General features: G+C 39.2%; 4 protein-coding genes across 5 annotated transcripts; all 4 read left to right on the forward strand.

Moving 5' to 3' along the window:
* Nucleotides 1–242: 242 nt before the first annotated feature.
* LOC117902909 (GIGYF family protein CG11148) lies at nucleotides 243–11,246 on the forward strand. Its single transcript, XM_034814469.1, has 9 exons — nucleotides 243–370; nucleotides 1,171–1,535; nucleotides 1,594–1,767; nucleotides 1,848–2,142; nucleotides 4,442–7,135; nucleotides 7,398–8,357; nucleotides 8,417–8,491; nucleotides 10,613–10,767; nucleotides 10,822–11,246. Exons 2-9 carry the CDS (start codon nucleotides 1,209–1,211, stop codon nucleotides 10,945–10,947), a joined length of 4,806 nt encoding a protein of 1,601 aa, XP_034670360.1. The 5' UTR covers nucleotides 243–370; nucleotides 1,171–1,208; the 3' UTR covers nucleotides 10,948–11,246.
* Nucleotides 11,247–23,225: 11,979 nt separating this feature from the next.
* LOC117902910 (forkhead box protein K2) lies at nucleotides 23,226–28,116 on the forward strand. The gene is made up of 2 exons (XM_034814470.1): nucleotides 23,226–23,351; nucleotides 26,117–28,116. The coding sequence occupies exon 2, from the start codon at nucleotides 26,199–26,201 to the stop codon at nucleotides 27,966–27,968; it is 1,770 nt and encodes a 589-aa protein (XP_034670361.1). The 5' UTR covers nucleotides 23,226–23,351; nucleotides 26,117–26,198; the 3' UTR covers nucleotides 27,969–28,116.
* Nucleotides 28,117–35,477: 7,361 nt separating this feature from the next.
* LOC117902978 (transcription factor Sox-5) lies at nucleotides 35,478–86,811 on the forward strand. Of its 2 annotated transcripts, XM_034814645.1 has the most exons (6): nucleotides 35,478–35,817; nucleotides 57,411–57,744; nucleotides 57,805–58,319; nucleotides 59,314–59,428; nucleotides 83,889–84,806; nucleotides 85,077–86,811. In XM_034814645.1, exons 1-6 carry the CDS (start codon nucleotides 35,783–35,785, stop codon nucleotides 85,980–85,982), a joined length of 2,823 nt encoding a protein of 940 aa, XP_034670536.1. In that variant the 5' UTR covers nucleotides 35,478–35,782; the 3' UTR covers nucleotides 85,983–86,811. The 2 variants fall into 2 exon arrangements, with proteins under 2 accessions (XP_034670536.1, XP_034670537.1); XM_034814646.1 differs by lacking the exons at nucleotides 35,478–35,817; nucleotides 57,411–57,744; nucleotides 57,805–58,319; nucleotides 59,314–59,428 and adding an exon at nucleotides 82,705–82,913.
* Nucleotides 86,812–93,037: 6,226 nt separating this feature from the next.
* Nucleotides 93,038–99,582, forward strand: LOC117902977 (mediator of RNA polymerase II transcription subunit 26). Its single transcript, XM_034814644.1, has 6 exons — nucleotides 93,038–93,194; nucleotides 93,528–93,699; nucleotides 93,759–94,662; nucleotides 94,824–95,516; nucleotides 95,582–95,671; nucleotides 96,175–99,582. Exons 2-6 carry the CDS (start codon nucleotides 93,634–93,636, stop codon nucleotides 99,228–99,230), a joined length of 4,809 nt encoding a protein of 1,602 aa, XP_034670535.1. The 5' UTR covers nucleotides 93,038–93,194; nucleotides 93,528–93,633; the 3' UTR covers nucleotides 99,231–99,582.
* The last annotated feature ends 2,836 nt before the right edge of the window (nucleotides 99,583–102,418 follow it).

The following is a 102,418-nucleotide window of genomic DNA, read 5'->3' on the forward strand; positions in this document are numbered from 1 at the left end:
CAACGAGCGAAGCGAGTCCCCTAGTTAAAATATATTAATCTTTTAAAATTGAGCGCATCTGAGTACTGGTTCCAAATTTTATATCGCTGTTTGGAATACCATTGATGTGGCTCCCATTAATAAAATAATAGCAGGTTTCGAGAGTAAACAGCCATACAAACATATTCTTCATTTTCGTTCAAAAGAATTCTTGGATTCGTTAATTTTATTTAAAAGATATAATCTGTGTGAAGGCTTATGTTATTAGTGTTCATGGCAGTTTAATATTTGTTTGAATGGAAATTCGGGTTTCTTGGTGGGTTTCGCAATCGGTCACACTAAAGTGGTTTCTTGGTATTGGTATTTTATTGCAAATACGTTGGTTTCGTGTGTAAGTAAAATCCTTAGCTAATAATTCGGGCATTCTGGTGATTTTTAACCATTATATTAGAAAGTGGGATTAATTTTAATGTAACGAAGACAAGTATTTCCTTTGATAAATCTTCACTAATTATCAATGAATGTTGCGTATGCCCGCAAATGTATGTACATATGTATGTACGTATGTATGTTGTACATGTATGTTAACTGCCTAATAATTGCTAACTTTTTTAAAATATTTCTTATTCTCGTGTCTTGCAGTAAATTCAATTTTATATTTGCATTTATGTGTTACAACTAATGATTTTGATTAGAATGACTGAAGGGGAGTATGAGAAAACACATGCTGAAATACTACCTATACACGTACTTAGGCTTGATATGTCGCCCAATATGTAAAATTGTTGTGTGCATGTGTGATTTTTTTTTTGAGTTTACGTTTGTGTGCGATACTAAGTTCCCTTTCTAGGTTAGGTTGCGTTGCTTTAAACTATTTATTTTTGATTTCCATCTTTAAATTCGGTAAAATATTCTCTTGATTCCATACACACCTATGCAATGAAATACAATGATCAGATAGAAATTGATTGTTGATATTTTATCAAACCAACGCAATCAAGAAGTGGATCAGATCAAGATCAGTAAATAAAATATATTATTTTGTAGCAATTTTAAGCCTTCGAAAGTGTAAATAAAATATAGTTATTATCGGCTAAGCAAGCAATTTAAAATACAGATTATCATCTTCACTTTCACATTATTTTCTTGTCAAATTCGAACTCAATTTTTATCATGTTCTTTTCCGCTTAGTTTGAGAAAAATAAAAAGGAAACAAGAGGCTACTGAAAATGACAGATTCTATGAAGTTTGGTCCAGAATGGTTGCGCAATATGTCGGCGGAACCTGCTGCCAATACCAATAACGTTGGTGGAGGCGCCAACAGCTGTCTGGCAACGCACAGCATTGGCAACAACACGACAGCAGCAGCAGCTTCCTCTCGCAACATGTTTCCTGAGTATCGATATGGACGTGAGGAAATGCTGTCTCTGTTTGATCGGCACTGTTTGTTGCCGCAGATTTTACCTTCGTTTAAGAAGCTTTTTGTGGACAAGGTTCAGTATCCTCTTGCCCTAACGCCCAGCACTGAAGAAGACAATAATCAAATTGGGAGTAGCGTAAGTGCAAACTTTCCCGTTCCCATAACTCTGTTAACAAGACTTATCCTGCCAGCAGTCTCGTCCGGCCTGGTTGCAGCGGTCGGCGGGTGGATTTGGAACAGCACCGCGTGGCACTGGACGTGGTGGAACAGTTGACCGAGGCCGAATGCGTGGAAAATCAGTTTATCATCCGATATATCAGCGCCCTGGCAGTTTATACGATGAAGGTCTGTCAGTCATGTCCACCAAGGTAAGTGAATGCCGCTGATTTATAGGCTGAGTGGCGATTCCGAAGCTGAATGAGTAAATGCACATAATTATTCTTCCTAGATCGAACGAAACTGGAACGAGCGAAATGGAACTTGTGATTCAGTCGCTGTAAGCACATCACAGGGTAATTCGGGGGGCCTGGACTGGAACGGGACACCAAGTTCGAGTCCAAGAAAAGAGTTCTCAAGTCATCATCGCAACATGGAAAACTGGCGGCGCAGCCGAAACGAGGATGGAGCTGGAGACGGCCCGATTTCAAGCAACAACCTAACGGGATCGGATGTTGCCGGATGGCGAAGCAGTGGTGGAGGATCAAGTACCAATTCTAGCTTTGTGGGCAATACGCACCGCTGGGGTCAGTTATCAGTTCCTATATCTTTAATATATTTACTTTTCATACGCTTGCAGGGGGAATACGCGTAAAACGCTTTTATACCTCCAGAAAGGTTTTGTTGTTGCTATTTTCATATATCACCAACAAGTGTCGAGATGTAAATCGTATGGTAGGGAATGATCAATGAAAATGATCAGATGAATCGCCTTTACTTTCGACGACTAGCGCTTTATTTATGTTCATGAATTCCAATTACATTTTCTTGGCCTATGTACAATGTACACAAGCAAGCACTTATGTATATACAGTTGTGTTCGATGAAATAGAAGTGCCGTGCCTTTTCAAAAATATTTTTTAGATATTTCCATTCATCCAAATTTAACAAGTAATACCTCTTGAGAAAGCCTGAAATGTATGCATTTTAAACCCGAAGAAATCAAGTTACACTTGCACTCCATCCTTTTGTTTTTCATGATTTTTTATACGTACCCATAAAATCTGCTGTTCAATAGTAGTGTTTTTATTAGAAAATCTAAATAAGCAACGAAACTGGAATTAATGCATGTGTTTTATGTTCTAAATGTTTCTTGAGGTTTGATATGTAGTTTTTAATCAAATTTGTTTTTGATGTGTACATAAGGTCCTGCCCAAGCAAAACTGTGCTCTGGTTGACAGTATTTAAATCGTAATAACGCATTTCACATGCCTCAATAAGATTTCGTTGGGATTTTGGTCTAGAGACTGAGCTGGACATGGAAAAGTGTCGTCCTCTTCGGAAGAAATTCCTCTCCTAGCAAGCTTTATTGCGTGTTTCAGATAATTATCTTGTTGAAAGATCCTTTTGAGGGTCATTTTTCAATAGTAATATTACTGTACTGTATTAAAAAGTAGGCTGGCACATACCACTTTATGAAATACTTCAATGCCAGGCTAGGAAGTACGAGTTTATATGGGCTGGAGCTCATAAGGGTCAACCAAACATGCTCAATGTTGTTTTTTTCAAGAATTAGGGAAGTTGTCAGAAATTTGTGAATGCCAAACATATTATTTTGAGTCTTCCTTACCATAACACACATCAGTCAAAAGTATTTTTCGGCACTGTGACACTGCCCAGTCCACATGCCACATGTCAACATTTTACCAAACATGAGTCGTGTACCCATGTGCTTTAATTCTCAAACGCGTAGCTTCATGGGACCTCTTCCAACTGTCAAAATCCTTTCAGGGCGATATAAAATTGTTTTCATAATTATACCCGGTACTCGAAGATTAAATAGGGTATATTGTATTTGTGGGAATAACGGTTGTATGTAACGCACAGAAGGAAACGTTTCCGACCCCATAAAGTATATATATTCTTGATCAGCATCAATAGCCGAGTCGATTGAGCCATGTCTGTCTGTCCGTCCGTCCGTCCGTTCTTAAGAGCGCCTGGATCTCAGAGACTTTAGAAGCTAGAGCCATCAAATTTTGCATCCAGACCTGTATCCTCACACTGTTACAAGTGTATTTAAAAAATGAGCCCCGCCCCCTTCCGCCACCGCAAAAGGGCGAAAACCTCCCAAAGCTACAATTTTGAAGATAAAAGAAACGCCATTCCGTAGGGAATGACCATATCTATCAGATCACCAAATTGGGATCCGATTGGACAATTATTATAGCCAGAATGCATTATTAATTTGAATTAATTTGCAGTGGCTAAAACCACCCCGTCCCGCAGCTTATATTTGTTTTTTGCACATTCTCGCATTCACACTCTGCTTCGCGCAGTGTGCGGCCGCTGCCTCTGCCTCGTCTCTGCCTCTGCCTCGTCTCTGCCTCTGCCTAGTCTCTGCCTCTGCCTCGTCTCTGCCTCTGCCTAGTCTCTGCCTCTGCCTCGTCTCTGCCTCTGCCATGACTCTGCAGTGTTTGGCTCTAGGGAAGGGAGGCGAGCGAAAGGAGCGTGTTGGCGTGAGATGTGTTGTAGATGTAGATGACAGATGAAGAAAAAATGTAAAATGTGACAAATAACCGCTAAGGTACAGATGTAGTACTGAGTGCGGGTATGAAAGTTGTGACGCGTAAGAAGCGTCTCACACGTCCCTTCTCGTTAATACTTGCAGCCAGCACTACTATTTCATTGAACAAAAGATTTTATGGGCTTTCGACTTAAGTAATGAAGACAAGAATATGGAATGCTAATGTTCCAGCGTTCCTTCTGGTTTATAATGTGTACGTTTCAGGCTTTCCAAAAAGATATCACATTAAATTCGAAAGACGAAGGGTTTTACGCTTGTTGTTATTGACAGGAATTTAATTAACACTGTAACTTGTATTTCAGGTCGATCTACCAGTTGGCGCGACGAGGACTCCCACTTGGATAGTTTGGCCAGTATACAGCGTTCCATTTCGACGGTTGGGACTGTAGACGTTGACCGGGAGCGGGGAGGTAGCGGTAAGACGGGATCGGGACTGACTGCCGCTCCTATCCGTCAGTTGGGCGGTAAAAACTCTCAATTGTGGTTAGGCGGCGGTGGTGATACGGAGGACAATCTTCCCGAGTGGGCTATGGAGAATCCATCCGAATTAGGTGGCACCTTTGATTCAAGTGGCGCGTTTCACGGTGATGCCGATCTGCAGAAGGCAGCCAAGGCAGTAGCTGAACAAAGGGACTCCACTGATGCGGCAAACTCTGCATCTTCAAGCTCTGACAACAACTTACCTCAGACTGGGAGCAGGAATCACACTGACGGAGAAAGTGATACAGGCGAAAATGACTTCGAAGGGAAGATAGAATCGAACCCACAGAAATTCCCGGACTTGACTAAAAACTACCAACAGTCTCCAGGCCCTACAGCTTCTATTCGTGAAGCTGTCCACGGGGATATATCGGATAGGATCAAAGAAGTGGCCGATGAGGTAGAGAAGCTGATAATGGACGATGATAATAGAGTCTCCCACAACCATAGAGAACCACAAATAGATAGCGGCCGGTTCGCAACAACAATGCCTGGTCTAGCAGAGATTGAAATGAACATTAAGTCGAACTCTTTGGGCGACTCTGTTCTGCTTCAGCAACCGCATCCTCATCCTGCGATCCCTATTGCTGTTCCGATTCCAGTTTCCAATTCAAGCATTGCCCATCATTCATCGCACCAACATCCGAGCCTACCTTTTCCGGACCAGTTAGCTATGCAACATCACCACCACATGCGTCACCAGCACCAACAGCATCTGACAATGCTTCCTACGGCGCAGATGATGAATTCGAATCCGAATCCAAACGAGTTGTGGTTCTACCGGGATCCTCAGTCGAATGTTCAGGGCCCGTTCAGTGCCATGGAGATGACGGAATGGTATCGAGCCGGATACTTCAATGAAAACCTCTTCGTGCGTCGCTTCTCCGACAGTAGATTCAGGCCACTGGGCGAGCTAATAAAGCTTTGCCACGGCAACATGCCGTTTTCGCATAGCCATTTGCTGCCATCACCGATGGATTTGGATAATCTTCCTATTGGACAGATGCCAGCCGCTATTCCTGTGCCACTTCCACTTACGCCGCGCAAGTCATCGTCAGCTGCGCTTTCCCTTTCGTTGGGCGAACAGCAATTGCAGCAACAACTGCAAAGAGAAGAGCTCAAAGTGAATGTGACCGCCGCCGCAAACTCGCTGACGACTGCCATTAAAGGAAATCTGGGCGGAAGTGGCTTGGATGCAACATCCCATATTCTGACCATGCGATTCCAGATGCTGCAAGATCAGTACTTGCAGCACCAGGAGTACCAGATAGTCAATGAGCTTTCAAAAAACGAGTGCTTTCAGCGCCTCTCAGCTGTCGAGCGGGAGTCGGTAGTGCGGCGCAAGGTTCAGTTACTCGTTCTGCCAGAGTACTTGATCAGCCTGAGCGGGCTGAGTAGCTCGCTGGCTGTACTAAATCCGGCAGCCGGGAGCCAGTTGTACCATGTTATAGCTGAGCAGGGTAAAAAAGATCAGCAGCAGCTATTTGCCAACAGCGCAGACCAACAGCGGCCACAGGGAAATCTTCTGGAAGCAAACAATTTCATACACAACGCCAAGCTAATGGATCAGCAGGCCCAGCAAACCCAGCAGCTTCAGGCTGCTTCGCATCCGTCGCAACAGCCTACGGACCAGGCAGTGCTGACTGGATCGGCAGCTGAGCCGAATAAGCTTGACGAGATGCATGGCAGCGATATGGATTTGCTCACCGAATACAATTTGCGTATGCTGTTGCGAGGACAGCCAACAATTGGTCGTCCGCAGCCTCCTTTACCAAATCCTGGTAGTGACAATCCCACTGGTGGGGATTTCCTGATCGAGTCACGAATGCTGGCAGCGCAGAACCTGATGATTCCAATGTGGTTGCCTGCTCATCAACAACCACCAATCCCGAGCCCACAGTGGTCTGGAATGGCAAACGCAAAGGTCACCCTGTGGGACGTAGCAACATTGGAAGAGGAGCAGAACCAACAGCAACAGCAGCAGCAATTACTGGCTCAACAGCAGCAACAAAAATGCATGGCAGGGTTAGTGCAATCCCCAGAAGCTGCTGCATTAGCAGCAGCCCCTTTAACTCCTGAAGTGGATAACTTGGGCGATCGGTCCCAGTCTACTGACAATACAAAAAATCATCTAAAGGAATCGGTCAGTCCAAAGCCAGAACAGAGAGTGATTGCGGCTGTGGAGGCAATCAAGGATCAGAATCCTTCACAGTCCACGACTCATGTCAAACACACTAATAAGCAGAACTTGGCGATCAGACCGTCACAACAGTCGGCACCGTCAAAATGCATTAATGAAGAAGAGCGGCGGCGTGAGCTAGCTGAGGAAAAGCGGCGACTTAAGGAGGAGCGCAAGCGTCAACAACTGGAAGAGGAGAAACGCCGTGCCTTGCATGTGGAAGAAGAAAAAACTCGACAATCGCTGGAAGAAAAGGAACGACAACTGCAAATACAAGGTCAGCGACGGAAGGCTTTACTAGGTAGCGCACAAGCCCCAATTCAAAGTACAGCCACAGGTGCGTAATATAATATCTATATATATATATTAAGCCTCAGTTTTAACAAGGTTCTAACACTGATGCCTCACATTGACCTTCAAAATTCGACATTCTGCTTAAGCCTAAATATTTTTAGAAGCATCTTATGTCTGCAGTTAAGAGCATACACAAAGCGGTGAGCTGTAGTTGAAAATATCTCTACAATGCTTGGTTTGCTGTGACGCCTTGCTTTACCTTACTTTTATCCATTTATAGAGCTTTTTGTGATGATATTTTCTAGGCATAGCAGCATCTGCAGCGAACACCAAGCATGCCGTTGGCAAGGCTGGGGATCTACAAGCAGCTTCTCGTTTGGCTGCGACATCAGTTGCGCCATGGTCGCTTCGATCGCCGAAAGCCAGCAGCACCGCGCCTGGACTGGCAGAAATACAGAAGGCGGAAAGGCGAGAAAGACGCGCGGATCAGCAGCGACAGCAGGAACAGTTGGACAAACAAATGCGCGCCACTGCAGCTGCTGCGGCCGAGGCGAACGATGCTCTTCTTAAGTGGCAGGCAGCACCCGCTCCTGCGCCCGTAATGAGCCTAGCTGATATTCAGGCAGAGGAGGCCAAGCGGCTGGCCAATGAACTCATGGAACAGCAGCGACGTCGTGAAGTAGAGCAACAGCAACAGGCTGCTATAGCATCAAATGTGGGTGGGACGTGTGGCCTGTCCAACATCTGGGGAACAGCTAATAAGGCATGGAGTGCACCCAACTCTTCGCTTTCATTGACAACAGGCGGTCGTTTATGGGATGATGCCAATTCCACGTCGGTCAATCCAATCGTTTTGCAACCGTCGGCCAGTGCCAGTGGCGCTGGACCAGTAACTGCGGCGGCTGTTCTAGCCGCTGGTCTGCATTCGGCGGAAAAACATAGCGTACATGCACAGACCAAGTCGACAGCTGCCTCGGACTCACCGCGGAATTTGCGAAAGAGCCAGACCTTGCCGACCATGCAAAACGTGGTAAAAACGACCAAAGCTGTTGGAGGACAACAACAGCAATCCGAAAAGAACAAAATGAGTCAGATAAAAGCGAGTCCAAAAGTGGCACCTACGGCAACAGATGAAAAAGACAAGGAAAGAAAATCGAGTAGCAAGGGGCATATGGACCAGGCCAGCAATAAAGTTAACGAATATGAAAACGAGTTTACTAGCTGGTGCATGAGAAGCCTGGACAATATGACCGCCAAAGTGGATGGTAAATATATTTTTCAGCCAGGAGTTCACTAACTTTTAAAATTGTTCTTATACTTGCAGTACCCACGTTTGTGGCATTCTTGCAGGACTTAGAGGCACCATATGAGGTGAAGGACTATGTGCGCATTTACCTTGGTACGTACCGCAAATAAATATAAACATAAAAATTGTAACTTTATACCGTAGCTATCCTCTGCAGAGAACTGTTTGCTATTTAAGCTACATAAGTATATGTATGACTGACACATATTTTATATTTTTAACCCCGGTACTCGCAGAGTTAAGAGATATTTTAGTTTTGGTGTGGGTGTGGGAGTATGTGAAACCCAGAAGACAGCTTTTCCGACTAGTCGATATTGTAAATTGCCCTACCCGACACGATTTTTCCTCAACGAACCAAATCAACTTTTTATACCCGGTATTCGAAGAGTAAATAGGGTTTCCGACCCCATAAAGTATATACATTCTTGATCTGCATCAAAAGCCGAGTCCATATAGCCTTGTCTGTCTGTCCGTCCTTATGAGCGCCTAGTACTCAGAGACCATAAGAGATAAGGCAACCAAAGTGTAAAAAAGTCTTAAAAGTGTTTTTCAAATTTTCGCCCCGCCCCCACAAAGGGCGAAAATCTCCCACATTTGGAAGATTAAAGAAAACTAAAAACGCCATTCCGTAGGGAATGACCATATCTATCAGATCACCAAATTGGGATCCGATTGGATCATTATTATAGCCACAATGAAGAAAGTGTTAGTTGCAGTGGCTGAACCCACCCTGTCCAGCAGCTTTTGTTGTTTTTTTCACATTCTCTCATTCACACTTCTGCAATGTGCGGCTTCTGCCTCTGCCGTGGATATGCAGTGTGCGGCTCTAGGGGAGTGGTGTAGAAAAATGTTAAATGTCAAATGTAAAATTAAACAAAAAACGAGAAGGGACGTGTGAGACGCTTCTTACGCGTCACAACTTTTATACCCGGTACTCAGTGCATTTTTTCTTCATCTGTCATCTATATCTACAACACTTCTCACGCCAACACGCTCCTTTAGCTCGCCCCCCCTTTCCAAGAGCCACACACTGCAGAGTCCCGGCAGAGGCAGAGGAACGCGAGAGGCAGAGGCCGCACACGGCAAAAGCAGAGTGTGAATGAGAGAATGGGAAAATTGACAAATATAAGCTGCGGGACGGGGTGGGTTTAGCCGCGGCTGAGGCAGAGGCAGAGACGTGTCAGAGGCAGAGGCCTCTGCCACTGCGCGAAGCAGAGTGTGAATGAGAGAATGTGAAAAAAACAAATATAAGCTGCGGGACGGGGTGGGTTTAGCCACTGCAAATTAATTTCTCCATTGTGGCTATAATAATGATCGGTGATCGGATAGATATGGATATTCCCTACATAATGGCGTTTTTAGATTTCTTTTATCTTCAAAATTGTAGGTTTGTGAGGTTTTTGCCCATTTGAGGGGCGGAAGGGGGCGGGGCTCATTTTTGAAATACACTTGTAACAGTGTGAGCCTCTGCCTCTGCCTCTGCCTCTGCCATACAGAAGTTTGGATGAAAATTTGATGGCTCTAGCTTTTATGGTCTCTGAGATCCAGGCGCTCATAATGACGGACGGACGGACAGACATGGCTCAGTCGACTCGGCTATTGATGCTGATCAAGAATATATATACTTTATGGGGTCTGAAACGTTTCCTTCTGTGCGTTACATACAACTTATTCGCACAAATACAATATACCCTATTTACTCTTCGAGTACCAGGTATAAAACCAATACGGTACAGGTACACTGACTGAGTACCGGGTTAAAAGTTGTGACGCGTAAGAAGGTCTCATACGGCCATCCTCGTTTTTGTATAGTTCTGCCATAGAAAACTATAGAAATAATAATTCAAGTCTGTTTGGTTTCTTTAAGAAAAACAAAGTTAGATTTTGTCGAGTTTTGTGATTAACATAGCCTGAACAGTGGCGTACGGAAGCGAGAGATATAACGGATGGTGTTGGCGTGAGAAGTGTGAGACAATGTAGCGGAATACAAAATATTAGCGGAAAAATTGGTCAATGGGTGAAAAGAGGATAAATGAAAAGCAAGAAACCTCCTCCTCCTTGCATAAACCAGCAAAGAAATTGTTTGTGTTCATGCAGCGCAAATTATGATGGATGCATCAAATAATTTTTAGAATTTATATTAACTTGTGTTTAAATTACCTTTACTATTATACTAAATTACAATTACGATCTTAAATATTAAAAATCTTTTAGGTGAAGGAAAAGATTCATCTGATTTTGCCAAACAATTTCTGGAGCGGCGCAGTAAATACAAGAGCTTGCAGCGAGCTCAAAACGCGCACAATGATGATATGTGCCAGCCCGCTCCCGCTATAACACCGTCAGGAAACGATAATACTGAAAGCAAGGTTTGTACAATTGTTTAAAACTCCCTTATATCAATTAAAACATTTCACCCACAGAACAAGCAGAAGAAGGTCAAGAAGAACAAAATGACTAAGATGGACGCACGCATTCTCGGGTTTTCGGTAACCGCTGCAGAGGGTCGCATTAATGTTGGCGTTCGGGACTATGTCGACGGCCCATAACAACTCCGAAAGCTGCAACGACAAACTCAAGTTTTATGTATAATGAGACACCTTATTAAATATATATTTGAATTAAAGACCGGGTAATAATTGGACTTAGCCCTGTTCAAAATAAATCCGTATATGTATACATACATATGTGACTAACATTCGCGTTACTTAATACTCACATATGTGCTTATGTTACTAACGGTGAGAGGATGAGTCTATTGGTTTGATTATATTGAGGACGAAATTCAGGTAACCCACGTGTTGGACTAGATTCGATTTTATTTGAAATGTAAATAATTACATAATTACAATAATTACAGTAAATGTAAAGCTTACACAATTTTAATCTTCTTATGCGAGCAACAGACCATCGAATCGAGTCTAACGTTCTCAGTTGTTGAGAAACACATCTAGAACATATATTATATTTTCCATCATTTTGAAAACTATTTAGATAACCTCATAGGTACTAAAGTTTTCCATTTACCATTGTGGGACTATTTTTTTATATCAGTTTCCCTACAGTTGATTTACCACTCGTTATATAAAGAACGAAAGGCGTGTTTTTGTAACCGCTTCAAGGCTTATGGCCTTAAAAATATGTAATTTTGCAATTAAAAGTAAACAAGAACTTTGTACAAATAAAATAATTACAAATGGCAGTACATAATTATTTTGTTATAACACAACATAGATTAAAACAATTACATAAATTTACACGAATTAACTTATTCCTTCAATGTTTGTCTACCGGGTAAACTATCTGAGGATACATTCATAATAGTAGGTGTCAATCTTACGGGAAAATAAGCAAAGGTATTGTATTTTTCATAGTTTTGCATACGAGTATGGTTCGTCCAACTTTTTCCTTCCGCTTTGAACCAAACCGACTTTTTCTGATGGACTGAACTTTACATTTTCTTAAAAACCTATGGTTTTTTTTTTTCCAATGGCAGAACTTTTTATACCCGGTACTCGAAGAGTAAATAGGGTATATTGTATTAGTGCACAAAGAGAATGTATGTAACGCACAGAAGGAAACGTTTCCGACCCCATAAAGTATATATATTCTTGATCAGCATCAATAGCCGAGTCGATTGAGTCATGTCTGTCTGTCCGTCCGTCTGTCCATCCTGATGAGCGCCTAGTACTCATAGACTATAAGAGCTAGAGCCACCAAATTTTCATCCAGACTTCTGTATGCTCACACTGTTACAAGTGTATTTTGAAAATGAGCCCCGCCCCCTTCCGCCACCCGCAAAGAAAACTAATAACGGCGAAAACCCGATTGGATCTTCATTATGCAATGAAGAAATTAATTTTGCTAAACCGCAGTGAGCGGCCTCTGCTTTGCGCAGTGAGCGGCCTCTGCCTCTGACACGTCTCTGCCCGACTCTGCAGTGTTTGGCTCTAGGAGAGGGTGGCGAGGTAAAGGAGCGTGTTGGCGTGAGTAGTGTTGTTGATGTAGATGACAGATGAAGAAAAAATTTAAAATTTGACAAACAACCGCCAAGGTACAGATGTAGTACTGAGTGCCGGGTATAAAAGTTGTGACGCGTAAGAAGCGTCTCACACGTCCCTTCTCGTTTTTAAATAATTTTCAAAGTCTTATTTTTTTGTTTTATTTGTAGAGGTAGCTATTTGTTTTTTCACATAACTTAAGAATCTTAGATCTGGTTGTAAAGAACTTTGTTTTTCTGACAAGCTTATTGATTCAGCTCAAAAGTGGACCCAAGCACAATTGTTGTAGCTTACCGTCTGGGAAATATTAAACTTTGAAATGCAAAATGATTTTTGTGAGTTTTTTTTGTTGAAATTTTGACTTTAAAAACTCAGGAAAAGTGGAAAAAATATTCAATTATTTACGGTCCCTGGCTTTTTTTCTCATATCTTCAAAATTGTGGACGTAGCTGATTTTCGCCCTTTTGTGCGGGCGCGTGAAGAAATACACTTGTAACACTGAAAACACAGCCATCTCGATGTTTCTGATATCCAGGAGTTCATCAAGACGGACGGACGGAAAGACAGACATGGCTATATCGACTCGACTATTGATGCTGATCGAGAATACGTTAGAATGCGTTACGCACATTGCTCCGCCTATTTACTCTTGGAGTACCGAGTATAAATAAAGCACACAGGCGAATATTATTTTATGTGAAAATCTTATGGATTAAGCCAAGCTATCTTGATTCAAAGCACAAACATCGCTATTAAAAGTTAATGGTGATATGAAGATGAAAAGATAATGATGATCATAATTATGATGAGATGATTACAACCTTTTCGCAGACTAGTTAAGATGCAACAACATATTCATAAGAATCTGTCGAGCCGTTTAGGAGTTCAGTCACAAGCACCGTGACGATATCTTAAATGACGAAGAATTAATGCACCTATACACACAAAAACCAGGATGGTCGTGTGAGACGCTTCGTACGCGTCACTACTTTTGTACCCGGTACTCAATCAGTATATCTGTACCTTAGTGGTTTTTTTTTTCAAATTTTACATCTGTCAGCTATATCTACATCACTTCTCACTCCAACACGCTCTTTTAGCTCGCCACCTCCCCTAGACCCGTACACTGCACGAAACAGAGTCTGAAATGCAAAAAAGGTGCTGGACGGGGTGGGCGTAGAAACTGCAAATGAATTTCTTCATTCTGGCTATAATAATGATCCAATCGGATTCCAATGTGTGATCTGATAGATATGGTCATTCCCTACAGAATTACATTTTTAGTTTTCTTTTATCTTCAAAATGGTGCATATTTTCGCCATTTGTGAGATACACTAGTTTTTTTTATTTTATTTTTTTTTTTTTGAGCCTTGTTTCAATTTTATTTAAGATCTGTCTTTTGCAGACAATTATTAAATTTTCTCTTTGGGTACTTGGAAATCTTAGGTAGGGGCGGGGCTCATTTTTGAAATACACTTGTAACAGTGTGAGCATACAGAAGTCTGGATGCAAAATTTGGTGGCTCTATGTAGCTCTTATAGTCTCTGAGTACTAGGCGCTCATCAGGACGGACAGACGGACAGCTATTGATGCTGATCAAGAATATATATACTTTATGGGGTCGGAAACGTTTCCTACTGTGCGTTACATACAACCGTTATTCCCCACAAATACAATATACATACAATATTTACTATTCGAGTACCGGGTATAAAAATTTAAAAAAAAAATCTTTTCTTACAGATGTCTACTGAGTACCGGGTATAAAAGTTGTGACCTTTTTAATTAAAGAGTAATTTTGTGATATGATGTACACACATATGTACTACATATAATCATACGTTTAGGTAGCGGGAACAAAATTACGATATTTATTTTTAAAATCATAATAATTCACTTTTAAAGCTTATGTTGTATTTCGCTTCACGTTCTAAAGAAAATCACTCTAAAGCTCAACAGCTATCTACCCTATTAGTTTTGCCTAGTGGGCCTGAAACTCCTGTCGGGGAGAATAAGACAGGGGTGGAAGTAACGTAGAATGTAAATGAACAATAGTTTCAGCTCTCCTCATTTTTTTGAGTTCCCGGCGGCAATGATGGTTGCATGCTGGCTGCTGCCTTTGTTGAGCTGTTATTATTTGGTCGTTGTTGAGGGCATTTTGAACACTCGAAACTGTATACTTTGCGCAATCCAATAAACAAATTAACGACTTTTGTCCTTTTCCACTTCAATGAAACGAAATACCATACAGAATCAAGTTTTAAAATGTAGAATAAATTCAAAAAAGTACTGAATAATTGTACACTCTTTCGAAAACAGTTTTGAGTTAGCACCACAGAACGTATAGAAATGTTGTGCATACATACACATACATAAATATATAATGTATTCTTAAATATACTTAAGAACACCTTCGGAGCTAAATCTTTTATTTTTTTCTGGTTAAGGATGTTTTTAGGTACATATGTATGTATGTACATACATACATATGTACATATGAATGTATGGATACTGTACGAGTCTAGCCCGAACACCCTTCTGAGGCCTCTACACTTCCATTTGACTTTGTATAAAAAAAGTCCTTTCGTACGGACATAGAGTACAATAGAAAGAAGAGGAACTGGAGGTTGCACTGTACTAAATCCTACCCTTATTTGTTCCATCCTGTAATTATAGACGTTGTCGAGCCTGGGCTTTGCATATGTACATACATATATATATGTACATATGTAGGTATGTATCCATGCATAAACGGATTCCAATGGCACAACTCGTACTCGTACGAGGTCGGGCTGAAAAGTAATCGGCCTTACCAATAACCGCCCATAAATATTTTATTCGATTAGTATTTTCTATCAGCACATTGCTGATAAAATTTCAGACGTTTTTGCCAACCTTTCACGGAAGTTTCAACAAGGGGTTTTAAGACAAAATTGATAAAAGTGAATTTTGTGTGCTAATAAAATAATAGCAAAATAACCGCCACTGAATCCAATTATAAGGTTGATAAATAGAATAGTATTTGTCTCTGCACCATATATTCAAATGGTAAAAAAGTGGCTATCCAAACCAAATTTTAAAAAAATCTATCGGAGATTGAAATTGCTAGATATTCTGAAAGCTATAGGCAACCACATCGCTATGTAGTTTTAGTTTTGAATGATCAATTGTGTATGAAAAAACTTTCCGAAAGATGGCTGCCGCGTTTGCTCATAGTCGACCACGAACGAAATCGTGTGGCAGCTTCGAAAGAGTGTTTGGTGTGGTTCAACCACAATAATGACTCATTTATGCAGCGTTTCGTAACCGTTTATGAAACGTTGATCAACTACAACACACCAGAGAAAAAAAGAAGTCAAAACACAGCATTTCTCAGGATAATTGAGCCAAAGTTGGCTCCCCAAAGGTGGGGTTTTCAGCCAATAAAGCCATACAGCCAGTTTTTATACCCGGTACTCAAAGATTAAATAGGGTATATTGTATTTGTGCTCAAAAGTGGATAAACATATGTAACGCACTGAAGGAAACGTTTTCGAAACCATAAAGTATATATGTACATACATACATTTGATCATCATCAATAGCCGAGTCTATATCTGCCTGGTTGTCTGTCTGTCTGTCCGTCTGTTAGTCCGTCCGTCCGTCCGTCTTGTTTGCCCGCTAGTTCTCAGAGACTATAAGAGCTAGATCCACCAAATGTTGTCAATAGACTGCTGTGATATCACACTGATACAAGTGTATTTAAAAAATTAGTTCCGCCCCCATAAAGGGCAAAAATCTGCTGTATCCACAATTTTAAGGATAAGAGAAATCTAAATTCCGTAGGGATTTCAGATCACTAAATTGGGATCCGATTGGATCATTATTATAGCCAGAATGAAAAAATTAATTTGCAGTGGCTTATCGTTGGCATCGTTTTTTGCGAGATTACATCTGTCATCTACATCTACATCGCTCTGTTAGATCGCCCTTCTCCCCAAGAGCTGCACACTGCGCGAATCAGAGTGTGAATGAGAGAATGTGCAAAAAACACATATAAGCTGCGGGACGGGGTGGGTTTAGCCACTGCAATTTGGTGATCTGATAAATATGGTCATTCCCTACGGAATGGCGTTTTTAGATTTCTTTGATCTTCAAAATTGTAGATTTGGGAGGTTTTCGCCCTTTTGCGGCGGCGGAAGGGGGCGGGGCTCATTTTTGAAATACACTTGTAACAGTGTGAGCATACAGAAGTCTGGATGCAAAATTTGGTGGCTCTAGCTCTTATAGTCTCTGAGTACTAGGCGCTCATCAGGATGGACAGACGGACAGACAGACATGGCTCTATCGAATCGGCTATTGATGCTGATCAAGAATATATATACTTTATGGGGTCGGAAACGTTTCGTTCTGTGCGTTACATACAACCGTTATTCCCCACAAATACAATATACCCTATTTACTCTTCGAGTACCGGGTATAAAAATTTAAAAAAAATTGTTTTCTTATTAGGAAGGCCGACTTTTTTACAGCCCGCCCTCGTATAAAATGCAAAACGACTGTGTTGACGTTGCTTATTTTTTCTTCCATGTCAAATTAAACATAATAGCGAAAACGCACTCGGACAACAAGAAAACTTTGCAAATCCTGCATTGTAATTAGTCAACTGTTGCATAGATGTCTGTATGTACAAATGTACATATGTAAGAGTAGTAATTTATAATGAACGAGAAGGGACGTTACATTTTAAATTTTTTGTACCTATCACCTCTACATCTACATCAATTTTCACGCCTACACGCTCTGTTAGATCGCGCCCTCCCCTAGAGCAGCACACTGAGCGAAGAGTGAGGAACATGAGAATGTGTAAAGAAAAGCTGCTGGACAACGGCGGATGGACAGACACACGGATGGACAGACAAACGGACGGACAGACATGGCTATATATGTATATATGAATGAATATATACATATAACCTATTTACTCTTCGAGTACCGGGTATAAAAAGCGTGGTCCTGTACAAATTTTCATGCACATATGTACATACATAAATACATATGTATGTATGTACATATGTACATGCGTACAATTAGTAATTTCAATAAACTCAAGGAAACTATACAAGATTTACATTTTTTCCAAATTTATTCATTGCATGTATGCATGGATTTATTTACGAAATTTAAGTTAAATACCTTATAATATGAGTTGAGCATGAAGCTCTCTCAAGCTTCGCTCACTGAAGGGTCCATTAAAGTTAAATTTATGAGCTCCGAATTGGTTTAGAAAATGGGCGGAGGCGGCAGATGTTGCATCGCTCTTGAAACCAGATACCGGCATATTATCTTATTGAGCTGGTTATTTTTGTTCACATAGTGGGCGTGCTCTACGAGTAATGCTGCATCACATTGATGGTGACGAAACACCACCCTCGAATATAAATTGCCCTCATTTTAAGCACTTAACAGAAAACACTACACTTGTCACAACTCCGACTTTATGATGATATCAAATCTTTTTCAGTTTCATCTTAAAACTAATTTAAGACTTAAGAATTAAGACTCTTTCTTATGTACATATGTATGTATGTATGTGTGTTAAGCAGATGTCAAAGCAATTGGCACAAACCTAAAAAAAATGGTACAAAAGTTGTCTTTGCCTTAACTACAATAAATGTTTTTGTAGTTCTTGTAGATACTTGTAGTAATAGGCTCAAATCTATTTTAAAGTTAAATTTTTTATTCCTGTAGGCCAGGGCTCAGCACGCATACATTCCACTCCGTTTTTGCGTTTGTGTGCGAAGACAGCACGCAAAACGGAACATTAAAATATATTGGTATTGGTACCAATCACTGTAATACACATGAACGTGAGCGGTAAAGCCTTGTCCTATACGCAATAGATAGGGCCGTGCCGAGCCCTGCTATAGGCTATCGGCATTTCCCTGTCCACAATGCGCCTGTGAGGTTGACCATAGAGGCTGCTTGAGCCAATAAAGCAGTCCCTACGGGTTTGGAAATAGGAATAGTCACCCTGGTCAGCCTTCTAATTACTAATTTTGTAAACTCGTATTAGTATTAGTCTACTGTTCATAGTTGACGTGTAAACAACAATAATCATAACTATATACCTACACATATGTATATACATACAAACATATGAATGTACATACATACATACATATAATTTATGTATGCAAGTACAAAAGGTTTTACTATTGATTTAGGGTCTTTGAGAAAAATAGCACACCTGCATCCTTTCATTAGGTTCAGATACAGATCACTGAATGGTTCATAAATGTTCACACATTTCAATTTACAATGCGACTTATCACGTAAAAAATGATTCAGTTCGTTGATAAAACTCTGGCTATGTGAGAATATGAGAAGTCATCGTTGACGGGGCGTGCCAACGGCAATCGATGGTGTGTGTTAAACGCACCACTTTATTAACGCCGCATAAAAGGGCCTTTGTTCAGTCAGAGCCATATTTGTAACAACCACAACAAGTAAAACCAGCACGAACAGCAACAACACCCTATGGCCGCAGACAGAGCCAACACCTTTATGCAGCGTCCATCTCTTTCCTTCATTGCCATATACTGTTACAGCTTACATTTACCTTTATTGTGTTGCACACAAATAAATCAAATGCAGCTGAGAGACGGAGCACCAGAGAAAAAGAGAAGACAGCAGCATGCGTGAGTGGGAGCTGGCTGCCGGGAGAACGCAGAGCAAGAATTAAAAGCGACCTAAGTGAAGTATAGACACACAAAAAATATTCCGGGACTCTTGCTGAGGGGTTGGCATGAGACGGGATGGACTCTTGCCTTCAAGGCAACTTGGCCTTCATCATCAGACCCTCTATTAATATACAGCTTAGCGGGCTTCCATGGCATGGCTTCTATTCCCCAATGGGATTTATATTTTGTAAACGGATTAAACTCACCGAGCTGGCTTCCATTTCCTTGGCAACCTGCGCAAACCCCACCCGAAAGGTGGCCAAACTAGGAATATTGGTTTTAATAGATACCGGTGCAGTGCCCAGGCCCAGACCCTGGTCTTAGCCCCTCCGCTAACGACCACCCACTTCATGTGCCCATATTTAAAGTCACCCTTCCCCAACCCCATTCACCCCATTCAACTTCATCAGCTCTGTTCCATTTATTTCATTAGTACCCACCCAACCACCTCATTTTTTTGTTGTCGCGCTGATACGCCTTATTGTTGGTGTTATCCTTGCGTGACTGATGTCGCTGGTGCTCTGTTACTGTTGAAATAACAAATTTTTGTGGTGGCTTCCTGTTGTGTTGTGTGCGTGTGCCTTGGGATTAGCCCGCCTTTGTCCCGGTCCCAGCTCTGGTGCTGCTTGTTATGTTTAAATACCGTTTAACAATTTCCCGAAGGCGAGCTTTGGTACTCTTGTTTGAACATTCGACTGTACAAAATGAGCAAGAAAACTACCCTTGTTCATTACTTTATTCGTAAATATATCTCTGCTGTGTGTATCCTGTTGTCAGTTAAGACTTCGAAAAGTAAGTTCCTTGGGGATCGGTGATTATCAATCAATTTGCACGCATTACTACTTCTACTCGTTCTTCGCTATGATAGACATACATATGTACATACATACATATGTATGTATGTATGTACATATGTAGTTTTGATCAACTAATTTATTGCCAGAGCTTAACAATTTGTTGTGGGAAAAATATATTTCATTTCAGTGTCATATGACTTTGGACTCTTAACAAAAAGAGACATCACAAAATTGTAATAATGAGTACTTTTTGACACAATATTGTTTATCTGACCAAATCGAACTTTTAGAAACATAGTACATAAGAAGAATAGGCTTAAAAAATTCATCTCTAGTTATATTAGGTTTCAACAAGAGTTGGCTACGCCAAATTTTTAAGAAAGTGGAAATTTGAAAATACTAATAACCCTCTAATGACTAATGTACCTCATAACGTTTTCGAATCGGGTTATAACTCTGAAGTTTCTACTTAAATCTAAAAGTAACATACATATGTACATATTTCAGACCTCAGACCAAAGCATAACCATATGTATAAATGAATGTATGTATATTCATATAAACTTATACATGTTTCTTTGAGATATTTTGTTAAACAAATAGTTCTAATGAACGTTTTTAAAATATTATAACAACTTTGAGGCTTAATTCAACTTATCCGAGAGAAATGGTATGCTTTGAAGGCTTCAGTTGGAAATATTTTGAAAGAAACGGAATTCTTCCGGTATTTGGGCGGCAACAAAAATAGCACTATTTTCATAAAAGCTCAAAAACTTGAAATTTATAAGAAATTTCGATAGGGTTATATATTTAGGATAGGGTATACTGTATCTGTGGGGATTAACGGATGTGTGTAACGCAGAGAAGGAAACGTTTCCGACCCCACAAAATATAAAGTATATATTATTGACCATCATCAATAGCCGAGTCGATAGAGCCATGTCTGTCTGTCCGTCCAAACCATTTTTATTGTAGACATGTAAATAGTTCATGTACATGTGTACAAATGTTTTTATGTACATCTTGTTACATAAATACATATAGGTATGTACATATGTACATACATATGTACATATATAATACTATAGTATTCAGAGTGATCGTAAAGAACATCATTTCCTATGACCAGTATGGGACAGGGACAAAAGTAAGTGGTTTCGTTTCCATTAGGTTGAAATTCCTAGTAAACACATTAATCGTATCCCATTGTATTGCTTAAGATTTTCAAAAGAAAGTTTGGTAAACAAATAGTAATAATGATTCGAAAAAATTGCTTCGGTTTTCTCAAAAAGGTTGAAAGGGCAAAGGTTTGCTAGTCATGGAATCTCATCTTTCCATAGTGTCGTGAACGACAAAAGGGATTATTTTGCAAATCTTAATCGCATTGCTGGCAGTCGCCCAGCAAAGTGGACTTAGGATTTAAAATTTATTTTCTACCACGATCGTGAAATATTTTCTCAAGAGTCGACAAGATTTTCTTTTAAACGACCGAAGTAACACTCATCTCTATTGTTCTTTTCGAGCGAAATTATTTGTTATTTCATTCATTCACTGTAAGGGACAACATTTGAAAGTGAATCTTAGTTAATGAACGATTTTGTATGCGCTTTAGTTTATTAAATCCTCATTACATATGTACATATATATTTATGTATATTGGTAAAAGCTATTAGAAAGAAACAAGGTGTATAATCACGTCGTGAGCGAAAGATAACCTTTTCATATGTACATACATACATATGTATGTATGTAGATAACCATAAGTGTTTTTCGCAAGGGAGTGAAACGATTTCATTGGATTGAAACTTTAGACTCTCAAATGTGTATATATTGAGAAAGGATAGTGTTAATTTAGTCCGATTTTTCAATAGCATTTAATTAAAGTCAATGAGGAGTCAATGTTATGTTTAATGAAATATTAGTGCGGCACCTCCGCACATTAAATCTGTCGCATTAAAGTTATACAAATGTAAATACGTACATACATACATAGACACATGTATGCATGTATGCATACATACAAATACATACATACCTAGATACATAAATACAAAAATCTTGAAGGAAAATAGAGGTGGAGGAAAAATATATGTGTGCACTTTAACCTTTTTGAACGAGGAGGAACGTTATGTGACGCCGGAATGCGTCACAACTTTTATACCCGGTACTCACTGGGTCTTAGTCAGTATATTCATTCACGAATTTTACATTAACATCATAAATTACATCACTTCTCACGCCAAGACGCCTTTTAGCTCGCCCCCCTCCACCAGAGGCACACACTTTACCAGACACTTTTATTGTGTAGCTACAATAATGATCCGATCTGATCCTAATTCATTCATCTGTCTGTTCAAAATTGTGGATGTGGGTCGGGGACAAATTTTGAAATACATTTTAAACAGTGTGATATCAGCTTTTATAGTCTCTGATATCCAGGCGCTCATCCAGACGGTCCGTCAGTCGGACGGACGGACAGACAGGCTTGGATATATCGATTCGGCTAACGATGCTGATCAAGATCATATTTACATACATACATACATACATACATATGTACATATATACTTCGTTTCCATCTGTGCGTTACGCACATTGCTCCGACCACAAATACAGTATACCCTATTTAATCTTCGAGTACCGAGTATAAAAATTGGGAGGTAAAAAATCAATATTTATTAATATAAATCATGTTGCTGCATTTGATGAAAAAGTAAATACCATTAATTAATTAATACCCTAAGAAAACGGTTCATAGGACACCTCCACATCTTCAATCACTTCGTGTATGGAAGAATAAATATATTATATAAAATATTTCTTGTGATGAACATTCAATGCAAAGCGCCTTAAAGCTTAATAAGTAATTCAGAAGCTCTTTAATTGATTAGCCCCCCGAAAAAATATATACACGTGTACATACATATGTATGTACTTAGGTTCTATATTTGTAACTGGGGAATTAAAACTCAATACCAGTTCATGCCAATGTGCTCTGATCCGTGGAGAATTTATATATGTAGATATGTTAGCACAAAATAGTGGAGTAAGTATTTTCGAAAAATTCTGTACGTGTTTAGCAAGTGGGTAAGAGAGACGGACCTATTAGAAGCTGCTGGCTGCCCTGAGTATGCGCACGCACCCAGGAGCTACAACATCCCAACGTAATGGCAGCATGTCAGCCAATGGAAATCGAGAAATGCGGGACGGGGGAGTGGCCTGTTGGTTCTATCTGTACCGTTGCCGCTGCCACCCTTATGCTTTGAACCCTCAGCCATTGTGGCCAGGTTCAGAAACAGTTTGCGCTCCGCGTCGACCGCACGTACTTAAGGTCTCTTGTTTAAGACGGTGCTCTTTGTGTTAGTATTTCGCGGACAATTATATATTCTGTGTGTACTAGCTTTGTTTAGCAATACCACCCAGCATCCACTCTGTAAGAATAATACCCAAATACATACCCAAAATATAGAACGAGAACAAAAAAAACATGAAAGAGTGTTACGTGAGACCTGGGCAGTTGTGCGAAAGTTTCCAATCGATAATCCAAGATTGATACTCAAAAATCATTTACAGTCCAATGAAAATAGTGAATCTAGAATTACATATAGTTTTTCATAATGGAATAAAATGCAATTTAGAAAAACAATCGTCTGATCTGTCCAGTTGGTAACATAACAATTTAAAAACTTCAAATAATTGCTCGGCTTATGGATTATACCAGCCGTCAAGTTTTTCACACCGACAGATATGTAGCAAATTCAGTTGTCTAACTAGCCAACTAACTTGATAACTAACTAACTTGATATCTACAAGCATTGACAATTAAACACAATTAGCCGTAATAAAATGTGAGTGACCACAGTGAGTGCTACATACATATGTAGCCCAAATTAGGTCAATGATGTAATCGGTTCGTTAATCTGGTGCTTATAAGATAGTTATCCAGAATCAAACATTGATCCAAGTAAGAGCATCTCGATATTGGAACTGCTGGCTTCTCTGCATCTGCAGATTCGATATATTTACATAGCTATAGAAACAAAAATAGGAAAAGGATAGTGTTTATCAAGTCAGATTTTTTAATGGCATTTAATTCATAGCAATAAGCAGTCGATGGGTAAACCCACATACATATGTACATTTATGTACACATATACATTTGTACGTAAATTTTTGTACATATGGATGTATGTACATATGTATGTACATGTGTGTAGGTGCTGTAGCGCAAATCGAAACAAACTATTTTGTACGATTCGTACGACGGTAATTTTAATACCAAACCGTTTATACATATGTACATACATATGTACATATATATGTACATGTTTCCGTAGTTACAATAACGTTAGAAAGTGAGTGTGCTTGCGACGAGAATACATGAAATCAGCTCATGTGAACCGAATTGTGGGTGAACTGATTCAAGGAAGAGAATGACAGCAAGAGAGCCTAATTCTAGAATGGGTACGAATGATAGTGGGATATCTATATATCTAAAATTCTATAACTGCAATAACGAAACAAAGAAAACGGGATAAGAAGACGAAAGAATAGCCGCTGGTGCTTTTTTTTTTTTTTTAATTTAATTGCTACAGCGAAATTGGTTGGTTGCTGACGATGATTCCGCATTGACCAGGTACAAATGTTACTAAATATTTTGAACTCAAAAAAGAGTTGTTTGCCGAACGAACACTAGAAATAGAATGAATAACAAACGTTTATAAAAACCAGTATGAACGTGTGAGACGCTTCTTACGCGTTACAACTTTTATACCTGGTACTCATAATAATAATCCAATCTAATCTTAGTTCAGTGATCTGATAGATATTGTCATTCCCTACGGAATGGCATTTTTAGTTTTCTCTTATCTTCAAAATTGTGGATAAGGCAGATTTTCGGCCTTTTTTGTGGCGGAAGGGGGCGGGGCTAATTTTTTAAATACACTTGTATCAGTGTGATATCACAGCAGTCTAAGGGCAAAATGTTATGGCTCTAGCTCTTATAGTCTCTGAGAACTAGCCTACAAACAAGACGGACAGACAGACAGACGGAACACTTCGAGTACCGGGTATAAAAAGAAAAGGGGATAAGGTGACAAAAGAATAGCCACTGGTGCGGTAAATAAATAGGAGTTAAAACAGGCTGCACGCCTATGGCAGCTACTCATTCGGGCAGTATTCGTATTAAGTAAATCATATGTATACGTATGTACATATGTACATATGTGTGAATGTACTTACCATACTCGTACTCGAACCTGTGTACTTAAAATCCTGAGTGTTTTGCCATATCAAAGTTGAAATTGAGAAAAACTGCTCAGCACTTCAGAAGTGGCGTCAAGTGGAACACTCATTAACATAAATACCGAAGATCAACACATCGTATTGGGCACGGAAGTATGGTGGCATGGGCTCCACTAGACCCCACAGCGTGGTGTTCGTTGGCTTTCAGTCGAAAACCCAGGTAAAGCAATATTGTATCTCATTTATATGTACATATGTATGTATATATGTATGTACATTGGGATGTACTAATTTCGTGAGTATACCCCGATAGACCATTTACTCGATGTCTTGGTGTAAAATTAGGTGAATCGTATATGGCACAGTCTTAAAGCTTGGATACATTCTCGTACAGTGACCTCCTTTTAATCTCAACATATTAAATTACTTGGGACCCCACCATCCATGGCGAAAACGTTACGGAATGCGGTTTGCATCTCTGGATGCTTGCTTATATCTTTCAAAATAAAGGCTAACATTTAATAGCCCTTATCCTCAATTAAATAACTAAAGCTATTTAATTTTTCCACCATTCCACCACGTATGTATGAGTATTATTGGCATTCCTTGTAGCATGTAGAATGTACAAATGTATATGTACATACATATGTCCATGACTTCAGGAAAAAATACATGTACAAATGTACATATGCACAGCCTTAATTATGACCAAGGACATACATGATTGTACGCGCATACATACATACATATGTATATATGTACATACATATGTACACAGGTACATTAAAGTAAAAGCGACCATATTTATAAAGCAAATTTAGTCTGAAGTTTTAGTTATTATTAACAACATAAACTACATTGTACGTATGTATGTATGTATGTATGTACATATACATACATATATGTATATTAATCTTTTGCTTTACAAGACATTTTTGTTTGTTGCCTTTTCAGCTGAATCTGATGGGACTTGAGGGAATGAGGCAATGAGCCAATAAAAACGATGAGCTGGCTTCTGGGTTCTTAGGTTTAAACAATGCAGAAAATGGCACACACTAATTTGGCTGCAACGCGGTCGAACACACCCGACCAGGAACGGGAGCGTGCAACTGATAACGGACACATGCCCAAACCACTCACGACTGGAATTTATCCCACCAGCTCATCTAGAAATGCTCAAGCGACAACAATGGCTCTCGAACAGTACCGACTGCAGCTCTACAACTATGCCTTGAATATTGAGAGATTCCGTTGTCCGCCATATGTAAATGGAAATGGTGCTGGAGCTGGATCTAATACGCCCTGGATTCATATGAACCCGTACGGAGCCCAGAGCACCGGTACAGGTGTCAACAGAATGACCGCGCTTTCGACTATTTCACTGTTTCCCCAGTCGCAGCGCATTTTTCAACCCGAGGAGCCTAAGCCACAGCACAGCTATATTGGACTGATAGCAATGGCAATTCTCAGCTCAACGGAGATGAAGTTGGTCCTCTCAGACATTTACCAATACATTTTGGATAACTATTCGTATTTTAGAAGCCGTGGGCCGGGTTGGAGAAATTCCATCAGGCATAATCTGTCGCTAAATGATTGCTTCATTAAATCGGGACGCAGCGCAAATGGCAAGGGTCATTATTGGGCAATCCATCCGGCCAACATGGATGATTTTCGCAAGGGTGATTTTCGGCGCCGTAAGGCCCAGCGAAAAGTGCGAAAACATATGGGTCTGTCAGTTGATGATGCCAGCACTGACTCGCCCAGTCCCCCACCGTTAGACCTAACAACGCCTCCTCCGCCAAGCTCACAGGCTACAATACAATTAGCCGCACTTAGCTATCCTTATCACCAGAACTATATCGGGCAGTTCTTCAATCGAAATTCAGACACAGCTCAGCCACATTACTCCGTATCACATCCGGTCCAGTCGGTCCAGCGGCATCCCCATTGCCTGGAACCATCAATTCAACAAGCACATCAACAAATTGCGTATATTAATTCTACGACAACGACAACAATAGCAAACATGTACTCGCAAACACGAAAGCGTCAGTTCGACGTAGCCTCGTTACTAGCACCTGATGTCCAGATCGTTGATATCGTATCTGAAGATCAAGAGTCTTCGCCAGCGTCCAATACTGCAACAGCTACGCGGACAACAACGCAAACTCAGCATACGGTCATCACGAAGCAAACCATACACCGTGAAGTGGTTGTAGGATTGGAGCAGCCCGTTCCTGATACTGATATTGACGCAGATATCGACGTTGAAGTTAATGTTGATGTGGTAGATGATAGTAATGATCCCGATCCTGATCTCGACCCGGATGCGGATTTGGATATGGATGCGGATGAGTCCGAAAAGACAACAGAGGCTTTAAAACAAGTTTTCTCTGTCGATGACAATAACTCGTACCTAAGCGATTGTAGGCGTTCATCTTTTGATGCCGATCCTGATACTGAAGACCTTGAGCCGCACAACTACTCCATTCCTAGTACAGCAGCAAGATCTTTGGGCAGCAGTAGTAGCCAACATGAGGAATCTAACTCTTTGGAAGAATGTCCCACCGCTTCTTCCGGCACCACAATCACACCCAATGATCGGGTAAATTCCACGCATTCGGCACATCTGGGAGTATCGATTCCCAAGGCATACATAGAGCTGAACCACGTCGATCCACATATACTGAGTAGATATTATGGAACATATATGGCGGCTGCAGCTCGACGTGCTAGTCTGGAGGCGTCCAGAGAAAAAGCAACAACTACCCCTCCACCGACCATCGAAATAATCTCACATAAGTAAATAAAAGATGCGCTACAACATACAATTAAAGTACGAATAAGTATCTGTACATATATAAATGGATGAAAAAAAAAAAAAACACTTTAAGCCCACCCTGAAATACCCAAGTCATACTCATACATATAATATACCATACATGCATACGTATTAATAGGTTTTAAGCTTATCTGATCTGAAAGTACGAGTATTCACATTTCCATAAAGGTAAATGCAAAAATTTTTTAATACTGTTAGATCCTTAGTTCATATATGAAAATAGCTTAATAAAAATCAAGATATTATCATCATTGCAATTATTATAATTAATATTGGCGGGGACGTAGGGACAGTCTGACGTTACACTTCAGTGGTCGGCGTCACTTTTATTCGTGTGCTTAATTGTAGGTAGGAGGCCACGCAGAAGCAGCTCCAAAAGATGTAATATCACTTAACCAATATGAGGCGTCCACTCTTTTGACGTCAAATGCAATAAATTCATAAAGTTGCTTGTTTGTTTGGCTCTGCCAAGCTAGTATCACCGATCCCTTGAGGTGAGATTCTGTGGAATCTTTGGGAAATTCGGAAACTCAGCATCGCAATTACACGAGCACAAACGCATTGCGTTCCACTGGGAAGTGGCAAACATTTCTCCCTCTCTCTCTCCCTCTCTTTCTGTCTCTCTGGTGGATTGAGGTAGATAACACCCAGATAGTACAGGTGTAAAGATGAACCGATCTTTAATTTACCAGCGCAATTCACTATTTCGAATGGGCACTATTTCCGTAATATTGATCCGGCTTACAAAATTTGAAAATTTGCTAGCCGTTTCCACGTTTCTCTTTCATGTTAAACACAATGTAAAACAGAAATGAAACAGCGTAGCCTAGAATTTTTAAATCAAAGAGATTTATATTTTATATCACTAAGTTTTTCTCATGCCATTTTTCTCCGTGTGCATTTGAATTTTTTTTAAATAAACGAGTGCCTGATTTGAACATTTTTATTTTTCCAAAAATTTAATTCAAATTTTTTTTTACCTCATATGCTAATGAAATGATTAATTCATCTCCATTAAAAAAAAACGATTTTTACTCAAGTCTTACATTCAAGTCATACATAGTTCCGAACTACATCCCTCTGAGCCTCTATGAGGCACTTCTATTAGCAATGGAGTGTACAAAATTTGTTTTCATTCCGTTTTTAGCCAAAATAAATAAAGTCGATGGTTGGCCTACTCGAGAACATGACACGTATTTTCGAATTTTTGGCTAGCCACTACACATGAAATTCGTCATTTTGGCAATAATAATGAGCCAATCTGATCCTTATTCTGTGATCTGATAGATATGGCTATTCTCTACGGAATTGCGGCTGTGGGAGCCCCTTTGAGGGGCGAGAGGGGGAGGGGCGAAATTTGGAAATTTTAAATTAACTGTGTAATATCACATGAGTCTTCACAAAACATTTCGTGACTAGCTCTCATAGTCTCTGATATCAGGCGATCATCAAGAGGGACTGACCGATCAATTCAATGAGATCGTTAATGGGAGAGCCGATAGACATGGCTGTTATGGCGGAACTGCGATTTTGGTTTTCTCGTATCCTAAAAATTTCTTTGTCTGATATCAAAGCAGTGTGCACAATTGGGTGGCTGAAGTTTTTATAATCTCTGAGGCGCTCATCAAGACGGACAGACAGACATGGCCATATCGACTCGGCTATTAATGCTGATCAAGAACATATTTTCTTTATGGGGTCTTAAACGTTTCCTTCTGTGCGTTGCATACATGTGTACATACGTACATCCACTTTCGAGTACAAATACTGTACGTAAATATATACAATAAAAAGTATTCCAACTCTAATTTTACAGATATAATTATATGTAAACATAATGTAATGCGTCTCTAGCTTAAGCTGGCTAGAATGTTTGCGTGTTGTCTCCTGAGTTTTTTCCCATAACCCGGCCGCCCACTTATTCACCTTCCCTGTCTCCTGCTCTCAATTGTTTGATCCGATCCCCAAAAAAGCAAAAAAACTACATTCGAGTACCGGGAATAAAAAATACACGTACAATTTAATCTATGTACATACATATGTATGTATGTATATATGTATATATATTATTAACTAGCTGACCCGGCGAACTTCGCACCGCCGAACAGTCAATGAATGTCGTGTTACTTTTTAGCTGAACTAATTTAGGCTTTGATGAACGTAAAACAATGATACAAAATAATATGTTTATATAGATAGAAAAAAAAAAATACCAACGTGATTTCATCGTTGGTATTGGATGTTTGGATACCAAAAACCGCCATGTCGCTCCCTTTCGTGACATATTTGCAAATGTATTTAATTGACTTGACCGAATTGCAATCACTTGGCATGCGTTCTAAAGCAGTCTTGAACAGCCTGACCAATGCATGATGTTCATGAAGCATTTGCTGCAGATCTTGGAGAATTGCTCTCTTCGTAGCTGTGTTGATCCCTTGACGCCTGTCAAGTTGTTCTTCCATATTGCCCATGAAGTATATTTGCAAGAATTTATGCTGTGCATCTTCTATAGGTTGCAATGATCCAATGCGATGGTAATAGGATTTTCATTCAAGCACTTTGTGGTAAACGACATTCTTTGTTTTTTGGTCAGGCGCAAGAACAAATAAAGCGGATGGTTTGCCGACACGTGAGCATGCCACGTACAATTGACCATGAGAAAAACATGCATTTTCTAGATTGAAGCCACAAATAGTCAAGGATTGGCCCAGTGATTTGTTGATCGTCTGGCGAAGGCAAGACGAATCGGGAATTGAACTCGTTTAAACTCAAAGGGCATATCCGTTGGGATCATCGGAATCCTTGGAATAAGAACTTCCTCATCTTTAAATTTTCCTTTAAGTATCGACGCATGAATCACATTGCTCATCAGTTTTCTTATCACCAAACGCGTTCCATTACACAGTTTTGGTTGGTTTAAATTTCTAAGCAAGATGACTACCGAGCCAACTTTAACCAACCAGGCACATCCAAGGAGTTTAAAAATTCAGTTGGATGATTAGTGGCTTCTTCTTCGTTTGTTACACAGTCGATAGATTTGATTTTGAATTATAAGATTGAGGTCATCTACATCTTTATTTTTGTGGTTAGCAATGATATCCGGGAATACTTTGTTGATAAGCTCGTCTTTTGATGATACGAAATTGCAAAAATTTGGAGGAAATTAAATCAAACCGCTCGATTTGTCAACAGGAACACGGCCATTACCGATAGTCAGCAATTGCTTCGAGAAATCATCAGCAGATAGATCGTTCAAAGATGCAAGCTGTAGTCGATGGTGCAATCATACAGAAACGCTGCTCGATTCAAATCAATACTTGAACCATTTCTTCTTCCACTTCGAAGATTATTCCTCTGTTCATCTGTACGATAAGCTCGATTATTATAAGTGTTGTAACAAATATGACTTTCTTTTATATATGTATATAGATTTGAGTTAAAATGGGAACTTGGGAACGGGGACAGATTGTATTGGTTGCAATTTCGGTGGTAATGTAATCCCTCCTAGAGGTTACAGGTGGCGGTATATTCAAATACTCATCATGTATGGACATGGGGCAATCTAGAACCGGCGATTATTTCCCATCATTTCGGATCTGATTTCTTGTTTAAAGTACCTCTCAGAAGTTGTAGCATTCCTGACGGAACACGTGGAGGAGATGCGGACCACATCGGAATTGTGCCCGCATTCTCAACAGAGTCCCCGATATAGACGATGCCATTTCCAATGCCAATTCCTGAAACTTGTAAATTTTTGGAATTTTGTTTGTTGCACAGAAAATGCTAAACTTTTAATTTGTAATTTGTCCTTCAGTCTTCAACTGACATCAATTTGAAAAAGCGTGGAAGGCGATTACACACCACAAAAAACTTGGGCACTCCCAATTTTAGTTTTACTTCAACCTAAATGGTAAATCTGTGTTGGCATTACAAACATCTACCGTTTGGTAACATGATCCGCACGTTTCGATTTCAATTTGAAATTGAACGACGGTTAATGTTCGGAACCTGAACCGTGCGACTTAAAGTAAATATACATATGTACTTATACATTTTATTTATACGTGAGATACATATGAAATGTACCGTGGCGCTCTTTGCATGGACGGCCAATGCTGCTACTAGAAATCGTGTATTTTTTGGGAACTAAAATGGCACTGTTTTATTTCACCGTACTTCATATGAAAATACATAGATGGCGCACCCACGTTTTACAAATTTACGCTGTGCTTTGTAGTGTACAAAAGTATATTAGACGAATTTGACATTGAGAATAGAATCATTGATTCATGACAACATTGTCAATTGACATTTACATATTGATGAACGCATGGACATTGCACTTAAGACCCGCCAAGCTTTTCCTTGCCCAGCTTTTTCATAATTTTCATAATCTCCTCCCTAAATCCATGTCAGCAAGTGCTTTCCTTTAAGAGTTGAGAGTGCAAGTAGTAGTCCAAGGAAGAGATGTTCTACTAGTCAAGAGTGGATCATATTCAAGCATTTGGAGATACATAGGTAACTTTTGGTATACAAAAAAGAGAACAAGCGAGAAGAGACGTGTGACTTTTATAGCCGGTACTCAGTACTACATCTGTACCTCAGCAGTTTTTTGTCAAATTATACATTTTTTCTTCATCTGTCATCTATGTACATACATCTACAACACTTCTCACGCCAACACACTCTTTTAGCTCGCCAGCCTCCCCTGGAGCCACTCACTGCAGAGTAACGGTAGAGGCAGAGACGAGGCAGAGGCAGAGGCCGCACACTGAGCGAAGCAGAATGTGAATGAGAGAACGTGCAAAAAACAAATAAAAGCTGCGGGACGGTGTGGGTTTAGCCACTGGAAATTAATTTCTTTATTCTGGTTCAGATCCCAATTGATCTGGTAGGTATGGTCGTTCCCTACGGAATGGCATTTTTAGTTTTCTTTTATCTTCAAAATTGTAGCTTTGGGAGGTTTTCGCCCTTTTGCGGGGACGGGGCTCATTTTTGAAATACACTTGTAACACTGTGAGCATACAGAGACCTGGATGCAAAATTTGGTGGCTCTAGCTTTTATAGTCTCTGAGTACTAGGCGCTCATCAGGACGGACAGACAGACATGGCTCTATCGACTCGGCTATTGATGCTGATCAAGAATATATCCTTTATACTTTGTGGGATCGGAAACGTTTCCTTCTTTGCTTTACATACATCCACATTGTGCACAAATACAATATATGTATATCCTATTAACTCTTCGAGTACCGGGTATAAAAACGTGTTGGCGTGAGAACTGATGTTTAGACGGTTGTTCAGTGGCCAATTTGTTAATTTTTCAGTTAATACTAATTAGTTCCAGGTACATTCTGGTAAATTCGAAATATGTACATACATATGTATGAATATATTTAGCAAGACGCCCATTTTAGCAAAATAATGCAGAATAATTCCTTTATTATGAGAAAATAATAAAGAAACGTAGGATTATTGTTTTGTTATGTTTTTGAACAACTGCACTAGTGAGCGAACAAGTGACATACTAAGTGAACAAGTAAGCAACTAAACAAAAAAACTATTTTTTGTTTACTCACTAATGAGCAACCCAACTCTAGTACAGATGACTGAGTACCGGGTATAAAAATTGTGACGAGTACGAAGCGTCTCACGAACGTTCTTGCTTGTTAATTTAAGAACATTATAAATTGTTGTTTTTTGTGCTTAACTAATTGATCATTTGCCATTTGAATCTTTTTCCAGAAAATGTCGTCCGAAGCGTAAATATTGTGACGCCTCTCATAAATTATTTTATTATACATACACATATCAATATCCGTTATTTTGTAATTGAATTGGTTGCATGAAGCGGAAAAATCATAACTAACTCAAGCAAGAGCAACTCTGAGCTGAGTAAATCTTTGCTCTATCCACGGAAAGGATGCTCGTTCTACGGGTACATCAAGACACTTTCAGAATTTTTTGAGTAGCAAATAAATAAATTAATAAATAAGTTAATTGAGTAGCGTTCTCACTGTACAGGGGGTAATCGATGGCTGAACAGAGAGGACACACACGGCTGCAATATACATATGTATGTATGTATGTACATACGTCTGTATCTACAATATTCAGTCATGAAACTTGGCCACGGCGAGCTACTCACATATGTATGAAACAGGGTCGTTACAGTACACACAGGACATCCCTCCAGGAAAAGTTCAATAGGAATAGGAAGAGCAGAGATCTCACAACTTCCAATATTAATCTCTGGAGTAGCTTCCATCGAGTCAACAAAGATTTTGATTAGCTATATACATACATTGAAAGAAAGAAACATCGAAAGCTTTCTTTTAAAGTGAATCTAGCGGAGACGGTGAGTTAAGTAACAGTGAGAGTAGATAAGTATGCATATAACAGACTCTCTATCTAACACACTGCTTTCTCTCTCTCTCTCTCTGTTAAAACTAAAATTCCATAAGTTGTCATTGGCTCGTCTCATTGGTCGTCATGCCAACCAATCCAAGGATAGGAACAATTTTCTCTTAGTTTAAGAGCACGTTACAGTAAGGAGAGAGACAGCAACATCCACGTAATATTAGTACTGATCCGAACCAGTTTTCGTTCAGAGAGAAGAGAGGTCTCTCTTCGGTGGATGGTATTTATTGGGTGCCGTGCCTCTCTCTGGCATGTGACCGCAAGGTAGGTAAAGAAAGGTAAGAACAGTAGGTGAAAAAAGTAAGAATTTTAAACTTTTTCACCCATTTCGCACCTGTTGAAGGTTTTCATACAATATATCATATGATGGAAATCCATCAAAATAATTTTTGATACAAAACTTTAGTCCATTTAAGTCATTTTAGTCATGTAAACATCATCAGCGCCGGCAATAGATAATAGATAAGGCCTTCCCAAAAGCGATGGTGTAAAGATCGCACCGGGAGAGTTGGTGAGTGCATGCTGTTAGTGAGAACCACTAGTTGTACTGTTAGTGGTACTTGATACTTTCGTTCAGAGAGACATGAGTCTGTTGCAGTCTCTCTTCGGTAAACATTGCCACGGTGGTACTAACTTCAAACACGCGTCACAATTACCGTTACAGTCGTCGTTTGGGTTTGCGTATTACGTATTATGGATTCGCGCGTGCGAAAGCGCTGAATTCTGAATTCAAAAATCGCCAATCTACACTGAATTCTGAATACATAAATAACGAAATGGTTCGTTTTATTTAAAGACGAGTAGTGTAATATCAAAATGCATCGAAGGGATTGCATCAAATAAAAGAGAAAAACACGAAACTGAATGGATCTGTGTAAAATCCTCGATATAAACGTATACAACTACATAACTACATTTGAACTTTTCACCTGGGCAAAAAATTAATAGTTTGCTGCGCATACGCACGCCGATGTGATTCGAAGCTCTGATTTTATTGGTACATACATATGTATAAGCATATGCATAAATATGATTGGTGTCGTCGCTAATCGCTAACGATACTGACAATCTCAGAGCAGATACAAGTTGTAAATATGCCCGATATCCTGATATCCTCTAGATACGGCTATCGAGGTATTATTTATTTCCAATGCGTGCTGAGACTTATGTACATATATCTGAGAGTTAAATGTGACGCAATACAGATGTGAATATGCAAAAGTGCCATAAAATACATACATATGTACATGCCATACCATGTATACATTTAAATGTGTGGATGCAAGTACTTATAAGAATATTTAGGTATGATAACGCAACGATCCTAGTCAAAGAAGGGAAACTCTTCACAATAATTTATGAAAGTCTACCCTTCAGGTTGTAGATTGCATAGGTGAGTACCCATACCTAAAATAAAGCGAAACACGCCCTCCATTAGCTTCTTGAACTATTGGCAAATCCGTCCCCAATCTAACAATGAAGACATTTCGAAATATATAACATTAAAAGTTAAAGCCGGCAACAGATTACTTCTGTGAACTCTTACAACGTGCTAATTGCATTGGACCTGCAGTGTTAAAATCTGGTCTGGCTTCGTCTGGACTTGCCTGCTCTGGGTCTGGGTCTGGTGCTGCACACAAGCATTGGTCGCGACAGGTGCACTTGCCACGCGAGAAGATCTTTGATGGTATGGCTGGGGCTGGAATCGGAACTGGAATTAAAGCTTGCGCTGTTCAGACTTGCGGCAAAGGGGGCAACACATCTCATCAGTAGCTGGCTCCAAGGAGTTGCAGATCGGGTATTCAATGGTTCAGACTGGTTTGTTGTATATATGTACATACAAACACATGTGCACACATGCATAGATATCAGTGTGCTTACAATTGCAATCTCACGAAAACTGCGAATATTCGAATACGATTTTTGAATGTATCGCTCACTGACATTGTGTGACTTACGGTTCTTATTTTCAGTTCCGTTCCTGTTTTGAGGGTAGTAATAATAGTAATAATTGGACCATAAGTTTGAGATCGATACCACGATACTAATTTACAATTTACTTGCTGTCAGCTTGATCTCTCTTTGCCTCTCTTTGCGATCAAAGTCAATTCCTATCCCATTGCTCTTCATTCCCGTGTTGTTCAATTGATGCTAATGCTGCTAGTACTCTTAACTGTTCTGCTGCTCTGGAGAGGCTTAATAATATTGGTACATCTGTCAAGTTATTTGTTTCTGTTGCCGCTTGTCGATTGTTTGTTGGCTTTGTTTGTCCAGGGGTGTCAGCGTGGAACGCCATAAATTCTGGCGATTGGAGACTGCAAGCACAAGCATCGCATCCATAGCGTTTATAATAAGGTCCACGGTTACATCAAAGAGATAATCAAAGGCGAAACAATAACACAGGCAAATATTTAAGAAGAAATACTCGATGGACTTCAAAATTGCCCCCTTCGGAGCATATCCACAGCATAATGATGCAACAACAAAGAGAATATGCGGCCATACTATCTAAAAATGTCTTCAAGAATTTGCTTAGCCACGGGATATACTCTGATATGTCATGTAGGAGCGTATCCCAGGTACATCTCAAATTCTAGCTGACTCTGTAACAAGAAAGAACACTATAGACAGCTAAGTATTGACATTTACTTGTTTTATATAGGAAGAGATTAGATTTCAATACTGCCAAAGTTGAAGTGGTCAATAAAGAAACTTGAGACGCAAAGTATATTTTATTTAGCTTTAATCCTATTCAACAGGCTGTACGCAACCTTTTGAACCTTTTCATTTAAGACACAACCCTCTAGCGTATTTACGCAAATGTACAATAACTGTACATACATAAGTACATATGCATATATTTTTGTTAAATTCGAAGACTGTGCGTCGGGCTATTATCGATCCATAGATGCACGATTACTAGTTCAATTTGATATTCTGTGAGTCAAGGAATGGTGACTAATTCTAGCATAGCAACAATGAAACTGGATGCTGCACTGTAAAGAACTAAGAGGCGAATAATATACATGTGGCAAATTTTAGTAAATATTACTGGTTTTATATTTCTGAGAAGATGTTGCTCCGAGTGTTTGAGGTATGTGTTTATAAAGTGATATTATGACTAATATAATATCACTTTATAAACACATACTATTAGGATTATAAATGTTATCTTTACAGCCTGTATCTAGAAACGTCATCTTCGAAGGCAAAATTCCGTATGCAGATCCAAAATTAATGCAGCACTCACACGATTGCACGCACTATCATTAGGCGCAACTTGAAGAGTTCGTACCGAGGCAGAATGACAGGTTTTGTATCTAGTTCTTCCAAGCTGGGCTGGTAAAACTAGCCAACCGGAAAACCTGGCGCATACGCAAGGAACTAGAAAATGAATGTTATAATTTTGCTGAATTTATTTACTGACATTTTAGTGTCGCAGAAATATAGTCGCGGATATTTGGATTTCAAACAAAAACGTAAATTTATTTGGTATTAAGACAGACTAACTATTTCTCAATCATTGTTTTCGCGGAACATGTTCGGGTATAGGTCAGTGGTAGGGTTTGATATATCTTTTAGGCAAATGCAACTTTTCAACTACGAGTGGAGTATTGCTGGAGTGGGATAAGAGATTTTCGTCGGACGTTTGAATTTAACCCTAAAATGGTTAATATAGAGTCGAACATTTCAGTGATAAGTCGACTGCACTGGAGCCAGCCTAGTTATACCCGGTACTTGAAGCGTAAATAGGGAATATTGTATTTGTGCGAATAACGGTTGTATGTAACGCACAGAAGGAAACGTCTCCGACCCCATAAAGTATATATATTCTTGATCAGCATCAATAGCCGAGTCTATGTCTGTCTGTCTGTCTGTCTGTCTGTCCGTCTGTCCGTCCTGATGAGCGCCTAGTACTCAGAGACTATAAGAGCTAGAGCCACCAAATTTTTCATCCAGACTTCTATACAGAGCATACGCTCACACTGTTACAAGTGTATTTCAAAAATGAGCCACGCCCCCTTCCGCCTCCGCAAAAGGGCGAAAACCTCCCAAATCTACAATTTTGAAGATAGCAGAAAACTAAAAACGCTATTCCGTAGGGAATGACCATATCTATCAGATCACCAAATTGGGATACGATTGGATCATTATTATAGCCACAATGAAGAAATTAATTTGCAGTGGCCAAACCCACCCCGTCCCGCAGCATTCACACTTGCTTCACGCTGTTTATGGCCCTAACACGTCTCTGCCTCTGACTCTGCCTCTGCCGCGACTCTGCAGTGTGTGTCTATAGGGGAGGGTGGCGAGCTAAAGGAGCGTGTTGGCTTGAGCAGTGTTGTTGATGTAGATGACAGATGAAGAGAAAATGTAAAATTTGACAATTAATCGCTGAAGTGCAGATGTAGTACTGAGTGCCGGGTATAAAAGCTGTGACGCGTAAGAAGCGTCTCACACGTACCTTCTCGTTTTGTTACGCATAGTGTATAAATATTCGCGCATGTGTACTACTTCATACATATGTAATATACACACTTGCATTTTGCGAACAAACATACGTATGTATGTATGCACACACACACACATACATGTACACCGTATGTGAAAGAGCTTGGAGCTTGCATTTGTCAGTCTATTGAGAAAATGAAGCGAAAAACGTGTTTTGGGTTATATAGATAAGTCCGAATTGCGACGCCACGAACAGAGTCGATCCGATCTGCCGGGACGACATGAGACGACAGTCGACCGGAATGCAGCATGGAAAACTAGTTGTATTGTCGATGTTGATGCTGTTTTTTCCCGTCGACGCAAAAATAAACACACTCAAAATAACAGCAGGTGAATGCGAATACAAGAAATCAATAAAATAAAACAAGAAAGTCGGCCCAGGTTCAGAGAGACGCAGCCTCCATACCCTGGCAAACTAAAGGGTATTTCAGTTTTAACTACTAAACCACACAGGAAAGCTTTTAATCGTGGACGAAATCATTGCATACCATAGATGCTCCAATAGAAGGGAGTGTTGTACTTTGGTGAATTAAGAGATTCCAGATTTAAGCGCAAATTCACCTCTGACAATTTAGCAAGGCAAGCCAATATACTCATAGGGTTAAGTCAGCTAAAAATTTACAATGTTGTTTCCTGTTTTTGCTGGACGAAGAAGAAGCCAATGCTTAAACCATCTAGAGTTTGAAGTATACATAGATGTGTTTATCTTCCAAGAAATATCGGGCGCAGAAGCAAATGATGACGACAACCAGATCAAGGATGTTGTTCAATTAATGTTCAGACACAGACAGATCCACTTGTCTCTGTTTCTGTCTACGCATATCTTTTCTTGGGCCTGTTTCTGTTATCAGAGTTATGCAAATGAGTCTTCGCTTGAAGTAGAAATGAGAGCTGGTATGCCTGACCGTCTGAATATATTCATACACATAAATACAGTATTGTATCTATAGTAAGTATGTAGTAGGGTAGTAGTAGCGGGATGGGAAATGAGTAATTATTACGGGAATACATACAGGAATGAGCGGGGACATTTTAAGCTGCGTCAGTGACTGCGGGTCCACCTTTATACTATTTAACGAGAAGGGACGTGTGAGACGCTTCTTACGCGTCACAACTTTTATACCCGGCACTCAGTACTACATCTGCAACTTAGCGGTTATTTTTCAAATTTTACATTTTGCTTTATCTGTCATCTACATCAACAACACTACTCACGCCAACACGCTCCTTTAGCTCGCCACCCTCCCCTAGAGACACACTTTGCAGAGTCAGGGCAGAGTCGCGGCAGAGGCAGCGGCAGAGACGTGTCAGGGGCAAAGGCCATGCTGCTATAAGCTGCGGGACGGGGTGGGTTTGGCCACTGAAAATTAATTTCTTCATTGTGGCTATAATAATGATCCAATCGGATCCCAATTTGTTGATCTGATAGAAATGGCCATTCCCTACAGAATGGCGTAGATTTGTGAGGTTTTCGCCCTTTTGCGGAGGCGGAAGGGGGCGTGGCTCTTTTTTGAAATACACTTGTAACAGTGTGAGCACACAGAAGTATGGATGCAAAATTTGGTGGCTCGAGCTTTTATGGTCTCTGAGATCCAGGCGCTCAACAAGACGGACGGACAGACGGACGGACGGACAGACGGACAGACAGACATGGCTCAATCAACTCGGCTATTGATGCTGATCAAGAATATACATATATACTCTTCGAGTACCGGTTAGAAAAAGTTACTGAAAATTTTGAACTCTAAAAAGAGTTGTTTGCCGAACGAACATCAGAAATAGAACATTTAACATATACTTTTTATACCCGGTACTCGAAGAGTAAATAGGGTATATTGTATTTGTGCGGATAACGGTTGTATGTAACGCACAGAAGTAAACGTTTCCGACCCCATAAAGTATATATATTCTTGATCAGCATCAATAGCCGAGTCGATTGAGCCATGTCTGTGTCCGTCCGTCCGTCCGTCCGTCCGTCCGTCCGTCTGTCCGTCTTGTTTGTCGGCTAGTTCTCAGAGACTATAAGAGCTAGAGCCACCAAATTTTGGCACCAGACTGCTGTATGCTCACACTGAAACCAGTGTATTTCAAAAATGAGCCCCGCCCCCTTCCGCCCCCGCAAAAGGGCGAAAACATCCCAAATCTACAATTTTGCAGAAAATAGCAGAAAACTAAAAACGCCATTCCGTAGGGAATGACCATATCTATCAGATCACCAAATTAGGATCCGAGGACAGATGAAGAAAAATTTTCAGTGGCCAAACCCACCCCGTTTGCACAAACTCTGCTTCGCGCTGTTTAACCTGCCCCTGACAAAGCTCTGCCTCTGGGCAGGGGAGGGTGGCGATGTGAGCAGTGTTGTTGATCTAGAGGACAGATGAAGAAAAAATGTAAAATTTGACAAATAACCGCTAAAGGGCGGTGCCGGGTATAAAAGTTGTGACGCGTAAGAAGCGTCTCACACGTCCCTTCTCGTTTTTGTATGCAATTACACGTGAGCGTCAGTTTTGGTATTTTTCCTCTTTCTCTGTCTTTCTGTCTTCTGCCATCGATGGACGAAGGACGAATAGATTTTGCTCTCCCTTTATCATAGGTAGAAGAAGTTAAGAAACGATATCTAGATATGAATGTTCGTTAATAATATCACTTTGTTATTCCTTTTGCACTCAACTACTTATTTTATTCAAATGCTAAAATATTTTCTGATTCCATTGTTGGCAGTTTAGTTTTGTGAGACAGAAGGAATAAGCTCACCCATTGCCAAATTGACTTAGAATGATCCAATATGATCCAGATTCGAAAATATATGTACTTATAAGGTCATAAAATGGTTCTGCAATTCTTATTTTTGCCATAGATTCTCATTTCCTGATATGGTGGAGCAAAAGTTTGAAATATACTTTTAACAGTGTGATTTTACAGGAGTCAGCAACTAACATTTTGGAGATTTATCTGGTATAATCTTTGAGTTCTAGGCTTATATCGGGACGGATGTATCGACTCGGCTATTGATGCTGATATACATTAAATATCCTTCTAGCTAAACCCATATAGGCATACCCCACAAAACTAAATGTATGTAAATATGTTTATCCCTATACATATACACTTAGAGTATCTGTTATAAAAATTGTTTGAAACAATTTTTAAAGTTCCAAAGTTAAGAATTTATGTCCAACCTAGATTACTATCAAATGAGTCAGTATTGCGTTGAGAACAAAAGCTGTATTGTTTGAAATGAGAACTGTTTTACTAAAGGCTTGTTACACAAGCGATGTGTTTGTCTTTGGCTTTTACGCGTTCGAAAAAGTACCGTCAGCGAAAGCGCTCAAAGAAACAATGACTTTTGGCCTCTGAGTTGTGATATGAATATGGTTGATTACTGCTTCAATGAAATCGTTTTAAATAATTCAGATTTACATTTATACGTCCATATGTGCATAAGTACATACCTAGTTGAAAACCTAAACTTAAAACTTGAAACTTTCGTTTTTGTCTAACTTATTAATACAAAATCTGCGAAAATCTGCGGTATCCACAATTTAGAAGATGGGCTAACTAAACTAAAAGTTCCTTAGAGAATGACTATATCTATTGATCCCGAATTGAGATTAGATTGGATCGTTATTATAGCCAGAAGTTGTATGCTGTTGTAACCTACCACGCATCCAACACCTACATATGTTTCTCTGCCTCATGCAGTGTGCTGATCTGCGAGAGGGGGGCGAGCTAAAAGGGCGTGTTAGCATGAGAAGTGATGACAGATTCTACATCTACAAATTTAAAATATAAATTTCGAAAAAAACATAAAGTTACATACATACATATAATGAATGTACATAGAAATAAATGTATTTACATATGTTTGCATGTGCATACATACATATGTACATATGTATATGTATAGCTGGGTACCACGTATAAAAGTTGTGACGCGTACGAAGCGTCTTACACGTTCCACTTCGTTTGTTTTATCCTTATGTAAATATTGTTTTAAAGCAATAGCGATAATTCACTGCACTAAGTCAACTTACATAAATATGGGTGCGCGAATTTTTTCTTAGTGCAAGTCCTTACCATTTTCCCGATTTAACAAATCTATAAATATGTATGTAAATGCACATACAAAAATAAATGTATAAATAGAATTAACATACATTTTTAGCATGTGTGTTTTTTCATGTGTTTTTTAATGGTTTTATCTAATATCCAAACTAATGAAACCTTACATATCATACATACATATACATACATACAAATGTATGCATGTAAATGGCGGCATAGGAATATACATATGTAATTGCAAGGGAAGACGCCGAAAAGACTTTGCTTTTGTGTTTGCTTTGTTCTTGTTCAAATGGAATGCCGCAACACAATACAAAGCCACAAGTGAAAATCGGCAAACTGGCTTTGCGATACTTTGCCCTGCACATGGTCTTCACACTTGTCCTATTCAGGGGATGTGTCTGGGAAACGGACATCGGCAACTGGCAACACAGCCGGGAACGGACCGAAGATGCTGCAAGGCAATTGATTTTAACTCTGAGTCTAGAATAAAATAGTAATGATGGGACAATGATTACAATTAATACGCAAGTATGTAAATATATACATAAATATGTTTTGTATGTATTGAGTGCTTTATATTTATGTATGTACATGGTATATGCACATGCATTGCATATCCTTTACTTCTCCTACTTACTTACATTAATATTCGTTTGTGATTTGTGAAAAAGTCATATATGTACATATGTACATATGTATGCACGCTCTCCTCGTTACATGGCATTTCTATGCATATGTATGTACATTCATATATACATGAGTATGTATGTACATATGTATGTATGTACCTGCCTAGTATGCACGTACATATACATACCTATGTATATGTGAGAGAGAGACCAAAGCAAAACAAAACAAAACCAAATACTAACATGACAGTGCACTGCGAAGGGGAAAACACAAAACGAAAGAAGAGAAAAAATAACTGCAAGTCCAAGTCAACGACTTGCCGACTGCTGATGCTGCGCCTGCGACTTTGGCAAACGCAACATGATGTATTGCCATTGCCCAAACGAGAGGAAGAGAAGGGGAAAGGAAACCACTTTGCGCTGGAGTCTCCCGTCTCCGACTCCATCTCAGCCACAGTCTCAGTCACTACAGTCCTTGTCTCAATCTAGTTGCCGATCGTCACACGCTCTCCTTTGCTGGTTTTTGTTGTTTCTTATAAATACGTTGTAAGTATGTACATATGTATGTATGTATCTATGTATGTGTGACTGGAGACGGGTATGGCTTAGCACGCACTTTTAACTAGTCAGTTCATCTTTGCCATCACTAATAATACTTTTCATATTCCAGTAGAGATGGAATGTGCTTTTTAGTGGTATATTCCAGTTATAATAATCTACAACGACCTGAAATGGGTTTTCAGGGCCGCTATGTTTTAGAATGGATTGCACATATGTACATATGTATCTATGCATATGTACATATGTACAAGTGTATCTACGTATGTATGTATGTGCATAGTTTGTACAAGAAAACTTATTGAACGAGAAGGGACGTGCGAGATGCACCTTACGCATCACAACTTTTATACCCGGTACTCAGTACTACATCTGTCCCTTAGCGGTTTTTTTTCAAATTTTAAATTGTTTCTTCATCTTTTATCTACATCACTTTCCACACCAACACCCTTCTTTAGCTCGCCCCCCCTCCCCTAGAGCCACATACTACACGAAGCAGAGTGTGGATGAGAGAATGTGCAAAAAACAAAAAAAATTTGGGTGGACTGGGTTTAGCCACTGCAAATTAATTTCTTCATTCTGTCATTCTGTCTTAATGATCCAATCTTATCCCAATTCGATAGATATAGTCATTCCCTACGGAATGGAGTTGTGGCTGTGGTAGATTTTCGCCCATTGTGATTTCGGAAGGGGGCGGGGGTAATTTTTGAAATACACTTGTAACAGTGTGAGCATACAGAAGTCTGGATGCAAAATTTAGTGGCTCTAGCTTTTATAGTCTCTGAGATCCAGGCGCTCATTAAGACGGACGGACAGACAGACATGGCTCTATCGACTCGGCTATTGATGCGGATCAAGAATATATATAATTTATGGGGTCGGAAACGTTTCCTTCTGTGCGTTACATACTTCCACTTTTCCCCACAAATATACCCTATATACTCGTCGAGTACCGGGTATAAAAACGAGTAGGAACGTGTGAAACGTGTCGTACGCGTCACAACTTTTATAACCGGTACTCAGTCAGTATACCTGCACCTCGGTGGTTTTTTTTCGAATTTTAGGAGGCGGAGGGGGGCGAAGGTAAATTTGGAAATACACTTATAACAATGTGAGCATACAGAAGACTGAATGCAAAACTTGGTACTAGGCTCTAACTCTTATGATCTCTGAGTACTAGGCGCTCATCAGGACGGAAACAAGACAGACATAGCTATGTACATATGTAAAATGTATATCGACTCGGCTGTTGATACTGATCAAGATATTTTTACTTTTTAGGGTTCCTTCTGCCTGTTACATCTTTCGCCTACAAATACAATATACCCTGTTTACTTTTCGAGTACCGGGTATAATTAACGAATCTGACGTAAGTTAACTGGCTTCAAAGTTTGCTCATCAACTCATACATTCGCTGGTGCGAGAAGTACCTGGTATCTCATTGTTGAGGAGGCTATGGATTATTCGGTTCTTTTTCTGCTGTTTCTTCAGTGTACAAAATTATGTACATAGATACATACATATGTATGTATGTATGTATGTATGTACATATGTACATATATTCCATATGGGCTCCAGATGCGATTCAGATGTTGCTGGTATAATTACTTCATTGTCAAACGTTTTAATATTATTCGTTTCTGCGGGAACGAATAAGGTCTCATCCACTTTCTTATCTTTTCATCTTTTAATTTTAAATTTTTGCCGATGAATTAAAGACATTAAAATATCAAATTCAGCTCGAGTCGGTTACAATCTCCAAACAATTCCCTGCTGCAGGAATTGGGATCATACTCAAGGACTGGATATACATACATATGTACATATGTATGTAGTACTGTATACCCTGACCTGAATGTTCAGTGAGAAGAGTACAATATGTGGAAGGATGGAAGATTCGCATGGTCCCAATCATATGATAAAATATTCTATCAGTCGGCTGGAAATAGAATTAATAGTCTTATTATATGTCGAGATATTTCTACCATACCGTACACACTTAGTACATATGCTGGAAGTGTCGATGTCATCAACCGTATCCTGAAAATATCGAAAAGTATGCCATTTGAGTCAAAGGATTACACGAAGGCAATCCACCCCCCATGTATGTACATACATATGCACATACATACATTCATTCATATGTATGTACATGCATATATTAAAAAGGACTATGCTATTGAGCTCACCTACGCACGGGGACTATAATTCGAGTTGGGCGCCTGAGACCAACAATAGTAGTCATGATAAAGTTTCGACTTGTGGTCACTGATGTTGACATTCCACATACTGAGACCTACAGATACACCCATATTCGTGGGCATACATATAATATTTATTGACTGGGCAAGTGGTCATATTTCGAGTAATTTAAGAGCAATAAAAAAACGACTCGGCTTTGGACGACACAGCACCATATGTGAAGTCTAATTCGTAAGGCGTGTGACTTGAACATGCACGAGTATACTAGCTGAATAAAAAAAGGGTTTTGCAAGATTCCTTCCAGTGTCAATAGTAGAAGGCTTTCATAAAAAAAGACGGAATGGCCATGCTACATACACATGTACATATATACAACATACATATACATATACAGTTGCGGCGAATATAATAGCACAGTGCGGTACAACAGTCTTTATTGATTCAAAAAATGGGTTCTATACAAGATTTTTTGCACTTTGCAGTAATATAAAGTAGGTTGAGATGTCTCCTATCTGAGAGAAGTGTCCTTACTCTCACAATTTTGGCGGTTCACAACAACTTAGGCAATTTTTCGAAAAAGAAGCGAAGCAACAACGAGAAGGGACGTGTGAGACGCTTCTTACGCGCCACAACTTTTATACCCGGCACTCAGTACTACATCTGCAACTTAGCGGTTATTTGTCAAATTTTACATTTTTTTTTCATCTGTCATCTACATCAACAACACTACTCACGCCAACACGCTCCTTTAGCTCGCCACCCTCCCCTAGAAACATACACTGCAGAGTCAGGGCAGAGTTGCGGCAGAGGCAGCGGCAGAGATGTGGCAGGGGCAGAGGCCATAAACTGCGCGAAGCAGAGTGTACTGCTATAAGCTGCGGAACGGGGTGGGTTTGGCCACTGCTAATTAATTTCTTCATTGTGGCTATAATAATGCTCCAATAATGCCCCAATTTGGTGATCTAATAGAAATGGTCATTCCCTACGGAATGTTTTCTGTAGTTTTCTGCTGTCTTCAAAATTGTAGATTTGGGAGGTTTTCGCCCTTTTGCGGAGGCGGAAGGGGGCGTGGCTCATTTTTGAAATACACTTGTAACAGTGTGAGCACAAAGAAGTATGGATGCAAAATTTGGTGGCTCTAGCTTTTATGCTCTCTGAGATCCAGGAGCTCAACAAGACGGACGGACGGACAGACGGACAGACGGACGGACAGACAGACATGGCTCAATCGACTCGGCTATTGATGCTGATCAAGAATATATATACTTTATGGGGTCGGAGAAGTTTCCTTCTGTGCGTTACATACATTCACTTTGAGCACAAATACAATATACCCTATTTAATCTTTGAGTACCGGGTATAAAAAACGTTTACTTTTCTGAGCTTTTTGTACATATGTATTATCTTTTTAATTGAAGGGGTTATAGAGCAGTGCTTTTATGCTATGTATTCTCTCTTTCAGATATGAACCATAGGGAAATCTTTGAGGAACAGTTCAGGAATATGTTTCTAATACGAAATCATAGAAAAAGTTTGATGTTTGGGTGTCCTGCCAGATTTGTGTAGATGAATCCCCCAGGATACTGCGAAAATAAGGCTACATTTTATGACAGGACTCTGAGCCGTTTTAATTGGTGCCAAAAGCTTTCAAACAAATTATTAACCTTTGAATACAACTAAAGTAAACTATGCTAATGAAAAACAAGAAAGGAAGTGTGAGACGCTTATTTCGCGTTTTATCGTGCACTTGCATGACATACATACATACATACTTATGTACTTTTATAGATACGCGTGCAATGCATGACACATATTTCGCTCGGTTTCCTAAAAGATGCTAGAATTGTCGGAAACTACATACATATGTACATATGTATGTATATATGAATTTTTCAGCCGATAGGGACACACAATGAAAGTGGGAACATAAAACCAATCGAGAAGTTGTGTTATGCTGCTCCACGCGATACGCAATTTGTACAGCATTTTATCAAAATAGCATCTGTTTCCATTCCGTTATACAAGGACAGGCAAAGTTTTGAAACAAACTTGTTTCAGTCTGATATCCCGGGAGCATGGACACTTTGTCCAGCTTTTAAAGTCACTGAGAACAAGTCGTCAAACAAGACGGAGGGGCAGACATATGTACATATGCACTTACATATGTACATATGCACTTACATATGTACATATGCACTTACATATGTACATATGTACATACTTACATACATATGATTAGGCTACCGATGCTGTTTAAGATACGAAAATATATATGTGCATATCCTATCTTCATCCTGTCACAAACAACAACACGAATTTAATATACCCCTGCACTCTTTGAACAGAAATATGTACATATGTATGTATGTATGTACATATGTACGTACATTTTCTGATTCGCAAATCCGTCAAATATGTCAAGAAGATATTAGAAAAAGGTCTATCCTCAATCTTACAGTTTGTATTACATGAAGCGGATGCGAAAGACAGAACAAATCATCAGACAAAAAATTTCATTGCATTTACGCGTATTTCCTCCACATTCTGTCTAACAATAAGTTGACATAATAAGTAAAACAAAAATGATGATGGGGTCTGTTGAGCCGCCGCATTGCCAGAGACTGCTAATGGACCGAATGGTGAATGGTATTCGAGTAAACCGATGAGACTAAGCTCAATGTGCTGCGACAAGTGTAATAATCACCAGCGTATTTGATGGAGCAAGACATAGGCCAGACTGACCCTTCTGCATATCCACATATGTACATAAATCTGTATGTATGTATGTATGTATGTATGTACATGCATAGATACATATTTTTTCATTCATACAGTTTTGGGTGGCAGTTTTGTATTACATTTAGGGCTCAACGAGCACTACATTTTATACGGCTCAAATAAATGTACGTAAATACAAATGTATGTACTTATGTATGTATTTATGTACATAGTCAAGGACGGCACAAAAATGTGTCTTGACCAGACATTCATTACTTTGTGCATTAAGAATAATAATTGGTAATTCCTTCTGGCACAAAGTGAAGTCAAATAATAAACGAGTATTTTTCGAAATAGTTTCTTTGAGGGACGAGATTTCTTCTTCTTTTTAAATTTTTTGATACTCGACCAATATTGGGAAACGAAAACGCCCATCGTTTAAGATGTTTTTCGGCTCGTTTTTTCTCTAACAAACTAAAACATTTTTAGTATAAACTAGACTTTTAACTGGGCACTTGCATTTATTCCTCATTAGAATAAGAATGTGATTTTAAAAACACATTGCCACAATCATTGTTTGTATGGTCGGCAAAATTTCTTAATTCAGATCTACACATATTCGTTTGTACACACATACATATGTGTATCATATTTTTATTAAAGTTTATTGGTGCCCATATGTATAACCCAGAAGATAATTGTCTTAGCCACTAATACTACGATTGTCATTACCGGTCTGCTGGAATTGAAATTGGACTGGTGTCATGGGAAAATGGGATGGTGTTGCTTGCAACGGAAAATATCCAAGTATTTCAACATAAAAGGGCATAAGAGGGCAATTGTTTAGTCGTCCTCTGAATGGCGAAACAAATTCGAGATGTGGTAAAGAGTAATGCAAAAATGAACAAATATAAGCAGGCATAAATAATACATACATATGTACAATACAAATCGTAAACAGACAGGGGTGACGTGACGGATGGAGAGCACAGACTGTTGTCCTCTGTAAGCTAAACGCGGTCCAGTCGGCTCTTTGTTTGCGGCTTTTTGACCAAACAAGTGCACCATCAACAAACAACAAACAAATAACACACACACAAAGCGCATCCAGCAACAAAAACATCCACAGATACAAAAGCCAAGCTCTCTTTGAACTACGATTGTAAGTGCCCCTTGGTCCGCTCACCGACCAGACCAGACCAGAAAAGAAAAGAGCATAGCGGTCTCTCGGGTCAGGTCGGGTCGGGTCGGTGTTGGCCCTTTCCGTCAGCCTATTGTGCGCCAAATATGCAAATGAAAGTCTCATTGCGCTTGTACATATGGATATGTATGTATTTATGTAAATATATGTACATGTACGAAAGCATCCATAGGTATACAAGTGTAGGTGTGAGCTAATCATGGCCTTTTACAATTATTTTGTAACTAGCTGACCCAGCGAACTTCGCACCGCCTAACAGTCAATGAATGTCGTGTTACGTTTTAGCTGAACTAATTTAGGCTTTGATGAACGTAAAACAATGATACAAAATAATATGTTTATATAGAAAGAAACAAAAAAGTACCAACTTGATAGCGCGTGATTTCATCGTTGGTATTGGATGTTTGGATACCAAAAACCGCCATGTCGCTCCCTTTCGTGACATATTTGCAAATGTATTTAATTGACTTGACCGAATTGCAATCACTTGGCATGCGTTCTAAAGCAGTCTTGAACAGCCTGACCAATGCATGATGTTCATGAAGCATTTGCTGCAGATCTTGGAGAATTGCTCTCTTCGAAGCTGTGTTGATCCCTTGACGCCTGTCAAGTTGTTCTTCCATATTGTCCATGAAGTATATTTGCAAAAATTTATGCTGTGCATCTTCTATAGGTTGCAATGATCCAATGCGATGGTAATAGGATTTTCATTCAAGCACTTTGTGGTAAACGACTTTCTTTGTTTTTTGGTCAGGCGCAAGAACAAATAAAGCAGATGGTTTGCCGACACGTGAGCATGCCACGTACAATTGACCATGAGAAAAACATGCATTTTCTAGATTTAGGGCACAAATAGTCAAGGATTGGCGAATCGGGAATTGAATTCGTTTAAACTCAAAGGGCATATCCGTTGGGATCATCGGAATCCTTGGAATAAGAACTTCCTCATTTTTAAATTTTCCTTTAAGTATCGACGCATGAATCACATTGCTCATCAGTTTTCTTATCACCAAACGCGTTCCATTACACAGTTTTGGTTGGATTAAATTTATAAGCATGATGACTACCGAGCCAACTTTAAGTTTTAAATTGTGCGGTGGTAAACCAGGCACATCCAAGGAGTTTAAAAATTCAGTTGGATTATTAGTGGCTTCTTCTTCGTTTGTTACACAGTCGATAGATTTGAATGAATACATAGTACCTACGATTTGATTTAGAATTATAAGATTGAGGTCATCTACATCTTTATTTTTAGCGGCCAAAACTGCTCGCTCACTTAACCATTTAGTATTTTTGTGGTTAGCAATGATATCCGAGAATACTTTGTTGATAAGCTCGTCTTTTGATGATACGAAATTGAAAAAATTTGGAGGAAATGAAATCAAACCGCTCGTTTTGTCAACAGGAACACGGCCATTACCGATAGTCAGCAACTGCTTCGAGAAATCATCAGCAGATAGATCGTTCAGCAATGCAGAAACGCTAGAAAATGTCGTGATTCTAGTGTTTCGCCATAAAGCAGGGAGCACAATGGCTCTGGTTGCGGGACCAATAATGGCAATTTCACTTTTCCACTAAGGCAGCACAAACCAGGCGTTTCACCAGCAAACTTTAATGCTCGACAATGCTGGCAAACAACGTCCATTGGACCAATGCAAACTAAACGATGCAAGCTGTAGTCGATGGTGCAATCATACAGAAACGCTGCTCGATTCAAATCAATACTTGAACCATTTCTTCTTGCACTTCGAAGATTATTCCTCTGTTCATCTGTACGATAAGCTCGACGATTTCTTTCTCTTTGCTCTTGTGTTTGAGAAGCACGAATTAAGGCCCTTCTTTGCTCCATACTAACGCGGCGCTGTTCTCGTGCAATTTCTCGCGATATTCCGTTGCCTAATTGCATTACGGCTTCGCTGGGAAATATTAGATCTTCTAGGACGCGGCATTGTTATTAAAATGATTGATACAAAATTAAACAAATAAATAAAACAAATATTAAATATGATTAAACAAAAACAAATGAACAACAAATGAACAAATGAACTTTTTAGACAAATTTCTGAACACACACATGATGTCTTCAGAAAAAAACGAGAAGGGACGTGTGAGACGCTTCTTACGCGTCACAACTTTTATACCCGGCACTCAGTACTACATCTGCACTTCAGCGGTTATTTGTCAAATTTTACATTTTTTCTTCATCTGTCATCTACATCAACAACACTGCTCAAGCCAACACGCTCCTTTAGCTCGCCACCCTCCCCTATAGACACACACTGCAGAGTCGCGGCAGAGGCAGAGTCAGAGGCAGAGACGTGTCAGGGCCATAAACAGCGCGTTGCAAGTGTGAATACTGCGGGACGGGGTGGGTTTGGCCACTGCAAATTAATTTCTTCATTGTGGCTATAATAATGATCCAATCGTATCCCAATTTGGTGATCTGATAGATATGGCGTTTTTAGTTTTCTGCTATCTTCAAAATTGTAGAGATGTGGGAGGTTTTCGCCCTTTTGCGGAAGCGGAAGGGGGCGTGGCTCATTTTTGAAATACACTTGTAACAGTGTGAGCATACAGAAGTCTGGATGCAAAATTTGGTGGCTCTAGCTCTTATAGTCTCTGAGTACTAGGCGCTCATCAGGACGGACAGACGGACAGACGGACAGACAGACAGACAGACATAGACTCGGCTATTGATGCTGATGGGGTCGGAAACGTTTCCTTCTGTGCGTTACATACAACCGTTATTCGCACAAATACAATTTACCTTATTTACTCTTCGAGTACCGGGTATAATAAAGTTTTGGCTTTAAGGCCGCAACAAACAGGCCATAAGTTGTTTTTAAGATGTATTCTGCTACTCGCGACGGAAACAAATCCAACAAATCAAAAACCATGGCAATCGGTCCAGCCGTTATCGAGTTGTAAGTGTTGAACAAAATACGACTTTCTTTTATATATGTATGTATATAGATAGATCTAGATAGAAGATATTTTATAGTGAAACAACATACTCGTACGTATGTATGTATGTACACACATTGAACATATATGTATGTATATATGTATGTATATACATATGTATGTACATATTCCCGGTACTCGAATAGTTTAAGAGCATTACGAATGGGACATAATCCCACAATTTTGAATATATTAGAAAACCATAAAACCGCAGTGTTGATTGCGGAATCTGTTCAGATAAGATTATTATTATTGAATGAAGAAATTAATTAATTAATTAGATGACAAATGAATGTAAGGGCATATGTATATTTACATATATACATATGTATGTACATATGTATTTATGGATGTATTTACATATACATATATGTATCCATATACAGGCTGAAGTAAGGGGTATTAAAGTAGAGACTAGAGGCGCTTCTCACCAAGTTATCCTCTCCTCGTTTTGAAATAATTACATTTTTTAATTTTTTTGGTGGATTTGATTTTGGATATGAAATTGATGCCACTTCGATCGATACACTTATCTTAAGCACTGGCAGGCGATCGGTAACGACTTAGCATCCATTCTTTCGTTTTTTTTTAATTTGTAAAGTGGAAAGCAGCCTTTTTTTAACACACCCCCATTGGAATCCACCACCGGATTGTTGTGGTGGTCATGTTGGTCCTTTCGAGTTCAGTTCAACCAAATTCATTTTTAATGCCAGCACGTGCGTGTGCCGCAGCATTAAGGCTACTGCCGAAGGCTCGTAAACAATGCTGGCCGCTGTCAATAGAATTGAGCAGAAGCCGCATGTCTTTGGAGTGGTTAGGACTTAGGACCCCAATTGAAAATTCATTATTGCGCGAGCCGCTTTCTTTTTATGTGTTGTTTTTCGTGGTGTGCTGTTTTGCGGTGCTTAAAAAAGGAAAGAATAATATTTATTGTATGCACCTTGATACACACACACTAACACCCAAACCATTCAACCACGTGCCTACTTAGTGGAATCAAACTCAATTGCCGTCCAGGGAGGGACACGGACACCGACCGTTACGCCTCGACCAGCGGCGGGTGTCGACTCCCGCTGTACATATATGTACATACATACATACATACATATGTATGTATATACACACAGACTTACTAATCGGATGGCTAAGGTATGAAAAATTGAGCTTCGAATGATAAATGGCCCAAACGAATGGGATCAATTGGAAAATCATTTTAAAATAACGAACAAGCCAACAGAGTAATATTCTGGCACAGCTGTGTGCCATGAAATAGTAGTGCCGCACCTCCCCACTTTCAAAGCTATTTTTAAGACATTTCCAATCATCCAAATTAAACAAGTGAGGCTTTTTAGAAAGCCTGAAATCATTACGAACCAGAAGGAGTTCTGGAACAATTGCATTCCATCTTCTTGTTTTACTTGCCTTTACAAAAATACCCATGCCCAAAAGTGCTGTTCAATGAAATAGTAGTGAATTTTTTGAACATCGAAAAAAAAACCCAAACTCAAGTACATACCCATCTTTCATGCTCTACATGTTTCTTGAAGTTTAATATTTAGTTGTTTATCAATTTTGATTTAGTTACTTCCTTACTCCCGCCTGGAAGGGATCAATAAGGTCCTGCCCAAGCTTCAATAGGATTTTAGCCAATTATTGTTTAAACACTGGCTCTCTCTTTGCTCTGGTTTCCGGAATTTCATTTATTATAATGCTTTTGGCATTCCCCCATAAGATTTTGATGACATTCAGATCCAGGGACTGCTTTAAACTAGGAAAAAACGCCGATCTTTTCAGGTGAAACCCAATTTTTGGCGAGCGTTCTTGAGTATTTCGGATCATTATCTTGTTGAAAGATGCTTTTTAAAGGTGTTTTTGAAATTTTTAATTATTTTGAAGTACTTGCACTCAGCACTACTATTTTAATGAACAGCATTTCAAGGGTATCCGTCAAAAGTTATAAAAAACAAGAAGATGGAATGCAAATGTGTAGGGATTTCTTTGGGTTTTTAAAGCCTACATTCCACTCTATTCAAAAAGGTATCATTTGTTTAATTTAAAAGTCTGGAAGTGTCTCAAAAAAGTCTCAAAATGAGGTGCGGCACGACTATTTCATTGATCACAACTGTATGTATACATATGTATGTATGTATGTATGTACATACATATGTACATACTCTCACATCCTGGTCCCAAGGGTGACGGAGTGGCTGGAAATACGCTTATATGTATGTTTTTATTTGGACATGACTGTTATTGTTTCGCTCATTTATATGTTAGTATGTTTGGGCACACACCATAACTAATTTATTTATTTATTTGTTTCGTTATTTTCGGTTTCTGTCACTGGTGGGCCCCACTACTCACGCATCAACCCAAACCAACCAACAACCCCCCATCCAACCGCCAACCCCTCCCCCATCACCCCACCAACACATTTCCCACCAACCCACGGACAGTGTGTATTTTCGGAAATTCAAATGTACTTACATATGGACATATGTATGTATGTATGTATATATGTACGTATGTATAAGCTTACATTTGCACAAGCTTACAAAACTTACACACGCCTCGCTTTGTACATTTTAATGCTCACATGTATGTGCATACATATGTAAATATTGATATTTAAATACAGCAACAACAACGACCACAATACAGCTAAACCGAAATACCGACAAAAAGGAGAGAAGAGAAATCCATTGAAGTGAATTTGCGGAAGCTATTTGTAAGTGTACAAGTCAATATTTGTATTTCCCTGCGACGGTTGTGTACGTATGAACACACATACATAAATACATACAATACATATGTATATAAACATGTGCATGTGTGTGCATCCAGCAGTTGCCAAAAGGCATGGGAACTGTATAGTGTACTTCCTCGTTTGTATTGGAGCCGCAGTAGAGCGGAAGTCATCATTATAAATAAAATTTCAGTTCAAAGCGAATCGGGAAAACAATCATTTCTTCTTATGTACGGAATGATACATACTTACATACATACATCTGTATGTAAGGGGGAAAAGGACTGAAAGTAAAGCTTGAGCACAAGGTCTCTGGGATCAAACGACATACATATGTACATATGTACATATATGTTCATACATACATATGTATTTATATAAACATTTGATTTATGCTTATGTAGTTCATCACTCCCTAGTTGCCGGTCACAGTAACGAATTATTCTTTCTTAGTTCAGTTACACTACTCGACAAAATCGAACTTTTTTCCGCTTCGAGCCAAAGCAACTTTTCTGACAAAGTGAGGCCTTTATATTTTTTTTAAAGAATTATGGTTTCTTTTCTATGGCAGAATTTTTTTTAAAGAATTTTTAAGGTCTGGTATTATTTTGTAACGGTTATCTTACGTATCTTACATCTGGCTGTATTGAACTTAGCCATTCTATAGAACTGATTAATGCATCTAAAATGGATACCCAAAAACTTTGTGATTTTAGCTTAGCTTTTGAAAAATATTAAGCTTCGGAAATGCACACATTTTGACTTTAAAAACTCAGGAAAAGTCGAAACAAAATTAAATCCTGTGTGCTCTTAGTATTAATTATTATTAATACCAAAATTCAAAAAAATCCTAAACCATGTCTGTATTTAACGGAAAAATACGTGATTTTAGGGTTGGTTGAACAAGTTTAGCTCAGCCGTCTCTCCATAGATTTTGACCTGTACATAAAAAATTAGAGGAGACAAATTTTTAGCTACATTTATTAGCTTTTTAGTTCTTTATAACCAGGTATAAGGTAGTTAAGTTATGGGCAAAAACAAACCGCTACCTCTGAAAAAGAAGACCAGGTTTTTAAAATAATTCAAAAAAAGTTATGACATATAAAAAATATAATTCATTAAAAATTGTAATGCCCCAAGTCTATTAAAAAGGTGGGTTTGGTTCCTTGAGAAAAAAGAGGTTCGTTTTTGTCGAGCAGTGTTATCAGGCTCTTACGAGTCTGTTGTGGATCTTTATATGTATGTATGTACATACATATATACATATGTATATATGTATATACATACATATGTATGTATCTTATAAATATTAACTTTTAGAAGTTCAAGATAAGATCTATTTATATCAATCAATTACGCTAAATGGTTATTTTTTTAATTTTGTATAGGATGTCAGGAAAGCGAAAATCGCACCCAAATAAATTTGATGGCCAGCCCAAGGAAAGCGTTAAAGGATCGGAATTTATACAGACTGAACTGCCGCGGCCGTGTGGTATCTCAGAAAATAGCTCATTGACCGTAGGTAATATGCAGCATCTCTTCAAAAATAATAGAAACGATGGATCTGGAACAATCGTTACCATAAGGGATATGGATACGGAAATGCACTCGATTATGGTCTCAACAAGTGATTACGAAAATACTGACCAGGATACCACTTCAAGGAGCTCCAGTACAACGGACAGCTCGACCGAGCAAGATGTCAATGGAAGAAGCACCCATGTAAGTTCCAAACGGGACCAAAAAATGAAACGAATAATGAAAAAATAAGATTTTTTACAGTCAACTCGATTTATGTTAGCAAAGAAGTCGGATTCTTGCGCAAGATACACTAAGAAGGTGAAGAAGGCTCGTCTGAGGAACGGAACTGACAGTGCGGGAATCATTATTTGCCGCAAAGAGCAAATTAACGTTTCAAACGGCTCAGACACTGTTGATGCTCACCTAAGGGATGAAGGTGAAGGAGGGGGCACCAGCTTCAACCAGCGTCTTGAAGATCCGATGCGAAAAGACGATGAGGTCGCTGCACCACAGCATAGGAAAGTGATTAAGCAAGAACATCTTTCTAATGTCGAGGCTGATATTGAGGCTAGCCCTGCGTCAGAGTTGTTGAATCCTGCCCAACAAAAAGAAGCTATGGAGATGGAAAAGTTAAAAACAATTTCACCGAGCCCAGAAGCTATATCAGGAGAAAGAGGTCTGCCTACGTCCTCAACAGCAACATCATTTTTTTCAATTTATGGAAGAGATACTTCTTCGGAATACTCGGTTATACCCAAGCCAAGTTTTTTACAAAGGTAGGTCCAGGTCGGCCCAAGGTGCTCTTTAGAATTGAACAACTTTTGGGGGGAAAATATTAATGCGTACTAATTCATACCAAGTACGAAAATTAAGCAGATAAATTGTTTATTCATTAATTTGACTTGAAAGAGAGGCCGACACTTTCCTGTCATCCGGTAAGCCACAAAGAGCAAAGTGCAAAATTAGCCTTCAATGATTACCAGATTTCAATAGCTTCCTTTTTGGGAAATTGGCAAATCTAATTCCATTAAAAATGCACGCCAAAACTAGCAGATAATTTCAGGCCAAATGTTAGGATGGCAAACTGTAGCTTAATCGAACGACCCGCCGCCGGCACGTCCACGTCCGCTCTGATGGGCTATTCCTTCGAACTGGATGTTCAAATACGAGTATAAGCTTACTCTTTAGAATTGTTGCTAAATAATTGAATACCACGAACGGAAATAGAGAATGAACTTACAGCAACAAATTGTGAGTATGCATGACCACATGACCAATATCCGCACTTCAATCCGACGAAAGAATATGTAGCAGTGGTTGGTGGCTGGATGGGGTGTGGGGGGTTGGGGGGTGTAGAGAGAGGGGATTTAAAATTGCATTCATGCAGGTCTATCACTTGGAAACAAAACGAACTGAACCGGCTAGATATCTACATACATATGTAGATATCTAGAATTATCTCCCAAAAAAAAACATTTTGTCGGACTTGTCTTTATACGGATTGATGTTGACAACATTTCTGATTTAGATGAAAAGGGAAGACCATATCATACTAAATCTTGTTTCTTGTTGGATATATGGTGTATGTTGTATATTGGTTGCGAAACACCTTGTGTTGTTACGAGTTGATTCCCATATAGTTTGGTTAAAGTTGAATTGGTTTAAATGGTTATATTGTTGAATTAATATTGAGCTTAAATCTGTTTTAATATACATATGTACATACATATTTTCCAATGCATACGTAAGCCTTGTTTTCGATCGTTTCAGAGAACAATCTGTGCCGTCTGGTTACATCCGCGAGGATGGCACATATGAAAAGGATCCTACTGTCTCCGTAATGATACGACAACTTCAATTAATTAGAAGTCGCTTGTTCACTCAGGTGAGTAACAGTGCGGTTTAATAACATATACATATGTATGTTTATATATGTTCATACATACATTTTCCGAGTATTAATTAATGGTAATATATAATAATTTTATAAATAGGGTGTATTGTATTTGTGCTCGAAAGTGGATGAACATGAAGGAAACGTTTCCGACCCCGACCACATGTCTGTCGGTCTGTCACCGGTCTGTCGCACCTAGACTGCTGTGATTTTCCACTTATACAAATGTGTGTATTTAAAAATTTCGCCAATCACAAGGCTAGGTACATTGTTGAAAGGTACATTGTATAGGCTCGGCACCCATACAATGAACGCGCCGTTTTTGCGTTTGTGTGTGAAGACGCATGCACAACGTAACATTTCAATGTATTGATATTGGTACGAATCACTGTAATACGCGTGTACGTGAGCGGCAGCGCCGCGGCAGAGCCTTGTCCTATGCACAATAGATAGGGCCGTGCCGAGCCCTGATCTACACGCATACTACTGCGATTATTCGATTACTACTACTATAAACTGACTGAGTACCGGGTATAGAAGTTGTGACGCGTATTTAAGTACTGAAACTAAACCCAGCTTGCAGCATTCCGTCCGGCATTCCGGACCACCACAGAGAAACCCAGAGTCTCACCGTTATGCGATGGTCATACGATTTGAGTTAATGTTTTGATGAATTTTTCGAATTTGTTTCCCAGAACCCAAAGAGAACACATGCCTAACCACTTTTGTATTGTCACAAAAAAAGATATATATTATAAATGGATTTTTTTCGTTGCGCAAGAATTGCCAAAAGCCTGCACAGAGTTAATATGCCGATGAAATTCAAGGCCTTTTCATGTGACACTCAGCTCTGGGCGGTAGTGAGTAAATCACGTATCTCTACATCCCTGCAGGAGACAATTGCAAATTAGCATTTTTAAAATGACGTGGTACGTACATATGTACATACATACATATGTAAGTAGTCACGTTTTCAAACTCGATTCAAGAGCAAGAAAGGTTTTGCGGGCATGTAGAGATAGAGATTCACTCCTTGGAGATCCGTTGCTACGACTGATTGTTTCTTTACGATTACATTAGTAAGTCAATTCTTCCCAATATTGTGTATTATTTCAGGCACACAAACTATAAAAGAGACTATAAAACTTACCATCATCTCATCTCATCTGCATGAATTTACATATATGTATGTATGTATGTACATACATATGTATGTACATAGTGGCCATTATCTGTAACATGTAATATGTACATACATACATGAATAACATGTGCTTGTACATGTACATATGTATGTATGTATGTATGTACATAGATACATATGTAAATGCTTAGGTGGGCGAGAGTCCTCTAAACACATTTACTTCTTTATCTTTCCTTCCCTTCCCTTCCCATTCCATTCCTTTCATTTTTCGAATTTCCCCGACTGTTGAATACAAATTTGTATTATTCTTTCTTCTTACTTCTTTTATTCACAGCTTGTTTCATTGTGTACGAGAGGACCATTCTGTGTACATTCATTTTACTTTTTGTATTTCCTTTGCGATTTTCTATGCTATGTTAAATTTTCTTTTGAATCGCTTTTATACTGTACTTTCCATTCAAGCACAGAACAATAAGCTTTCCTTTATTCTGCGGCCTCAGGTTTCTCCCTACCCCAATTTGCTTTTATGTAATGGCCGGCCGGCTGGCCACATAGCCATTGCCGCGGCCATAGAAATAGCAATAGCGTTGGCACATAGACGACGATAGCACCACACCTGAGAATCCTCTCATCCCATTCTAATATCAGCTATCTTCTAAACTTATGGGGCTTGACTTGTTAGCTGTCTGAGCATACATACATATACATATACATGTTATTTATATTGCATCCATGCACTAAACTTATGCAATTGTACATGAATACTTATACATATGTACATACTTATGTACATAAAGGTACTTATGAAAGAAAAATTTAGACCTTTAGTTATTTCTACGTATGCTTGATGTTAATGTTAATATAGACAGGTGTTAACTTTCGTTATATGTTCATATGTATCTATCGTCAAAAGACAATTATTCCGGAAAATATGGCTGGTGCTATTTTGTTGCTCGGTATTGTTCGGACTTGTACTCATTATCCCTCTACCCCGAGGGATACAATTCATACATATGTACATGTATGTACATACACATGTATGTATACTTACATACTAGATACATTCTCGAAGTCTACGAAGATGCGCTGCGCTGGTTAAAGACCAAATCGCTTGAGAACTGTGGCGTAAGCGTGAGGTAGCATATTTGTGACGTGACAATGAGCGCGCAACCTCTGCTGGGCTTCGGCTCAAGTTGGCTAATCGGCTTGGAATCACGCTAATGTGATGTTTATCTGCCAAATATTTTGTTCCGGAAAAGGGGATGATTGACGATGATGACGAGCTGATGATTGTCATTGTCGTTGCCCGAAATATCTAATAAAATCTGCATTTTCCAGTTTCACTTTCAGGGGTAGATACAATTTTGTGTGCTTCTACACCCTGCTTTTTTGGGCTGTCGCTGGTCGCTGGAATCGCCGCCGCAATACATATTTCCAATAAAAGATACTATCTCAACGTTAAGTACACAGTTCAAAAGGTTCTCATTAAAAGCACATTATAACACATGTGCTGAGCCTCTCCCTGTGTTCCAAGACCTAGAAAGACATTTCTCTCTCACGTTCTCTCGAGGCCCAGGCATCACCCAAATCCCAAACCCATCCCCAATCCACAAGATTGTGGTTGAATCCAAGGGCTATACCGACTTGTGTACAGTTAATTGTATAATATTAAGTATGGTGAAGTCACTTCACTTTTAATCGAAGTTTTAGTGATTTTGGATCGAGTAATGATTTATTTGTCAGTGCGTTTTTTGATTAAATCTAATATTCGAATTTAAATCGCAAGAGGTACGTAGTGAGTGAAATCAATAGACAATCAGAATGTAGAGAAACGGGACGGCTCGACAATGACGATTTAAAATTTAAGATAGAACGATTGTTGCCATACACAGCTTGCTATGAAGTTCAAATTTAACAAAGACAGATATTGAACTCACTAGATTTGCCTGGCACGCCACCACACGTTCTACGACTAAAAGTTGGATCACCAGTAATATTACTTAGAATTCAAATTTTTACTGCCACAAATGTTTTGCCAGGTCGGTGAGCTGGGGGTTCGTCAACGAGAAAAGTGCACACGGGCTTGCCCCATACTAAATACATACATATGTACATACATATGCACATATGTATGTATGTATTTATGTACATATTTATGTGAATATATGAGTAATTCCATCAATATTTACCTTGCAAAAAAATAGAAGGTCAATAAAAAAAGATTTCGGAAAATATTTTCTAAAGTTGTGGGTAATGTAGCTAAATATTACATATGTACATTAGTACCAAACATTTTTTACAAAGAGATTACCCAATTCGCAAAGATTTTGCAATATTGTACCTCATAAAGCCTAGTACTCAGATCGAAAAAAGGGGTCGCAAAAAAAATCAGGGATGATATTCGTATGGAACCGATAAGAAAATGTTGTGCTCACAAGTTACTTTCTAGCGGCTGTTCGCCAGGCAGTACTCAGATCGACAAAAAAACAGGCCGAAAAAATCTAGAAAGTCAGACGATAGTATTTTGTGGTATCGATAGTATTCGGCCTAGCTGCTCCACCAATCAAAGAAGTCTGCAGATGTTATTCCCAGCCATATGCAAATTCTCTGTCATATTTCAAACTGCGGAATATGCAAAGGGTATCGTTTCATGGGTTTCCATAAATGAACACATATTTATATGATTTATAATACTCAAATGTATAGACAACGACCGTCCTGGATTCTTTCCTGCAGATATGGGCTTAATCAAAGTTGTCTTCGCTTATTTCGCTGATTGGCCTCTTCCTCCGATCATGCAAGAGCCGCCAGTCTCACTAAGATAATCTCCTGCATGGATCCATTTTGCATTCATTGTTTTATTAACCTTTTATTCAATTTTCACACATTTTCAAAAAGGTAAACAAAACAACACAGCTGCCTGAGAATTGTAACCGTACGGAATGCGGTTTCACCTCTGGTCACACTCTGCTGCTAGCAAAATATAGTGCACATTTTGCTAGCAAGTTTTTTTTTCGATCTGAGTACTAGGCTTAAACCTATTCTGTATGGAAGTAACGTCAGAATAGGAAAGCACATATCCTTATATTTACATATGTACATACGTACACTATAAATCCTGAATAATTGTTTTTGATCGGTTCGGTTTATAATAATCACAATACATTTGCAAAACTATTTAATTAGTAATTATTAAATTATCACTGAAATAAGCATACAAACACCGAAATTATATAAATTCATTTATTATCATAAACTCATACATACATATGTACATATGTATGAACATACATAGAACATATGTATGAACATACACAGAACATATGTATGTACGCGTCTCGACTTTTATACCCGGTACTCATCAGCATATAAGTACCTATGTACACATTATATGTAGTACTTATGTACATATGTACTTTATGTAGTACATAAGTACTACATATAATATGTACATATGTATGCTGATGAGTACCAGGTATAAAGTCGAGACGCGTACATATGTATGTACTATGTATGTTGTACATACATATGTATGTATGTATTAGTTTATGATAATAAATGAATTTATATAATTTCAGTGTTTGTTTGCTTATTTCAGTGATAATTAAATAATTACTAATTAAATAGTTTTGCAAATTTATTGTGATTATTATAAAGTACTACATAAAGTACATATGTACATAAGTACTACATATAATATGTTCATAAAAATTTAAAACTATGATTACATCTATGTACATCACTTCTCACACAAACACGCCCTTTTAGCTCGACCCCCTCCGCCAGAGAACAAGGCGTCAAACAAGACGGACAGACAGACGGACGGAAGTACAGAGAGGCTCTGATTCGACTATTGATGCTGATCATGGGTCGGAAAAATTTCCCTTTGTGCATTATGCACGGAGCACGGAGTAATGTCCACAAAAACAATATACCCTATTTACACTTTGAGTATCGGGTATAAAAATACGAAAATGTGCCATCATTTGCATATGTATGTATGGCCTGCACGGCCTCTACTTGCACTCTATCTCCATGTGCGTTGCAAATCACACCGGAAATGCATTTGAAAATTTTCCTGCAAACATTTTTATATTAATCAAAATGTGGCTAACCTTGCAAAGCTACTGCATCATCATGGCATGTCAGCCTCAACGTTGCGCCAGCCTGACACACGAATGTGAAATGGAAGGAGATGTACGAGTATGTATGCATGCATGCACTAGCATACATATGTATGTATGTATGTACATACATACATATGTATGTATGTAGACGCATATGCAGGAGCCGGAATATAAAGTAGAAAAAGACAGAAAGTTCTATTTTTGAAATAAAAATTTATGAATGAAAACAGAAATTCATACGATATACATATAGGATGTGTTGCATCCATTGCAAACTTTCTTCAACGGTTGCGCCACATTAAACAGGGGAAATATACATATACATAGATATGTATGTATGTATGTACCTGCAGAAATACATACATATGTACGTAAATACGTGTATGTATGTATGTATGTATGTTGAAATTTCACAAGATCGAGTCGCTTTCTTGATCAATTGACAATGTCAATTATGTACATACATATGTACATATGTATCTAAAAAGTGATATCGAAGTCGGTTATACTTATGTACATACATACATATGGATGTACATATATGTATGTAAGTATAAACATTATTCTTATATGTAAATACTTATATGTTTACATACATACATATGTACATTTATATACATACATATGTACATTTATATACATATGTATGTACATCTGGTAATAATTTGAGGATGTACACATGGCAGGGAAAGAAGAACTTGTATGTGCATAAATAGTATTTTAGATATGTATATATGTACATAGTTGCAATCTTCTCATAAGGGAATCGAAGATTCGTAGTGTCTATAAAAGATCGCGTACGTACATATGTACATGTATGTACATATGTATGTATATACGTTTGTACATACCCACTCGAGTTTTATGTATGCATGTACATTTATAAGAGCACACATAAAATATGAACAATATGCTGTTGAAATTTTTCATATAATACATATGTATATAAATACATTTATATTTATATACTTGCATATGAATGTACATATGTACATATGTACGTACACAATGTGTGCATCTTTTTACGTGTGAAGATCCCGTCCATTCCTTCCCTTCGCCATCCACTCCCCATCATCATAACATCCTCATTCCCACTCATTCCCACTCGCATCACCCTCCACACAATCTACGAGCCCATTCATGGTGTGAGTGCAAGTGTGGGTGGTGGGTGTGAGTGTAGTGTGTAGAGTGGAACATCTCTTATATAAATTGATCGGCCAGTTCATATTTTATCCGCACGACATCATCGAAATCATCTCATCCATAAATGTCGTAAAATTCATAAATATTACTGTAAAATGTTCATTGTCTCCTCCGACGACAAGAGTGATTTAGGTCATTTAGAATTTTGAATTCTTGCGTGGGTTTTGCATAGTTTCTTCCATAGAATCATCTCTCTCTCTCTTTTTGATCGCTTACCCCAAAAGCCAAAATCAAACACATCCAAAGTTCATTTGTACATGCATACATGTATGTACATACATAAATATGTATATATGTATGTATGTATATTCATATTCATACATATTTACATACATTTGTCTGTGTACGTGGATGGATTGAGCCAACTGCGTTATTGAATCACTATTGATTGCCTTGTGCGCCTGAAAGCAAGGGATTATAAAAATAATATTCTGGAATATGTACATACATATGTACATACATACATACATACATGCATATGTATGTATGTGTGTCGATACCGATGGGACACCTCTTTTAAATTATGAGCTTTTAAATTACGATACATCATCCGATTCTTTTATTAGGTTGGGGCTCATTCACATTATCCCTTAACCCCATATGTGGCTCTTGCTATGGCTTCAGCAAGCCGTGTCCACCCATCAACTTTGTAGATTGGATCAGATCATAACAGCCACATATGTATGTATGTACATAAATATGTACGAGCCACGCGTATGCCACACGCCACTGCTCAGCAGCTGCATGATGAAGCTTCCCTCTTTCTCCGTCGCGAGTCCATCCGTGTGGCAAGTCTGATATTTATAAGGCGTCTTAATGAAGTGAGAAATGTTTTACCAAAGAAGAGGACGGGCCAGCAATTCTTTTTCAGACAGTCACCCGTTCCTCAATGACGAACATATCAATGAGCGGAAAATTGGAAAAGTGGAAAGTGGAAAAAGTGGAGTCTTTTAGATCCAGTGATCGCAAAAGAAGCAGAAACCTACCTAAGTGCTGCGTTTCTACATCTTCTCAGAAACTATGTATAATGCGCATTGTAATACGATTTCTGATCGCTGACCAAGCAGCTTAAGGACCAAATCCGAATGATATTTATCGGCTTGAAAATCAATTGAATCCAGTCCAACCTCCTAAAGTTGGTTGAGTTTTTTTCGTACAGATGACAGATTTAAGTAATTCATTTATTGTGTTTTACGAAAAAAGTGGGTAATCCGAGTTTATTAGACTTGAGATAGAGATTTGACATGATGTACATACATAGGTATGTATGTACACACAAATTTCTGCTACGTGGACATTGTATCCTTGCCAAGCTACTTAAGGGTGTCGAATGGCGATATGAGTCTTTACTGCTGCTACTCAGATGGAGTGGCAGCACGTTCGATGACATGATTGCAATTATTAGCGAATGGTTTTTAAGGCACCGGGATAACAAAATTATTCTATGAGGATATTAGGCTATGAGACTATGAGACTATGACGACTTATCGTGAAACACGAGCATGTTATTAATATATCCAAAGTTTTTATGACCTGACAAAATACAGAAGAGGGAACAGTGTTAGCATAAGGGTGTGTGTCAAACAAAGTGGTCAAGGGATTTGCCTATCCATAGGCGGATAATTAGTCACCGAACTCACTCAAAAGCCGCTTCCGGACTAGAGCCGCAGGCTTCCAAGGCCCTGCCTGTCATTTCAGGCGCAGCGAACTGTGGGGGAGGAAAAGTCGAGTTGAGGGTTGATATCCTCTACCTTTGCGTAGTTAATGACTCCTAAAATGGCAAATAAATCTGCGGTTAAGTGCGTGTGAGTGTGTTCGCAAACAGCCTGAACAATGTGAGCGAGTACATGCCCAGCCCTTGCCATTGCCATTGGCTCCTACGAGTGTGTACTCGTAAATTACAATGCAAATACATAGACCACTCCCACTTTAAAGTACAAATCTTGCATACACCGAATTCTGTCCTCTTGCATTTACGCATACATTTACTTAGTACATCAGTTGAAGAAATGCCCCTCTTCCACTTCTGTATGTATGTACATACATATGTATGTATGTAAATATGTATGTATGTATGAGTTGTCAATTAAAATATGTCAAGAAAAGAAACAATATGAAAATGTACCCGTACTTGACATATGTATGTACATATGTATGTATGTGCAATACGTATTTACATATATTGTACATATACATTTACTTATGTTCATAATTATGGACCTGTATTTTAGAGAACGTCTAATATTACCTTCAGCATTCGTTTCTGTTATATTTCACATTTCTTCATAATGCTGGGATATTTTTTCAAGAAGTATAAATGATTTCTAGGGTGGAAATCATAAATGTTATATTTAGACATGAAGAAAATTTATAGTGACATATTCTATGGCCAGGGAGACACATGGAAACCAAAGTCAAAGTCGTCCGAGGATTTAAAGGTGAACTCGTGCTCATTCGTGACACAATGTTTTCTTCGCAGCCAATGGACAGTGAACATCTCTAAAATCGATTTTCACATAGAACTTTGTTCATACACAGTTCAGAACTCAGTTTATACATATGTATGCCTCGCGATACCAGATTCACATAAATGTAGTCAGAATCGGAGTTATGTACATACATACATATATACATATGTAGGTAGATTGCTTGATTATGTTGGGTTGAATCGTAATAAGGGAACCACTACGAGCAAAAGAAATTACGGGTGATCTAAACTGTGATTATAATTGATTTGTTTTGTGCTGCCTTGGTACTGGTGTATCAGCAACGCAGCTACATAGCCGTATGTACACATGTGAAGCAATTAAATAGGTATGAATGTACGTATGTATGTCCATATGTAAGTATAAGGCGTACGAATCGTCTCACAGTCTTACACGGTTTTTTCACTCTTACGAAAGATTGAGTTGAAAATCAAATAAAAAGTGAGGACAATACTCTTCATCATTTAAATGGATACATATACATATGTACATACATACAGGTGCGTAACGATTACATTTTTGAAATATTATTGTAAGCAATTTTCAGATAATGATTCAAAGTTAAAAAATTATAAAAGAGTGGCAGAAAACGACGGGTTAAGTAGAGAAATATGAATAAGTTCATATTGAAATAAATAGATAGAAATAAATTTAAACTTTCAGAAAATCAAAAGCTCTAGAATGTTTTTTTCTATGGTAAGACCATTACCCAACAAATGAGTCTATGCAATTGAATCTGAACCAAATTAAATGTCTTTTTTTTTCTTCCCAATTAATAATTATATTTACAGGTATCATTAAATTTGTTTTATACTATTCTACTATATGTATTTATTATCAAATAAATATTATTATATTGTAAACATATACATATGTATGTATATACACCTCTAGTTTGTATTTTTTATTTATTTACCGAAACTAGTAGCTGACATGCTATTGGTAACTAGGCCATAACCAGGTCTTGAGCAAGGGTAATCGATCTGGAACTATCTATCGGTACCGGTGCCGAACTAGTTGTCTGGTACTAGAGTGTACCTACACACATTCATGTGTATAATAATAATATCTCTGATAGGATATAAAAAAACATTCAAATTAGAAAAAGTAATTTTCTCAATTGCTAGAGCTGTAAAATTGTATTGAGTCCTGCTCCGCTAGCCTAAGACCAGTTGAAACTTCTTGCCGAGTTTGAGAAACTAATCAGTCGTTTGTCCGCAGAAAACCCTCAGAAGGCTTCCTTCACTTCACAAAATCCTCCCCATTAGAAGGGCAAAAGTAGGCGTTGGGACTGGGACTGGGGCTGGAAGTGCGTCGCTCAATGCCTTCTAAATTTGTCTGGATATACTATTGCCGGAAAAAGTTTATGTTTCTGTTCAGTGTTAGAATTATTAGACATTCATTGTTGTACTTGGTGGTAATGGATGAAGATTGATGATGGCGATTGATGATCGTTATTATACATATCATTGGCGGGGATGAACTTGGTCATACGTGTTGACAGACCGTGGCACACAGCCATATGCATTGCAATGGTAGCCGTAGCCGTAGCTTTAAGCCCACCCATAGTCCTAGATCTGTGGCACCACTGATGGCTTCTGTGGATGCAACCCCGCTCTTCATTTGTGACCCCATTGTCTGGCTGGAACAAAGGGGCTTGGCCTGGCTCAATACATTCGCATTGGCGCTACTTTGGCAACAAAACATCGACAATGAGCTTCTAATTTGAATGCTATTTTGCCCTTTGTTGTCACAGATTTAATCATCTCCTTCTAGACTGCGTATAGCCGTCTGGCGATTTCCCATCATTAGAGCCCCTATTGTTTTCGACTCGACATACATATTTTAATATTGTAGCGACAAATAACAACCATAACGCTACCAAGACAATGCATATACAGACTTAGCTTCACAGCATACTACTACTAGTAAATGTACTTATGTATGTATGTACATAAGCATATATGTATATATATGTATATATATACATATATGTATATTTTTATGGTGCAAGCTACCGACCTACCAAGAAATACTATAACCAAGTCCTGTGAACCACACTGGAGCGGGAGTCGAAGTCGGAGAAGCAGCGGACAACTTGTTTTGTGTTTTTCATGATGTCGCTACTACGTATAACCATAATAATGATTTGTACAAATCATGTTTTCAATTTGAATTTCCATTTCCCCAATCTATTTCTGAATTTCCTGGTTAAAAGTGGGGGCGAAATGCGGACGACATGTGGATGTTTCGTGCGTGTACCGCTCGCAGTTTGAACGTAAAATAACTTGTAATTGAATTGACGCCGTCGCAGGATGCAGGATGCAGTAGGATGCTAGGGGAAGAGCAGCAGAGCGGCAAAGGAGCAGAGAAGAATTACGAATTGTCGTGCAAAGAAAGAAAAAACAATTACCTTGAACACGCTGGGCGGTCCAGTACAAATTTCGAAATTTAGCCATGGCATGGAATTGGAAAAAGTGACTGTTGCTCTCATGCTCTTCTGTCACATGTCGCGACCTTAGCTTGCCCAAGATCAAGACCTTTGCACTTGACACAAGCCATGCGGGTGGGCGTGGGCGTGGGCCGAGGGTTGATTTTGGAGAGGGTAATCGTAATTAGAATAAAGCCAGAAGTCGAGTGGCAGAGACCCGGTCGTGGCTCTGCAGCGTCACGACTCGGCCTTTCCACCCTAACAAAGCTAAAATCACTTATTTGTTTTCCTCAAACCCCTGTTGCTGGTCATTCAATGACCTGCACGTGCTGCATCAGCCTAGTTGGGTCTGCGCGGATCACAGCGACCGAGCCACAACCATCTCTAGACTGCTTTGCATATTTCCATGCAGCTATTGGAGAGCCACAAGACACGGGTGTTCAAGTTTCAATCCGCTTGCTCTTTTTTAATCAACTCCATAGAGCTCGGGCTCAACACTAAAAGACAGGTGAATGTGAATTTAAATGGCTAATGATTTAATATTAATGATTATTTTGGGCAAAGATTGGCCACGCAGTAAACGTCGAACGTCATGGGTTAAAGGATTCATGCAGCTCTAATGAAAGGTGTCGTCGATCGTGGAGACATGTTTTCTACGTTGGCATTTGCAGATTGGTTCTTGTAAAGTGGCTGCATTGTTTACCAAGTAAAGTCAAAGACGAGGTATACACTTTATGTGAATAATTTTTTGGATAAAAATTCGTTTTTACTAGTGGACAAAGTGCTAACAAAATGGGTATACCCCTAAATTTAATGCAACGTACGAGTACAAAATAAGAGCAACAACAATATGGCGAAAGGTACAGAAACATCAGCAACATAAAACGAGCAGTTTATTATTATAATTGAGTTGAACTCATTTGAATTTCACGGCACTTTGGGTCTGAATGAAAATAAAAATAATAAGAATCAGAGTAATCAGTTTATTATTACATTTTATTATATTATTTCGTTTGAGGACGCTGCGTCGAAACCGGTATGGAGGGTACGAGTATGTGTATGAGATGGGACAGGATGGTGATTAATTACAATTGATGCCAAACGCGAGTATGGGGACACAAAAATATTTCAATGCGGTGAGAGTTTTAAACTGTCTAAAGAAACCACCCGCTGTGCCTAATTGCATAGAAATTGTTTCCCATGGGCGGCCCGCGAGTTTAAATATCCATTTTCATTCTATCTCTACGATAGATCTCATATCTAGATGTTTCACAATACATATTAAAGGGTATTGATTTTTCTCAAGTAACGCAAAACAACTCAGGAATTCTGTTCGGCCTTCAAATACGTTATTGATAGCCACTGGCTCAGGTTTTGACAACAACAGGGCTACAAAAGAGCTACGAAATGTATTCTCAACATTGCAATGTCAAATTATTTAATAAAATGGCAAAAAGTTGGGCAGAAAGTTAAAAAATAACTTTTCCGGCAGTCATCCCACTGCCACTCAAACTCCACTCCCACTGCCTACACCTCGCTCACTGACAGCTAGCGCCCCAACCCAGAACCACCACCGCGCCGTAGTCACTCGAGCAAGTCAATGATGCGATGACACAGCGTGTCATCGGTGTAATTTGCAGCCCACAGCCTAGCCTCTTTACGATGAATTGGCGTCCACTCCTACTTATCCCTCGTACTCGTACTTTTAGTTGTACCGAAGCAGATTCTGATTCTGATGCCACAGGGATTGTTGTAATATTAACGGTTTTTGTTACAGCTTCCGGGGACTGTGGCGGCCGTTTGGGAATTCGAATTTGACAACTGCGTACAGGTCTGAATGTCTCAGCTGGTGGTTGCTGTATTGCGGTTTCTCGAATCCTTATCGGATTTGGCCTAGTTGGGAGTCGAAGAATGAAGCGTGCCAATGAATTTTAATGACAATCGCAATTTCAATCAAAATCTCAACGAAATCTTTTCTTTTTCCAATGTTGACAACGAGATACCAGAAGATGCAATGCAATTGAAACAGGAAATGCCATATCAGTTCGATTTTTCAATATTTCTACATATTATATTTTCATGTTGATAATATACATATGTATGTACATATGTACATAAATATATATGTATGTGCATAGGTATGTATGTCTCGAAATCCTTTGGGTCGAGTCAAAACTTAAATACATTTTCGGCAGTCAGTCAATGGCTCTGTATCTCTTTAAAGACATACATATGTACGTACTTACATATTAACATATGTAACGAGATCGGACGTGTGAGACGTGTGAGAGATCGGACGCGTCACAACTTTTATGTAACAAGATCGGACGTGTGAGACGTGTGAGAGATCGGGCGCGTCTCAACTTTTATACCCGGTTCTCAGTAGGAACCTTAACCTTTTTTCAAATTTTACATTTTACATTTTTTCTACATCTTTCATCAACATCTACATCTACATCACTTCTCACGCCAACACGCTCTTTTAGCTCGCCCCCTCCCCTAGAGCCGCACACTACACGAAGCAGAGTGTGAATGCGAGAATGTGCAAAAAATAAAAAAAGCTGCGGGACGGGGTTTAGCCACTGGAAATTAATTGCATCATTCTGGCTATAATAATGATCCAATCTGATCCCAATTAGGTGATCTGATAGATATGGTCATTCCCTAAGGAAAGGCATTTTTATGGCAATACACTTATAACAGTGTGAGCATACAGAAGTCTGGATGCAAAACTTAGTTGCCCTATCTCTTATGGTCTCTGAGAACTAGCCGACAAACAAGACGGATAGACAGACATGGCTCAATCGACTCGGCTATTGATGCTGATCAAGAATATATGTATGTACATACATATGTAGGTATTTATATACTTTATGGGGCCGGAAACGTATACTCTTCGGGTACCGGGTATAAAAATGTAGTAACAAACGTGCAAGAATTTTCATTCTCTTGTGCTTGGATGGTATAGATATTTACATATGTGTGAACTTATGTATGTATGTACATACATATGTACATATGTATGTATGTAGATACTCATAACGTCGATAAGTGCTTCTCTAGGCATGATTATGAATGTGACGAAGCATTCTCATACCCTTTGGACTTGAAACCAGCATCCCCCCACCCCCCACACACGACCCACTGATGCCAACTCGCTTTGATGTCTAGGCGCCAAGAAGCACTCCACAGACGCGAAATTATGGAAGCGTGCTTATACCTGGTAGCTGAGTCTACAAGCCTATATTTAACCTTTGAAGAACGCACAGAGTTTGTCTCTCGTCGCCAGTCTCTCATCTCTTAAACTGTACATAAGTCATATACACACATGTGTATGTACATGCATACATACATACATATATGTAAAATGTAATATATACAACATTTATGCATAATATAACATTTTTCCTTATTTGTTAATGAATTTTGATACATATGTATGTATGCATGTACATATGGATGTACTGAGTCACATACATACATACATATGTACATACAAATAATGAATTTTGATATATATGTATGTATGTACATCCATATGTACATATGTATGTATTTATGTATGTATGTATGTATGTAAAAAATGCAGCTGCGTCGGCAACGATCGGTAAAAAAGTCTTTGTAGGAAATTTTCAATTCCTAACTGGGAAAACTTACCAGATTCTTTTTTAAATAATAATAAATAACAAGCAACAAAAGAATGCTTCTCAGCTGAAGTTACATATTTATATATATGTACAACATATGTCATTATTCATATATATTGAACTAGGTTTTTTCATCATCGCTGATCCTTGATAGTTTTGAAGGTTTTTTAGATTTGCATGATTGCACTTTGCTTGTGTTGCCAACCCTAATGAATGAATGTTGGGCCCAATATCGAATTCACAATACCATAAGTATACGGAACGGAGTAACCGTCCATTTAAGCGTAGGTACACACCGTTGCTGCGGTCTTTTCCCCAAATTCGCTTTTTCAAGTCTTGGCGTGTTTTATGTTCGTTATTTATTTATCTGCTGTGGGGCAGAGGCTGTGACAATAAACATAAAAATAGAGAATTGCTGCCTCGCGCACCATGGGTCTTAAAAAAGAGGCTGCGACAACGATACCTCTTCCTTGACTGTAATCCCCGACCCCTGGCTGATTCCCTCGAATTTAAGCTTAAATATTTTTCAATGTAAACTCAGACGGGGTTGCTCGCATAGTAATCGCACACTAACAAAGGGAAGGCGACCTGCCCTCAAGATGTACATCCTTCCTTTAAATTGACATCCAAGTAATATGTCACTTTGAGTAGAACTGATGAGCAGCTCAGTTTGGTTGGTTTACTTCGAGTTTATTCCAAAGTTTATATTCTAAACTCCTACACAAACTCGTTAGGCTGCAGCTGTTTTCTTAAAAAAGACGCATGCATACAGGTTGCTGATCAGCGCATCATCATATTCGATGTGCTGGATATTGGATGCTATGCGATGCTGTCAGAGCTAGAGCTTCCGCTTAGCTGTAGCTGTAACTCTTTCATTTTCGCATATTTAATTTAAATTTCTGGGTGGACAGAAAAGCCAGCAAAGTTCGTAGTCTCTCAGCTATTCATTTCACTCTATCCCATACCATGTACATACATACATATGTAAATAAAATGTGAAAAAGTTATTGTTCTCTTGAGTCGTTACCGTTATTCGTGAAGGGATAGACGTAAGGCGGCAGGCAGACGTACTTACATGCATACAAAATACATACATATGTATTTATGTACATATGTACACATGTATCATCAATGGCAGAAATTGCATTCGGCGGAAATTGACAGTTGCTCAGCGGATACTGCGAAATACTGCTGCTTTTAGGTCTCAGGTCGCCCGCCACAGAGACTTCAGTGGGGTTAACAACAACAATTGTTTATGAGAACATAAATTTGCAACAAAACAAACCCCACCCACCCCTTCCCGATGAGTTGAGCAGAGCTAAGAGTATCACTTGAAAGCCCGCTATTGTGTGAATTCGTTTCGTTGCGTTAATGAGGTACCCGTGCCCGCGGTATAATCTGTATTCTGGGTTGGATTGGAAACAGGACTCGAGAGCTTGGGCGCTGGAGGGTTCATCTTGTCAGTGCGATCTAGCACCGTACACTTTGAATTTTAATTGAAACAGAAGGTTTATCTAAAATCCCTTTCACTGATGTTTCTTTAACCTCGCTTACCACACAGACAGGACAACGACAACGACAACCCTCCACCATCCACCACGCACTTTACATGCATTTCAGCGCGGACTCTCGCATCTGGCGGCAATTACAGACACCAGCGGGATCATCGTCATTACCTATAAGCACTTAATCAATTAAGAAAATACTTTGAAGGCAGCAAATCGTTGACTCTGTCGGGATCGGGGATCCCTTATTTCTTTTTCAGTATCATCGGCATTCGCTGAGGCATTTTAGAGGTGTGTGTACGTGTAGGTCCATCTTGGGCCTCGGCTTCCCCAACAAAAGAAAAATGAGATGAAACAAAACGGAATATACAAATGAAGTACAATTTAATAATGAAAACAAACAAATAAATAAATAAGTCTGACCCATGGTGGTGGGTGATGAGTGGTGGGTGATACATAACAAGGCTGGAACAGGAGGATTGATGGGAACGGGGATGGGGATGGAGGGGTCTGGGACAGAGTGAGAGTGACGGCGCCTGACAAAGTAAACGAATAGGATAAATAAGCAAAGACAACATACGTATGTACGTCCAAAAATCAACAAGAACAAAAAAGCTCTACCTACAAAACACAGAACAGAAGGCAAACCAAATAAAATAACGGAATAAAACAATCAGGAAATTGTCCTTTGATCTTTGTTTCTCCCATGCAATATCCAATGAACCCCAGCTAACTTTGTCAGCGTAATATTGTACTGCTTATTTTCCGCGTTTGATGACATAACCAAAATAACAAGATATACAAATAAAATCACATAAAAAGTGTCTATGTCACTTTCGATTAAGGTTGTTCGTCAAAAGTTAAACACGTCTTCAATCAATATGCGAATACCATGTCTAATAAAACGCTTGAAACATACATACATACATATATACATATGCCCATATATATGTATGTACATACATTCATATGTCTAATTGTCTTAAAAGGGTATTGGGCTTTATCTTTGCTAATTCTTAAATCGTGCTAAGACTCAAAGACTTAAACTTGAACTTAAATTAAATTATACCCGGCACTTGACTTCGGCACTTGCATTCGATTTTTAGTGGATGTGGTTGTATGTAACAACCCAGAAGGAAGCGTTTCCGTACCTATAAAGTACTTTGTACATAGGTAGTATGTATTTATGTGTATTCTTGATCAGACATCAATAGCCGAGTCGATATCGCCATGTCTGTATGTCCGTCTAGCTAGCCTTAACAAATCTTGTGGGAAGACTCATGCAATATTACAGTGAATCAGGTATGTTTCAAAATTTTGCCACGCTGCCTTCCGCGCCCATCAAAGGCAAAAATCTCTCACATTCACATTTTTGAAGATAAGAGAAAATTAAAAAATGCAATTCCGTAGGGATTGACCATATTTATTAGATCACTAAATTGGGATTAGATTGGATCACTATTACAGCCAGAATGAAGAAATTAATTTGCAGTGGTTACCCCCACCCCGTCCAGCAGCTTAGCTTGTGCTTGTTTCTTGTTGCTCATTCTTTCTCGTACGGTGGCAAGCTCTAAGGGCGCGTAGATGTAGATGACATATGTACAGCTGTGAAAAAAATAATAGCACCACCACCAAAAGCAATTTTCAAATAGTTGCCCAACTCACATTTTTAACTTTTAGGAAACGTTAAGCACATTTTTAGAAAGGGAAGACTCTTACAAATCTGGGAACAACAAAAAAAATCACCTTTTTTGTTAGGCTTTTAAGTTATTTAAGGAACTTTAGTGAAACTCGTAAAATTAGCAAAAAAAAAATAATAGCACCACTTTTGAAAAATGGATTTAAAATTTAAAAAATGACCAACAAGTAACGAATTTCTTAGTTAACACTTTTGAACTATTAATTCTAAATGTATATTTATCATTCAAGATTTAATTCAGTGTCCTATTTTGGCAACATCAGCTGCGCAGCATCTTGGCATGGAATCCACTAAGTCCAGGCATAGCTTTTGGGGAGCTTTGGACCAGCACTCTTAAATTTGTTCTCAAAGTGATCCGACAGTGGTTGGTTTGGAATCAGCAACTGCCTTCTGGACTTCGGACCACAGATTTTCGATCGGTTTTATGTCAGGCGACTGTGCAGGCCACTTTAACACACGTTCAGTGTTGGCCCCGAACCATTCCTTTGCTTTCACGCTGGGGCTATTTTCCGTTTGAAAGACCCATACGAGTGGAATTTCGTATTCTGCAAAGGGTAGCATTACTGTCTCCATGAAATTCAAGGACACGTGCAGATCCATGATTGTTTATAGTCAATGTATTGGCCCTACTTCATAGTAAGAGAAGCAGGCCCATACTATTAAATTCAACCTTTTATTTTTAATGGTTTCCTTTGGTGTACTGGTGTTCCTTGAACGTCTTAAGTATGATCGAGATCCCTTTTCAGTAAATAAAACACTTTTTACTCATCTGACATTAAAATTTATGCTCCATTATAGGGATGTCCAATTGGCATGCTCCCCTTGCAAACATCATGTGCTTAGTAATTTGTCTGGCGTTTAAAAGTGCGATTTTTTTTTGGGCATCAGGATTTTGGGCTATGTTGTCTAAGATATTGCCAAACTTTCTAGCCCGTCGCTTTTATTTTAAGCTCGATAGCGGCCTTCAAGGGAACCTTCTTGCTCTCGCGAATCAGCCTTTTGACCCTTAAAGGGGTCATAGATCGTTTTCATCCACGTGTTTTACACTTTTCTTCATAGTTTAAGGCGTTTTTAATCATTTTTTTATAAACTTCCTACCAATTGACCAAATTTTCTGTAAGTTTTTACGTCAAACATAAATTTTTTGCAAGGGTCGCGCTTCTTCGCATTTCAGAGCTTTCCACCTATTATTGTAATGATTATTATTAGCTTTTATGATAGAAACAATGAAATATTAGTTAAAACTAATAAATACGTGGTTTATACAAAGTCAATTCCGCGAAATTACGGATATTCACTTAAAATAGTGCTAACGGTGCTATTATATTTTTCGCCATATTCGTGGTATTTTTTCTTAAAGTTAAAAAAAAAATATAAAGACCGAATTTTGAAGAAAGGCAACACTTTGTTTGTTAATGAGGAATACTTAACTATATGAAAAAACTAAAAATTTAAAAAAATCGCATCAGTAATTGCTTTTTTTTTTGTCCAAGAACAAAATGTGTTGTAGTGGTGCTATTATTTTTTTCGCAACTGTACATATGTAGAAACAAGGTAAAAACGAGAAGGGACGTGTGAGACGCTTCTTACGCGTCACAACTTTTATACCCGGCACTCAGTACTACATCTGCACTTTAGCGGTTATTTGTCAAATTTTACATTTTTTCTTCATCTGTCATCTACATCAACAACACTGCTCACGCCAACACGCTCCTTTAGCTCGCCACCCTCCCCTATAGACACACACTGCAGAGTCGCGGCAGAGGCAGAGTCAGAGGCAGAGACGTGTCAGGGCCATAACAGCGCGAAGCAGAGTGTGAATGCTGCGGGACGGGGTGGGTTTGGCCACTGCAAATTAATTTTTTCATTGTGGCTATAATAATGATCCAATCGTATCCCAAATTGGTGATCTGATAGACATGGTTCATCCCTACGGAATGGCGTTTTTAGTTTTCTGCTATCTTCAAATTTTGGGAGGATTTCGCCCTTTTGCAGAGGCGGAAGGGGGCGTGGCTCATTTTTGAAATACACTTGTAACAGTGTGAGCGTATGCTCTGTATAGAAGTCTGGATGCAAAATTTGGTGGCTCTAGCTCTTATAGTCTCTGAGTACTAGGCGCTCATCAGGACGGACAGACGGACAGACAGACAGACAGACATAGACTCGGCTATTGATGCTGATCAAGAATATATATACTTTATGGGGTCGGAAACGTTTCCTTCTGTGCGTTACATACAACCGTTATTCGCACAAATACAATATACCCTATTTACTCTTCGAGTGCCGGGTATAAAAACACTAAGGTTCATGGGCTTCATGGACTCCAGTCCATCGAGCTGAACGGTAATTTTTTCAAGATATTGGTTGGTAATCGGGCTGTGAATGACAAACGTATTCTCTAGATTATATATTCCCATAACATACGTAGCAACGCAAAAATTTGTTTCATAACTTTTGTTGATGGAAAAAGCTTTGTCTTGATAAAATAGATACTTAATTCTCTATGCACGAGGTGGATACATACTTAAATATGTATGTACATATGGACATACGAAACTTTAACTCAAAACTTTGAGGCGCCGTGCCTCAAAACTCAAGAAACATACACATCCTTATGTGAGGAAAATAGTAGGTTCCCCATCTAAAATGATTCGTATTGCTTTAAAACATGTAAACAACAAGAAACTCGTGAAAGAATTGGCGCAATATTCACATTACGGTTGAAAACTATGGTTCCTGAGAGCAAGAGGGGTCCTTTTAAGCCGACCACAGAGCTTAAAAGGGATCTTAAAAAATGTCCAAAGATAATCAAAGCTAGATCTAGCTTAAAAGAATATAAATTAAGTATTCGAAGTCTGAGAAAAAATCCCGTTTAGCAAAGAAGAAGAGTTGGCCCTAATAAATATGGATATATGTACATATGTATGTACATATGTACATACATATGTATGTGGGATCGGATCATAATAATAATTTAAGCGTATTATGGTCTGTATGCTGTTGCTAGAATCCACCACGAGGTGGCTTTCAGAAGGTTATCTTCTGTTGCCGTTTTTTCCTTCTTTTGAGTCCCATCTAGTTGCTTCGTTTACCGTAGTTCTGTTCTTTTCTTAACGTGCGCAATGGAAACAGACCAGACCTCTACATAAACATATGCATATACATATACATATACAAAAAGGGATACATACATATATGAACATATGTACTTACATAAATATACATGTACACATTTGTGCACATATGTATGTATGCTCATACATAAGTATATACATCTGTATTTATAAGGAGGAAAGCGAAAGAAAAGGCTTAACATATGTATGTATGTACATACATACATACATACATACATATGTACATATGTAAATGTGTACAAATATACATATGTACCTATTGTATATGATTGTATGATGGCTTGTAAGTTTTATCCAGGACGCTTTTGTTCCATACGATTTCTAAAACATTCTTCCGCTCAACATTTTTTGGTACAATATACAGTCCTATACATATGTATGTATGTATGTATGTATATATATACATCTATATATATACATATTTGTATATGTACATTTGTGCACTCTAAGAAATATATATACACATGTACATACATATATGTATGTATACATAGGTACATACATATGTACCACATATGCCTGCTACGAAGTGACAAACAATCAAGAGGACGACATGCATCTCGTCTTAGAATTTTACATATTTGTGTACATATTTACGTACGAACAGGTGCATACATCCATATGGGCTTTTGTGTGGTAAATGGTAAATGTAAATACATCTGTATGTATGTACTAATGTATGCATATGTTACTAGTTACCCGTTTCCGTCCGCCAACCGAACTCAATATATATCGTACAATGGCAAATAATTGACGAAACAATTGGCCGAGACAAGCATGCCGTGCACTAACCACCACCCACCCACATACCACTTCTGCACTGCTTCGATAAGGGGAGGAGCTTAAAGTTTATACCCAGCTTCGTGTTCGGCTCGCTTCGTATTCTTATTGTGTTGCACAATCAATTCAATGCCCTTTTCCGTTTGAGTTGGCTTGTTAACGTTGGCGTTGCCCTGTGTCTGGTGTCTGGCTATCGATTTTTGTTTGAGCTATGCAAAAACAAAAAGGGTTTTGTTTTTCAACATTTATGTACATGTTTACATACACAGCATAGCTATATACACGCAGAGAAAGATAGATAGAGAGAGAGAAAGAGAGAGAAAGAAAGAGAGAGAGAGAGAGAGAGACAGAGAGAGAGAGGGAGAGAGAGAGAGAGCGATAGTGAAAAGCTTACCAATGGACAGATAGAAGCTGAAAACTGGCGTTGAGTGTAATGCTTGTAATTCGTGCACAATATGTATGTGCAGAACAATTGAATGCACGCCCACATCCACATCAATTTCCCAGCCAACCCAACCGCTCTGTCTGTCGTGTCGTGGTGCTTTGCTTTGCTTGTTTCCTGACCTCAAGTACTAGGGTGGGTGGGAGGAGTACAGGTAGACGGCTAAAAGCTGCGCGCTGGGGGAGAGAGCAAATGATTCGCAATAAAGAGAAGTTAAAGAGACTCAAAGACTGACAGAGAGCGAACAAAACAAACCGATGGTACTATGTACTATGCTGCGCTCTTAGCTGTTCTCGCAGCCATTCAATTGTTAGATGTAAAGCTCTTCTAAGAAGAGAGTCGCTTCTTCGGGCCCAGCGAATAGCGAACAGCTAACAGCTAACAGTGACGTTAGCAGAGTCGGGTTGTATGGGAAAATGGGAAAAGTGTACTGTTGACGGACTGATGCCTCATTCTTTCGGGGTTGTATGGCAAAATGGGAAAAGTGTACTGTTGACGGACTGATGCCTCAATCTTTCGGGCGACGCGGACAAGAAAACAACGGAAGTGTCGAGTTTTTTTCTGAATTGAGAAAAGTATGTTGTCCCCTAAAAATTTCCATATTGTCAGCAGAGATACATATGTATGTATGTATTTATGTATGAATCAATTTATATCAATTTTTTTAACATACCTAAGTGACTTTTGAAACAGTAAAGAGATTTTTGTCGAATTTTGGTGCCTTCCAATAACGATCTCGTGGACACGCAAGCCATTCCGGGGGGCTAGAGCAGCAAACAGTCCTGTTCATTGGAACTCGACATCATCGGGACACACGCCACACGCTGTCGGGTACAGATACTCACACGGATACGCGTCTCGTTGCGATTTGTCATTGTGTAAGGCAAGAAAAAGGCGTCCGTCCCAACGCAGTGCTTCAGCCAATCAGGCAAAGAGCACTTTTTGGCCACATCCACTCAATTCATCTGTGATACACCCCTGCAGAAGTGGCAATCAGCTTTCTTACAGTGCAGTAATGGCAGTAATGGTGAGCCACCTGTCATTTTAAGTAAAAATCCGAAATCCGGCTGAGGATTCCATAAAATAATATAAATGTACATTGTATGTACTTCAGAATATTTCAAAGTCAGTGAACAAGCAATGTGCCTCTTCTGTGTGACGAAAGTCTTTCTCCTAGCGAGAGTAAATAGTGACACTAAATTAAATCATCAAGTGTGCATACTCGCACCTAATCTACTCTGTACATAGTATATTGCTTAAATATTTTTTTAAGACCGATCGTTAAACATGTTGAAACTGTTTTGAAGTCAAATCAACCCAATGATGCGTTCCTGGATGAAGGAAATTTTAACGGAGGCAGAATTCAGAAATTGGTGTTCACATTCATGTACAGTGTACATACTGTTGCAGTCCAGCACATTTTCCACTCTAACTCCTTTGTCAGAAACACTAATGAGCTTCGAAAAAATCGTAGCCTTCCTACCGATCTTTCGAATAAATCTAATCAAAAATCGACTTCTAAACATAGAAGCAATGATCGAAAAAGCCTTTTTATATGTATACCATATGCAAAAGCTATGTTTATAAGGCTACCCATTATGAAGGACCCTGGAGAGAAATAAATAAGTACACTAAGTCACAAAGATCGGATAAAAAGTTTGTTTTCCAATATACACAGTTCAGATATCTTTATCTTACAAAATGTCTAGACAGCTTAAGGGTGTCAACAGTTTGATCTGAATATCATTTTTTGTATGAACATTCATAAAGTTGCATGTTCAAGTTCTCAGATTTTTAATTCATTTATTGAATATTTGATACCTGAAAGCTTTAATTTCCTCGTTTCGTTGCAGACTCAGTTCGACAGCATGACTGACATTGATGCAAGTATTCAGCAGCAGCAGCAACTCCAAAATGTACAGAGGCTACAGCAAGAGAGCTGCCTGCAGGAGCTACATCACCAGCTGAACGCACAGTTCGGGGCAGGACGTTTTGCTGTACCAAATCATCATCATCAGCAGCAAGCAGCTGCTGTTAGTACCGGCAACTTGGTACCGTTTCTTCCAGCTTTCCTGCGTCCACCAGTACCTGCACAACACTTGATGCAACTCATGCCTGGCCATCCAAATCCGCAGTCGCAGCACCAGAACAGTCACCATGGACCAACGAGCGCACACAAAATGGCCATGCAACCAATGTGGCCGACAGCAGCAGTGGCGGCGGCACACATCCAGGCCGCTTTGGCGGCAGCGGCTGTGGCTGCCTCCAATAATAACAACCACAGTTCTAGCAACAATAATCTACTCGCACTGTCGGCAAGTGTCAATAAGCCGGCGGATGCCTCCGGTACACTGGCAACGCTTGAGATTGGAGCTTTGAGAGCAAGCTGCAAGTCAAGGCCAGAGTCTCCCGCTCAGGAGAGCCATAGCTATTCAATGCTTTCGTACAGCCATACACCACCAGAGTCACCCCATGGTCGAACAGCCTTAGTCCAGAGTCACAGTGTTCCAGAAGAATGCACTCTAACCTTTCCATCCTCGCCGGCCGATCATAGTGTGGCAAGTCTTTCGGACTCAGTTCAAGACTCCGAAATGGAGGTCCCATTGAACCTAACCAAGCCGAAAGGATCGCCCAGCTCTTCTCCAACCAGCTGTTGCCCCAGAGATCAGCGTGAAAGTCTTACTCCCGTAGTATCCAGTCCGCCATTGGGCTGGCATCATGCAGCCCAACAGCACTACACAGACATGGAAGCGCCACTTGTAAAAGCTCGTGTAAGTAAAAAATTGTCAGAGGTGTTCTTAAAGATAATAGATATAGATAATATATAGATAATGATACGGTCATGACGGATTTCGCCTCTGCAAACTAGAGTTAAACTTTAAACTGCCAGAGAATTCGAAGTCTACACTCGTAGATGTCATAGGACGTCCGGCTTGGACATTTAGGCTGTGCGCTGATAAATCAGCACGAATCATGAAAATGTGAAAAATTCTTTTGCAAAGTACCAAAATCATTTTTTTTCTTTGCATTTTTATTTGTAGGGCCAAATATGGAATTCCGCTGGCGTAACGGGCGATGCATGTCCAACATTGTGCCCCACTGGTATTGGAGTTGGCGGATCACGGGCGGCGCGGATCAGTCGCGACTCCACAAACAGTTGCGGGACGAACTCGGAAATTTCCGCGACGCTGGACCCAGACGGTTATAAAAAAAATCAAGTTAGCCCAGGTGCTCAGCAGCCGTCATCAACACATCCGCAGAGACATGGTAATGGACATGGGCATGGCCATGGTCACAGTCATGGCCACGGCAAGCCGCATATCAAAAGGCCAATGAACGCATTCATGGTATGGGCAAAAGATGAGCGTAGAAAGATTTTGAAAGCCTGCCCGGATATGCACAATTCAAATATATCTAAAATTTTGGGAGCCCGCTGGAAGGCTATGTCGAATGCTGATAAACAACCATACTATGAGGAGCAATCGCGTCTCTCGAAGCTCCATATGGAGCAGCATCCAGACTACCGCTACCGGCCGCGTCCGAAACGCACATGTATCGTGGACGGAAAGAAGATGCGTATATCAGAGTATAAAGTATTGATGCGCAATCGCCGAGCAGAGATGAGGCAGCTCTGGTGCCGCACTGGTGGCGCAAGTACTGGGGGTCCTGGAGGCACCTCTGCTGACTCCTGCTTAAATGGACAGGATGGTCCACCTCATGTGCATTCTGCGGCTGCAGCCGCTGTCTATCATTTGCAGGACATGACACAAGCTGCAGCAGCGGCCGCTGCGGCTGCAGCTCATGGTGATGACTGTGGAACTCCTCCTTCACAACCGTTGGGCTGTGCGACTACTGGCACTTTCTATTATCCAGCAGAAAGCTTATCGCCCTCTGGTTTTTCATCAGAGGAAATGGAGATTCAATCGCAGCGGGAATTAGACGACTAAGGTGGAAAAGCTGGTTTGAAGTACATACCTTTATGTACGAATATAAGAGGGATGATAATGCAGCTCGCATTAGGCTTGTAAATAGAAAAAATGTTAGGATAGTCCTTGTATAGTCATATAAGTTTCAGTTCAAGTGCCATTACATATGTATATGTTAAATAGTTATTAATAATTCATTTGTGAATCAATTGTTCGCAGAATGCTCCGACTGAGGCGGAACCAGCAGAGCATTCATGGGAACGTTGCAATTTTTGTGCCATTCATGCACCAATGCCGTAGCTATAGCAAAATATCCCAATTCAAGAGTACATACATAAATTAGTAACGTTTAATATTTGTAAAATATGAATATTATAAATACACACATGCGTAGTCCATAAACACAAGACATATGTACATACATACATATGCATGTATGTTTATACAAATTTTGTATGATGTTACTCCAGCATCGAAGATTAAAAGCCCTCATGCGTAGGCACACATACAAAACATCACAATATACATACATACATACATATACACCTAGCCGTACGTTAACAGTCACGTTGTTAATATCATATGCTCTACATACATACATACATACATATATACTACATACAAACAAACTCGTATGTACGAGTATACGCCATAATCACGCATAAGTATTCCTATTTTGTATCGGTACTAAGATGGGCTCAAGGTTTTCATTATGATACATATATGTATGTACACATACATATACATATGTATATGCATACATACATTTGTAAGATTGTTTACCGTTCAATGTGCGTATGGTTGATTTTCTAAGATGCTATTTTAACTAATCAATATACCAAGAACATACGAAAATGGATATGTACATACATACATACATATGTAAAATGTTTGAAAATCTGATATGAAACCTGCCGATCAGCCTGCATCACCCAGTAAAATGAAAGTAATAGTAGCGCATTAAGTAATAGACCAATTAAACATTGACATTTGTCTAATATTGTTTGCCCTTTTTTCGTAGCTTTGTCTGATCCAATCATGAATGTGAATGTGCTGATCCGAATTCACAACTAAAATACAAATTAAAATGTTAAACAATGAAATCAAAATACAAAATGACTACACGTACACTCAAGTACAAGCTAAAGGACAAGCTTATTTAGACACTATATATGTAATATGTACATGTAATTAATGTCAATATGATATGTTAATGGACTACTCTCTTAGCTTTCTTCTGGCTATAAGCAAAGAGCACAGGTCATCCTTCTCTAGGTGTAGGCTACAAAGGATACATACATAATTAAAAAGCACACATGCATATACATAACACTAGTTTCTACATAAAAGTGCAATAAAATCTTACATTTCAGTTGGACAGTACCAAAAATATATATGTAATTTTCTAAAAACATCAGGGAATACAGGAAACATACACAATTTCATTAATCGGGCTACTGATACATACAAATGTATATACATAGTATTTGGCTAGAAAGTTACATATCTGCCGTATTCCACTAGACTGGACTGAAAATCTAGATTGGCCCCTTCTCTTGCTGCACTGGAACTCTTTCTCTTTTTCTCCTACCATCCGTCCATAATATTTCCTTCCTCCCTCCCCCACAAATCAAATTCTTCACTCTGCCTATAATTATGATCCAATCTGACCATTATTCGAGGATCAGATGGATATGTTCATTCTCTACGGACCTGCTTTTCTCGTTTCAATTTTTGAAATACTCTTGTAACGCTTATCAAGACGGGCGCATAGACAGACATGGCTATATCGACTCAGCTGTTGATGCTTATCAAGAATATATGTAGATGTATACTTTATGGGGTCGTTATTGGGACATTTCTCTGACCTTGTCGACAAAGGCCAAACAATGTAATGTCAAATAAATTAAATTTCAATATATGTAGTTCTATGGCGACATTTGTATCTAAATTAACTAAAAGGTGACTAGTATGCAATACATATAGGAACATTTTTTCATTAAGCCCAGTACTCAGATGCACTAAATTTTCGGTCGACCGAATCAGGGATGATATTCCTACGCAAACAATAAGAAATCAACCACCTTTTCTGGTCGACAGAAAATTTCGCAGCCAGCTTTTCGCAGTTGAGTACTTAGATCAGAAGAAAATATACCAGAAAAACAGCTGATTAAATACTTCCATCACGAATCGAAAAATAAAATATTTGTATCGTCTGTCGACAGACACACATACGACGCTAGAAAAGAGCAACAGATGAAGAGAATTTTAATCTTACTCATGCATTCGAACGAAAACTGACTACACTACCCGACCCGATTTTTCCTCAAGGAATCAAACCCACTTCTTATAAGAGATATGGGGCTTAGAAATGGTCTGACGACAATTTTTTTTCTATGGCAGAGCTTTCTTTTTAAGCCTAGTACTCAGATCGAAGAAAAGGGGCCGCTAGAAAAATCAGGGATGATATTCGTATGGAACCGGTAAGAACTTTTTGCGCGAACAAGTGACTTTCTAGCGGCTCTGTACGCCAGGCAGTATTCATATCGACAAAAAAACGGCCCGAAATAATCTAGAAAGTCAGACGATAGTATTTTGTGGTATCGATAGTATTTTTTGGTATGTTGCTAGCACCTCGAAAAATATAGATCTCTTTCCGAGAAATTACCTAGCAAATAGAGAGTAAAGTCGCAATCAAATGGAGGCAACAATGCCGCTGAAGTTGACAGATAAATGACCTCCTTGCTTCTAAATGAGATTAAAGCCTTCAAACGGCAAAAAAGGAAACAATTAGTATAGATTAATGAGATTATATTGAATTTATTTGCATTTTTAATTTGTTTAATTTATTTGAACGCCAGTATATTCATGTTGCCAAGACACAGACCCGGCTGAGCTGTTAACAAAATGCTGTAAATTGTTTTCCTTTTGGGGCCAAGTACTGCTCCACAGGGTCGTGCCAAGGGGCGATGGCAACAATCTGGGCTCGAAACTATCCAATTTTGAATAGGAAGGGTGCTTGAAGGCGCCGTTTTACAACTTTGCAACGGGCGCACATATTCCTTGGCACGGCCTTGCTGCTCCACCAATCAAATAAGTCTGCAGATGTTATTCCCTGCCATATGCAAATTCTCTGTCATATTTTCAGATTTGATTTAAAAATCAAGTATTCAGCATTTTCTATAACTTTGCATAGATCACAACTATCCGAGTCTGCAGCTTTGATCTTGAACAAAAAGGGTTTGTCGGGTGTCCAGTCATTAGTCTGTTTATCATTTTAATACTTTTGGCCTTCCATTTGCAACTGTAGTGCCACGGTTTTATGGGTATTTCTGGGAAATACTCGACTAGATTCGTGCCCTTAGTTCTACATTGTAGCTTATAGTCCTCATTCCACATATTGAATATTTTATTCTTTTATTCAATTTTCACACATTTTCAAAAAGGTAAACAAAACAACACAGCTGCCTGAGAAGTGTAACCGTACGGAATGCTGTTTTCACCTCTGGTCACACTCTGCTGCTGGCAAAATATATTGCACATTTTGCTAGCAAGTTTTTTTTTCGATCTGAGTACTAGGCTTTAACAAAAAAAAGTATTTTCTCGAGTGTAACGGACATTTTTGTTCTACTAATTTCTAATTTTTTCACAAGTCTACGTTGGCACTCTCTTCGGCGGGGTCAGTCGGTATTTTATTTAACCATCGCGAGTCCCTCCCTTCCATGAGCGTTTAAACTGTTGAGCACTCCCATAGACTCCGCTTACATGGATTGACTAAACGGAACTTAACGAAAAACTATTCTAAAATATTGTTTGTTGTTGTTATACCCGGTACTCGGAAAGTAAATAGGGTACATTTATTGTATTTGTGCACAAAGTGAATGTATGTAACGCACAGTATGAAACGTTTCCGACCCCATAAAGTATATATATTCTTGATCAGCATCAATAGCCAAGTCGATTGAGCCATGTCTGTCTGTCCGTCCGTCTTGTTGAGCGCCTCGATCTCAGAGACCATAAAAGCTAGAGCCACCAAATTTTACACCCAGCTTTCTGTAGGCTCACACTGTTACAAGGGTATTTCAAAAATTAGCCCCGCCACCGCAAAAAGGTGAAAACCTGCCAAACCTACAATTTTGAAGATAAAATAAAACTAAAAACGCCATTCCGTAGGGAATGACCATATCTATCAGATCACCAAATTGGGATTGGAATTCCGATTGGATCATTATTATAGCCACAATGAAGAAATTAATTTGCAGTGCCTACGACCACCCCGTCCAGCAGCTTATATTTTTTTTTGAATATTCTCTCATTCACACTCTGCTTCGCGCATTGTGCGGCCTCTGCCTCTGCCTTGGATTTGCAGTGAGAACGTGGAGCGTAAAGGAGCGTGTTGGCGAGAGTAGTGTTGTTGATGTATGTAGATGACAGACAGATGAAGAAAAAATGAAAAATTTGACAAAACACCGCCAAGGTGCAGATGTAGTACTGAGTGCCGGGTATAAAAGTTGTTACGCGTAAGAAGCGTCTCACACGCCCCTTCTCGTTGTTTTTCCTTTTTGTTGTAGTTTATTTCATTTTATTTTATGTGCTGTTTATAACTAAGTCAAAAGACAAACTATGTGGATAAGTGTGGACTGGCTGTGTATGTTCCGGTAATTAAATATTAAATTCGAGTGAGGCTGCACGGGTATGAGTGGGTATGTGTATGTGCACTGATTTAATATTTTTTTTTTTTTTTTTTTTTTTTCTTCCGCCGGTTGCCGGCGATTTATTTGCGGTCTATCTTGTTTCGCTCTTCCCGGAAACTGTCCCTAGCAATATAACCTTCACGGCCACGTTTCCTTCTCCCACCTTGCCACCTTGCAACCCTGTTCCAGCCTTCCCGGATCCCACACCAGAGGCCGCTGTCTTCTCTCCTTCTCCAGCCCTGTCGGCTATCGGCTACCTCAAAAAGACGTCCGTAACAATCGTCTTCATTATACCCGGTACTCGAAGAGTAAATAGGGTATATTGTATTTGTGCACAAAGTGAATGTATGTAACGTACAGAAGGAATCGTTTCCGACCCCATAAAGTATATATATTCTTGATCAGCATCAATAGCCGAGTCGATTGAGCCATGTCTGCCTGTCCGTCCGTTCGTCCGTCCGTCTTGTTTGTCGGCTAGTTCTCAGAGACTATAAGAGCTAGAGCCACCAACTTTTGGCACCAGACTGCTGTATGCTCACACTGAAACCAGTGTATTTCAAAAATGAGCCACGCCCCCTTCCGCCCCAGCTAAAGGGCGAAAACCTCCCAAATCTACAATTTTGAAGATAACAGAAAACTAAAAACGCCATTCCGTAGGGAATGACCATATCTATCAGATTACCAAATTGGGATCCGATTGGATCATTATTATAGCCACAATGGAGAAATTTTCAGTGGCCAAACCCACCCCGTCCCGCAGCTTATAGCAGCACACTCTGCTTCGCGCAGTTTATGGCCTCTGCCCCTCACACGTATCTGCCGCTGCCTCTGCCGCGAATCTGCCCTGACTCTGCAGAGTGTGTTTCTAGGGGAGGGTGGCGAGCTAAAGGAGCGTGTTGGCGTAAGTAGTGTTGTTGATGTAGATGACAGATGAAGAAAAAATGTAGAATTTGACAAATAACCGCTAAGTTGCAGATGTAGTACTGAGTGCCGGGTATAAAAAATGTGACGCGTAATAAGCGTGCACGACTGTAACAGTGTGAGCACACAGAAGTCTGAATGCGAAATTTGTGGCTCTAGCTTTTATGGTCTCTGAGATCGAGGCGCTCAACAAGACGGACGGACGGACAGACAGACATGGCTCAATCGACTCGGCTATTGATTCTGACCAAGAATATATATACTTTATGGGGTCGGAAACGTTTCCTTCTGTGCGTTACATACATTCAGTTTCGACCACAAATATACATACAATATACCCTATTTACTCTTTGAGTACCGGATATAATATGGTAAATATTTTTGTAATTTCCTCTCAGTATTATCATCAAACAGCCAAAATATTGCTTAATTATTTTAATTTCTGCTCTTGAGCCAAGGTGAAATTGCTTTATCTGAAGGCGTACAATTTGGGCAACATAATAAGTATGAGGATGCGTAGATATTTGTAAATCGAATGTCTAAACAACACCAATAAAACCACACCAAAACAACAATGACTCCACCTGGTCACACTGCTGAGCTGCAAATAAATACGACAAATAATTATATTTCTAGTGTTCGTTCGGCAAAGAACTCATTTTTGAGTTCAAAATTTTTTGTTACATTTGTACCTGGTCAATGCGGACTCATCGTCTGCGACCAACCAATTTCGCTGTAGCGATTAAATTAAAAAAATAAATTAATATATGAAAATTTGAGCGACCGGAATCGCAATCTATCTATCGTAAAACTCTTGCTTCCAAGACAGGCACGCAAAATATTCTTGCGACAAAATCAGGGATGATTTTCCATACAAACGAAAGGATATCAACCCTGCTTTTTGTTTGACAGATAATTTTGTCGCAAAAATTTTGCAGTTGAGTACTCAGATCAGCTTAAAATATACCAGAAAATTTTGCCGATTAAATACTTCCATCGCTTTGCGAAAGATAGATTTGGTTTATCTTTTTTCGACCGAATCAAGACACGATGATCAAAAATCAAAACAGGCACAAAAGGGCTAGATAAAAGCATTTAATGAAGACGACTTAAAAGTCTTAAGTTAAAACTTATTAATTATATTCCTGCTTTCTACTAAAAAGCGTCCAAAAGTTACAGTTTTAGCATACATATTATCTGGGCTGCAAGCCTTTTAAGACATTCTCTTTATTTTTCTGCACCACAGATCCAAAAATTAGGTCTTATTCTGTTAGTTTTTATCCATAATTGATTTACAAAATAGGTAACCAAAAAAATTTGAGAAACACAGAGCAAAGCTGCTTGGATATTTCAGAATGTGGATCTTTGTTCCTATTTCACGGTCCAACTATTCGAATAATGGCTTTAAATTTCAACAATATAAAATATATCGATAGTTACATTATCGATGAGCTCTCATCTACGCTGTCAAAGAAAATGGCGAATTGTGCTAGTATCGGAGGAATTGAAAATTAGTTATTAATTTATTTTATTTTGTGACCGATTAAAACAGTTTAGTACTCAACAAGTGTGCCTAAAAAAACCTTGATTTAATGTTTCAATCATATAATATAAATATGTAAGAACAGGCCGAAAAGCCATGCGTTCGCAAGTAGCCTTGTACATTTCACAGCCATACATGTGTACACATGCATCTGCATACATTTTATTTGAATGCTATTTCTTTTTTTGGGGTCGTATATGGAGTCGTGCATATCTTACAATACGACAATTTTTTCTGCCTGTTTATATTAAAAACAAAACCCTCGACCGCACTTAGTTGGAGTTTTCACGTACTTACTCTTGGGCAACTATCCTTATGAAGACATGCAGTGAAGCTTAAAATAATTTAAAATAAATTGATGCAAAACTAATAATTTAATATGTATTTATCTTTGCAAATCAATGATAGCTCAAGTAAAGTGTGTTTTAACTGCGCGCGTGGGTCAGACGTATAAATAATTGTTTGCCGTTCCTTCGTTCTGGATCAGGCAGGCTTGATTATCCGGGATCTATAAATGAACCAAAACCAAATCCAGCAACTCACCTCTCACCTCTCACAGGCTCTTGATCAAAACTACGATGTAAGATTACTTCTTTTGTACCATTAAATTGCTCATTGCTTATAGAAAAATAATTACAGGTCGTCAATATGGATGCGGTTCTCTCTGTCATATGTGCTCTCGAAGGCACAACGATCACTAAGGAGCAACTGGAGGCCACCAGATTGGCGAAGTACATAAACCAACTTAGACGGAGAACCAAAGATGAACATCTTGCCAGACGTGCGAAGTCCCTACTGAAGATGTGGCGAGAAATGGTGGGGATTCAGCAAACGGCTAATGATTCTCAGCACCATCACAGTCAGCACTCATCCCTACCGACCCCGCAATCAGCACATTTTTACAAGTATACAGCGGCAACGACAGAAAGCAACTTGGCCGAATCAGTTGTTCATCTGCCCATTTCCCCTTCGGTTCCATCACACCGAACGATTTCAGATCTGCACTCAAATATCGACTCCTCTGAACAGCCGCCTACAGCCCTGCCTTCCCAGCAACATTCAAATTTCGCAAACCTTATTAATAATATAAGCAAATTTGAACGCGATGAAAGCAACTCTAGCAAGTCAATGCAAACTCATAAGCAGCCTCAGCCACATCAATTCCAAACTAGGTCTCTTGGACTGCCGATCCCATTTATAAATGAACAGTCATTGAATTCGGTATCAATCTCATCCGATGTCGGAAATGATAAAAGAAGTGAAGCTTCAATTGTGATCGATATAGTAACTGATTCTGACGACAACGACAATGAGAGTGCAAGTACAATAATGGGAAAATCCACAATAGCTGCGTCAACACCTCTCACAATATCGCCTGCTCCGTGCATTCGTCCAAAAAAATTTAAAAAGGATAAAAAGCATAAAGAAAGGGTTAGGTCAAAGTCTTCTTTATTGGCTAACAACGAATTAATCGGACAACAATCCAGATACAACGCGAAAGTAAAGGAAGGCCAGTCGCAAACAGCTCAGGCAACAGACTCTGGTATGAGAAAACCACTTATTTTTTGTTCAAAAAAGTCCATTAACTTGTAGAGCCTATCAATCATAAATATAAAGATTATTTCAATTTTATCAAGAGAAAGAACTTGATTTGAATGCCACTAACTTAGTTTTGTATTAATCTTTGACTTTGTTTTCTTGTAGAAATTTTTTCTCTGTCTAATAGCTCGATGAGCTCAATCTTATCTGGGGATGCAGCTATATTGAACTCGCAGCATGGGTTTCGACCAAGTTCATCAGAGCTGACGTTCACCGGCAGGTTTAAGACAGTCAACCAATCTAATACTTCAAATCAGGATAATTCCGCTCTGCCGATCGGACAGAATACTGTATTCAGACAAAATGAATCTGAAAGACCAATATTTGAAGATTCAATTACAAACGACTCGAGTACATCCTGCAGTCGGCTTTCTCCTCCCACTGTCGAAGAACGCAGAAAATTAGATAAAGTTGACGACTCTATTAAGCAGCAAAATGCAACATCAATACAAATGCCAATGCCTTCGATTGGACTGGTCCACGAGTCAAATAGTAGGACTGAATATTTGGAAAGCTCATCAAAGTCTCAAGTTCCTAAAAAACGTGGTCGGAAAAAAGGCTCAAAGGGCGTGGACGCTGTAATTGCCAAGGAATCGTCTAGCCTGTCGCAGCAAATTTTTTTTGGCGTTAGTTCTAGTGTGAAAAAGGTAAAGACCACCAAAGAACTTTTCAGTGAAATTCAGAGCAGGAAATTAATCACTGCCGTGCAGTCGTCCACAAGTAATATCTCAAATTCCTCCATATCTCGAGAACTGACAAACCGTGCTCCAATGCCAAGACCAACCTCATCTTGTTCTGGTTAGTGTCCTATTAATATTTGAGCTTGCATCATATTTTATCTGTATCTATATATATATTCCTAGACACGTCGATCCATTCGCCACAAATCATGGACAATTTTTCAGGAAATGTTACCCTGATGGGGGTTGACAAATTTTCAATTAAAAATGAAGGTGAGTTCCTAGTCGGTGTCAGAATCTGTGGAGACCAAATCAGCCTTAGATCAGGGCTCGGCACGGCCCTATCTATTGCGTATAGGACAAGGCTCTGCCGCGGCGCTGCCGCTCACGTACACGCGTATTACAGTGATTCGTACCAATGTGAAATGTTCCGTTTTGCGTGCGTCTTCACACACAAACGCAAAAACGGCTCGTTAATTGTATGGGTGCCGAGCCCTGCTTTAGATGCAAGCGTTGGTTCTCAGAACGATGCAAAAAGTTAGTTCAACTTTAGTTCTCAGATCATCTCAGCAATAAGATCAACCAGACATCTAATGAATTAACGAAAATTTGTCTAACTCCCTTTCCTGTCAAATCAAACAAATTTTAATAAATAAATATTTGTCGGGTAGTAGCAGTGTGGGTTTGTTGCAAGCACTTATTAAAAAAGAATGGCCACCACATGTAAACACAAACCACATTCAGAGAAAGCTTACAAGAAAAGTTATGTTTTGCAGATGCCGCTAATACGGATAGTGACACCATCACTTCAGAGCCATCTCAAGATAGTAACAAGTCGCAGGAAATTAAGGAATGTACTTCACTGGACAGCAATAGTAACTCTCTCCAGATTTTGTCTCTGGCAAAAACATCGATGCACACTTTAAAATCGGACAGCTATAGCGATGTAACCACACAACTAATGCATCTTATTCACAGCATAAAAGGCCCAGTGAGTGTCTATGAAGTTGAAAAGTTATACCGAGCTCAGATTGTACCGTGCACCTGCCTAGTTATAGAAGAACTATCCAACCCTTTGGGCGAGGCAATCAGTTTAGGTTCGGACGACGTTGCGGGCGATCCTAAGAGCGATTCAAATAATGATAACGTTTCTCGTCATAAAAACCAAGAAGAGAAACTGCCCAAAATTGAACGATTGAGTGACAATGATATTTTAGTGGATACCCCGCCGAAACCAGTTAAGTCCATATTTGACTTGGATTTTGATGAGGGCGAAGACCCTTTGCAATCAATAATTAACGATATTCGTATGCCGCCAATTAAACTGAAAGAGACCAAAGAAAACTCTGATTTCAATAGCTCCCTTGCCCATTTACCATTGAATATTGCTCCTCTGGATGTTGCTAGTGGAAATATCGATGCAGTACAAAATCGAGTCAACTGTCATAACCAGGAGGGAGAAACCAGTGAAGAACTTAATGTCGCTATTCCTGTTTTCACCTGCCACGAGGATCCAGATTGCGTTGCAAAGCAACGGTTTCATGTGCAAACCAACCAAGTGAATAATTTTCATATAAATGCGTTACACAACTTTTACATACCAAATATAAACGGCAATTGGAATAGCATCGACTTATCTATTGTCTCAGAATCTAAAATAACCGACTTCCGCAGTACCTACACAGTCACGGATGGAGCTGACGTTGTACCAAAATATGGCTCCCTTACATACGACCGGATTAGAAAGGATCTGAGTTCTATGACATTTACAAGATCTTTCAAGACCAGACACTTCAAATCCAAAGTACCAGCGTTTCTTGGAGTGGCAAAGTGTTTGCCAACGTGTCGTCTTGCTAGAAGAAGGATTAAGAAAAAACCAGTTAAATCCCCGCCGACTCCATTAACAGTTATTCCGAGTACAATAGAAGTTTCGGACCTGTATCCGGACAACATGCAGATGAATTATAATTGTGCTAGTCCACTGAAAGTGGATGTTGACATACCAGTTTCTGACCATGAAAATAATACCGAAAACAATGTGCAAATGCAAGTCAATTTGGAGACCAAAAGCGATGCAACTTTAAGTTACAACCTTCTAAAACTGGCCAAAAGCAAATCGCTTTTTGAGGAAGCTGAGCCAAGCGATAAGGGCAGTGAATACGAGAATCAGAATAACAGTCGCCTTAGTAGCAGTAGTAGCAGCAGTTGCAGCAACTCTAGCCAGTCTAGTAACTTCAGTTTAAAAAAAACGCAGGATTCCATTAATGAAAAGCTTAGAAATCAGAGGTCTCAGCGGTACAGAGTCCAAACTATAGAACCGGCACAAGAGGAAACTAGTAGAAAACGTCACGGGAAAAATATAAAAGCGATACATCTTGAAGAAAATCCACCCATTAAGCGAATTAAAATTTCTTTGAACGGAAAAATGTCGAACCTTAGCAGTAGCAATAACAGCTGTTCTAGTGAAAGTGAAACCGAAACTGGTGTAGAGAACGATAAGGAAGTCGAGAACGACTATGAAAATAATAATGACGAGGAATATGCCGTTGTTCAACGACCCATGGGTGGCAGTAGCAACAATCACATTGTAATGACAATAAAGAAAACACCAAGTAAAATCAATTCTCCAGCCAACTCAATCTCTGCTACTTCACCTATTAATGCATCCGAGACTCTAAACGTAAGAAATTCATTTTTTGACCCTAATCGGCACAATGTTCCCAAATCAAGTACTTTAATTGCTCCCCTGTATCCAACGGATTATAGTAAAAGAATTTTATTGTCCAAAAAGAATCGTCATCCGAATCGTCGACGTCTTTATCGTCTATGTCGTCGAAAATCGGATTTTAAAGGCAGAACTATTGATTTAGAGCTAAAACATTTGTTCACTTGCAAACCCAACCCAGATCCGAACACCGTGTCCGACATAAAGCTTCATAAAAAGCTTTTTTTCAATCATGAACTATGCAAAATGAATAATGCAGGCAGAAAACAGAGGATTTTAAACTACAGCAGTAGTAGCAGTTCAAGCCATGATGATGACGAAAGCGGGTTTTCTTCAGAGGAATCTGGAGCAGAAGCTAAAAAAAAAGTTACTACTTTTGAAAAATACAGCTTAAATATTGAGACTGATACGAGTGCCGAGCGAACGGTAGAAGATCCACTTGAAAAGAAAATTAAAGAGGGTCCTTATTTATCATCGTCTAGCAATGATGTTAACGTTAGCGATAGCGAGAGCGAGGGCGATAATCATGAAGTATTCGATGAAGTTGCTGAATATGTCGAAGATGACACACTTAATGAAGTGTATAACAATGGTATGCTGACATCTTTTAATTCGATATGTGTTGAGAAACAGGAAATGAAAGAACCGACGGTGATGGCGGTCTCGGGCAGTGTCGACGCACCCGCACCACAATCCACTACATCGCTGGCGTTACTGCAAAATGAGAATTGTGATGATGTGAATAATCTATGCTATAATAACAACAATTTAGATGTAATTAAACATAGCATAAATACTAGCTCCTTACTGAATGATACCATTTATAAAAACGTCATTAGTAATACCTCTCCAAGAGTCTTAGCCAACAACTTCAGCGAATCTATTGAACAGAAAATCGGAAATTCTGAATTAAAGCCCAATAAGCAGTCCAGTGTTGAGAACCAAACTGGTATTCGACGAACCACCCTGAAAGACGCAGCTTTATCCAGCTACGCTGATTTGGACTGTACCCGAATTCAGCAATTTAAGGAGTGGCACCAAGTTCTTCAATTGCAATCATATAATAATGAGCCCTTAATAGTTCTGCCATACGTTGTGCTTGAATAATTTACACATTTCACTAACGGATGACTTCGGAAAAAATATAAAGTAAATTTTGGCCAATTATATTTAATGCTGATGTGTACTCTTTAAATTATGTTAAATTGTTATGTCCAATCAAAGCTATTTTTTCGTTAAATAAATATTATATAATTTTTCATGATTAATCTACAAAAAACAATATAAGCATATGGACAGAAATAGTACTTTCGATTGCATAATCATGTGGATTTCTGTTAAATAATTTTCTTAAAAATAACTGTTTATGTTTATATTTTGAAATATTTAAGTACATATTTAAACATAAGGTAACAAATCAAATGTAAATTAACTGTAAATAAATTAGCTGTACTCTGAAGTAAATCAGTTGGCCATTTTCATCCGTATTCTAAGAGAGGACTCTACGAGTATCTACCAAATTATAACCAGTATGTTAGTTTATGTATCAACCCTTGTAAAGAGAGTGAGGTAGCTAGCAGATTAGACTAGAAGTGAAGTCTGGTTTAATACGACAATATATACAGTGACAAGCAAAACTGTAATACGAGCTTCTCACTTCGACGGTCTCTTCTATTTAAAGCAGCCTCAAGATCTTGGTCTTGTTTTGTTGGTGACTTTTTTAGCTATGTGTTTTTTTATACCCGGTACTCGAAGAGTAAATAGGGTATATTGTATTTGTGCGGATAACGGTTGTATGTAACGCACAGAAGGAAACGTTTCCGACCCCATAAAGTATATATATTCTTGATCAGCATCAATAGCCGAGTCGATTGAGCCATGTCTGTCTGTCCGTCTGTCCGTCCGTCCGTCCGTCCGTCTTGTTTGTCGGCTAGTTCTCAGAGACTATAAGAGCTAGAGCCACCAAATTTTGGCACCAGACTGCTGTATGCTCACACTGAAACCAGTATTTCAAAAATGAGCCCCGCCCCCTTCCGCCCCAGCAAAAGGGCGAAAACCTCCCAAATCTACAATTTAGATGATAACAGAAAACTAAAAACGCCATTCCGTAGGGAATGACCATATCTATCAGATCACCAAATTGGGATCCGATTGGATCATTATTATAGCCACAATGAAGAAATTTTCAGTGGCTAAACCCACCCCGTCCCGCAGCTTATATTTGTTTTTTGAAAGTTCTCTCATTCACACTCTGCTTCGCGCAGTGGCCGCACACTGGCCGTCTGCCGCTGGCTCTGCCTCTGCCGTGAGTCTGCAGTGTGTGGGTCTAGGGAAGGGGGGCGAGCTAAAGGAGCGTGTTGGTGTGAGAAGTGTTGTAGATGTAGATGACAGATGAAGAAAAAATTTAAAATTTTACAAATAACCGCTAATTTACAGATGTAGTACTGAGTGCCGGGTATAAAAGTTGTGACACGTAAGAAGCGTCTCACACGTCCCTTCTCGTTTTAAATGAAGACAATTGATGGTCAAGAAGAAATATGGTAAAGAAAAATGTAAATGAAGCCAAGTGTTACAGTATTGCACCGCAGGTACATATGTATACATATATTAAACGAGAAGGGACGTGTGAGACGCATCTTACGCGTCACAACTTTTATACCCGGCACTCAGTCAGTGTAACTGTACCATATTGTTTTTTTTTTTTTTTTTTTCGAATTTTACATTTGACATTTTACATTTTTTCTACACCTGTCATCTACATCTACATAACTTCTCACGCCAACACGATATTTTCGCTCGCCCTCCCCTAGAGCCGAACACTTCAGATACACGTCAGAGGCCAGCGGCAACTGCAGAAGCAGTTGAATGAGAATGTGAAAAAACAACAAAAGCTGCTGGACAGGGTGGGTTTAGCCACTGCAAATTAATTTCTTCATTGTGGCTATATTAATGATCCAATCGGATCCCAATCTGGTGATCTGATAGATATGGTCATTCATATGAGCCAGCATCAATAGACGAGTCGATAGAGCCATGTCTGTCTGTCCGTCTGTCCGTCCGTCCTGATGAGCGCCTAGTACTCAGAGACTATAAGAACTAGAGCCACCAAATTTTGCATCCAGACACTGTTACAAGTGTATTTCAAAAATGAGCCTCCCCCCCTTCCGCCCACGCAAAAGGGCCATTCCGTAGGGAATGACCATATCTATCAGATCACCAAATTGGGATACGATTGGAGCCACAATGAAGAAATTAATTTGCAGAGGCCAAACCCACCCCGTCACGCAGCTTATATTTGTTTTTTACAAATTCTCTCATTCACACTCTGCTTCGCGCAGTTTATGGCTTCTGCCCCTGCATCTGCCGCGACTCTGCCCTGACTCTGCAGTGTGTGTCTCTAGGGGAGGGTCGCGAGCTAAAGGAGCGTGTTGGCGTGAGTAGTGTTGTTGATGTAGATGACAGATGAAGAAAAAATGTAAAATTTGACAAATAATCGCTAAGTTGCAGATGTAGTACTGATGAGTGCCGGGTATAAAAGTTGTGACGCGTAAGAAGCGTCTCACACGTCCCTTCTCGTTTTTTTTAGTTCCCAATGAGATTTGGAATATTGAGGGAGTAGCGTGGCACCGATGCAGGGGTGAATTTTGTACCATTCGTCCTTTAACCTCTCCCACAACTAAATAATTATATTTGGGGGGTCTGCATATTTTTCAAGCTACGATTTTACATGGAACTATTATTTTGCTATTATAGTATTCTATTATTATAGTATTCACCCCTTGACTGAAGCTTTTGTTTTGAAATCTAGCTTTTTACCAAAAAGAACATGTGCTCTGGGTCATTTTCTGATTTTTTAGCAGCTAGACCAAAATTTCCGATGACTTCTGGGAAATCCTGTTTCAGAATGCTAAAATATTGTTCATTTCGCATTATTCCATCAATTAACACCAAGAAATCAGCTCCATTTTCACAAATTCGCCCCCCGAACATAATTGCGCCGCCACCGCGTGACGGTTTGAAGCTTTACTTAACATTACTTGGCGAATTCTTGAAAAAAACAACATTGGACATGTTGGGTTGACCCTTATGAGCTACAGTCCATATAAGCTCGTACTTCCTCGCCAGGCACTTGCGTATTTCATAAAGTGGTGTGTGCCAGCATACTTTTTAATACAATACATTAATATTACTATTGAAAAATGCCTCTCAAAAGGATCTTTCAACAAGATAATGATCTGAAACACGCGAGAAAGCTCGCTAGGAATGGAATTTTGTCCGAAAAGGTCGACACTTTT

Source organism: Drosophila subobscura, chromosome dot (assembly GCF_008121235.1).
Source record: "Drosophila subobscura isolate 14011-0131.10 chromosome dot, UCBerk_Dsub_1.0, whole genome shotgun sequence".
Lineage (NCBI taxonomy): Eukaryota > Metazoa > Arthropoda > Insecta > Diptera > Drosophilidae > Drosophila > Drosophila subobscura.

What these genes read in the sequence shown, in the direction of transcription:
- LOC117902977 (XM_034814644.1), top strand. Translation starts at nt 93,634, where the DNA reads ATGAACCAAAACCAAATCCAGCAACTCACCTCTCACCTCTCACAGGCT. An exon ending in AGCTCAGGCAACAGACTCTG is followed by an intron (nt 94,663 to 94,823) that starts GTATGAGAAAAC and finishes GTTTTCTTGTAG; the next exon opens with AAATTTTTTCTCTGTCTAAT. An exon ending in ACCAACCTCATCTTGTTCTG is followed by an intron (nt 95,517 to 95,581) that starts GTTAGTGTCCTA and finishes ATATATTCCTAG; the next exon opens with ACACGTCGATCCATTCGCCA.
- LOC117902978 (XM_034814645.1), top strand. Translation starts at nt 35,783, where the DNA reads ATGAAAGTCTACCCTTCAGGTTGTAGATTGCATAG. An exon ending in GAAGTCGCTTGTTCACTCAG is followed by an intron (nt 59,429 to 83,888) that starts GTGAGTAACAGT and finishes GTTTCGTTGCAG; the next exon opens with ACTCAGTTCGACAGCATGAC. An exon ending in CGCCACTTGTAAAAGCTCGT is followed by an intron (nt 84,807 to 85,076) that starts GTAAGTAAAAAA and finishes TTTTATTTGTAG; the next exon opens with GGCCAAATATGGAATTCCGC.
- LOC117902910 (XM_034814470.1), top strand. Translation starts at nt 26,199, where the DNA reads ATGCAGAAAATGGCACACACTAATTTGGCTGCAACGCGGTCGAACACA.
- LOC117902909 (XM_034814469.1), top strand. Translation starts at nt 1,209, where the DNA reads ATGACAGATTCTATGAAGTTTGGTCCAGAATGGTTGCGCAATATGTCG. An exon ending in ATAATCAAATTGGGAGTAGC is followed by an intron (nt 1,536 to 1,593) that starts GTAAGTGCAAAC and finishes TCCTGCCAGCAG; the next exon opens with TCTCGTCCGGCCTGGTTGCA. An exon ending in TGTCAGTCATGTCCACCAAG is followed by an intron (nt 1,768 to 1,847) that starts GTAAGTGAATGC and finishes TATTCTTCCTAG; the next exon opens with ATCGAACGAAACTGGAACGA.